At 44.5% G+C, this 144,179-nt stretch overlaps 1 long non-coding RNA gene and 1 other non-coding gene across 2 annotated transcripts; both read right to left on the bottom strand.

The window, feature by feature from the left end:
• Positions 1-47,111: 47,111 nt before the first annotated feature.
• On the bottom strand, positions 47,112-132,635 carry LOC120638255. The gene is made up of 3 exons (XR_005659821.1): positions 132,502-132,635; positions 47,697-47,788; positions 47,112-47,242 (listed from the first exon to the last, which is right to left on the bottom strand). It is a non-coding gene; the product is annotated as an uncharacterized LOC120638255 (long non-coding RNA).
• Positions 78,773-78,910, bottom strand: LOC114810613. The gene has a single exon (XR_003758309.1). It is a non-coding gene; the product is annotated as a small nucleolar RNA SNORA7 (small nucleolar RNA).
• Positions 132,636-144,179: the final 11,544 nt, after the last annotated feature.

The raw sequence follows: 144,179 nt of genomic DNA, 5'->3' as shown, positions 1-144,179 counted from the left end.
CCAGAGAGAATAGCTTGAGATCTCTTGTGAAATTCCAGCGGGAGCAACCGACAGACTCAGTTCATCTGATGGTTCCGGCAGTCTAACTCCAGGCCATTTCATTTCCATTTCACCTCGGGCTCCTCTGTTAGGAGAAATGGTGTGGTAACCATCAGACTCTGAAGGCTTTTCTGTCTGCTGTGATGGATGACAGACTCTTCTGTCAAGAATGCTGAATGGACCTCACTCCTAAGACTTCAGGACTGAGAATCTGGGAGTAGGAATTGCCTAGAGTGGTTTGACATTAAGCCATTCACACTCTCTCCCTGCTGCAGGTCGTGTTTCCACTGGGACGTGCAATTCAATGAGCTAATTGGGGAGAGTGCAACCGACTACAAAGTGCACAAGGTGGTTTTTGTACATAGAAAAGCTATTTCCAGCTCCTGTGATTGCAGTCTAGTATTAATACTGAACTCAGTCATCAGTGGTATTTGTTGTGCACTTCCTGGGTGCAGAGCACTGTACTAAGAGATTAGGGGAGTACAGTACAACAGAGATTGTAGAATGTTGCCTGCGCACAGCGAGCTTAGAGTTTAGAGGGGAAGCCAGACATTAAAATAAATAATTGTCATGCCATTACCATGTTAAATGATTTTTTTCAGGATTTCCGTGGGGCATGTCCATCTGCCCTAGGTGGGATCTTCATTCAGAAACTGCATCACGGATGGCATAGCCTCAGTAGGTAGAGTAGAGACCAGGAACCCAGGTCTTTTGATTTCCAGCACCCTTCTCTTTCATTGGACCAACAGTACGGTGCTCCAGGGATAGGCACCTGCTGAGGTCTCTGAAGACATTTCCTGGTTATCATCAGCCAGGTTGGTGGGATACTGCTGAATTTGAATAAACGGCACACAAAAGCTCTAGAAAGCAGAAATAAATTCTGAAAAACAGCCCCAGCTTTTCAACACAAGTTGTACAATCTGAAGGACACGAAAGCTCATATAGCCAAGGTGCCTTCACCTATGATCTCACGGATTCATCTGGGGCTACAGTCTTCTGGCTCATAGCATGCTCCTGGCAAGCTCTGTTTGGAGTTGCCAACTCTAAAAACTGGTCTGGAACTGGCCAGTGTGGTACTGACTGCTATCTTCACTTCTATCAACACCTAATCAAGCAACTATTGATTTCACTTTTAAAAAATGCATTTTCTTCAAGACATTTATCTTGACTTAATAAGAAAATCTGGGGCCATTGATCATGTTAAAGCCAAACACGCTGAGTAAACAAACACCAGCACGATAGCTATTCATGGAGGTTGAAAGGGAAACTAGAGACTAATGGGAACATGAATGTAGCAACCCCTTCTGTCTCTGGGCAACCTGAATGCAAGGGACTCCTCAAGTCCTAAGGAGCCCCAAACATGGGAAGCAACAAATCCTTGCCCTTTCCAAGTGCCATAACTTCCCCTGACTGCACCACCGGCTTCCAATAGGGGACTGGAGACCTGGTGAATCTATTTTGCAAGGTATGGTTTGAAGAATGTGTTTAAACAATCAGTGAGTTGTTGATGAAGCTAGGACAATAACTGGAGTCCATGCAATTCTCAATCCCATCAGTCAATCAATCAATCGTGTTCATTCAGCACTGCTGTATATGTAGAGTCCTGTACTCTGTGCTCAGGAGAGTAAAAGATAATTAGTGAACATAAGCTCTACTCTCAAGGAATTCATAATCTAGAGAAAACAGACACTAAAATCAATTATGGATAGAATGAAAAAAGAAAAGGGTAATATATGTATATTTTTTGCTTGTTTTATGGTATTTGTTAGGCATTTTCTATGTGCCAAGGACTGTTCTAAGCTCTGGGGAAGGTACAGAGAAATCAGGTCCCATATGAGGCTCATGGTCTTAATCCCCATTCTATAGCTGAGATAACTGTGGCACAGAGAAGTTAAGTAACATCCCCAGGGTTACACTGCAGAGAAGTGTCAGAGCCAGGATTAGAACCCAGATCCTTCTGACTCGCAAGGACATGCTCTATCCACTATGAAATGCAACTTCTAACTAATGAATTAATTAGAATATGTAAATATATGAACTAGTGTGAACATTTGAACTAGTATTTAAGTGTGGTTTTGAACTAATGCTTAAGTAATGGGAGAGACAAGATGCATACGCAAGTTTTATGAGGTGAAGACTACTTGAGTGAAAAAAGATGCTACCAAAGTGATGATCTGGCAACTGGGGAGAGCAGAAATTGACTGGGACAATGTGACTTCATATGGGCTTTGAAGGTGGAGAGAGCTGTGAATTGTCAGAACCTAAGTGGGAGGGAGTTCCAGGCATGTGAATAAGAGGGAAATAGTAGGAGAGATGAGAATGAAGTCCAGTGAGTAGGTTTTCTTGAGAGGAATGAAGAGTGTGAGCTGGGGTGAGGTGTGAGTAGAATATGGATGTGTAGGAAGGAGAAAGGTTGAATGTCTTAAAGCCAATGAATAGGACTTTTTGCTTGATGTGGAAAGAAGTCATTAACCACTGAAAGTATTTGAGGAGTAAGGAAACATACAGAATGCCATTTTAGAAAAATAATCTGGGCAACTAGGTGAAGTATGTATTAAGAAGCAGAAAGACTGGAGACAGGGAGATCAATGATAAGACTGAGGCAGTAGTCATCACTAGACAGTAGATAAGTGCCTGGTGCTGGGACCTTTGGGATGGAGAGGAAGGAGAGGATTCTGGAAATGTGTGTAGGAAAAACCAACAGGATTTGGCAACAATCTAAACAGCGCCCATTTTACAGATGATGTAACAGAGGCACAGAGAGGTTAAGTGACTTGTCCAAGGTCATACAGCACAGACATGTATCAGAACCAGGATTAGAACACAGGTGCTCTCTGATTCCCAAGCCCTTGCTCTTTCTACAAGGCCACACTGCTCTTCTGTAGTCTGTAGAAACCTGGTTTTCCAGGAATCCTCCATTCTAGCTATTATTCACCAAAGCATCACAAACTATGAGCACAAAGCTGACAGCCCCCATAGCACTCAAATCAAATGATGATGATTACACCCTGTGCAACTTCACTCTTTTTAAAATGAATCATAGGTAGTTGGTCTATCCATACTGTCACAGCATTGATATTAATTCTTTAATATTTAAAGAAATAATAATCAGCGGCAGTGCAAGTTTCGTGAGCCAGCTCACTAGCGAAGTGTCAAAAGAACACAAATGCATTATGTGACACATTGATCTATCCAAATTTGTAACCAAGTATGTTTGATGTGGTGAATCTAAAAAAAAATATGCTTTCTGATCAGTTAAAAAGTCTTTACAGACAACCATGGCTTGCCTGCACCTGGTATACCATCTGCAGTTCAGTTTGCCACATCCTAGGAAGAACCTAAGAGAGCAAGCACAGAAAAGAACAATCAAGATGACTGAGAAGCATCGGTAAGAGGACAGATGGAAAAATTAGGGCTCTCTAGTCTGTAACTTTGAAGTCTGAAAGGGAACATTATTGAGGCTTGCAAAGTCATGAAGGAGGTGGGAATTGCAAACTCAGATTTCCTGTCCTATAAATCAATCATTCAATAAATCAATCAATGGTACTTACTCAATTTTTACTTTGTACAGAGCACTGTACTAAGCACTTGGGAGAATAAAATACAATAGAGCCGGTAGACACGTTTACTACCCACACAGAACTTAAAGTCTAGAGGGGGAGAAATACATTAAAATAAAAGATGGTTATTTTAATGTGTTATGGGGTGAGCGTGAGCTGAGTATCAAGTACTTAGAGAGTGCAGACCCAAGTATACAGATGATGCAGAAGGAAAAAGACATCAGGGAACGAGGGTTTAGTTGGTGAACTTCTCTTGGGTTAGTAAGGCTTTGAGGGTGGGGAGAATGGTGGTCTGTCTTTTACGAAATGGGAGTGAGAGTTCCAGGGAAGAGGGAGGATGGGGGCAAGGGCTTGGAGGCGAGACAGACGAGATCAAGGTGGAGTGAGTAGGTTGATGTTATAGGAGCCCACTGTGAAGGCTGGGTTACAGTAGGAAATCCATGAGGTAAGGTAGGAGCCGATTGAGTTCTTTAAAACCAGTGAATGGAGTTTCTATTCAATATTTCTATTAAAACATTTCTATTTTAGTATTTCTATTTACTATGGAGGTGGATGGGCAACTACTGGAGATTCTTGAGGAGTGGGGAGACATGGACTGGATGGTTTTTTTAGGAAAATGACGTGAATATCAGAGTGAAGTAAGGACTGGAGTATGGGGAGACAGGAGGCAGGGAGGTAAGGGGGTTGGCGCAGTAGACAAGGAGGGATAGTGTATTTGGAGCAATGTGGTAGTTGTATGAATAGAGGAGAAAGGCTGAACTCCAGTGATGCTGTGAAGGTAGAACCAACAGGATTTGGAGACAGATTGAATATATGGTTGAATGAGAGAGACAAGTCAAGAATAACGCCATGGTTATGGGCTTTGGAAACAGGGAGTCTAGTAATGTTCTCTACAGTGTTGGGAAAGTCTCAAGCAGGGGAGGGTTTAGGTGGGAAGATGAGGAGTTCTGTTTTGGACTCGTTAAGTTTGAGGTGTGATTGATTTCAAATCACCAGGGCCAGGAGGCGTCTGCTAAAAATCTCTCAATTAATTTGAGATGTCCTACATTTCAGAAGCATGATTTGCTTAAGGGTAAGCAGGTTCTATACCAAGGAAATCAAGTAGGTTCAGGTTTCCTGAGGTATGATTGCTGAGAGCATATTATTGATATTTAATGCTTCATCATTTGTTCAGTTAATATACGTTATAGCACAGCGTTATTTTTCACGTTTGTATTTGATCTATAGCCCTTTGCATCACGTTGTATACATTATTATTATAGTGTATATTCTCCAATTTTTTAAAGGAACATTTTTCCAAAGGCTTGATTTGCTAGGAATGTGACTTTTATGTTGGCCAGGGCCTTACTATGGACAGAAATACTCTTAAGTGATTCATCCTTAATTACAACAATGTGTGGCCAAGAGACCAATTATCCCCTAATTCTTCCAAACAACCTTCTGTCACTTTTGGAGATAAAATACTGGGCAGGATGGGCCATGGCATTCTACATGTTCTTGGGAAGCAGCGTTGCCTAATGGATAGAGCAAGGGCCTGGGAGTCAGAAGGACTGGGATTCTAATCCCAGCTCTGTCACTTGTCTGCTGTGTGACCTTGGGCAAGTCACTTCACTTTTCTGTGCCTTAGTTACCTCACCTGTAAAATGAGGATTAAGACTGTGAGCCCTATCTGGGACAGGGACAATATCCAAACTTGTTACCATGTATCTACCCTCAGTGCTTATTACATACCTGAAACATTATAAGCACTTAATAAATACAAAAAAAAAAACCCAAACATGTTCTTGGGAAGGTTTAGACATCATGTTCCATCTGTTAGCACAACTAAGGGAGGATTCTTGGGAGAAGAGGCTCCTTCAATAATTACCTTGGATCTTTCAACCTGTCCTGAAATAGGAAATGTGGAACTTTCCTGGCCATCTCCACTCGTGATCATGGAAGAACCTGTAAGGGAAATGTTCAATCACCTTTTGGAGGACTGAAGGGAAGCAGCATGGCCCAAAGGAAAGAGCATGGGCCTAGGAGTCAGAGGACCTGGGTTCAAATACCCACTCCACCACCTATCTGTTCTTTGAGCATGGGCAAGTCACTTAACTTCTCTGTGCCTCAATTACCTCATCTGTAAAAATCGGGATTAAGACTATGAGCCCCAGTGGGACATGGACTGTATCCAACCCAGTATCTATTCCAGTGCTTAGTACAGTACTTGGTACATAATAAGCGCTTAAGAAATTTCATTAAACAAATGTACATATGCTTATACATACATACATTTTCCGGTGATTCTCTACTCCTGGGAGCCACATTTTTTGAAAGAGGCTTTATTCTACTTTCCAGAATCTCTGGCAGATAGAAATTATTTGGGAGAAGGGCTAAGTTCAATCAGCAGACACCTGCTTTTCCACTCTTCCATTGTTTCAGAGACCTGACTCTCAAAGCTCTCCCCGAAGTTTAACACACACGACTCTGGATGTAGTTTAAATTCATTATCCATTTCCCAGTTCTGTTCACCTTGGCATCCACTTTACATTCATAATGTTGTTGCACCTGTGAATGCAGAAGCCCATCCAAGAGATGGGGTCCATTTCACCGCTGATGACATTTTAAAAAATAAAGTAGAGTATGAATCAATAGTTGTAGGCGGAAATAATAGAAGAATAAAAAGAACAGTACAAATATTATAATGAGAGATAACAATATAAGAACATTTGGGAAGCCACGAGGTGATATATGGTTCAAATTCTTTACTGAAAATGTCCCTCATGTTATACCCCATAGTGAAACAGTAGAAGCCATAGATTCTTATTGTGATGGTATTTGTTAAGCATTTATTATGTGCCAAACTGCACTGGGCTCTGGGGTAGATACAACATGATCAGTTCAGATCCAGTCTCTTTCCCACTTTGGGCTCAGGGAGTAAAGGGGAGGGGTAATGGACATTTAATCCCCATTTTAAATCCCCATTTTATGACCCCACAGAGAGGTCATACAAAGGGAAAGTGGCAGATCTGGGATTAGAATCCAAATCCCCTGACTCCCAGCCTGTACTCTTTTCATGAGACTACACTGCTTTTATGGCTGGAATACCACCATAGTAGGCATAAACTGGAAGGATCTGGTTAGACAAAGGGAACGAGATCATGTGTCCCTAGAGATTTCTCTCTCTACCTTGACCTTCTGGGACTTCAACTCAAAAAGCAGGACAGTCTCAACCCTAAACAAATTCCCTAAAATTTGCTTAGGATATCTGTGGGGGGATTTTTTTATTAACCAATGCTGATTTTAATTGCCAATCATCACTGTATTCCTGTGACAGGAGGCTCGGTCCATTGATTGGTTGAGGGAGAACTTAGTCCTCAAGGATCAAACTGGTTTTCAGAGGTTGCTGTGGTTTTGCCCTATGACCTCAGTGTCCACTGCCCACCTGAACATCTTCTGAGCCTCTGTTTTCGTCACCTCTTTGGACTCCCAGTCTATACTACGTCATTGTAATCACACTCCCTTTTGAGGCTCATGAAAGGTTAAGTATGGCCAATCATCCAATTTGATTTGATCTTTCTTCTGTCCAGTTCAGGTGTCAAGTGCTATTAAATTTGATACTTTGATCTTAATCCCCAGGCCTTTCTTTGATTCAGCTCCTGCTGCAGTTCCATGGCTTTGAGGTGGTCCCCATGTACACAAGGAACTGGAAAAGGAGGTGGAAGTTCCTGGACTACCTATACTATCAAGCGTTTAGTACAGTGCTCTACACATAGTAAGCACTCAATAAATACTATTGAATGAATGAAACCAGCCTGGGGATCTGTAAACTCCTCCTCTGGGCTGTAAACTCACTATAGGCAGAGAGCACGCATGGCTAAGCGGATAGAGCCTGGGCCTGGGAGTCGGAAGGTCATGGGTTCTAATTCCAGCTCCGCCACTTGTCTGCTGTGTGACCTTGTGCAAGTCACTTCACTTCTCTAGGCCTCAGTTACCTCATCTGGAAAATGGGAATTAAGATAACCTGATTACTTTGTATCTACCCCAGTGCTTAGAACAGTGCTTAGCACATAGTAAGCGCCAAACAAATACCATCATCGTCATCAACTCCATTGTATTGTAATCTTTCCAGAACTTAGTACTGAGCTGTGCAAACAGTAAGTACTCAGTAAATACCACTGATTGATAGACTGTAAGCCCGTCAAAGGGCAGGGACCATCTCTATCTGTTACTGATTTGTACATTCCAAGCGCCTAGTACAGTGCTCTGCACATAATAAGCGCTCAATAAATACTATTGAATGAATAGATTGATTATTCAAGTGGCCTTGTGGCCTGTTGGAAAGAGCATGGGCCTGGAAATCAGATGATCTGGGTTCTAATCCCATCTCTGCGACTTGTCTGCTGTGTGACTTTGGGCAAGTCTCTTCACTTCTCTGTGCCTCAGTTACCTCATCTGTAAAATGAGGATTAAGACTATAGACCCCAAGTGGTACATGGACTCTGTCCAATCCACATCTACCCCATTACTTAATACAGTATCTGGCATATAGTAAGCACTTAACAATTACCATTAAAAAATAGTGTACATCTTTCAAACGGCATGTATGATGTCACCATGTTCAGCTTCGTGCCTGGTGAGTTTCATTGTCCAGTGAACTTTAGGGGTATCAATGACCTCCCTAAAAAGTCTTTTGCCTTTGGCAGCTTCTGTTTTGTTCTCAGCCCTCTATCATCATCATCATAATCATCTTCATCATCATCATTATTTTGTAGTCGGCTCAGCTCTATGGAAAGTTGAAAACTTAGGGTTAAACCAAGGAAAAGTTCTAGCTAGCAGTAAGAAAACCTTAAACCCAAACCGAGATTTTCCTTGGCTATATTGTAGTGAAGGGTGTCATGTGGTTTTATGATCCAAACAGCCACTGTCCAATGACACATTAAAAGTCGAAATATCCAAACGAAAATCTAGAGTATCCTCTGGCAGACCTTTCTGCAGAAAGAATTACAGCATAGCAAGAGACTAAGTGGGCTTGTGATGGTTATACATCATTCTTTTCACAATCTCACATCAAAGGGAACATTTCCCCATTGGTGGCATGATGAGTGTATGCACAGGGTCACTCTGCACTTTCTATGAGGCCCAAGAAATAAAATGACACCTCCATTTGTCCCTACTGTTGATTCAAGTAGGGTGTGAATCCTCTGTGAGGAATAACAGAGAAGAGTTGATGCTTTTGAAACTTGTGTTTCCTTCTCCCCCTCCTCTGGACTGTGAGTCCCACTTGGGACAGGCACTGTCTTCAAGCTGATTAACTTCCCTAGTGCTTAATACAGTGCTTGGCATTCAGTAAGCACTTGACAGATGCCATAATTAATTTATTTATTTTGTGGGAGAACTAGCGTTGGATCTGCTCAGCCTACTGAAGAATGAGTTTGGGAGACTGGGGCTGACTGCTGTGGCCTGTGTCATTTCTGGCTCCAGTCACACTGGATGCTTAGTGCACCAGTCAGTCAATCCATCAATACTATCTCCTGAGAATATATTTCATTCAGAGCACTGTACTAAGCACTTTGTAGAGTACAATACAACAGAGGTGGTAGACATGCTTCCTGGCCACCAGGAGTTTATAGTCAACACTGACACAATCTCTTTTTCACTGAGATTGTGGCACCCTTGGTAATCTGAAACTTTTCAACACAATTCAACACAATTCAAAATCCCCAAATCAGCCCTTTTTACATAGGGGAGGGCTCATATTCTATTTTCATACTACCAGTTTGCATTCGTTTTAGAACAAGCATGTCACCATGACACTCTCCTTCTGGCTCTGCAGTGTGGCTTAGTGGAGAACACACAGGGTTGGGAGTCAGAAGGACCTGGGTTCTAATTCTGGCTCCTCCACTTGTCTGCTGTGTGACCTAGGACAAGCCACTTAACTTCTCTGTGCCTCGGTTCCCTCATCTGTAAAATGAGGGTGAAGATTGTGGAACAAGGACAGTTTCCAAAATGATTAGCCTGTAACCTACGCCATTGCTTAGAACAGTGCCTGGCACATAGTAAGCACTTAAAAAATACCTTAAAAAATAGAAGTAAAAATCTTTCTCCCAATGAGGGCCCTGGACGAGGCAGCACCCTATGTAATAAAGAGATGATTAGGCTTGGAGACTGGACTCCTGGGTTCTATTCCTGGCAGATCTGCAGATTTACTTTGTGACTGAGAGCCAATCACCTGACCTCTCTGGGGCACTTTTGCTAAGGACGGATGGGAATGTGGCCATTTAGTCTCTTTTCTTCGAAGCCTATTTTAAGGAGGAAAATGTGCATGAGGACAGACTGTAATCAGTAATCTTTACCTCCTCTGGGAAGAAAAGGATGCACTTTTTTGACCCTTTGGATCCTTTCTTCCATGTGGCTAAAGCACTCTCCCTCTCTTTTAAAGAGTTTAATGGTTTTCCTGGAAGAGATGATTTAGCTCAGACAGAGGAGCTTTGTTTCCAACAGGAAAGGTATTTGAAGGGCTGATTCCATGGCAGCAAGAATCTTTTCACCTTCTTCGCATATAGCCCCTGCCTCCATAGAAAGATCGGAATTTCTGGCTGCATTTCCATTCCCTCCAACAACTGAGGACCCCCAGCCCTAATCTTACCCTTAGCTCTCCCCCCACTAGTGGGCACGCGTTTCATCCTTGTGATACACTCACATCCGGGCCCCTGAGGTCAAGGCCCATGACGAGGGAAATGTGGTAAGTGCTGTAATAGAATGGGACTGGGGAGTTAGAGTTCTACTCTGGCTATATCTACTTGTCCTGTGCCATTTTGCTGCTGTTTCGGAGGGGTTCATCCCTTCTGGCCCAAGGAGAATTTTCTCCAACAAATTTATCTCACACGTGTGGGCCTTGGGCTCCCTCTATTTTCTTCATCTCCAAGGGGTGATTCAACCCGTTTCCCAGTTACTCAGAAATTCCCTTGAGCCAAGAGTTATTTTTGCCAACAGTGTGTCAGAGCAACCTTAGCAAGCACTTCTCTCCTCCGGCTCTGAAATGAAGTGGCAGATGGGTGTCTGATCTTCAGGAGATACACTAAAGATTTACTTTCCAAAGAGGTATAGGACAAGCCAAGGTTAGGATCTAATGAACTAACACATAGTATCCGCAGTTTCATACCTTCCATCTCTGACTGAGCACCTGCCATGTAGAGAACGCTATAACAGGCGGCTAGAGAGCACACGGAAGAATCAATAGATATATAATCCCTGCTCCTGAGATGCCTGCAGTCTATGGGGAAGCCATCAGACATAAATGGACACATATACTAGAGCTAAGAATGATATACTAGGTAGTGTTACTAGGCCCATGTGAATAAATAAATAAAAACTACATACCCAGATAAATCCAAAGGTGACTGATAAGATGACAATCAGAAGAGTGAACACCAGATTGATAGACGGCATCAGCTAGGCCCATGTGAATAAATAAATAAACAATACATACCCAGATAAATCCAAAGGCGACTGATAAGATGACTTAATCAGGAAGGTGAAGGGATCAATCAGGGAATGCCTTGTAGAGGAGGTGACATTTTAGGGGAGCTCTGAAGGAGGAGAGGGATATGGTTTGTAGTGGTTTGGTGAAGTGGAAGTAGAAGTAGAAAATGTAGAGGGTGAGGGGAACAAGGCAGGGCAGTGTGTCGGATGGAGTCCAGAGAGAAGAAGAGTTAGGAGTTTTGCTTGGGGGACGCAAATAATCACGGTGCAGAGAAGTGAAAGATGAGAACAGATGGGCAAGATGTAGTCAGCTGAGATAGTCAACCCTTAAATCTGGAAGCCAGTGGTGAGAATTTTGTTTTCCATGATTGTCCACCCAGCTTTCAAATTCAGATACTCCCTTTGCTACCCAACCTATTGTTAAACATTTCACAAATGCTACATCTACATCATCTGTGGAAGAGAGAGAAGTCTAGAGGAGTAGGGGGAAGCCCAGGTTATCCTCTTCTTTAGATGGTTGGGGAGAGAGAACATAAGTTTTCTTAGAGGCCCAAGCTTTCTGCTGAATTTCCCTTCTGACCTTTGACACACCTCATCTACTCCCAGCCATCCCCAGATCATTCAATCCATTTCAGTGGTATTTATTGAAAGCTTCCTGAATACAGAACACTGTACCAAACACTTAGGAGAGTATAATGCAACAGAGTTGGTAGACAAGATCCCTGCCTTGAAGGAGCTTACAATCTAGTTGGGGAGACAAACACTAAAATAGATTATATATAGGGGAAGAAACAGTGTATAAAGATCAAGTGCTTAGTACAGTGCTCTGCACATAGTAAGTGCTCAATAAATACAATTGAATGAATAAATATGTATGTAAGTGCTATAAGCCTGGGAGGCTTTAAGACTTTAAGAATCAAAAAACTTAAAAAGTACCAATCCAAGGGCATAGGTAAAGCAGAAGGAAGGGCCCAGGAGTCCAAAGGACCTGGATTCTAATCCTGGCTCCTCCACTTGCCTGCTGTGTGGCCTTGGACAAGTGACTTAACTTCCCTGTGCCTCACTTACCTCATCTGTAAAATGGAGCTTAAGACTGTGAGCCCTATATGGGACAGGGACTGTAACCAACCTAATTATCTTGTACTTACCCCAGTGCTTAGTACAGTGCCTGGAACATAGTAAGTGCTTAACAAATACCAGAATTGGTACTATTATTAGGGTGGCGAAATGAGAAATTTAGTCAGGGAAGGCTTCTTAGAGGAGATATTTTAATGAGGCTTTGAAGATGAAGAGAGTGGGAAGGGGGAAAGAGTTCCAGGCCTCAGGGTGGACCTGAGCCTGGGGTTGGTGGTGAAAGAGATGAGATTGAGGTACATACAGTGAGTAGGTTAACATTACAGGAGTGAAGAGTAAGGTGGGACATGAAGGAAGATAGGTAGGAGGGGGAGAGCTAATTGATGTATGCTCTCCTAGTGTTGACTAATGATAGTCATTCACTGAATGAATTTTCACCTCCAATAATAGAAGAACCAAACTTGGTCTACATAGGTTTCAATAAAAGAGCCCCTGTACTCCTTAGCAAAGTTCTCAGGTTTATGAGTATCTGCACAGGCTAATGGAAGTTTTCATCATATACCCCAATACTTACACTTCCATGATCACAGAAACACATCCACGGAGATACTAGCACGGTGATTTCATCCCCGGCTCCCAGCCCCACAGCACTTATGCACATATCTGAAATTTATTTCTATTAATGTCTGTCTCCCCCTTTAGACTGTAAGTTCATTGTGGGCAGGGAATGTGTCTGTTTATTGTGATATTGTACTCTCCCAGGCACTAAGAACAGTGCTCGGCACACAGTAAGCACTCAATAAATAGAATTGAATGAACTGAATGAAAGATTAGAGCCTAGGATCACCAAGTCCCTGGACGCCTGAAAATGCACCCCTTGTAACACCATAACTTTTGTTTTCCCAACCACTTAATACTAGTGCTGTGCACACATTAAGCACTCAATAAATACCACTGATTGAACAATTAATTTGCTGGGTTCTTGAATGCCAACTACCACCACCAGGAATCATTTATTCTAGCTCTGTTGTGCAGCATTTTGACTCATTATAATTAGAAATGTTTGATGTTCAGAAGAAAGCTTGAATTTTGCAAAATTTGCTGAAATTTTTTTTGTTTTTACATGAACAGGCAAGAGTAATATAAATTAATACCACAGAATAATTGCTCTATCTGCCCTCAAAACAACAGCAGCTGTAAACATTATGTTGCTGGCAGGCCGCAGTTGAATCTCAGTATGACTAAATTGTTTCAAAACCCAGATCCAACAGTACCCATAAACCACAAGAAAATGTACTAAACCACCAACTGATGTTATGAAAAAAAATGTTCTTGCTGACGGAGACCTTCTGAGTGCCAATTAGTTGACTCTTAGTAGGAGAACAGGAAAGAAAACAATAGAGTTTAGGTGCACCTTCTAGACTTTTCCCTAGATGCTTTGCAAATCATGGCAAAGCTCATGCAAAGTGTATTTACAAAAGCAAATTGTAAATCTAATCTTGGCCTCCATTAACTGTAGTGGGGTAGAGAAAACTGAAGGTCACTACTGGGGACAGACCTTCAAGGTGCACAACCATCAAAAAGGAAGGGGCTTTCTTTGAGCAAAAGTTTGCATGGAAAGAGAGAAAAGAAGGCCTAAGAGAAAACAGCTTCAGATACTGAGAATATTTTTGTGTGCAAAATGTGGTCATGACTCATAGGTGAATTTCACCATCATCGCTGTCTTTTAATATGGACAGCTATAATTTTTGCCCAAACTAAAATTACTCATCCATTCCTTTTCCCCAGGGACTTATTGCAAGCCTATTTCCTTTTCCCCAGGGACTTATTGCAAGCCTATTTATCATTATTAATAATGATGATTATTACTGTTATTATTGTTATGTTAAGTAGTGGTATTTGCTAAGCACTTAGGCGTCAAGCATGGGAAAAATACAATAAAACCAGATCAGACTCAGTACCTGTTACACATGGGGTTCACAGTCTAAGGGAGAGGGAAGGCAGATATTTAAATCCCATTTTACAGATAAGGAAACTGAGATTCAGAGGAGTTTAGTGATTTGTCCAAGGTCACCCCGCAGGCAAGTGGTGGAGTTGGGATTAGAACCCAATCTCTTGACTACCAGTCCTGTGTTTTTTTCATTAAATTATGATCCCGGACTCCTTATGGGCATGTCTACCAACTCTGTTACTGTGAACTCTCCAAGCACTTAGTATGGTACTCTGCACACAGAAAGCATTCAACAAATGCCATTGATTGGAACCAGACCAGATGGAGAAATAAGTAAAAGAAGTGTCCACAGCTTTCCAGGATTTGGCATGGACACTGTGCATACCAGACCATCAGTTCTCTCAGGAGAAAATAATATATATATTTGGAGAACTCATGACTATTTTTTCCTTCACTGAGTCTAGCGTATGTGATCATAGATTTCCTTGACTTGGGCAAATATCATAGGACATTAGAATTCACAGAGAAATAACAACTTTCAAAGGTTAGTCCAGACACCCTTTCAAGATGAGGACAGCGACAAATCATATGAAACTAAATGACATAAAGTCAACCATCGCTTCATTCCCTCAATCAAAATGGACTAACCAGCAATCTCACCAGCAAGTGGCCAAGTCCACTGTTCCATCCTGGCTCAGACCCAGGGCTTTGTGTGTCTGCCAAAGTCATGGTAAGAACCAGGGAGGCTTCTTGTGCTCTACACTGGAGACGGAAAGTTGTCCTCTCCTCTCAAGGGGGTAGGGAGATATACCAATTGGAGCAGGTTCCTCATTCCCTAGGAAGCATCATTTGTTGGAGCAAAGAAAGCTGCTCTCATCTCTTCTCTAGACTGTAAGCTTATGGGCAGGGAACTTGTCTGTTTATTATCTTGTACTGTATTCTCCCAAGTGCTTAGAACAGTGCTCTGCTCATAGTCAGCATTCAATAAATACCACTGATCGATTGAGTCTCATGTTAACACTTGGTTGAGTGGTGCACCACAGTTGACTCCATGAGCAGAATTCATGTACATCTTTGACCATGCCAAGTTTAGTTAGCCAGTTTAGTTGTGGTGCTCCCCATGACCCAAAGAAATCACCTCTTTAAAACCAGCTGCTAAGAAAATATTTCCATTTAAAACCTTTTTGAATTTCGGTACTATCCTCTCCTTCCTTCCACCCTCCAAGATACCATTGCTTTCGAGCTTTCCTCTGAAAATGGGTTCTCGTTAACCTCCTCACAACAAAGTAATCCCCACTGCAAATCTCTGCTGTGAGGACCAGGCTTTTGTACTGAAACTGTTTTACAGTGTGGGCTTGTACTTCAGACTTCCTGGTTTTATCTCAGATGCAGCTTGAGATATAAGCTACAAGAAAATCAAAACTTACCCCAGGCAATGTAGCCTTCCTTAAGTCTCTCAGGACAGGACTCTTAACTCCTCCTGCTCAATTCCCAGAGAAAAAAGAGTTTTTCTCCCATCAGAGTTTTCTTCCACTTTCCCCATCAGAATTCAGGTCTACTAACACTGGGAGTGCTTTTCAGTTCATTGACCAAGAGTTAATTCCTTTCCAGATTATTCCAAAACACCCTAGAAAGGTAGAAAATGGGGGGAAACCAGGTCATCATTCCAAACACCTTGGTGGCCATTCGTGGGCCTAACACCTTCCTGCGAAGAAGTTTGCAGTCAAGCCCTTAATGAAAATATAGAAAGATTACTGATCAAGAACCTCAGATTATCTGTTGCCTGGATCTATGTAGCAAACCAGGAGAAGATAAGAGAAAATGGTATTCATTAGGTGTAGCTCTTTGTTATTTCCCTAGGTGCTTTGGAGATTTTTTTTGTGGTATTTGCTAAGCACTTACACTGTGCCAGACACTGTACTAAGTGCTGGGGTAGATACAAGATAATAGGGTTGGACATAGTCTCTATCCCACTTGGGGCTCAATCCACACTTTACAGATGAAGTAACTGAGGCACAGAGAAGTGAAATGACTTGCCCAACGTCACACAGAAGACAACTGGAGGAGATGTGATTAGAAGCCTTCTGACTCCCAGACTCATGCTCTATTCGCTAGGTTATGCTGCTTCTATGCATGTCATGCAGATGAATGTAAAGTCTATGCAAACCACTAATAAAAATAATAATAATAATAATAATTGTGGTATTTATTAAGCGCTTATTTTGTGCCTAGCCCTGTACTGAGTGCTGGGGTAGATACAAGATGATCAAGTCCTCACAGTCCAAATAGGAGGCAGAACAAGTACTGAATCCCCTTTTTGCAGATGAGGGAACTGTGGCACAAAGAAATTCATTGACTTACCCAAGGTCACATAGCGGGTACATGGTGGAGCTGAGATTAGAACACAGGTCCTGACTCCCAGACCCATGCTCTGTCCATTAGGCCACACTGTTTCTCTAATTTGAGGAAGTAAATCTTACGTAGAGCTTTCTCCTCCATCAACTGCACTTGGACAGCATTCACCAGACTAAAATTACCCACCATTTCCTTTCCTTAGGGTACTCCGCCTGGAGTTCCACTTGATATGTCCCTGACGCCTTGTTGCAGTCAGCAGAAAGTGCATTGGTTTGAAAGTACAAGAAAAACTGCGGGCCACTCACAGTTCTATTTCATTTGCTCTGATTTTCCAAGAGAAAATGCTTTCACCCTGGACTGTCGAGTAAAACACGGTGGGAAAGAAATGCACTAGGAAAGATAGGGAGGCAGTTTTTAAATAGGGTGAAATTAATCCCTTGACAAGATTTAACCGCAGCTGGAAGATCCTACACCCATTGTGTGGAAAACATGATTTTCCCCTTTAAAATGCTTTAAGCTCTATTACATTATGCTATTTCAATGGGTTCTCCATTGTCAAGAATATTCAACTTGTATTTTGGTTACTCGCTCTGCCCAGGCAGTTAAAGTTGCCGTCTTGCGAAGGAACAAATTGTGACCAGGAGAGATACACGGAAACTATTAAGATGTGGACAGTTCAAAAGGAATATATTCAAGTTTCTCAGATAATGGGATTCCTTTATTCTAAGTACATGCTAATCCCTCATTCTTCTAATATCTTCTCACCCCAAGATACGTTCTTTTCCTTCATGGTCCCGTGAGCGCCATAACTAACTGACTCATCTAAGGCAGCTGGGTCGGCTTAAGCCAGCCATCCAGGATGGCTGGGATGGGCCACACATCCATAATAGTGGTTGTGGTAATTGGAGTTTCAGCAGCAGCCATCCTACTTCTGCTTGGACGTGGAGGGCTGGGCACAAGATACTTCAAAGAGCTGCACAGCTCCCGTTCTTGTTTCAGAGAAGCAGCGTGATCTAGTGGAAAGAACATGAGCCTAATTCAGGCGATCAGGCTTCCAATCCTAGTTCTGCCACTTCCCTGCTGTGTGACCTTGGACAAGTCACTTCATTTCTCTGTGCCTCAGTTTCTTCACCTGTAAAATGGGGAGTCAATACCTGTTCTCCCTCTTACTCGGACTGTGATCCCTGTGGGTGACAGGGATTATTTCCGACCTAATTATCTTGTATGTACTCCAGTACTTAGTACAGTGCTTGGTACATAGTAAATGCTTAACAAATACCATTATTATTATTATTATTATTAGCCTTGTTGTTGCTGCTGTTGTTGTTATTATGCTCATCAGGAACTATCGTCTCTCCAGACCATTACGGGCCACTGTTTTTGGGGCGGGAGCACTAGAGCGAATTGGTGGTTGGAAGGCGTGAGATCAGCTCTCACTAATGAGGTCAGCCTAGTGATCACAAGGCTTGGTTGTTGCTATGGATATATTAAAAAACCCACCTCTTGGGCAAAGGGGCACAAAATTTCAGAGAGAGCTTTTATTCAAAAACACAACCCTGTAAATCATGGGACACTCACCCCAAAGGAACAAATCTACATAGTACTGTATGATAAAATAGCACCTTGGTTCATTTTTAAATTACAGCCAATATTTTCTGCTTATGGTAAGGATTATTCATTCTGTGTAATGTAAATGAAAGACAATCTGTCTTGAATGGTAGTCAAATATCTCTAGACAGTTCATTACACATTTAATATTTGACTACTATTTCTTTTCCCCTTCACATATAATTTCAGCTCCCCTTAGTTCATTACATAATGTTCCTTTTTCGCAGATTCTTTGCACACCGTAATTATTTCTTCATCTAAATTCCATCCCATTGCTCTCAAACTTACCAGCTATAATGTTGTTCTGTTTCTATTTTCTGTTCTCTTCATGTGTGCCATGAGCACTTTTAGCTTCATAATTCTTTTCTTAGAAAAACAGCAAGCAAACACAAGAATTCAGTTTCTCCTTAAAGAAAATGAGACTCAGAAGGTTGAAGTGATTTAGATAAGTCATTTCAACTCTCACCCAGCCTCCTAGCAGAAAGTCACCTAAGACATTACAGGCAGAGGGGTATTTGTTTTATCCTTAAAGATGTCTAGCAAATCCCCAACTGGCATTCTGTTTGTTGTGGGAAGGAAAACTGTCTACCAACTCTGTTGTATTGTACTCTCCCAAACACTTAGTACAGACCTCTTCACAAAGTAAGTGCTCAATAAATACCAATGATTGGTTGGTTCCACACCCCTCGCAAACAGGAGATATTTTCTTTTTATTTTATGTTACAAAAATCAACCAATTAAAAACAGGCCATAATAAAAATTAACATTGATTTTTAAAATTACAATACTATGCCCCACCCCCTTCCTCCCTCCAAATTACTGTTGCTTTTTCCATCATCTCATGATGACTTTTGAGCTTTCCTCTAATAGTGGTGTAGTGGATAGAGCACGGGCCTGGGAGTCAGAAAGAACTGGGTTCTCATCCGGGCTCAACCACTTGTCTACTGTGTGACCTTGGGCAAGTCACTTCACTTCTCTGTGCTTCAGTAATGACATCTGTAAAATGGGGATTGAGATTGTAGGCCCCACGTGGGAGAGGGACTGTGTCCAACCTAATTTGCTTGTATCCAGCCCAGTGCTTAGTAGAGTGCTTGGCACATAAAAAGTGCTTAACAGATATCATTATTATTAATAATAATAATGATAATTTTTAAAATGCCCTCCTATCAACCCCTCCACATCAAATTCAGTCCTATTACAATCCTCTACTGTGAGGTCCAGTCCTCAGTTATAAACTGTTTTATAATTAAGGCTTGCACTTCAGGCTCTTTGGTTTTGGATTCTTGATTTCCTTCTTCTTGTCTCTCCCTAAATCTTTCCCCAATGGATAGTCTGACAACAGGTCTTCTTGTGTTTCTATTCCTGTACATCCAATCTTTGAGTGTGTTTCAGCACTAATTCTCATCTTCATGTTCGATCGCCTCACAACTCTCCTCGCATCGCTAGCTGGACAGTCTCTGTATCCCACTTGGGCTTGAGGCACTTAACTTCATTTAAGCCTCTTTAGATTTTACCAGTATATCCACCGGTGTTCTCTAAAATCTCTTCATACAAAAGAGACTTCACCTTGTGATCAATCAGTCATTTAATCATTCCAGGTCAGGCCTGGAGATCCCCTCCCCTTTTGCATTTAGGGCAACTTTTGGGCCATTATTGTCCATATGAACTCCACTGTCTCGCTCCTCTGTTCTTGCTTTGCCAAATCCTTCCACTGCTCCAAAGTCACAGTTTTTATACTACAGTTTGGGCTTATTTCATTTGTTCTTTCTCGGCAAGCATTAACTGATCACTATTCTTAGGTACACATCTGTAATTTATTTATTTATATTAATGTCTGCTGCTCCCTCTAGACTGTAAGCTCCCTGTGGGCAGGGAATGTGTCTGTTTATTGCTGTATTGAACTCTCCCGAGTGCAGTGCTTGACACGCAGTAAGCGCTCAATAAATACGATTGGTTGAATGAATAAATGAATAAATATTCTTGACATGACCTCACTGCTTCCACTTTAAGGCCTCCAGTGGCTGAGCCTGGTGAGGTCCAAACCACTGTTCACTGATTAGAATTCCAAACCCAAGTATCTGTTTATGGTAAAAAGGAAACAGCCTCCTTTTAATAAAAACTGTGGTGCCTGTTAAGCAGTTACTATGTGTCGAGCACTGTGCTAAAAACTGGAGCAGATACCAGACAAGTAGATTGGACACAGTCAATATTCCACATGGGGCCCAGAGTCTAGATGGGAGGGAGGACTTCTCAGTCAACTGATTTGCAACCGACTCTTGTTGTTTGTCATTTTTACTGATTAGCTGAACTGCATTTGTTTGATGGTGTAAACACTGGCTTTTTTTTCTGCTGTGAGTTGGTAGAGTATTGATTGACAGGAATCTGCCTGCTTGACATTATTGCCCAGAGTCTGTTGACTAGCTGAGAAATGCCTGAGAAGTAGATTTGTCCCATTTCCTGAAAGAAGAGCAGTAATATTAATAGTTGCAGTAACAGCAGTAGTAATAATAATAATAATAATATCCTACTCTCATCCCACCCTCAGCCCCCCAGCACTTCTAAACAAAACCATAATTTATTTTAATGTCTATCTCCCCCTCTAGTCTATAAGCTCCTTGTGGACAGGAAATGTGTTTACCAACTATATTGTCTTCTCCCAAACACTTAGGACAGTGTTTTGCACACAGTAAACCCTCAGTCAGTGCCATTGATTGAGGGATAGACTGATCAAATAGTACTTTTTAACACGGCGTGCAGAACACTGTCCTAAGTGCTAGGAGAGAATACACAGGTGGAAATTAGATACAGGTCCTGTCCCTCAGGGAGGTTTACAATCTAAGAGGATCATTTATCTTCCTGAATGTCATTCCCCTTTCTCCCACAGCACTGATGCTACTGCTGATGATGGAACAGTGTTCTCTTCTTCCACTCCCTTCTGTGTCGCCCTTGCACTTGACCCTGGGCAAGTCACTTCACTTCTCTGACCCTCATCTACCTCATTGGGAAAATGGAGAATGTGACTGTGAGCCCAGATGGGACAGTGTCTGACTTGATTTGCTTGTATCCACCCCAGTGCCTAGTACAGTGCCTGGCATGTAATAAGCACTTAACAAATACCACAGTTATTATTATTATGTATATATCTATAATGTATTCATTTATATTTAATGGCTGTCTCCCCCTCTAGACCCTACTTCTCTAGTACTCAGGGAAAGTGTCTACCAACTCTGTTATATTGCAGTCTCCCAAGTGCTTAGTACAGTGCACTGCAGACAGTAAGTGCTCAATAAATACGATTGATCGATAGACTGATCAGGAGAGTGAGGTTCATGCAGAATCTTTCTTGCCCACTTACACTCACTGTCCATGAAAGTATGGTTGAATGCTGCTCAGACAACATTGGTTCAGAGGGGACAGGTATGTCCTGCTGCCGGCAGGACATAATAGTAATAATAATTATGGTATTTGTTAAGCGCCTACTATGTGCCGAGCACTGTTCTAAGTGCTGGGCAATGTTCTAAGCTCCAGGCACTGTTCTAAGAGCTGGGATGAGCTCAAGCTGTTTTTTTAGCAATGGGGATGGCTTGCAGTGAGTCATCCGCATTCTCTCTCATCTGGTCCTGTGTCATGCAATGCACATTGAGGGGTTACACGTGGGCCCGGGATCTCTGCTCCCCTGGGGGTAAGTCTCAGACCGCCGGGCCCCCTCTTCCCAGCCGAATCGACCACCACATGGACTCTGGAGCTCTCCTCCCAGGCGGTGGTTCCTTGGGCTGCCTGCCCCCCGTTTCCAGCCTAGCTCTTTAGCAGCCTTTTGGCCACCGACCGCCGACTTTAGCGGCTTTTTGGCCGCCGACCGCCGACTCATCCACGCCGAGACCACCCCCCCTCTCCCGGGAAGCTGAGCCTTGTCATCGCCCGGACCCTTGGAGCCATTACCGCATGGGCCTGGGATCTCTGCTCCCCTGAGGCGCAGCCTCGGCCCACCCGGCCCCTGCCCCGATTCCCGACAAGCCCCCCTTCGCCTACCGCTCGCTGACTCATCTGCGCTTCCTCCGCCTCCACCGGGGTGCTGAGCCTCGGACCGTCCGGACCCACGCCCGCCTCAGCCTTTCACAACCTGGATCTCCGCACCCCCGCTCGGGAACTCCGACACTACGGATCTTCGCCCCCACAGACCCCCAGCCACCAGCTTCCAGTCCACCCCCCCCCCCCCCCCCCGCTCGGGCCCGGGGACATTCCGCTCCCCTTCTCGATCCTGGGGACATTGTGCTCCCCTTCTCGGCCCCAAGGACATTGTGTCCTCGGGGGACATTGTGTCCCCCTGCTCGGGCCCGGGGACATTGTGCTCCCCAACCGCTCCCCCACTCCGCCCGAGGCGGCCATTTTAGGAAGCCCCCACTCTGCCTGAGGCGGCCATTTTGGGAAGGCCTCACTCCCTCTTCCCTCTTGAGGTGATTCATCCCTCCCGCCCCCGCCCCGGGCGACGACGTCCTTGTTCTCACCATGTTACCTTGCCTTAGCCGCCGCCTAGGGCCGCCACCCACCCCAGACAACCTCAGGGCCCCCCCGCCGCCACAGGGTTATTTGGTCATGAGCTCTGGGACACTCTCGGCCGCTGGCCGCTTGACTTGGAGTCTGATCGGGTAGGGTCGGCTCGTCCCCCGACCCTGGTCATCACCTGCTTATTAACACTATTGTAGTGTGCCTTACTGTAGCATGTTGCTATATTTGCGATCTCGCTTTTTATTGTTTATTGTCGTCAGATTTTGAATTTGATCAGGTCGCCCCTTAATCGAGTCTACCCCCGACCCTGGTCATCACCCCTTTTATTAACACGACTATATTGTATCATACTGTATCATGTTGCTATATTAGCACCACTGTATTGTATCATATTGTATCATGTTGCTATATTACCGATTTCGTTTATTACTGTTTATTGTTGTCAGTGCTGCCACCCACCTCTCTGGCCTCGCCATGTCCCTCCTCCCCCCCTCCCCCCTCCCGCCCCTTCCTATCCTCCCCTTCCCCTTCCCCTTCCCCTCTCTCGCTCAGCTCTTTCCCGCTCTCTCCTCTGTCTCCTCCCCCCCTCCTCTCTCCCGCCCTAGAACCCCACTTTACCAGCGCTACCCCTCTTCCCCCTCCCCCTACTCTTCCCCCCACCTAACCCCCTCTTCACCCCCTCCCCCCTTCTCTCTTCCCCACCCACGCCCCATCCCAGTCCTCTTGTCCCACCGCCACCCCTCATCCCCCTCTCCTCGTCCAGGGCCCCGCCACCTCCTTCCCATCCAAACCCTCCCCTCCCCCCGCCCCTCCCCCCCTCCTCCCCTTGCCCCCACAGCTACTTTCAAGTGTGGCCTCTGGAACCCCCGCTCTGTTACAGGCAAGCTACCTTTCATCCATGACCTTTTCCTCTCCCGCTCTCTCCTCCTCCTCGCCCTTTCGGAAACGTGGCTCTCTCCCGAAGACACGGTCTCCGCCGCCGCTCTCTCTGGCGGAGGCCTCTCCTTCTCCCACTCCCCCAGACTCACCGGTAAGGGAGGAGGCGTCGGCTTCCTCCTCTCGCCCCGATGCCGCTTCCGCACTATCCCTCCTCCCCCCTCCCTCTCCTTCCCCTCCTTCGAAGCCCATATCATTCGCCTCTACCACCCACTCCAGTTACTTGTCGCCGTCATCTACCGCCCTCCCGGTCCACCTCCGACTTCTTCAACCACCTTGACCCCTTTCTCACCTTCCTTCTCTCCTTCTCTCTGCCCACTCTGATCCTTGGAGACTTCAACATCCATACGGATGTACCCGACGACTCCTCTGCCGCCCGCCTGCTATCCCTCCTCGACTCTGCCGACCTCCTCCTCCACCATACCGCGCCCACTCACCGACTCGGTCACACCCTCGATCTTGTCATCTCCTACCGCTGCACTATCTCCTCACTCACCGACTCTGAAATCCCTCTCTCGGACCATAACCTTATCACCTGCCTCATCTCTCACACTCCCTCCCCCTGCAAATCTTCGCTACTGCCCCACAGAGACCTCCGCTCTCTCGATCCCATCCGTCTTTCCAATAGCATCTCGCCTCACCTTGCCGCCCTGTCCTCTCTTCCCACTCTCGACGATCAGGTCTCCGCTCTCAACTCCACCCTCACTACTCATCTCGACTCTCTCGCCCCCCTTTCCCTCCGCCGCTCTCGCGCCACTAACCCACAGCCCTGGATCACCTCCTCCGTCCGCCTCCTACGCTCCTATGCTCGAGCTGCTGAGCGCCGCTGGCGAAAGTCCAAGCACCAAGCCGACCTCACACACTTCAAATTTATCCTTTCCTGCCTTAACTCTGCCCTCTCCTCCGCCAGGCAAAGCTTCTTCTCCTCCCTCATCGACACCCATGCCTGTCACCCCCGCCGATTGTTCCGGACCTTTAACTCTCTCCTTAGGCCCCCTGTTCCTCCCCCTCCCCCATCTCTCACCCCTAATGATCTGGCCACCTATTTCCTCACGAAAATCAACACGATCAGGTCTGAGCTCCCCAAAGTCACCCCTCCGCCTCTCCCCTCCCCCCCAACAACCCCCTCCCCTACTTTCCCATCCTTCCCTGCAGTATCCTCAGAGGAGATCTCCTCCCTCCTCGCAAGTGCCACCCCCTCCACCTGCGCCTCGGACCCCATTCCCTCTCACCTTCTTAAAACCATCGCCCCTGCCCTCCTCCCTTCCTTAACTTCTATTTTTAACCACTCAATCTCCAAGGGCTCCTTCCCCTCTGCCTTCAAACACGCCCACGTCTCCCCCATCCTAAAAAAAACCCGCTCTTGACCCCACTTCCCCCTCCAGTTATCGTCCTATCTCCCTACTACCCTTCCTTTCCAAAATCTTAGAACGAGTCGTCTACAATCGATGCCTAGAATTCCTTAACTCCCATTCTCTCCTAGACCCCCTCCAATCTGGCTTCCGTCCCCTCCACTCTACCGAGACTGCTCTCTCTAAGGTCACCCATGACCTCCTTCTTGCCAAATCCAATGGCTCCTACTCCATTCTGATCCTCCTTGACCTCTCTGCTGCCTTTGACACTGTCGACCATCCCCTCCTCCTCCGTACCTTATCTCACCTTGGCTTCACGGACTCTGTCCTCTCCTGGTTCTCCTCTTACCTCTCTGGCCGATCATTCTCGGTCTCCTACGCTGGAGCCTCCTCCCCCTCCCATTCTTTAACTGTTGGAGTTCCTCAAGGGTCAGTTCTTGGCCCTCTTCTGTTCTCCATTTACACTCACTCCCTCGGTGAACTCATTCGCTCTCACGGCTTTGACTACCATCTCTACGCAGATGACACGCAGATCTACATCTCCGCCCCTGTCCTCTCCCCCTCCCTTCAGGCTCGCATCTCCTCCTGCCTCCGGGACGTCTCCACCTGGATGTCTGCCCGCCACCTAAAACTCAACATGAGCAAGACTGAGCTCCTCATCTTCCCTCCCAAGCCCGGTCCGCTCCCAGACTTCTCCATCACCGTGGATGGCACGACCATCCTTCCCGTCCCGCAGGCCCGCAATCTCGGTGTCATCCTTGACTCGTCCCTCTCGTTCACCCCACACATCCTATCCGTTACCAAGACCTGCCGGTTTCACCTCTACAATATCGCCAAGATCCGCCCTTTCCTCTCCACCCAAACGGCTACCTTACTATTACGGGCTCTCGTTATATCCCGGCTAGACTACTGTGTCAGCCTTCTCTCTGACCTCCCTTCCTCCTCTCTCGCCCCGCTCCGGTCTATTCTTCACTCCGCTGCCCGGCTCATCTTCCTGCAGAAACGATCTGGGCATGTCACTCCCCTTCTTAAACAACTCCAGTGGTTGCCTATCGACCTCCGCTCCAAACAAAAACTCCTCACTCTAGGCTTCAAGGCTCTCCATCACCTCGCCCCTTCCTACCTCTCCTCCCTTCTCTCTTTCTACCGCCCACCCCGCACGCTCCGCTCCTCTGCCGCCCACCTCCTCGCCGTCCCTCGGTCTCGCCTATCCCGCCGTCGACCCCTGGGTCACGTCCTCCCGCGGTCCTGGAACGCCCTCCCTCCTCACCTCCGCCAAACTGATTCTCTTTCCCTCTTCAAAACCTTACTTAAAAATCACCTCCTCCAAGAGGCGTTCCCAGACTGAGCTCCTCTTCCCCCTCTACTCCCTCTGCCATCCCCCCTTTACCTCTCCGCAGCTAAAGCCTCATTTTCCCCTTTTCCCTCTGCTCCTCCACCTCTCCCTTCCCATCCCCACAGCACTGTACCCGTCCGCTCAACTGTATATATTTTCGTTACCCTATTTATTTTGTTAATGAATTGTACATCGCCTTGATTCTATTTAGTTGCCATTGTTTTTACGAGATGTTCTTCCCCTTGACGCTGTTTAGTGCCATTGTTCTTGTCTGTCCGTCTCCCCCGATTAGACTGTAAGCCCGTCAAACGGCAGGGACTGTCTCTATCTGTTGCCGACTTGTTCATCCCAAGCGCTTAGTACAGTGCTCTGCACATAGTAAGCGCTCAATAAATACTATTGAATGAATGAATAAAAGGTGAATGGGCTGGTAAGGAGAACAGGTGCATTCAGAGGTCACCTCTCCAACAATACTTATATACTCTACTTTTCCCCTAATTCTGTTGTATTTTGATGTTCATCTCTACCTACTGACTGTAAGCTCCTTGTGGGTAGGGATTGCACTTACCAGTTCTGTTGTTTTGTACTTTCCCCAGCACATAGTACACGACCATTTACTGAGCGATCTCCAAATCTGACAATCACAGTGGCTGGTAAGTGTTGCAGTGGGGGGCGGGGGAGGATATTTTCTTCCTTCTTGTGAAAAAAAGGGGAAGACCAAGGAAGCCAAAACAAACAAAAAGAAAATGAAAAACATCAGCTACAAAAAGATGCATAGTTGGCCTTCACAACTCCAGGCAGACTGGTGCTAGAACAAAGCAGGACCATCCGTGCAAGACATATGTTCATTCCACCTCTTATTTCCACATTCTCCCATTTCTCTGAATCCGCTAATCAAGTCAGTGTGAACACAGTTAACTTCCCACTCTTCTGTCAGTGCTTCCCCAGAAGAATTCATCCTCCTCCACCCTTCCCACAATGTCGCTCCAGTTTTCTTGTGCTAATAATAATGGAATTTTTTAAGCACTTACTACGTGCCAAACACTAGTGTTGATACAAGACAGTGCTTTGCACACATTAAGTGTTCAGTAAACACGATTGAATGAAATAAGATTGATTGACGACAATCAGGTTAGACACTGTCCCTGCCCACAAAGTATGAAGGAAAACAGGTATTGAATCCCTATTTTACAGATGAGGAAGTTGAGGCACAGAGAAGCTAAGTGACTTGCTCAAGTTCACACAGCAGGCAAGTGGCAGAGCTGGGATTAGAACCCAGGTCCTCTGACTCCAAGGCCTGTGCTCTTTACACTAGGCTATGCTACTTCTGAAGATATGGTAAGAAACATCTTTTCCCATTGGAAGAAGCTTCTCTCAAACCCCATGAGCTGTCTCAAGTTACATAGTTTCAGTTCCTTTGTCCTTCCCTTAAAGAAAACCTTTATCCCAGATTTTCTCTTCTTCACCACCTCCAATAGGTCCACAGTCCTTCTACATCGTGGGGAATTCCAAAAGGGACAAATTACCCTAATGTATTCAGTCTGGAAGCTAATTGAGTGTGCACGTCTTCTGTCTTCACTTTAATGATTTAAGGCCAAATGGAGAAAGATTCCATGCGGGTAGGCATTTGTGGCTCCATAGTCATCATTTCAGACTCTTCTCCCTTCCCCTGAAACACTGGGTTAATAGAAATGCAGAGATCATTTTGGTGTAAAACTCCTGCTGGTCCCCAAACAACCGCTTCTTCTGCAGGAGAAGACAGCCAAAGGCTGAGGGGTGTTCAGAAAAAGTGGTCAAAACAAATAATATTCAACTGATGAGGAAATCAGAAAAAAAGCAAAGTAAAATTGTCTTTTTAATAATGTTATTTGTTAAGCGCTTACTATGTGCAGAGCACTGTTCTAAGCGCTAGGGTAGACACAGGGTAATCAGGTTGTCCCACGTGAGGCTCACAGTTAATCCCCATTTTTTTTACAGATGAGGGAACTGAGGCACAGAGAAGTTAAGTGACTTGCCCACAGTCACACAGCTGACAAGTGGCAGAGCCAGGATTCAAACCCATGAACTCTGACTCCCAAGCCCGGGCTCTTTCCACTGAGCCACGCTGCTGCTGTTAGAAACAAAGGACCCTAGGATCCAGGCAGAACCACTGTCATTGATTGAGAAATGCCCACTGGACTATAAGCTCCTGCATTGGGATAGATGCAAACTATTCAGATAGAACAGTGGGTTCCCATATAGGGCTCAGAGTCTAAGCAGAAGGGAGAAAGGGTTTGAATCCTCATTTTATAGTTGAGGAAACGAGGCACAAAGCAGTTAAGTGACTTCCCCAAGGTCACACAGCAGACAAGTGGTGAAGCCAGGATTAGAACTCAGGTCCTCTGACACCCAGGCCCATGCTCTTCACACTCACTAGGTCATGCTGTTTCTCATTCTTCAAAGCATTATGTTTCACTTTTGCTTTTACTCTCCAAAGCATTCAGCACTGTGCTCTGCACATAGTAAATGTTCGATAAATGCCATTTTTTTAAATTAATCAGTACCATCTGCTGAAGATGTATTTATTATATACAAGTCTGTTCATTAGAGCCACAGTGCAAGTACTAGTTCAGCTGAACTTCTTGGGTATGGCATTTGTTAGCAAGAAAGGGTCTCAGGTCTGGGGCCTAATAACATCACATGGACCTGCCCCTTCTTCTCAGTCCTATCCAATTCTCTGTCTATATTTGCCAAGTTCGCATCACCAGGTTTCCTGCTCCCCATATTCTTCCCCTTGATAGCCTGACTTAAATGTTACCCCCAAAACATTTGACCTTAAGTATCACTCAGATAATGTTGTTCTGCTCCTCAAAACTCTCTGCTTACCCATTCATAAAACACGTGACCTTGGACTTTATGAGTCTTTCAATAGTTGACCTCACAGTCTCTTGATAGATCTCACACTCAGCTCCAAGTAGGCATGATGGCATTTTCCCAAATTATCCAAATTCAGCTGCTTAACAGCCAAGGATTGCCAAAAACAGGGAATAAACAATATAAATATTCAACATCCACTTGCCAACATAATCATAATCAAAATCAGCTGCCAACAAACTGGACCAATCTTGTCCTTCTGGATCCAAATAGTCCATGGACAAAGTCATTTAGGGCAGGAGCCACAGTGCCAATTCTGGGGAAGGGAAGGGGCATTTAAGTAATTGTCGCTATCACCAGTGTGCCCCCTGAAATTGGAACCATACCTCTCCCTTTCTCCATGCATGTAGACCATCACTCTCCCCACCTTCAAAGCCTAATTGCAATCACCTCTCCTCCCCCTAAGCCCTCATTTCCCCTACTCCCTCTCCCTTCTGCATCACCCTAGTACTTGGATTTGTTCCTTTTAAACACTGGGTTATTCATCCCACACTCTGTTCCACAGCAGGTATGTACATATCTGCAATGTATTTTAATGTCTCCCCCTCTAGATTGTAAGCTCCTTGTTGGCATGTCTACCAACTCTGTTGTATTGTACTCTCCCAAGCACGGAACAGTGAGTGGCTCAGCAAATATGACTGATTTATTGATGGCAATCAGATGTCCTGGAAATATTTACTTGCATTGAATTGTAGTGACATTATTAATTATTATTATTATTAGTAGTAGTAATACTTATGGCATTTGTTAAGCATTTGCAATGTATCAAGCACGGTTCTAAATGCTGGGCTAGATACAAATTAATCAGTTAGATACAGTCCCTAACCCCCATGGTGCTCACAGTCTAAGTAGAAGGGAGATCAGGTACTGAATCCTTATTTTACAGATGAGGAAACTGAGGCACAGAGAATTTAAGTGACTTTGCCCAAGGTGACACAGCAGAAAAATGAGGCAGTCTGAATTGGAACTTAGGTCCTCTGACTCTCAGCCCTGTGTTCTTTCCAAAAGGCCAAGAATGCAGTAAGTGATGTTGTCTCGGAAGATAGCTTTGTGATTAGAGTAACTTAAAAAATTAGAGGTTTTAGAGATGATAAGAACTCTAAATTATTGAAGTGAAGAGCTTTCCAAGCTCACAGCCCTCTGTTTTAAAGGCCTAGGCATACTGTTGATTTTATAGACAAAAAGAAGTCTTATGTGCTTCACAAGAAAGAAAGTTTGAAAGTTCACCTCTCTCCCTCCTGGTCTCCCTACAGTCTGTTTAGCCATGGATGTGGAGCCCCCTCCTCCCTCAGAACCGAAAAACAAACACTTATAAAATGTAAAATCCATTTAACAGTTATGAACTCTTCTGAAGAGACGATTTAATAGGAACAGTGGGAAACTTAAAATTGGAGTATTGTTTATCGCACTCTCCCTTTGAGGCTGATTGAAAGGAGTAGGGAGATTGAGGCACACTTCTATTTCTTCCTTTCCCTTCAGCGGTTGCTTTGGAGCTATACTTTTTTCTCCCTTTTCTCCCCTAGTTTTCCACTTGGCGATTATGGAAAATGCTGGCAGGATCCAACCTTTGTCCGAGGGGGGGGGGAGAGAGAGTGAGGGAGGAGAAAAAGAGACAGGAGGAAGAGGAGAGAAAGGAGGAGAAGGAGGGGGAGGAGGAGAAGGAGAAGGAAAAGAATAAAAAGAAGAAGAACAAGAAAAGAGAAGAAGAAAAAGAAGGAGGAGGAGGAGGAAAGGAAGAGGAAGAGGAAGAGGGAAAGAAAGAGGAAGAGAGTGTGAAAAAGAAAATGCACATGGGATAGAGACTGCCCGTGCGAGAGAGAGTGCCCACCAATGGTTGAACAGCAGTGCTATATGCCAATTCACATTAACTCTGGCCTACAGGAAATATAATTTAGAAGAGTGGAACTCACTGGAAGCTCACAGAGAGTCATTTTAAAGCCACAGGGCACAAACTTACATTTATTTTAAGTCAACCTTTAAAACGGCACTCATGAATTTGTGAAAGGCTTTGTGGACAAAGCATTTGTATTCAGTGGAAACCCCATATCTAGAGGCATCGAGAAGCTCTGAGGCTCATCCGCAATGAGAAACATGGCCTAGTGGAAAGATTATGGGCCTGAGACCTGGTTTCTACTACTGTCTCTGCCACTTGCCTTCTGTGGGACTTTAAACAAGTCATTTATAGAATGAACACCTAGAACACCTCTGCCCCTCAGTTTCCTCACCTGTAAAAAGGGGATTCAATACCTGTTTTCTCTCTTACTTAAATATTAAGCCCCTTATGGGACAGGGATTGTGTCTGATCTGGTTATCTTACATAATAATAATAATAATAATGTTGGTATTTAAGAGCTTACTATGTGCAGAGCACTGTTCTAAGCATTGGAGGAGATACAGGGTAATCAGATTGTCCCATGTGAGGCTCACAGTCTTAATTCCCCTTTTACAGATGAGGTAACTAAGGCAGAGAGAAGTTAAGTGACTTGCCCACAGTCACACAGCTGACAAGTGGCAGATGCAGGATTCGAACCCATGACCTCTGACTCCCAAACCCATGCTTTTTCCACTGAGCCATGCTGCTTCTCTTACATCACCCTCAGTGCTCTGAACAGGTCTTGGCAAGTCATGTGACAACCAGTTCCACTGGCCCTGACACCCAGGAAGGAAGAAGAAGCCAGGAGAGTCACTCCTTGGTGGCCCTCCCTGAAGTGTAAACCGAATCAATAGGAGAGAGGGATCGGGAAGTTCTTGGAAAATAGTAAGTGCTTAACAAATGCCCAAATCATTATTATTATCAATTATTAATAATAATAATAATGTTGGTATTTGTTAAGCGCTTACTATGTGCAGAGCACTGTTCTAAGCGCTGGGGTAGACACAGGGGAATCAGGTTGTCCCACGTGGGGCTCACAGTCTTAATCCCCATTTTACAGATGAGGGAACTGAGGCACAGAGAAGTTAAGTGACTTGCCCACAGTCACACAGCTGACAAGTGGCAGAGCTGGGATTCGAACTCATGAGCCCTGACTCCAAAGCCCGTGCTCTTTCCACTGCGCCACGCTGCTTCTCTGGACACAACCCAATCTTATTGAAGAATGTTCAAAGCCACTTGTTGCCCTTGTCCCAGCTACAGCTCAAGTCAGTGCCTTGGGATTCTTCAGATCTGGTTACTAATATCTGTCCTGCCAGTAGGCTGTAGCTGAGAGGGTGATAGCTCATTCTCCCTATTTGTGGTGTTTGTTAAGTCCTTACTAGGTACCAAGCCCTGTCCTAAGCATGGAGGTGATAAAATTTAGACAGATGGGACACAGTCCCTTGAGTATGATAATAATAATAATATTTAAGTGTTTCCTATGTGCCAAACATTGTTCTAAACTCTAGGGTAAATTCAAGCAAATCAGATTGGACACAGACCTGTCCCACTTGGGGCTAACAGTCTTAATCCTCATTTTACAGATGAGGTAACTGAGGTCCAGAGAAATGAAGTGACCAGCCCAAGGTCACACAGCAGACAAGTGGCGGAGGCAGGATTAGAACCCAGGTCTTTCTGACTTCCAGACCTGGGCTCTATCCACTAATCCACACTGGTTTTATCACCTTCTGAGGCAAATGTGTGACACATCATGGGGAGGCCCTCACTGAGGATTCTGTGAAGGAAGCGCCTATGTGGACAGTGATCCTGCTATTGATGAACCTTTTTCAGATTGACAGCATGAGCCTGAGGTAGCAGGCTGACTCAGTGTTTTCCCAAATCAGATTTTTATTTTAAAATATGCATAATAAAAACTTTGCAGTCCAAACAGGTCCATCCAGGGAACCAGAAAATTTCAGATTCAAAGCTCACTCTTGATGGGGCCGTGTGGCTGCAGTCACACTTTAGCGAAGCACATATTTCTCTTACCCTCTCAACGAGACCACTGGCAGTTCTCCACAGGGAAGTCACCAATCTGACTGGCATATCTGGATCCAGATGCCAAGCAAGGACTTCACTCTCATGGTCAAAATAGCCTCCCCCACTGTACCTTTACATTATAAGCTCGTTGGGAGCAGGGAATGTGCCTGTTTAGTGTTATATTGTACTCTCCCAAGAGCTTATTACACTGCTATACATACAGTAAGTGCTCAGTAAATATAATTGAAAGAATACCCAAAACACCAAAACAGGAAGCAGTCAGCCCCATCCTCTGCCAGCCCTCCCGATTCCCCCGAAAGCCATGTTCAATTAAAAATGACTCAATTATTATGTAACAACTCCCTCCCACACCAAAATAGTTAATGTTTCCAATGCACTGGGTAAAAGGCTCTGGTGCACAGTAATTCATTCTGACTCTTAGTTAATGTCGTAAGACGAAAATTAGCTGGAAAAAGACCCCGAGTCATTTGTTACTGGTGCCTCATAATAAAATAATTATCCAATGTAATTAATTGCACATTCAATTAGTAATTAATTACATACAAGAGAGACAAATGTTTTATTTAGGACAAGGACAAAAATTCATCATTTAGGCTTTCCCCAGCCCTCCCTTCTTCTGCCTGTGAACCCTTGGAGGAGATAGACTTGGAGCAAGCAGTTCCATGAGAACTTGAGCTACACTACTGGTTTTGTCCATATCTGAAGGATCAAAAACGCTGGTGTCCCAACTCATTTAAGATGGTTCCCCGCGCCTCAAAGTGCTCCTGGAAATCGAGAGAAGAGTGTAATCATCAGAATGACAGGTTTCTGGTTTCCAATGTCCCCTGAGAATGGAGAGAGGGTGGGAAGGGATAAAGGATTGTTACGACAAAACTGGGAGAATGAGGTCACTGGCCATATCTCAACTTGCTCCCAGAGTGAGATCAGCTGAGACCAGGGAGTAAGGGAGGGAGCAGGGTCCTTGCTCTTAATTAGAATTGATGAAGCCCAAGGTTCAAGAAGTGGTATCTCTTAGAGAGAAAGTCTCAGGACTTGGGAAAAGATTGGGAGGGATTCATGTTTATTCAGAGAATGTAAATCTCCTTGGTTACCTAGATTGGCCACAGAAGGTCCCCAAGTAACATGGTTTCCTTCTGTTCCCGCCCTCTGGACTGTAAGTTCCTGGTAGGCAGGGATCATGTCTCTCAACTCGGTTGTACTGTATTCTTCCAAGCACTTAGTACAGTGCTCTGTCCACAAGATGTGTTCAATAAATACCCCTGGGTGATTGATATTTAATTCCATTTCCCCATTAAGGATCCAGCTCTTCCAAAGCCTATCAACTGAGAAATATTGTTATTCAGGGATGAGAGCCATTAGATCTATCCGATTAGGATTACTTTCATGAGATGAGGGCAGAAGATTTGGTCTAAAGACTGATCTATCCAGAAAGAACTCTGAGTCTCCAAAACACCTTTATGGGCACCCCCTTCATGGAATTGATGCTAAAGCTTTAGAAGAGCCACACTGTCCATCTGCCACCTACTCCAGCTGGAAGAAGTTACATTTGGCCATATATGGAAATTCCCAGCACGTGGCAGGATGGATGGCTAGAGATCTCAATGAACTTTTGTAACATCAAGTCTAGGAAGACCTCAAAAACTCTTAAAATATTCCACTGCTCCAGTGGCAATGCCCCCGATTAGGGAGTGTTTCCAGTTTGGAAAGCCCCCATTTAAAAAAATTGTGCCCCCACTCAACCCAACATAAACACATACACACACACGTGCACGCGCGCGCACACACACACACACACACAGAGTACTGGAGCTCTATGGCATGAAGGATCTACAAAATATGAAGTGTGATTGAGACTTAGGCATTTGGGTATTTAGGTATTTAGGAGAGCAATTCCCCTTTCTGCTGAATTCATTCAAGCAACCAATCTATTCTATTTACCTAGCACTTACTCTGTGCAAGACCACCTACTAAGCTTTTGGAAGCAAACAATGAAACAGGGCAGGTAGACACATTCCCTGCCCACAGGGAGCTTATTCTTGTTACACCTCCTCTTGCCATCCTCCCTAAAAGAATGTGAAACCAACCCAGTGTTTGGATAAACCCCGCTGCCTGTCCCCATCAGAAACTGGAGGACAACCACCTGTGGTTATTTGGTGTCTGTTTATTGTTACTTTGTATTCTCCCAAGCACTTAGTACAGTGTTCTGCACACAAAAAGTGCTTGATACGTTGAATGAGTGAATTAATTAATTCAAGGAGATAAGAGCATGACATAGTATTAGTGGAGGGGAAGGATGCATGAAATCCAAATCCGCCAGTTCAAACAGTGTGTTCATTTTCTGATATGATCACAGATTGAGAGAATTTGGCATTCCATTTCTGATGACATAATACTTGGCCTCTGGCTCTTGTCTGGGCTTAATAAGATCCAAAGAGTTTCAGCAGCTGCCCATGTGTGATCCTAGCTGCCACGCACAACTACTGTGAAGCTTCTGTGTGTCACTGTGCATGTACAAGGTACAATTCTCATGAGCTGGGTTCGTTCACTTGCTCCTGAAAGAACTAGAATTTGGTGAAGCTATTTGCACTAGAATGATCTGCTCAATCAGTGATTCAATCAAAATTATGTATCAAGCATCTACTGCATGTAGATCACTGTTTAGGAGATTATAATGAAGTTAAGCATTATCCCTGCCCTCCAAGAGTTTACAATTTAGCACAGAAAAATATTCTAAATGATTTACAGATAGGAGAAAGAAGGAAAAGAAGATATGTACACAAGTTGGTACTTAAACAGTAGGGTATAGAAGATATGGGCATAAATGCCTATGTTGTGAGGATGTAAACACGCAAGAATTCAGGAGGTGCAGAAGTGCTGAAATGACAGTTGACAGGCTATACCTGGGGAGGTTAGAAATGCACCAGGCAGAGTCTCTTGGAGGAGATGTGATTTCAGGAGGACTTTGAAGATGGAGAGGGTTGTGGTCTGTCAGATTTGAAGGGGGAAGGAGTTCCAGATGAGGAGACAGTGTACACAAGAGATTGGCAGCTAAAGAGATGAGAACAAGGCACACAGTAAGTGGTTAGTTGGAGGTGAAAGAAAATTGCTATTTAGGAGAAAGAGACAGAAGAATGAGTGCCTCTTAGAAGGAGAGCCCCCCAAGGGATAGGGACCATGTTTCATTCTTAATTGTGCATTATTTCCCAGTGCTTGGTAGAGTGGTCTGCACATAGTAAGATACTAATAAGTAAGAGCTTACTGCTACTACTTAAAGCCAGTGGTTAGAAATTTATGCTTAGTGGGGAGAGGTGTGCAGAGTAATGTTTCACAAAGCTGATTTGGACAGCAGAATGAAACAAATACTGGGGAAGAGAGAGACTGGAGGCACGGAGGCCAAGAGGAGGTTGTTATCAAGCCAGGCCATGACAAGTGCACGGATTGGCTTGGTGGCCATTTGGATGAAGTGTATCATGGCTATATTAGGTAAGAAAAACTGACGGAATCGGTGACAGACTAAATATGAAGTGGAAACAAAGGGAGAAATAAAGGATAAACCCAAGGTGTGGTCTTCAGAGGCCAAAAGGATGGTGGTATTGTCAGCTATGATGAGGAAGTTAGGTGGAGAAGAGTATTTGGAAGGGAGGATTAGGAGTTTAGGTTTGGACATAGCTTTGAGGTGGTTATCAGTGAAATTGCAGGAGGAAATACTAGATTGCAGGGAAGGAGAGAGTTGGGGCTCGCTAGATAGATTTGGTATCAACCACATAGAGATGGTGGCTGAATCTATGGAAGCAAATAAGCAAAGAAGAAAAGGGGACCTAGAATCACATCTTTAGGAACACCTACTATTAAGGGTGAGAGGCAGTGAAAGAGACTGAGAAGAAGCAGCCAGTATTCATTCATTCATTCATTCAATAGTATTTATTGAGCGCTTACTATGTGCAGAGCACTGTACTAAGCGCTTGGGATGAACAAGTCGGCAACAGATAGAGACAGTCCCTGCCGTTTGATGGGCTTACAGTCTAATCGGGGGAGACGGACAGACAAGAACAATGGCACTAAACAGCGTCAAGGGGAAGAACATCTCGTAAAAACCGATGGCAACTAAATAGAATCAAGGCGATGTACAATTCATTAACAAAATAAATAGGGTAAAGAAAATATATACAGTTGAGCGGACAAGTACAGTGCTGTGGGGATGGGAAGGGAGAGGTGGAGGAGCAGAGGGAAAAGGGGAAAATGAGGCTTTAGCTGCGGAGAGGTAAAGGGGGGATGGCAGAGGGAGTAGAGGGGGAAGAGGAGCTCAGTCTGGGAATGCCTCTTGGAGGAGGTGATTTTTAAGTAAGGTTTTGAAGAGGGAAAGAGAATCAGTTTGGCGGAGGTGAGGAGGGAGGGCGTTCCAGGACCGCGGGAGGACGTGACCCAGGGGTCGACGGCGGGATAGGCGAGACCGAGGGACGGTGAGGAGGTGGGCGGCAGAGGAGCGGAGCGCGCGGGGTGGGCGGTAGAAAGAGAGAAGGGAAGAGAGGTAGGAAGGGGCAAGGTGATGGAGAGCCTTGAAGCCTAGAGTGAGGAGTTTTTGTTTGGAGCAGAGGTTGATAGGCAACCACTGGAGTTGTTTAAGAAGGGGAGTGACATGCCCAGATCGTTTCTGCAGGAAGATGAGCCGGACAGCGGAGTGAAGAATAGACCGGAGCGGGGCGAGAGAGGAGGAAGGGAGGTCAGAGAGAAGGCCGACACAGTAGTCTAGCCGGGATATAACGAGAGTATGATGAGGGAAACCGGGAAAGTATCAAATCAGTAAAACCATGGCTATATATCTCTTTCTAAGAGATGCGGAGTGACCCACAGTGTTGAAAGCAGCTGAGAAATTGAGCAAGACTTTTACCGTGTAGCATCCATCAGATCTAGCAGAAAGGAGATTATGGATGACCTTGAAGAGTGAGGTCTCAGTGGAGTGAAGGGGTAGAAAACCAGATTGTAAATGATCAGTGAAGGGAACTGGTGGAGGAAGGGAGTGTTGGCAACCCATTAGAGAGATCTGAATAAGAATGGGAGGAGGGAGATGGGGCAAAATCGGAGGGTGCAGTGGGGATTCAAAAATATTTTTTGTAGAATGAGAGAAGTATGTTTGGAGGTAGAGGGGATGGAGCCATCAGAGAGTGAGTGGTTTAAATTGTCAGTATTAGAGAGAAGAGGAGTGGGCACAAGTGTTATTAGTTGATGAAAAGGGATGGGGTTGGAGACACAGCTAGAAGGGTTGATTTTCAAGCAAACAGGAGAATTCCTCTTGAGAGATAAATCAATCACCTTATATAACCCAGCTCACTCTCTTCTCTCAAGATAATGGTCAAATTACATCTCCCTTATGACTCTCTTGTGATTGACCCATTACTTATACCTTTTCCCTTGTAATCAATTATTAGTATCCCCTTGTCCCATCCCACCTCAAGAACATTATCCCCCAACCACCAGCCACCCTACCTACAATGTCCAGATTTGCAGTCAATTTACCTGTATATTTTGTGCTGAGCCTAACACACCTTGAAAACTCAATAAAGATGAACTTTGTCCACATTGGAGATAAATAATAATGGTCATCATAGCAGAGATCCTCCCCAAATAATAATAAGAGGTCCTGCACCAATTAAGTAGGGCATTCTTAACCACAAGCCCTTTCTCTGGTAATTAACTGAAACAACATCTAGAAGATGCTTGCTATTACACAGAAGGGTGACTAGGTTAATGACTGCATATCCAGTAGTCAAAATGGCTCTTTAGTAGTGGCACATAAAACCCCAATGCAGAGAAAAGAGCTGGAAGAAATTTAATTAGTGGTGAATTTCCCTCCATTTTCTCCTTTCTCTCTTTTTTTAGTGGCATTTTTTTAAGTGCTTACTATCTGCTAAGTACTGTATTAAACATGGGGGTAGATACAAGATAATCAGGAACTCAAACCTTTAATCCCCATTTTACAAATGAGGTACCTGAGAGGCGGGGAAGTGAGATAACTCGCCCGAGATCACTCAACAGACAAGTGGTAGAGCCAGGATTAGAACCCGGGTTCTCTGACTCCCAGGTCCATGCTTTTTCCACTAAGCTATGCTGGTTCTCAAAACAGATCCGCTCTCTCCTCTGGGATAATCACAATGCGATGAAGAAACAAAGCCAGTGCCTGACACTGTATAGTAATTGTAGTGTAGAATTAGAAGGAGTAGCATTTACTGAGCATTTGCTGGGAGCAATACACTGTGATGAGTACTTGGAAAGTATAAAGCAAGCGTTTCATTCCCTGCTCAAAGGGAGCTTAATACCTTGGTTTGCATTAAATCCTTTCATTGCCAAAGCCCTCTCCCATTACTTATCTCCTTTTTGCTTAGACCTTACCTCATTTTTATCTCATAACTTACACTCTAACATCAGAGACAGACATAAAATAATTTCCAAATAGAGTCATCAAAATATATAATTGAATGTACCACTGAATAAAACATATAGTAAGACCTACTGAGGATGAGTTGAGGATGGGAATGAATAAGTATAGAGGTGCTAGAGATGGCTGCTGAGTTTATATGATTTAGGGTGCTGGGAATTAACTGGGGAAGAGGCTGGGTAACAAATGCAATAGTGAAGCAAAAGACAATCTGCCTATGTACACAATGATGACGGGAAGATCAGCCTTGCGGTGGCCTTATCAGGCACTAGCACACAGGCTGAAAAAACCTCAAGTCAATAGTTTTATCTATGAACTCAAAGGAATTCTAGATATATAGAGATACATTTATCCTGGGGAATTTTGCACATGAATGTTAAATCCCATAGAGAAGAAGGAGAGAGAACTCAGGGCAGGGAGCAGATGGAGAATATGGGGGAGGCCCTATCCAGGAGCATCCCTCCTCCATAGTCCCAGGGTAACATAGTACATTGGACAGTGAAGTGTTAAGATGTTGTAAATTCCACTTTTGCAATTAGAAAGATGTCTTTCCTCCACATGCAGCTCTCCCCTGTTTTGTTTAGGTTATTTGTAAAGCACTTACTATGTGCCAGGCACTGTATTAAATGCTGGGGTAAATACAGGAGAGTCAGGTGGACAAAGCTGTCTAAGCCCCATTTAACAGATAAGGTAACTGAGGCACAGAGACGTTAAGTGACTTGTCCGAGGTCACACACTAGACAGTTGTCAGTTCATTCATTCATTCAATCGTATTTATTGAGCACTTAATGTGTGCAGTGCACTGTAGTAATTACTTGGAAAGTACAATAAAGCAATAAAGAGAAACAATTTCTGCCCTCAATAGGGTTGCAGTTCAGAAGCAATTTGAGATTAGAACCCAGGTCTTTCTGATTTCCAGGCCTGTGCTCTACGGACTAGGCCATGGTGCTTCCCACTTGAACTTCTTCCCCACTGATTTCTAGGAAACTCATGTATCCCCAGGCTATCCACCGGAACTGGAATTTACCTGAGCAACTGCTGGAGGAAGAGATGAATAGCGGAAGCCCTGGAAACAGTGAGATAGGTGGAAAAGGAGAAAACAGGAAGAAGACAGAGAGTCAATGAAAGAGCATCTCATCAATAGGTCATTGAATCAATGGTATTTACTGAGCACTTAGTGTGTTCAGAGCACTTTATTAAGCATTTGGGAGAACACAATAGAGTTGGCAGAAGTGTTCCTTGCTTACAGGGAATTTACAGTCTAGAAGGAAGACAGACAATAAAATAAATTACAGGAAGGGGAAATGTCAGAGAGCAAATTATCTACATAAGTGCTGTGGGGATGGGGTGAGTATCAAGCTACTTAAGGGACACGGATTCAAGTGTGGATGGGGTGAGTATCAAGCTACTTAAGGGACACGGATTCAAATGCATAGGCAATGTATTCATTCATTCCATCATATTTATTGAGCACCTACCGTATGCAGAGCAGTGTACTAAACGCTTGGGAGAGTGCTTACAATACAACAACAAGCATTCCCTGCCCACAATGAGCTGTAGAAGGCAGGAGTGATTAGGGTGGGGAAATATAAGGAGGTGAGAAGCTAACCATAGAGGGCTACTGGAAAGGAGGGAAAAATAGGGGGAAAAAATGCTGATACTAAACTCCCTGGATATACTACTAGAATGATTGCAGATGGAGGTGGGGCGTTTTGGGATAGATGTGTCCATGGAGTCACTATGGGTCAGAGACTACTCAATGGCATAAGACAAGACAAAACAGTTTACTGTGTCAGATAGACTGTTTTCCCCATTGCCATGAAGTATACTTGGAAACCACCAGTAGCAACTGAGTTCTGGAAATATTAAGGTTGTATCGGATTCATCATAGATAGTGTGTCCTAGTGGAAAGAGCACAGGCTGGGATACAGAAGACCTGTGTTCTTATTTCAGCTCTACATTTGCCTACTGTGTGACCTTGTCATTGAACTTTTCTGTGTCTCAGTTACTTCGCCTTTAAAGGGGAGATTTAATATTTGTTCTCCCTGCTTCTTGGACTATGAGCTCCACCTGGGACAAGGATTGTGTCTAATCTGATTCCAGCCCTCAGTACACTGCTTGATAAATAGTAATAATAATAATAATAATGATTGTGGTATTTGTTAAGCTCTTAATATGTGCCAGGCACTATACTAAGAGCTGGGGTGAATACAAGCAAATCCGGTTGGACATAGTCCCTGTCCCACATGGTGCTCCCAGTGTTTATCCCCATTTTACAGATGGGTTTACTGAGCCATAGAAAAGTTAATTAGCAATAATAATGGTATTTGTTAAGGACTGACTATGTGCCAAGCACTGTTCTAAGAGCTGGGGGAAATACAAGGTAATCAGATTGTCCCACGTGGAGTTCACAGTCTTCATCTCCATTTTCCAGATGAAGTCACTGAGGCACAGAGAAGTGAAGTGACTTGCCCAAGGTCACACATCAGACAAGTGGCGGAGCCAGGAGTAGAACCCACGACTTCTGACTCCCTAGCACAACCTCTGACTCCCTAGCCCGTGCTCTTTCCACTAAGCCACACTGCTTCTCAAGTGATTTCTCAAATGATTTGCCCAGGGTCACACAGCAGACAAGTGGATGAGCCAGAATTAGAACCCAAGTCTTTCTGACTCTCAGGCCTCTGTTCTATCCGCTACACCATGCTGTAAGCACTTAACAAATACCACTATCATAATTATTATTATTACCAATAATAACAAAAAATAATGATAATAATAATAACAATCATCTAAGATTGAGAACTCTGGCATATTTTATAAGGCCTTCATTACTAAATAATGATGACTCTAATAAAAAAAAAAACTTTCTAAATTCCTCAGTCCCCTAATCTTGACCCTTAGCCCTTTTTGCAGGCTTTTCTCCTGCAGGATTTCACCTTCTCCTGCCTGCAGGTTAGACTGCTCTGAGATCTCCTAAGCAGGTTAGGTTTTCCCTTCCTGTCCCAACTATGAACTAGGAAGATGATCCCATAGCTTCTTGTGGGAGCCTGCAGGGCACAGAAAGACAAAGCCTTACCTGAAGTGTCTTTTGGATTCTTTTTTTCCCACATCCAATCTCTCCTGATGCAAAAAAATCCATCTCCTCTTGTTCTGGTCTCTGAGGAGATGGTGGATAGCTGGTTGTCATCCTTCAAAGTCTAACTGTCCCATTCCTTGACGATGGTCATTAAAGTCACCTCTCATCCAGGCATGCTAATCCCAAATCTTTCCGCCTGTCCTCCAAGGTCCCATTCAGTCTTCCGTTTAATCGTATTGGGCTTTCCTCTGGACTGTCTTCTCATCCCTTCACCAAGGCCCCTGGAAATGAATGGGTTGGTAGAACGGTATTGCCAGCCCGTGTTATCGTTTCTATCATCGCTTCGTTAGCTGCAACATCGGCTCTATCTCTGGGTCAGTGGCACTGATCTTGATGGAACTCTTGGTTGTATTGAATTGATCCTCAGGGAGTGAGGGGAGATCTCTGGGAAAAAGCCTGTCCATTGATTTTATTGTTGGATGTCAACCTTCATTTGACTTGGGAGTTAAGGAAAGGCCTCTGCAACACCCCTTTTAATAATAACAATAATAATAATAATAATAATCAGTAGAAGTATTATGGTATTTGTTAAACGATTACTATGTGCCAGGCACCGTAGTAAGTGCTGGGGTGGTTACAAGGTAACTGGGTTGGACATAGGCCCTTGTCCCACGTGGGCTTACAGTCTCAATCCCCATTTTACAGATGAGGTAACCGAGGCATAGAGAAGTTAAGTGACTTGACAAGGTCACACAGCAGACAAGTGGCAGAGCCGGGATTAGTATCCATGACCTTCTGACTCCCAGGCCCATGCTCTATCCATTATGCCATGCTGCTTCTTACTTAGAATCTGCTTCTCAATGAAGAATGCCCTTTTGAAGAAGCTAAGGTAAGACATAACTAAACAGGATTTGTAAGTGCCCTGAGGGTAAGATCCATGCCCCAGCTTCTTACTGTATTTTCATTACTGTTTAGTACAGCACGTGAATAGAGCAGGCACCTATTAGAGTGCTCTGTGTACAGTGACTAATCAATCAATCAATCAATGGTAGTTTTTGAGTGCTTGGGAGAGCACAACAGAATGAGCAGACATATTCCCTGCCCATAACTGGTTTATGGTCTGGAGCGGGAGACAGATATTACTATAAATAAATAATTTATCATATATAATTTATCAATATGTAATAAGTGGTGAGGAGATGGGGTTGGGCCAAATATCAAATGCCCAAAGGTCACAGAGCCAAGTGCATGGATGATGGAGAAAGGAGAGCGAGCCAGAGAAAAGAGGGTTTAATCGAGGAGGACTTCTTGGAGGAGATGTGGATGCAATCTCCCATGAGGAGAAGGGATGTTTCAGGTCCAGATATTTCAGGACCAAATACTTCTGCAGAGGAAATGACTACAGTGCTGTTGATTTTCACAATCTACTCATACTTGGTTCTCTCAGCTAGTCAGCTTTTACTGGTATATGGTATGCAAGAAGTTTATAGGCAGGCAGAGATAACTCAATCAAGCAATCAATCGATGGTGTTTATTGAGCACTTACCTTGTGCAGAGCACAGAACAAAGTACCTGAGATATAGCACATAGGGAATTTGCATTTGCAGACTTTGGCTTTGTTATCCTGTTTACAGGTAGAATTGGGACTAAACCCCAGGACTTCTGATTCCCAGAACAGTAGACCAAAAAAATAATAATTGGGTTATTTATTATGCTCATAGCAAGGACCAAGCACTCTATTAAGCACTCAGGTTGAGACAAAACAATCAGGTTGGACACAATTACGGTCCCACATGGGAATCACAGTCTAAAGGCGGGCTCCTCACATGGTAAGCGCTCAATAAATACGATCGAATGAGGATAGGTAGTTTATCCTCATTTTACAGAAAAGAAAGCTGAGGTACAGATAAATAAAGTGATTTGACCAAAGCAGGGAAGTGGAGGAGTCAGAGTTAGAACTCAGGTTCACTGACTTCTAGGCCTATTCTCTTTCTACTAGGCCACACTGCTTCCCTTAGGCCATATTAGGTTACTCTGAATGTAGAAGGTACAAAATAAATACTGATGCTGAAAATGTCTTCGTCACCTCAGCTGAGTTGTTTTCTCTCTTTTTTTCATGGGTCTAAAGTGTCACAAGGTTAACATTGGCCACTGAGAAGTCAGAAGGGAATGATCATCTATCAATCAATCAATAAGTGATCACTTTTGAGCATTTACTGTGTGCAAAGCACTGAACTAAGTGCTTGGGAAGGTACAATACAAGAGTTGGTAGACAGGTTCCCTTCCCACAAGAAATGTACAATCTAGAGGGGAGATGGATGTTTTAAAATAAATTACAGGTATGTACGTAAGGGCGATGAGACTGAAGGTGGGGTGAATATCAAGTGCTTAAAGTACAGAGATCCAAATGCGTAGATGATGAAGAGAAGCAGCATGGCTCAGTGGAAAGAGCCTGGGCTTGGGAGTCAGAGATCATGGGTTCAAATCCCGCTCAGATGTTTGTCAGCTATGTGACTTTGGGCAAGTCACTTAACTTCTCTGTGCCTCAGTTATCTCATCTGTAAAATGGGGATGAAGAATGTGAGCCCCATGTGGGACCACCTGATCACTTTGTATCCAGCGCTTAGAACAGTGTTTTGCACACAGTAAGCGCTTAACAAATGCCATCATTATTATTATGAAGAAAAGAAAAAGAGTAAGGGAAATGAGGACTTAGGGACAGACTCATGGATGAGGTGAGATTTATATAAGCTTTGAGGGTGAGGAGAGTAGTGATCTGCCGGATGTGAAGGGGGAAGGGGCTGCAGGACTGAGAGAGGATGTGGACAGAGGGTCAGGCTCAAGGTAGATGAGATCAAGATGCAATGAGTAGGTTGGGGTTAAAGGAGTTAAATGTATGGACTGGGCTGTAGTAGGAAATCAGTGAGGTAAAGTAGGAGGAGGTGAGCTGATGGAGTGCTTTAAATCTGATGGTAAAGAGTTTCTCTTTGATGCAGAGGTGGCTGGGCAACCACCGGAGGTTCTTGAGGAGTAAGAAGACATAGATTGAATTTTTTTAGAAAATGACCCAGGGAATAGAAGTAAGGATTCTCCCCCTCTGGACTGTAAGCTAAGCTCCTTGTGGGCAGGGAACATGTCTACCAACTCTACTGCATTGAGCTCTCCCAACTGCATAGTACATTGTTCTGCACACAGTAAATGCTCAATAAATACCATTGATTGATTGACTGGAGTGAGGAGGAACAGGAGAAAGGGCAGTCAGCGAGGAGATACACGCAATAGTCAAGGTGGGGCAGGATAAGTGCTTAGATTAATGTGGTAGCTATTAGGATGGAGAGGAAAGGGTGGATTTTAGAGATGTTGTGAAGGTAGAACCGACAGGATTTGGTGATGAATTAAATATGTGGGTTGAATGAGAGGAATAAGTCGAGGATAATGATCAGTGCACATTGGATGATAATAATAATAATGGTGGTATTTTAAAGTACTTTCTATGAGCCAAACACTCTACTGTGGGCTGGGACAAATACAATGCAATCAGACTTGACATAGTTCCTGTCCTTTATGGGGCTCACAGTGTAAGGGGGATGGAGAAGAGGCATTAAAACCCCATTTTACAGAAGAGGAAATTGAGGCACAGAGAGGATAAGTAACTTGCCCAAGGTCACACAGCAGGCAAGTGGTAGAGGCCGGATTAGTCCCCAGTTCCTCTGATTCCCAGGTCCATGATGTTTTTTACTGCTTTAGGGCCATTTTATTGCTTCCTTTCTCCACCCTGTCTAAGTCTGATAGTCACAGAGACAGGTCTGCAACATTTATCAGATGTTCAACGGAACTACTTGGTTCCCCCATTTCACAGAGGAGAAAACAGTAGCCCAAGGGAGTTCATGTACCATGACTTGCCAGCTGGACCTTGGCAACAGGTCCTGGAGAGCTTCAGAATTCCCTGAGACTCATTTTTCACAGCCAATTATACTCTTTCTGTACTGAAACTACTGATGTTCCCATTGGAGCAAGTGGAAGTACCCATCAGCAGGTACCAATCATGCGAAGTAGATCTTGAGCGTTCCAGTACAGGTGCTGATTCTATGGGGGCACTTGGGGCTGTTGTCCCTCTCCACCATCCCAACTTCCTGGGGTGGGGCAAAGGCTCTGTTTCTTATACAGCGGGACTCCTATCCTCACTAAAACTCACGTCTTCATCCTGACCTGATAGCTTCTGAATGGAACTGGTAATTCCCCACATCGAATCTTCCTGCTACTCTCAAGACCCATCCTACTCTGTCCTCCAAGGAGCTCTGCACTCATGCACACCCACATTCCGAATACAAATTTGGCTCCTCCATTGCCATAATTTGCCATAATCCCTCACCAAATTGGCCAATGGTCTAATGCTCCATCACTATGGTAGGTGGGAGATCTCGGAGGGTTGGAACTTTGGGTGCCGAAGGTGCTCGTGAGATGCAGGTGGGCAGAGATCAGAAGGATGACTCTAGGGGACATTTAAAAGAGAAAGAAAACCCGTGTGGGAAGGAAAGGAGAGAAGAGGACCCCAGGAAATATTCAGGAAGGAAAGAGCCACTTACTGTGAACAATGATTTATAAAGGGATTGGATGAAAAAGTGATTGAGGGGCAGATATTCCAGGGAAGATGCACCAGCAAATGTTAATGGAACGGTTCTATATCTCATGGGATGAACGGCGCTTGCTCCCAGGAATTCACCAGCTGACCACAAAGCATGAAACAAAAAAGAGTTGTCTTTATTAGAACTGCATTCGTACTAAGGACACCTGAAAAACTTTAAACAATGGCTCATCACTTCCCAAGCTGTGTTAGATTTTGCTGTGTGTAAAACCTGTCATAATTCATCTTCATTTCCTCAGAATAATCCCATTCCCTTTGTTTGCTTTCTTCCTGACTCATGAAGCCTCCTCATTCAGACCTTCCCACTCACTAAATTATCAAGCAAAATATTTTTAGACTGAAGTAAACATGGATTGTTTATGTTCTTAAAAATTAAGTCAGACAGATGGGAAAAACATCTATAGGAAGGGGTTATTAATGCACAACAGAAAACACATTATATTCGAATGAAATTTTTGATTCTCTCCTATTGCTGAGTCTTCACTTTAGCATTTAAACCCCACTTGTCAGGTAGCTCCTGGAAACTATTGCATACCAGTCAGGATTGAATGACCTTGCAAAAGAAATCTTGCTTTTCCCTTCTCTGCTCTTCTATTTGAGCTGCTTTCTTCCTATATTTTCCCCCACCTAAACAGAAAAAAAAACAAAAAGAAGATTTTAAGACGTTAAAGTAGGTTGTAAAGGATTCTTCTTTTTCTTTTGGTGAATGACCTGCTGTATGCCTAGTTCAGTGCTCTACACCCATTGGATATCCAAGAAATAGTGAAAATGACAAAGATGATGATGATGACATTGATGATAACAATGACAATCAATCAATCAATCAATCAATGATACTTATTGAGTGCTTACTATGAACTAATCCATCCTCCTCCTAGTTAAAAATATTGACCTTGGCTTTTCTCTGCCTTTCTATGGGGTGCTATCTGTATGACATCTCACTAACTGATAGAAAATCTATAATGTTGGGAAGTATTAATCATGCATTCAGCTATGAATATTTCTGTGAAATTTAATGTCTGGCTGAACGCTTGTCCAAAAGATGCTGTGCTCTTTTTTATTGATTCTGGCCATTAGAAATGTTCCAGGAGACTTTATTCATTTATTCATATTGATTTACTCAATCGTATTTATTGAGTGCTTACTGAATGGAGAGCACTGTATTAAGTGCTTGGGAGAGTACAATATAACAATAAATTGACAAGTTCCCTGCCCACAGTGAGCTTACCATCCAGACCTACCTGCATAGCCAACTGGGCTTTCCATCCTGGATGTACATGGAAGATTTTGTGGCCCACCAGTTGGGAAACCCTAATCTTGTGGCTGGTACACGTTATGATAACTGATGATAGGGACTCCAGGATGCCTTTAATTTCCGAAGTGATACAAAAGCCATTTTTCATTTAGGTGAACCTTGACTGAATTGTAGGGGAGGAGTCTAAGAAGCCAGCAACCCCTTGAGTTAGGGGGCAATTTATTTCCCATTGTTGCTGGGCAACAATTCCGTCTTGTCCATCTTCAGGCTGGAGTCCCTGAGTCTACTTCTTTTCCCACTCTGACAAGGCTAGTTCTTCAGTCAGTCTGAGCCTGGATTCCAAACTTCAGAGGACTTTCCCCTCTCCCTTGCCTCATCCCCTTTCCAGGAAAGTGCTCATATAGTACTTTCGGCTATGCTTAGGCTATTACCAAATTGCCTTATTACTTTTCCAGTTTCATTTCTCTACCACTAACAATAGAAAACCATGAAACTGGGTTGTCCAGTGAGCTCACAGTGATTGGTAACATATACTAAGAACCAATCCTAGCACCTTCCCAGGGTGAATTCCTCTGCACCATCCATCAGCTAGTATAGTACTCCCCAGGTCTAGACGGCTCCCTGAAATCTGCCTTCAGAGTTCTAAGGGCAATGGGCTATTTTAAACTCTAATACCTTCTAATTATCCTTGCTTTTAAACTGTAATAAAATGTTTCTGAAAACCTTATCTAAGGTTCTATCTCCCAGGGTGAAGAACTTCTATTGGAGCAAGTTTCCTGCCAAGCAAGCCTGGGAAATGTGTGCCTCCCTCTTTTCTGCGTGGGACAGAAAGAGAAATACACCTCTGATTATTTTTTTTACCCATGCTTACATTTTCAGGAACTTCCCCCTTTTGTCAGATTTCCTCATCAGTTTTGGATGTCACAGTTCCCACCAGCTCACCCTCCGGGGAGAGGGAGAGGAACGGGAATGAGATTTAGCTGGATTGGAAAAGAAGATAAAGTTTGGAGAGTTTGAAAGAAGCCAGACAAGCTTAAACTCTGCACATGGCTGCTTTTTATCATAAAAAAGGCTCAGGACACAAGCTAACAGCTAAGTCCTCAATCTTTTCATGACTTTACCTGGGATACTTTGCATTTTGATCATCAGATTTGGGGAACTCCAATCTTTTCCTGGATTTTGCATGATAACACTTCCTGTCATGCCCAGTGACCCTGGCTTCTGTTCAATCCAGACTAGCTAACAAGCAAAGAGCTCTAAAATAGGACTTGGGGGTTCCATCCCCTGGCCAACTCCTAACCTCTTTGGCTGCTACTCTCTAGCTCTAGAGAAAAGCCCTGACGTGGCTTCCCTGGAAACAATGGGCTTCATGTAATTTTGTCAGTATGAAGTGAGAAATATCAAAGTTTATGCCTTATAGCAAGATGGTATCATCAGAACCTCACTGTAGATCATCAAATTCAGTTCCCTGCCTCCGAGCAGATTTGCGGTTGGCTCCACTCACCCCATATTTATCAATCAATAGTATTTATTGAGCTCCTAATGTGTGCAGAGCACTGTATTAAGTGCTTGGGGGAGCACAATATGAGTTAGTAGACCCTCCCCCTGGATTACTCCCAGCCTCCTGGCTCTCCCAACTCCAGTCCATACTTCACTCTGCTGCCTGGATCATTTTCCTACAAAACGTTCAGGGCATATCACCCCACTCCTCAAAAACCTCCAATGGTTGTCCATCCACTTAATTGTACTTTCCAAGCACTTAGTACAGTGCTCTGCACACACTAAGTGCTCAATAAACACGATTGAATGAATGAATCCACCTCCACATCAAACAAAAACTCCTCACCATTGACTTTAAAGCACTCCATCTTTCCCCCTCCTACCTCACCTCACTTCTCTCCTTCTACATCCCATACTGCACACTTCTCTCCTTTAATGCTAACCTTCTCACTGGACCTTGATCTTGCCTGTCTCAATGCTGACCCTTAGACCACATCCCGCCTCTGTCCTGGAACATCCGACTTCCTCATATCCGACAGAGGATTACTCTTCCCCACTTCAAAGCCTAATTGAAGGTACAACTCTTCCAAGAGGTCTTCCCAGACTAAGCCCCACTTTTTCTCATCTCCCACTCCCTTCTGCATCTCCCCGACTTGCTCCCTTTACACTTCCTGTCTCCCCCCACAGCACTTATGTACATATCTGCAATTTCATTTTATTTATTTTTATTGATGTCTGCCTCCCCTTCATAGACTGTAAGCTCATTGCAGGCAGGGAATGTGTCTGTTTACTGTTGTAATGTACTCTCCAAAGTGCTTAGTACAGTGCTCTGCACACAGTAAATAAATATAATTGAATTAATGAATAAAAGATCTCTGCCTATAAATAGCTTATAATAATGTTGGTATTTATTAAAGCTCTTATTATGTGCAGAGCATTGTTCTAAGCGCTGGGGTAGATACCGGGTAATCAGGTTGTCCCACGTGAGACTCACAGTTAATCCCCATTTTACAGATGAGGTAACTGAGGCACAGAGAAGTTGTGACTTGCTCACAGTCACATAGCTGACAAGTGGCAGAGGCAGGAGTCGAGCCCATGACCTCTGACTCCGAAGCCCAGGCTCTTTCCACTGAGCCACGCTGCTTCCCCAGCTTATAGACCAGCTGGGAAGAATCTAACCCAAGAGCCTCCAAGCAGAGCCCAAGGGACAAAGAGGATAAATAAATGGAAGCCAACAGTCCCTGCCTGACACAAGGTCTTTCCAATTCTTCTTGAAGATTCTTGGATCTATTCACAAATTATGTACTTCCCCTTTCCCTTCTCCTCCCTGTGCCTTGGGCTGGGTCTGCCTGTCTGGGTTACGATAATAATAATAATAGTATTTGTTAAGCACTTACTATGTGATAGGCACTGTACTAAGCACTGGAGTGGATACAAATAATAATGTTGGTATTTGTTAAGCGCTTACTATGTGCAGAGCACTGTTCTAAGCACTGGGGTAGATACAGGGTAATCAGGTTGTCCCACATGAGGCTCACTGTTAATCCCCATTTTACAGATGAAGGAACTGAGGCACAGAGAAGTTAAGTGACTCGCCCACAGTCACACAGCTGACAAGTGGCAGAGCTGGGATTCGAACCCATGAACTCTGACTCCCAAGCCCGGGCTCTTTCCACTGAGCCACTCTGCTTCTCAGTATCGGGTTGGACACAGTTCCTGTTCCATGTGGGGCTCACAGTCTCAATCCCCATTTTTCAGATGAGGTAACTTAGGCACAGAGAATGAAGTGACTTGCCCAATGTCATACAGCAGACAGGTGAATGAGCTGGTTATGGGTAGGACCCCAGTGACTGTTTCTACCTACAGCACCTGGGGACTGAGGACCACTGTCTCTGATTTCCCGGTTGCTGTTTCCTTCACTATTGACATCTCTGCTGGACTACATACTCTCTTTCCCAATACTACCTAGATTGCTTTGAGGGCTAGTGTACTAGTCTACTGCCCACGGCCATTGGACTGGGTTGACTTCAGTTTTCTGGGGTTTGTAGGACAAAGTACCTCGCTAAAATCCCTGACTCCATTTGGAACCACCATCTTTCCTCGCCTGTTTTTCCATTGCTTATTAGCCCTATTAATAATGATAATAATCACCATGGTGTTTGTTAGATCAAAGTCCCTGTCCCACCGGGGCTCAAAGGGCATTGGATAACCATTTATAGATGAGGAAATTAAAGCACAAAGAATTGAATGACTTGCCCAAAGTCACACAGCAGTGAAGTGGGGGCCGTGGGACTAGAACCCAGATCTCCCATGGGTTAGGGAGAAGCACCATGGCTTAGTGGAAGGACCACAGTCTTGGGAGTCAGAGGTCGTGGGTTCTAACCCCACCCTGACACTTGTCAGATGCATGATGTTAGGCTAGTCACTTAACTTCTCTGTTTCTCAGTTACCTCATCTGTAAAATGGGGATTAAGACTGTGAGCCCCATGTGGCTCACCTGATAAGCTGATAAGCTTGTATCTATCATAGTGCTTAGAACAGTGCTAGGGACATAGTAGGCACTTAAATACCATAGAGAAGCAGCATGGTTAGGTGGAAAGAGCAATGGCTTGGGAGTTAGAGGTTGTGGGTTCTAATCCTGGCTCCACCACTAATCAACTGTGTGGCTTTGGGCAAGTCACTTAACTTCTCTGTGCCTCAGTTCCCTCATCTGTAAAATGGGGATTAAGACTGTGAGCCTCAGGTGGGTCATCTTGATTACCTTGTCTTCCCCCCACCCACAGCACTTAGAACAGTACTTGGCACATAGTAAGTGCTTAACAAATACCATCATCATCATCATTATCTCCTGACTCCCAGCCCTGCACTCTTTCCACTAAGCAATGCTGCATCCCCTTTAGAAATTACTGGGAAAACACTACCCCTTAAGAAACCGGCTGCATCATTCCCCACACTGAGAATGAAATATTGGGACCCACAAGTGGGAGCCAGCCTGGGGCAGCAAAATGAATCCATTAAGGGTTGCCATCGGAAGCACGAATTCATTTGGGTGACTACCCACAGGCTGGTCCAGAGTTAGTGAGTCAGACATGAAAGGACTTTTCATTACACAGGTAATGGCCCTCGGGCACCTGTTGCAGGAATGAGATGAGGTTCGCATCTGCCAGAAGTTGTTGGGAATGTTAGCCAAAGCCTGCTTTAGGGCATACACAAACCACCACCCATGTTTTTTAGCACCCTGGTTGGCCTTCTAAAAACCTCTAGGGGAAGAATGGTACATTAGAAAGCAGCATGGCCTGGTGGATGGAGCACGGACCTGAGAGGCAGGAGGAGCTGGGTTCTAATCCCAGCTCTGCCATTTATCTGCTGTATGACCGTGGACAAGTCACTTCACTTGTCTGTGCCTCAGTTACCTCATCTGTAAAATGGCTGTGAGCTCCATGTGGGACAGGGACTGTGTCACCTTGTATCTACCCCAGTGTTTAGAACAGTGCAACTTGACACAAAGTAAGTGCTTAACAAATACCGTCATTATCATTAAGGTATTTCTGGCTGAGGTGGGGAGAGAGAGAGAGAGAGAGAGACCCCAACAGCCGAGGTAGCAGCACCTGTACATGTGTGTAGGTCTGCGTGTAAGCATGTGTGTGTGTGTGTGTGTGCGCGCACACGTGTGCAGTGGTATAAATTTGTATGCATGAATCTGCCACAGCTCCTCTAGTCTCCTTCTCTCAATCTCTCCTTTTCTTCCTCTTTGTGTCTGAACCCTTTTTTCTGTCTATGCCTCCCCCATCCCTATTTCTGTCTTTGTTTCTCCCTGGCTCTCTCTCTTTAGGTCTTCTTTTTCTGCTCTGTGACTCTGCCCTCATAGGCTCTTTCCCCTTCCCCATGCTGAGCTCCCAAATTTGTGTCTCTCCAATCAATCCATGGTATTCACTGAGCACTTACTTTGTGCAGAACACTGTGCTAAACCCTTGGGAGGGTACAGTACAGTAAGTAGGCACAATCCCTGCCCAAATGTGTCCACTAATTCTGTTGTATTGTACTTTCCCAAGCTCTTAATACAGTGCTCTGCACCTAGTAAGCTTTCAATAAATACCCTCGATTGACTTGATTGATTGAAGGAGTTTCCTTTCTTCGATAGAGTAAGAGGAGACAAGTTATTTGTGGATAAAAGAATGAAAGCCCCAGAGCCTCAACAGAGAGGGGAGACAACTCTAAGCCGAATTCTGAGTTGTTTTTTCTAGACCCAATAATGATAAGTGGAGGTTTGGTTTCCCAGCCTTGCTAAATCAACGTTTTCCTTAACTGTGTCACGTTCCTTAATTGACTGACACCCTCACTGATATTTCAAATGATCCCCATCCTTACCCTGCTTCTACTCTAAGGAATATTAATCACGACTTCATTACGTTTATCGGAAGAGAAACCTGGCAATTTACATTTGTGATTTATAATTACATGTTAGGGAGATAAACAAAGAACGGTGTACAGCAGAGTATTAGTCACTGGCATTAGTGACTTGGAAAGAGAGAAGAAAATATATACCCAGCAGTAATTTCTCTCCTTTCCCTCCCCAACCCTATGCTACCCTAAACCTGGATTTCGTGAAACCAGATAAAGTAAGACTTCCAAAGTTAGTGTTCAGTGATTTGGAATGAGGGAGTCTTTTCACTGCAGAATCTGAGCTAAGCTCAATTAGAGGGAATATTAGTGTCATGCAATGCTTTTTGAAAATGGCTTTATGAAGTTATGAGTCAAACAACAGCACGGCAGCTACTGGACCACAGTTCTCAGTATGCCCTCTGACCCACCTAGCTGGAAAGTGATCAAATTCCTTTTGTAGATAGAGGATCGGTGGGCCATGACATTATTTTTCTATTTACTTCAAGAAGAGTCAAGAGATCTTGACTTTTCTATAAATGAACGAGAAGCAGCAAGGCCTAACCCAAAAAGCACAGGCCTGGGAGTCAGAGGACTTGAGTTCTAATCCCAGTTCCACCAAGTACCTGCTGTGTGACCTTGGGCAAGTGACTTAAATTATCAGTGCCTCAGTTTCCTCAAAACTAAAATGGGGATTAAATCCTCCTCCCTCCGATTTAGACTGTGTGGGACAGGGACTGTGTCTAGCCTGATTATACTTTACTCAGATGTTTAGAACAGTGCCTGACATGTAATAATTGCTTAACAACAACAACAAAAAAGGCCATAGGGTCCTTCTAGCTTGTTAGTTCCTTGAGGGCAAGGCTGGGTCTTAGCTTGTCTGTTAGTCTGTTCCTCAGTCATTGGAAATGGTCCTATGCATAAGATAAATCATCAGTCATCCCTGTGGGTGATTATAAGGTTGATGAAAGACTTCTGAATAGACAAATTGGGAAGCAGTTAAACGAGTAGCCTTGGGTATTTGAGGAATTGCTTTTGCCAGAAGAGATTCAGGTATTAGCTCCTCCTTTGTCTGGTAGAAGAAACATGCAGTATCTTGAGTAGTTTCTCCAGCATCGCCTTAAGACCAAACTCAACATCAAATGGCAGGAACACAGTCAGCTCACCAGTCGGGAGGCAGTGCTCCCAGTAGAGCTGGGGAGGATGGGTAAGGAGTTCTCCCTATCTTAGACAGTGTTTTTGTTAAACAGTACTTGTTTAGGGCTTACTAAGTATTAAACCCTGTTCCAAGCGCTGGGATAGGTACAAGTCAGTTAGGTCAGACACAGTTCTTTGAGGCTGCTGCTTCCCAGCTCACACGCTTTGCTACTCCCAAACTCAGTTTTTCATTCATTCATTCAATAGTATTTATTGAGCACTTACTATGTGCAGAACGCTTGGAATGTACAATACCTAGCTCTCTAATCTCCTGACTGTGACTCCCTGCTCACACTATTCTCCCAGCCCGAGTCTCCCTTCCTGTCCAAATCCAACCAACCCCAGCGATCCCCATATTCGCCTTCCTAAAATCCTTCCTCCTGCTGGAATTCCATTTTCAATAATTCATGATTAAATTAATAACCCAAGTGGGGGCTCAGTAAATATCTCTACTACTGTTCCTACTAGTATTATTACTACTATTAAATCAAGCAATCTCCCTTAACACTTGGGTATTTTATTCTTACCCTCTCTACTTATGTACTTGTGTACGTATGTTCAACTATTTATTCAGTCCCCAGGACGCACCTCCTAGTGTATCCCTATTCTTGCTCCTGCTCCAATAACTTGTAAATAAATTTTGAATTTTTGATTCCATTATTAGAGAATAAGCTCTCCTGATAGCATAGAACCCATGTTGCTACCTATCTAGGAGAGAAGCAGCATGGCTTAGTGGATAGAGCACAGGCCTGGGAGTCAGAAGGTCATGGGTTCTAATCTCAGGTCCCCCACCTTGGCCAAGTCACTTCAATTCTCTGGGCCTCAGTTTCCTCATCTGTAAAATGGGAATTAAGATGGTGAGCCCCATGTAGGACAGGAACTGTGTCCAACCTGATAAATTTGTATCTACCTCAGCATTTAGAACAGTGCTTGGCACAAGTGCTTAACAAGTACCATTATTATAGAATCTTTATCTTGTTCTGCCATACCCTCTCAAACACCTGATACAGTGCTTTCTTCTCAGTAGATGAACAATAAAGAGCTCTGATAGATCAACTGAGGAAAATGGATGATAGCAATATACCAATAAAGCTGCTGTATAATGAACTGAAAGAGGATATACCCAAAGAGAGAGGGAAGAATAAATGATTTAAACATAAAATGAAGCACAATCTTAAATAATGTGACATGGTAATGCACTGTTAGGAGATTACTGCAGCAAATAGGCCAGCCTCGTTGACAGCGAAAGGGAGAGGGGATCCTCTCATTGAGCAGAGGTTTGGGAAAGACCAAATTACCAAGAGGCAAGAGTGGAAAGCCAAACCATTCCATTTGCAATCAATAGAGTTTATTGAACACTTCTTATTTGCAGAGCACTGAACTAAGCTTGAGAGAGCACAATACATGATTCCTGCCCTTAAGGAGCTTAGAAATCTAGCTGGGGAGACAGACATTAAAATAAATTACAGGTAGTGGAAGCTGCAGAGTTTAAAGATATGTACATAAATGTTACCTGGGCCAGGTTGGGGGTGAGCACCCAAGCAACTGCTGAAACAACAGTTGGTTAGGTGGTAAGGGGAGGGAAATGCAGTGGGGAAAGTGATGTGATTTTAGAAGGCCTTGAAGGTGGAGTAAATGGTCTGGCAAAAGTGAAGAGAGAGTGCAAGGAGAGAGACCAAAATGAGGCACAGTGAGCTGGTTATGACGAGAGGAATGTAGTATGCAAGCTCTGTTGTGGGAGAAGAGTGAGGAGAGAGAACTGAGTGCCTTAAAGCCAATAATCAAGAGTTTCTGCCTGATGCAGAGAGAAGCAGCAGCATTTGAATTTTTTTGAGGAGTGGTCTGAGACCTTTAGGCATTTGTTATTTGTCCCACCCCAAACATCACAGCATTTGTGTACATATCCTTAAATTATATATCATAAATTATTTATTTATTCATAATAGTGTCCATCTCTCCTCTAGACTGTAAGCTTGATTGAGTGGGGAGATGTGTGAGAAACAAACTCCCTCCCCAGTCATACCCACCATACCATGCCCCTCTCCACTTTTAAAGCCTCCTAAAATGCCACCACTTCCTGGAGGCATTCCCTGATGAATTCTCACCTGCCAGGGTCATGCTACTCCTTGAATGGTCTTAACACTCTTCTATGGATCTATTCATTCATTAATTATTCAATTGGTCACTTTTGTTTGTGGTCATATGTGACCACAGGGTCCATTACAGTGTTGTTTATGTAACAGGCACAGAGTATATGCTAGTAGTGATGATAATCCTGTTCCATGGCCTCTCATCCCTTGCACTCAGAGAGTTCTTCCTAATATCTAACCTATCATGCCTCTTGCTGCAGGTGAAGGCCTCTCAATCTAGCTGCAAGGAACAGTGTGATGCAATGGGAAAGTATGGCAAACTCTTGTTAGCACTGCCATCCGCTCTCTTACGTGTTGCTTAAAAAGAAGGGCTTACATACGGCTTCCTGTCCAAATATCCCTCTACTGGGGAGTGAAACAGAATCACCCTGATCCCAGTGAATGTTGTAGACTTCTGAGGGTGGAAAGCATGATCTCTAGGAGAACTCTCACTGAGGGGATAACAGTAGTAAAGCCGTGATTTTTTAAAAAGCCCCAGAGAATCAATCAATCAATGGTATTTATCTAGCACTCTACTAAGCGCTCTGGAGAGTACAATATAACAGAGTTGGTAGATACGTTTCCTGCCCACACTGGACTTAGAGGAAGGGAGATGTTCAAGGAGCTGATGGTTTTGCCTGCAACTATCCTCAACCTGCCCTTTCTGACTCAAACCACAGTTCACACACACAAACACATAAACACACACATGAAATACAACATGCCCCCCCCACACACACTCCCACAGTGTCAATCCACAATTCACACACACACACACGAAATACAACATGCCTCCCCTGCCCCGCGATCACACACACTCCCACAGTGTAGCCTGCCTGAATCTGTGGTTCAAAAGAATGCTCCCAACCTCTCTTAATGATATTCGTTGGATGATGAGCTTGCTACAGATATCCACTGATCAGCAGGCCGACTCTATATCCTATTATAATCTGCCAGGTAGAAATAGATAAATCTATTAGCTGGAGCCCAGCTTGTTTTATCATTGTGACAGCTTTCCCTGAGCCTGCATTCATCAGACGCCTTCCAAACAGCCAGCCCCCACACCAGCTGACAGCTACAGCTCCATGAACGAACTGCAGGTTAATAGATCTTTAATCTCTATTTAATTACTCATTAATAATCTGGCTCTCAATCTCCCCCCCTACACCCCGCTTTTTTAAATTGTTGTGGGATTGTTTATTGGGAGTGGGGGAGAGGGGTTGACAGGAAAATTCCTGCAGAAGTAGACTCTTAAATGAGTCTTTCTGCCATGCGGAGAATCAAAATGAAGTAAAAAAAAAAATATGCTCCCCTCTTCCTCCTCCCTCAGTGGATGCAGATCAAACAAGCTGACAAATAAGTAGGTGGCTTCAGACTGCAAGTAGAGGTTCCTGGGAAGGAAGAGAAGGTAGATGTAAGACTAGAGGTCAGAAGGTTATGAGAAAAGATAATTCTCCCTTACAGCCCAGTCCTTTTAATTCTTCTGGGGCTATGGGATGTGCTATGGTAAAAAATTCATTCAATCATATTTACTGAGTGCTTACTGTGTGCAAAGCACTGTACTAAACTCTTGGGAGAGTACAATACAACAATAAACAGAAAATGGCCCCCATAATGCCATAGTTCGGTATAACAACCCCCAAATGTTTTCTTCTAAATACATGCACGTAAGCTGCTTACTTAGCCCAAGTCTAACCCACTGTTTGATGATTGGGTCACAGTCAGCTGCTGGCCAACAGCCAGGAAACATGGTTGAATTTTGGCAAGGAAAAGGCAAGGATGGAAAAACAAAACAAAACTACATATCCCAGAAAGCAAAAGAGTCTGATTGCCTAACATTCCCCAGCAGTCATCATTGCTATCTGGAGTTTGCCTTCCTGCTAGGGTTGGAAATTACACCACGTCTGTATTAGAGCTAAGCTTTTAGAATTAATTGCTGAGGCTCCAAACTTCTCCTTCACTTTCTGCCTGCTTTGGGCCCTGTAACGGCTTAGTCCTTCCAGTTTTGTTCCTGATTTGGCATGAAGCATAAGGGTGAGATTTTATCAGTTTGTTGAACCAATACATTTAGTGAAAATAGATCAGGGGCAAAAGGACTTATTTTCCATTCTTTTTCTTGGCAAAATCCTTAAAGTCAAAGTACTCGTAGGCTCTGAGGATCTGGACTGAATTTCAGGTAAGGAGCCTCAGTAAATCAACCGATCAATTTTTGTGTGTAGATTTAAAGCTCAGTTGCTGAATCTCCCATCATCATTTTGATTAGAGGTGAGTTTTTTGTTATGGTAGTTGCTAATCATTTCCTATGTGTGAGACCCTGTACTAAGCACTGGGATAGCTACAAAATAGTTTGGACACATTCCTGTCTCACATGGAGCTCATGGTCTATGTCAGAAGGAGGAGAATTTAATCCCCTTTTAACAGATGAGGTATCTGAGACACAGAGGAAATGAAATGATTTGCCCAAGGTCACACAGCCAACAGGTGGCAAAGCTGTGTTAAGAATGCAGATCCACTGACTTCCAGGCCCATGCTCCTTCCATTAGGCCACACTGCTTCTCTAGGTGCTGGTCCTCATTCTACCAGGGAACTCTGGGGGTTATCATTTTCCAGGACTTTTCTAGAGCACCCGTTCTAATCGTGGCTTAGCTTGCTCCTCTAATTCTGGATATTCTGAAGGTCAGCACAGAGCTCTCAGTATCTTAAATCATGTGAGTCAACATTCGTTGTCCTTTTATTTGGGTCCTTACTCTAGACTGTAAATTCAGGGTGGGCAGGCAATGTGTCTGTTTATTGTTATATTGTACTTCCCAAGAGCTTAATACAGTGCTCTGCACGCATAAGCGCTCAATAAATACCAGGGAATTGAACGAATGAATGAGAGCCACCCCTACTTCCCCTGCCTAAAGGTCTCAGCCCCTTACAGGAGATAAAGAAAATTTCAAACCCTCATAGAACATGTTTATTTTCTGGGCTGACCCCTTGACCCAAGGCTTCAGAGCCTGCCTCCCTCTCAGCAGTTGGGGCAGGTTGAACAGGTTTGAAAGGTGGTAATAATAATTATGGTATTTGTTAAGTAGAGAAGCAGTGTGGCTTAGTAGAAAGAGCACAGGCTTGGGAATCAGAGAACGTGTGTTTTAGTCCCACCTCTGTCACTCATCTGCTCCGTGACCTTGGGCAAGTCACTCAACTTTTCTGTGCTTCAGTTACCTCATCTGTAAAATGGGGATTAAAAGTGTGAGCCCCAGGTGGGACAACCTGATTATCCTGTATCTACCTCAGCATTTAGAATAGTGCTTGGCGCATAGTAAGTGCTTAACAAATACCATGATTATTATTAATACTTATTATTATAGTTGCTGCAAGCACTATGCACTATGCACTAAGCACTATGGTGGATACAAGTAAATCAGGTTGGACATAGTCCCTGTCCCATGTGGGGCTCATAGTTTTGATGCCCATTTTAAAGATGAGGTAACTGAGGCACAGATAAGTTGTGACTTGCCCAAGGTCACACAGCAGACAAGTGGCATTAAGCCAGGATTAGAACGCATGACCTTCTGATTCCCAGACCCATGCACTATGCATTCATTCATTCAGTAGTATTTACTGAGCACTTGTGTGAAAAGTACTGTACTAAGGGCTTGGGAGAGTACAATATAACAGCAAGCAGACATTCCTGCCCACAATGAGCTTCCTAAGCAATGCTGAAAAGCAAGCCAAAACTGGAATCCCTGGCCCATTCCCTGACTGGGACAGAGTCGAGAAAGATATGTTTGGCATAGAATCAAGTTACCACTGTAGGTTCTGGAATTTGCCTACTCCTGGTGACCTTCTCTTGCTCCAGGGTGAAGATAGTATGTGGCTGAGCCTGAAGAGACTGCCGAGTCCCTGAGGAACCCATCCTTCCCGTCCCGCAGGCCCGCAATCTCGGTGTCATCCTTGACTCGTCCCTCTCGTTCACCCCACACATCCTATCCGTTACCAAGACCTGCCGGTTTCACCTCTACAATATCGCCAAGATCCGCCCTTTCCTCTCCACCCAAACGGCTACCTTACTATTACGGGCTCTCGTTATATCCCGGCTAGACTACTGTGTCAGCCTTCTCTCTGACCTCCCTTCCTCCTCTCTCGCCCCGCTCCGGTCTATTCTTCACTCCGCTGCCCGGCTCATCTTCCTGCAGAAACGATCTGGGCATGTCACTCCCCTTCTTAAACAACTCCAGTGGTTGCCTATCGACCTCCGCTCCAAACAAAAACTCCTCACTCTAGGCTTCAAGGCTCTCCATCACCTTGCCCCTTCCTACCTCTCCTCCCTTCTCTCCTTCTACCGCCCACCCCGCACGCTCCGCTCCTCTGCCGCCCACCTCCTCGCCGTCCCTCGGTCTCGCCTATCCCGCCGTCGACCCCTGGGTCACGTCCTCCCGCGGTCCTGGAACGCCCTCCCTCCTCACCTCCGCCAAACTGATTCTCTTTCCCTCTTCAAAACCTTACTTAAATATCACCTCCTCCAAGAGGCGTTCCCAGACTGAGCTCCTCTTCCCCCTCTACTCCCTCTGCCATCCCCCCTTTACCTCTCCGCAGCTAAAGCCTCATTTTCCCCTTTTCCCTCTGCTCCTCCACCTCTCCCTTCCCATCCCCACAGCACTGTACTCGTCCGCTCAACTGTATATATTTTCGTTACCCTATTTATTTTGTTAATGAGTTATACATCGCCTTGATTCTATTTAGTTGCCACTGTTTTTACGAGATGTTCTTCCCCTTGACGCTGTTTAGTGCCATTGTTCTTGTCTGTCCGTCTCCCCCGATTAGACTGTAAGCCCGTCAAACGGCAGGGACTGTCTCTATCTGTTGCCGACTTGTTCATCCCAAGTGCTTAGTACAGTGCTCTGCACATAGTAAGCGCTCAATAAATACTATTGAATATTACGGAGAGCTTGTGTGATGAGCTCTCCTCTTGCATGATAAGTACTGAAAGACCCCAAGCCTTAGAGTAAGAGAGCCCGGGTTCTAGTTCTGGCTTTGTCACATGCCTGCTGTGTGACTTTCACTTCTCTGGGCCCGAGTTTTCTCATTTGTGGAAATGGAAATTCAACTCTTGTTTTCCCTCCTACTCAGACTGTGAGCCCCATGTCGGGCAGGGACTCTGTCTGGACTGATTATCTTGGTTCTATCTAGCACTTACTACAGTGCTTGGCACATTGTAAATGCTTAACAAATACCACAATTATATTTGGGTAGCACTGATCCCCATCCAGGGGCATCATGGAGCTGTTTCCACTAGTTGCTGCAAGCATGTACTACTACTATTAATAATAATAATATTTGTTAAGTGCTTACTATGTGTCAGGCACTGTACCAAACACTGGGGTGGATACAGGCAAAACCGAGGGGACACAGTCCCTTTCCCACAACAGGCTCACAGTCTTAATCTCCATTTTACAGATGATTCATTCATTCAATAGTATTTATTGAAGTCATTTAGCTTCTCTGTGCTTCAGTTACCTCATCTATAACTTGCCCAAGGTCACACAGCAGACAAGTGGCAGAGCGGAATTAGAACCCAGGTTCTCCTGACCCCCAGGCCCATACTCAATTAGACCCTGCTGCTTCCCGAATATAAAGCACAGCAATCAATCAGTGGTACTTACTAAGTGCTTACTGTGTGCAGAGCACTGTATTAAGTGCTTGGGAGAATACAATAAAACAGACTTGGTCGATATTTTGTTCTGTGCCTACAACGAGCTTACAGTCTAGAAGAGGAGACAGACATAGATTCAGGTAGTCTAAAAGGATTAACACCCTTAGTCTGTGACTGTACCTTTCCTCACCAAACTGTGAGACTCTTTGCCCCATGACTGGGACAGGATAGAAATGACTCCAACTTTTCCCTTCCTATCCCTTGTTCTCCCCCTTCTGCAATCACCAATATCCCACACCTCACAAGACAGTCTCAGTTTTCAACTTCTGAGTGAAAACAAATTTGAGGTGAGAAAATTTCCCCCTCTACTTTCCTTTCCCTCTTCTTCCCCACACTATTCTCCTCTTTCTTCTTTCCTTATCCCCCAGCTCCCTTTTCCATTCCCAACTTAACCCATTCCCCATCTTTCCATTCTTCTCCCCCTCCCCCCATATTTTTCTCCCTTTCTCTCTCTCCTCCAGCTGTCTTTCCAGCTCAATACTGTATCCTGCCTTAGTTCAGAGAAACCTGCTCAGCTCTCTCCCTTCCTCCATTCCTAATTCCTTCCTTGTCACCCACAAACAGCTCTCCTACCCTATTGGGTAAGGACTGCAATTTACACTTAAATTTCTTACAAACTAATCAAGACAGAGGGGAGAAATGGGCTAGCATTTCTGGGGTAATAAGCTCCTTGTGGGCACAGATGATGTCTACCAACCCTACTAAATTGTACTCTCCCAAGCACATAGTACAGTGTTCTGCTCACAATAAGCACTCAGTAAATACTATTGATTGATAAGATTTTTCAGATGAGGACTTCAATCTGAATTTTACTTTACTTCCCATTTACTTCCTATACTTCCCCTGATTTTTGGAACCAACTTGAACAAACAGGAGCAGGCAGCAAAATAAATACACAAACTGGCTCTGTGCTGGGGCCTGGAGAGAGGCAGGTTAACTGATGGGAGCTCATATGTCATGAAGTAAATCCCAACTGAGCCTCTTTGCATCATGAGAAATGCCAATCTCCTCGGCCCCTATATTAAAGCCACCCCCATGTCAATTGGATGATACCAGGCAGGAGAGAAAAGCAGTTGACATTTAAGATGCCCGCCTAATCCGCTGAACAATTAAATCACAACATCCCCCATGAAATTTGCCTTTCCAAATATTGTCTCTGCTCAAGTCAGGGTGAAGATGGGAACCTGGAGAAAGCATTGGTTTGGAAATCAAGTGGCCCCTCTCTTTCGATCAAAGTGATTCCTAGCTCCCAGTCAGCCCCTCACCCATCTCTGCCCACTGCCCAAGCTTTTAATTCTCTTCCAAAATCATTTTCTCCTTCCTGCTCATGAAATCGACCATTCAGAAAAATTCCAAGTTTTCCAAGACTTTCACCTGTCCCTCAGTCACACCCATAGCTTTTTACCTGCCTTTCTATTTTCAGACTCACTGAAATTAATTTATCTTTGTTCTATTTCTGCTGCAATATTACAAAGGATAATGCAAATGATGCTCAAGCTTATATTTAGTTCTCCAGACTTGGATAATGATAATAATAATAATTTTGATATTTAAGTGCTTACTATGTGCCAAGCGCTGCACTAAGCCCTGGGGTAGATAATAATTATTATAATTATTATGACATTTGTTAAACATTTACTTTGTGCCAAGCACTGTTCTAAGTGTTGGAGTAGATACAAGGTAATCAGGTTATCCCACATGGGGCTCACAGTCTTAATCCCTATTTTACTTAACTGAGTAACTGACTTAACTGAGGCCCAGAGAAGTTAAGTAGCTTGCCCAAGGTCTCACGACAGACAAGTAGAGGAGCTGGGATTAGAACCCATGACCTCTGACTTCCAAGTCCGTGCTCTTTCCACTAAGCTATGCTGCTTCTCATAATAATGATGGTATTTGTTCAGCACTTACTATGTGCCAGGCCCTAGGCTAAGTGCTGAAGTCGATAACAAACCAATCGGGTTGAACTAAGGACTGGGATGGTTACAAGCAAATCAGGATGTGATTCCTGCTGTCAAAGAGCTTACATTCATCTCCAGTCACCCCCTGGGTGGGTGGGGATAAGCTGAACTCCAGAGGGAAACAGACAGATCCAGCCAGTTACAGAGAAATCCCAGTACAGAAGGCAACTTCAAGATTCTGAAAAGAAAGTAGAATGGAAACGGGATAGCTGAGGACTGTGGTCTGCCCTGAATTAGAGTTCAGACCCATATGGAGGAGTTTTTAAAATATTGTAAGTGGGCCCAGGACTTTGGGATAAATAGTCATTACCATTACCTCGCTCATCCTCTGGATCCACCTTCACTTAGGCTGCGATGGGGAAGGCCTCCCCTATCCACCTCTCGTTAATGATGATCATGGCAGTCTGAACTCCCTGTGGCCATTCTGGAGCCTGAATTTCCTAGCTGCGGGGAGGCAGTGACTGGGTACTGCTCTATTTCCACCATAATCAAGGTTTAAAAGTGGGTCTATAGACCCCCAAAGAGAGCTTTAATAGTGTGTGATTCCACTCCACCCCATCAATTTAAGGCCATCCCCACTTAATTTAATGCAGCAAAACTTTTAAAATTAAGCCATGGTATTTATTGCACGCTTATTTGTGCAGAGCACAGTACTAACCACTTAGCCCTCAAATGAACATTTTCCATCACTTAAAAAAACCCTTTTAACAAATAACTCACATTTTTGGTGGGGAAGACAGTGTATTCGATGGTGATATTGAGATAAAACAAACCAAAAAAAACCCTCAGTGGTATGGAGGACCCAAATGTTTTCTCGGAATCAACAGATTTTCCTGCTGCTTTGTGTCCATGTGCAAAATGCATGAAGCACAGCTGGTGTTTTAGCCTTCACTGTCTCAGTCTTCTTAGCGATGCTACTGCTACCCACAGGATCCCTCCGATCACCTAGTATTCCCCGATTCCCTTTCCAATCTGCACTCCAGCCAAAATAAATGAAGAATTCTGCCTTTCACTTGTCATGAGCCATTACAATTTTATTTCCCTTTGGAACTGGGTACCGTTTGGGCCCACAATGCAACATAAAAAGTTCCCGAAATGGGTTCCTTTGAATAGGTTACAAAGATGTCTTTGTGGTTTTCCAAATATCACTGGAGTATTAACTGCCACGATTTAAAGACAATCTGAGAAAGAGAGAACTTTAGGTGTGCATCGTGGCCTTTCATATTTGAAGACGATACTGCTGGTAGTGAATTTACAATGATAACGGCATTTGGTAAGTGCTTACTCTGTGCCAAGCCCTGAAGTAAACATTCAGGAACTCATTCATTCAATCATACTTGTTGAGTACTTACTGTGTGCAAAGTACTGTTCTAAGCTCTTGGGAGAGCTCAATATAACAACAAAATACAGGCCACTCCATACACTCCTTTCATTCATTAGTATTTATTGCACTTACTATATGCAGAGGACTGTACTAAGTGCTTGGAATGGACAATTTGGCAACAGATAGACACAATCCCTGCCCATTGACCGGCTTACAGTCTAATCTGGGGAGACAGACAAAAACAATAGCAATAAATAGAATCAAGGGGATGTACACTCCTCTGCCGCTAATCTCCTCAATGTGCCTCATTCCTCGATCCCTGACCCACATCCTACCACTGACCTGGAATGCCCTCCCTCCTCACATCTGCCAAACTAACTCTCTTCCCCTCTTCAAAGCCCTACTGAGAGCTCACCTCCTCCAGGAGGCCTCCCCAGACTGAGCCCTCCCTTGCCCTCTCCCCCTCCTACCCTCCCATTGCCCCTACTTCCTCCCTCTGCTCTACCCCCTTCCCCTCCCCACAGCACTTGTGTCTATTTGCATATATTATTTATTACTTTATTTTATTAATGATGTGTATATATCTATGATTCCATTTATCTATTTTGATGGTATTGATCCCTGACTACTTGTTTTGTTTTGCTGTCTGTCTCCCCCTTTTAGACTGTGAGCCCGTTGTTGGGCAGGGATTTTCTCTATCTGTTGCCAAATTGTACACTCCGAGCACTTAGTACAGTGCTCTGCACATAGTACCGCTCTCGCTCCACTAACCCACAGCCCTGGATCACCTCCTCCGTCCGCCTCCTACGCTCCTATGCTCGAGCTGCTGAGCGCTGCTGGCGAAAGTCCAAGCACCAAGCCGACCTCACACACTTCAAATTTATCCTTTCCTGCCTTAACTCTGCCCTCTCCTCCGCCAGGCAAAGCTTCTTCTCCTCCCTCATCGACACCCATGCCCGTCACCCCCGCCGACTGTTCCGGACCTTTAACTCTCTCCTTAGGCCCCCTGTTCCTCCCCCTCCCCCATCTCTCACCCCCAATGATCTGGCCACCTATTTCCTCACGAAAATCAACACGATCAGGTCTGAGCTCCCCAAAGTCACCCCTCCGCCTCTCCCCTCCCCCCCAGCAACCCCCTCCCCTACTTTCCCATCCTTCCCTGCAGTATCCTCAGAGGAGATCTCCTCCCTCCTCGCAAGTGCCACCCCCTCCACCTGCGCCTCGGACCCCATTCCCTCTCACCTTATTAAAACCATCGCCCCCGCCCTCCTCCCTTCCTTAACTTCTATTTTTAACCACTCAATCTCCAAGGGCTCCTTCCCCTCTGCCTTCAAACATGCCCACGTCTCCCCCATCCTAAAAAAACCCGCTCTTGACCCCACTTCCCCCTCCAGTTATCGTCCTATCTCCCTACTACCCTTCCTTTCCAAAATCCTAGAATGAGTCGTCTACAATCGATGCCTAGAATTCCTTAACTCCCATTCTCTCCTAGACCCCCTCCAATCTCGCTTCCGTCCCCTCCACTCTACCGAGACTGCTCTCTCTAAGGTCACCCATGACCTCCTTCTTGCCAAATCCAATGGCTCCTACTCCATTCTGATCCTCTTTGACCTCTCTGCTGCCTTTGACACTGTCGACCATCCCCTCCTCCTCCATACCTTATCTCACCTTGGCTTCACGGACTCTGTCCTCTCCTGGTTCTCCTCTTACCTCTCTGGCCGATCATTCTCGGTCTCCTTCGCTGGAGCCTCCTCCCCCTCCCATCCTTTAACTGTTGGAGTTCCTCAAGGGTCAGTTCTTGGCCCTCTTCTGTTCTCCATTTACACTCACTCCCTCGGTGAACTCATCCGCTCTCACGGCTTTGACTACCATCTCTACGCAGATGACACGCAGATCTACATCTCCGCCCCTGTCCTCTCCCCCTTCCTTCAGGCTCGCATCTCCTCCTGCCTCCGGGACGTCTCCACCTGGATGTCGGCCCGCCACCTAAAACTCAACATGAGCAAGACTGAGCTCCTCATCTTCCCTCCCAAACCCGGTCCTCTCCCAGACTTCTCTATCACCGTGGATGGCACGACCATCCTTCCCATCCCTCAGGCCCGCAATCTCGGTGTCATCCTTGACTCGTCCCTCTCGTTCACCCCACACATCCTATCCATTACCAAGACCTGCCGGTTTCACCTCTACAATATCGCCAAGATCCACCCTTTCCTCTCCACCCAAACGGCTACCTTACTATTACGGGCTCTCGTTATATCCCGGCTAGACTACTGTGTCAGCCTTCTCTCTGACCTCCCTTCCTCCTCTCTCGCCCCGCTCCGGTCTATTCTTCACTCCGCTGCCCGGCTCATCTTCCTGCAGAAACGATCTGGGCATGTCACTCCCCTTCTTAAACAACTCCAGTGGTTACCTATCGACCTCCGCTCCAAACAAAAACTCCTCACTCTAGGCTTCAAGGCTCTCCATCACCTTGCCCCCTCCTACCTCTCCTCCCTTCTCCATTTCCACTGCCCACCCGGCACGCTCCGCTCCTCTGCCGCCCACCTCCTCACCGTCCCTCGGTCTCGCCTATCCCGCCGTCGACCCCCGGGTCACGTCCTCCCGCGGTCCTGGAACGCCCTCCCTCCTCACCTCCGCCAAACTGATTCTCTTTCCCTCTTCAAAACCCTACTTAAAAATCACCTTCTCCAAGAGGCGTTCCCAGACTGAGCTCCTCTTCCCCCTCTACTCCCTCTGCCATCCCCCCTTTACCTCTCCGCAGCTAAAGCCTCATTTTCCCCTTTTCCCTCTGCTCCTCCACCTCTCCCTTCCCATCCCCACAGCACTGTACTTGTTCATTCATTCATTCATTCATTCAATAGTATTTATTGAGCGCTTACTATGTGCAGAGCACTGTACTAAGCGCTTGGGATGAACAAGTCGGCAACAGATAGAGACAGTCCCTGCCGTTTGACGGGCTTACAGTCTAATCGGGGGAGACGGACAGACAAGAACAATGGCACTAAACAGCATCAAGGGGAAGAACATCTTGTAAAAACAATGGCAACTAAATAGAATCAAGGCGATGTACAATTCATTAACAAAATAAATAGGGTAACGAAAATATATACAGTTGAGCGGACGAGTACAGTGCTGTGGGGATGGGAAGGGAGAGGTGGAGGAGCAGAGGGAAAAGGGGAAAATGAGGCTTTAGCTGCGGAGAGGTAAAGGGGGGATGGCAGAGGGAGTAGAGGGGGAAGAGGAGCTCAGTCTGGGAAGGCCTCTTGGAGGAGGTGATTTTTAAGTAAGGTTTTGAAGAGGGAAAGAGAATCAGTTTGGCGGAGGTGAGGAGGGAGGGCGTTCCAGGACCGCGGGAGGACGTGACCCAGGGGTCGACGGTGGGATAGGCGAGACCGAGGGACGGCGAGGAGGTGGGCGGCAGAGGAGCGGAGCGTGCGGGGTGGGCGGTAGAAGGAGAGAAGGGAGGAGAGGTAGGAAGGGGCAAGGTGATGGAGAGCCTTGAAGCCTAGAGTGAGGAGTTTTTGTTTGGAGCGGAGGTCGATAGGCAACCACTGGAGTTGTTTAAGAAGGGGAGTGACATGCCCAGATCGTTTCTGCAGGAAGATGAGCCGGGCAGCGGAGTGAAGAATAGACCGGAGCGGGGCGAGAGAGGAGGAAGGGAGGTCAGAGAGAAGGCTGACACAGTAGTCTAGCCGGGATATAACGAGAGCCCGCAATAGTAAGGTAGCCGTTTGGGTGGAGAGGAAAGGGCGGATCTTGGCGATATTGTAGAGGTGAAACCGGCAGGTCTTGGTAACAGATAGAATGTGTGGGGTGAACGAGAGGGACGAGTCAAGGATGACACCGAGATTGCGGGCCTGCGGGACGGGAAGGATGGTCGTGCCATCCACGGTGATGGAGAAGTCTGGGAGCGGACCGGACTTGGGAGGGAAGATGAGGAGCTCATTCTTGCTCATGTTGAGTTTTAGGTGGCGGGCCGACATCCAGGTGGAGACATCCCGGAGGCAGGAGGAGATGCGAGCCTGAAGGAAGGGGGAGAGGACAGGGGCGGAGATGTAGATCTGCGTGTCATCTGCGTAGAGATGGTAGTCAAAGCCGTGAGAGCGGATGAGTTCACCGAGGGAGTGAGTGTAAATGGAGAACAGAAGAGGGCCAAGAACTGACCCTTGAGGAACTCCAACAGTTAATGGATGGGAGGGGGAGGAGGCTCCAGCGTAGGAGACCGAGAATGATCGGCCAGAGAGGTAAGAGGAGAACCAGGAGAGGACAGAGTCCGTGAAGCCAAGGTGAGATAAGGTATGGAGGAGGAGGGGATGGTCGACAGTGCCAAAGGCAGCAGAGAGGTCAAGGAGGATCACAATGGAGTAGGAGCCATTGGATTTGGCAAGAAGGAGGTCATGGGTGACCTTAGAGAGAGCAGTCTCGGTAGAGTGGAGGGGACGGAAGCGAGATTGGAGGGGGTCTAGGAGAGAATGGGAGTTAAGGAATTCTAGGCATCGATTGTAGACGACTCGTTCTAAGATTTTGGAAAGGAAGGGTAGTAGGGAGATAGGACGATAACTGGAGGGGGAAGTGGGGTCAAGAGTGGGTTTTTTTAGGATGGGGGAGACGTGGGCGTGTTTGAAGGCAGAGGGGAAGGAGCCCTTGGAGATTGAGTGGTTAAAAATAGAAGTTAAGGAAGGGAGGAGGGCAGGGGCGATGGTTTTAAGAAGGTGAGAGGGAATGGGGTCCGAGGCGCAGGTGGAGGGGGTGGCACTTGCGAGGAGGGAGGAGATCTCCTCTGAGGATACTGCAGGGAAGGATGGGAAAGTAGGGGAGGGGGTTGTTGGGGGGGAGGGGAGAGGCGGAGGGGTGACTTTGGGGAGCTCAGACCTGATCCGCTCAACTGTATATATTTTCGTTACCCTATTTATTTTGTTAATGAATTGTACATCGCCTTGATCCTATTTAGTTGCCATTGTTTTTACGAGATGTTCTTCCCCTTGACGCTGTTTAGTGCCATTGTTCTTGTCTGTCCGTCTCCCCCGATTAGACTGTAAGCCCGTCAAACGGCAGGGACTGTCTCTATCTGTTGCTGACTTATTCATCCCAAGCGCTTATTACAGTGCTCTGCACATCGTAAGTGCTCAATAAATACTATTGAATGAATGAGTAAGCGCTCAATAAATACTATTGAATGAATGAATGAATTCCTGCCCACCTTGGGGCAGGTTTCTCTCCATGCCAGAAGAGCATGTTCTAGGCCCTCACCCAGAGCAGGCTTCAGACCATCCTGATGTGCAGAAAATTTTGCACATGGAGCAAGACAAAATAATGCCACTGTAGTAGGTTCGAATCCCTGAAACTGAAGCATTCCTGCTAGTAGCGAGGGGTGAGAGTAGGATGCTTAACCCTTGACCTCATACTTTAGAACCACTGCCTAACCTTTTGCCCCACAAAGGTGATCTTTCCATCAGATGGGTGCCTTTCACTTTTTACGTCCCAATCAATCAGTTCATTAATATAATAATGGTACTTAAGCGCTATGTGCCAAACACTGTTCTAAGAGATTATGTAATTTACCCATTTTGCAATTAAACACAGTTTAAAGAGGGAGAGCTAGCTGTCCCATTAGAAAGCAAGGTACAGATGCTCTGACATTCGCAGGCTAGTGCGCAAGCACACACCCGTGGTCACCTACCCTCCCCCTTCCAGGGCAGGCACACAGGCAGATCCTAGGGGGAGGGGAGAGACACAATGGATGATGTCATGCAGCCAAGACAAGCTCTCCCACTTTAAATTTCGATGATAATAATAATAATATGATATCATTAAGTGCTTATTATGTGTCAAGCACCGTCCTAAGCACTGGGGGAGATAAAAGCTAATTGGGTTGGACACAGTTTATGTCCCAAATGGAGCTCACAGCAATAATGCCCATTCTACAGATGAGGTAATCGAGGCACAGAGAAGTTAGGTGACTTGCCAAAGGTCACCCAGCTGATAAGTGGTGTAGCCATAATTACAATCCAGGTCCTTCTGACTCCCAGGCCCATGTTCTATACACTTTATTGAGCCCTAATATTGTGCAAAACACTGTACTAAGCACTTGGGAGAGTGCAGTAGTTAGTTGACATGATTCCTGCCCTTAGGGAGCCTATAAATCAAGTGGGGAAGACAGTCAGTGGTATTTACTGAGTGCTTACTGTGTGCAGAGCATTGCACTAAAGTGATCAGACATACACTAGACTAAATTACAAGTAGGAAGAAGCAATAATTACTCATCCGGGGAGCTCCTCAATGGGGAATTTTGAAGCAGTTTTTATGTTTGTATTTGTTAAATGCTTACTATGTGCCAGGCACTGTTCTAAGCACTTGGTAGATACAGACCCTATCCCACTAGGGTTCACAGTGTTAATCCCCATTTAACAGATGAGGGAACTGAGGCATAGAGAAGTTAGGTGACTTGCCTAAGGTCACACAGCTGACAAGTGGCAGAAGTGGGAATAGAACCCCAGTCCTTATGACTTCCAGGCTCTATCCATTGGGCCAAGCTGCTTCTCAAAAAGCAGCTGCCTCACCCGCTTACAACCTGTTGCTGGCCTGTCCTTATTCTGTTGGGATGAGCAGTTCATCTTTCAGAAGGGCTTATCAGATGCTGAAGATAGAAAAGCAGCGTGGTTCAGTGGAAAGAGCCTGGACTTGGGAGTCAGAGGTCATGGGTTCGAATCCCAGCTCTGCCACTTGTCAGCTGTGTGACTGTGGGCAAGTCACTTCACTTCTGTGCCTCAGTTCCCTCATCTGTAAAATGGGGATGAAGACTGTGAGCCTCACATGGGACAATCTGATTACCCTGTACCTACCCCAGTGCTTAGAACAGTACTCTGCACATAGTAAGCGCTTAACAAATACCAACATTATTACAGAGAAGCAGCGTGGCTCAATGGAAAGAGCCCGGGCTTCGGAGTCAGAGGTCATGGGTTCTAATCTCGGCTCTGCCGCTTGTCAGCTGTGTGACTTTGGGCAAGTCACTTAACGTCTCTGTGCCTGTTACCTCATCTGTAAAATGGGGATTGATTGTGAGCCCCACGTGGGACAAACTGATCACCTTGTATCCCCCAGCACTTAGAACAGTGCTTTGCGCATAGTAAGCGCTTAACAAATACCATTATTATTATTATTATTATATTGCCAAATGACCCTGCTGCCCCTTCAGCCAAGATACCGACCTGCTGCTGCCCACTTATGCAGGGCTCGAGGTGTGGATTTGGACTTGTGGGGAGAAGAGGGAATATCTCTCCCATCCATTAGTTGTAAACCAGGCACTTGAGTTGCTACTCCAGCTATGCTGAGCCAACCACATTCTCTCTCCCCATCTCCTTGCAGCCAAATACACACTTGACAAGCAACTGGCAGGAAGATTGTTTCTGGGTTATAGCTTGATGCTTTTCGCTCTGAACTTACACTGTTGCCATCTTGCTATAATTAGTGTGAGGAGGATTTCTACCCTTGGCCTATTTTAAAACGCCCATCTCTTTGGGAGCAGTGGGTACAGCCCAGCTTGGAGTCAGAGAACAACTATGCAACGGAGGGCTTGCCCCATCCTGGGGAAATGTGGGTGCACACGGACAACGACCATCCAGAAATGGAGGCTTGATGGCGTTGGCTTCTCCTTCCTTGAATGGATGGTGATGAGATTTTTGCCAGCCTAATCAGGGAATGTTTTATGATCCAGTCTACTGAATCAGGTTATTTTCTAGTAGGAAAAGGATATTTGAAAAGCCACAAAACTTGCCACCATATTTTTATTACTAATAATGATAATAATGGCAATAGTACTTGTTAAGCGCTTACTCTGTGTCAAGCTCTATACTCAGCTCTGGAGTAAATACATGATAATCACATCCCACGTGGGGCTCACTGATTAAATAGGAGGGAGAACAGGTATTGAATCCCCATTTTGCAGGTAAGAAAACTGAGGCTCAGAAAAATGAACTGACTTATCCAAGATCACACAGCAGACAAGTGGCAGAGCTGGGATTAGAACTCAGGTCCTCTGACACCCAGGCCTGTGCTCTTTCCACTAGCCCATGCTGCTAATCAGTATGTACATTAGCTATGTATTGGTGGCATAACTCAGCATGGCTCAGTGGAAAGAGCATGGGCTGGGGAGCCAGAGGTCAGGGGTTCTAATCTTGACTCTGCTACTTGTCTTCTCTGTGACCTTGGGCAAGTCACTTAACTTTTCTGGGCCTCAGTTCCCTCATCTGTAAAATGGGGATGAAGACTGTGAGCCCCACGTGGGATAAACTTGTATCTACCCCAGCGCTTAGAACAGTGCCTGGCACACAGTAAGCACTTAACAAATAACCAACATTATTATTATTATAACTTGGAACTGCCTGTTCCAAGAAACCAAGGTAGAATGAGAACCACCAGTTGCCTGAGAGAGGTTCAGTTGACCTAGATGGTACAGACACTAGGCTTAAACTTCTATAACATAAGCTCCCTGTGGGCAGAGAACATGTCTACCAAATCTGTTGTATTGTATCTCCCGAGTGCTTCGTACAGTGCTCCACACATAATAACCCATCAATAAATACATGTGATTGATTGGCTGGGAACTTTGAAAAAAGTCAAATCATTCTGCCTGGGGGACAGCATTGGAGCAGAGCATGTTAGTATCCCTGGTACTCTTCAAAGATGATATCTTGCTGAAGATGAAGACAATAGAAAGAAATCCAGGATTCTAACTTCTCCAGCTTCCTGATCAATCAATGGTACTTATCGAGCATTTACTCTGTACAGACCACTGCACTAAATGTATGAAAGTAAAGAATACAACAGAGTTGGTTTACATGTTCCCTGCCCACAAAGAGTAAGGAATCCACACATCACAGAAAGGTTCCAAGGTCATAATCTGTTCCCACAGTTCTCTATAGCACCTACTCCGCTGTTTCCATGAGCCTGAGGGGGCAAAGAGACTGGAAAAATGGGTTGTATGTCATTTCAGCTTGTCACTGAACCATGTGCCTTGGTGGCCTGGGAAAGGCAGTCTGGACAGGAGCAGCTGCAGATCACTGCATTGTCTGAAAATCAGTGCATCAATGAGTAGCCACTGCAATTTGCAAACTCTTGCCACAGCACCATTCCTGCTCAGAAGCTCAGTGTGCATCCTTTATGTCTCTCTCTGTCTCGCTCACCCTCTCTCTCTCTGGCGGTGGAATCAGTAGGGATGCAGAGATTTGAGGTTGGCTAGGCAGAGATCCACAAACCTGCCTATTCCTGCAGTGGGAAAACTAGACTGTGAGCCCATCATTAGGCAGGGATTGTCTCTATCTATTGCTGAATTGTACATTCCAAGTGCTTAGTACAGTGCTCTGCACATAGTAAGCGCTCAATAAATACTATTGAATGAATGGATGGATAGCTTTCAGTGGAGGCTAACCAGAAGTGTAGGCCCTTCCACAGTGACTCTGGGAAGTCACAAACATCACATCTTCCTTGGTATTCCTCACTCTCTCTCTCTTGCTCTCTTTCTCTCTCTCCATCCTTCCCCACACCCATCTGTCTCCTTCCTCTTTTCCTCAGAGAGCACCTACCTGGGAAGTGTTAGTTCATATGAATCTACTATGACAGGCCTGGACTCCGTTTTGCTTAGTCAAGCTACCATTTGCTGTAGGCAGGCATGTAACATGCACCACAAGCCTTCCCCCAAATCGCAGATGCTGTTGAGACACCCCCAACCGCAGCTGCTGGCAGTGAGGAAAGATAGGGCACAAACCCCAGATTAGCAGATGCCGTTGGGACACCCCTGACTGCAGTTGATGATGTGGGGCAAGGAAGGGAGCCCCTGAGATCAACAGATACCACTGGAGACCCTCACTGCAGATGTGGATAAGAATGAAAGAGAGGGAAGTGGTATTCACCCATGCCCCATGATTAATGAGCAAACAGGATAGAACACAGTCACTCCAGGCCCCATAAAAACTGGCCTTAGGGAATAGCCACCTGTAGTGGGGCGAGACTTCTGTCAGTTGGTCTAACACTCTTAGCTATCCAGAGTGGGAGACACACACTCTGTGATTGAACTGCTAGGAAGGTTTGGTGCCTGGTTGGTCCATGGCCTGGTGTGTATAAATAGATCTTGTTTGAACCCAGTGCCCGGGTAGCTATGGCCCCAATTCACGCCATAGCACATTGGACCTAGGTGATACCGATGGCTTGGGACTGTTTAATAATAATAATAATGTAATAATGTTGGTATTTATTAAGCGCTTACTATGTGCCGAGCACTGTTCTAAGCGCTGGGGTAGACACAGGGGAATCAGGTTGTCCCACGTGGGGCTCACAGTCTTAATCCCCATTTTACAGATGAGGGAACTGAGGCACAGAGAAGTTAAGTGACTTGCCCACAGTCACACAGCTGACAAGTGGCAGAGCTGGGATTCGAACTCATGAGCCCTGACTCCAAAGCCCGTGCTCTTTCCACTGAGCCACGCTGCTTTTATAGTAACTTGCTTCTGCAGTTAGCACAGTTGGACTTGGACGAACGGGTAACTGGGGCCTGTTTGAAGTAAGTTACTTTCAGAATTAACGTGGCTGGTCCTAGGTGAGCCCTGTGGCTTAGATCTGTTTGTCATGACTTTTACTCTGAATGTTAGCGTACCAAATAACTAGGTGAGCCTGGCCACTGTGCCCCATCGTGATGAATTATATTAGATGATGTTGGGGAGCCCGCTTGTTGAGCCTTGGCTTTCTGCTTCTATCTTTCCATGATTTTGCTCTTGCTTGTGTGTGAGTGGGACCAAATAAAGACATCAAGATTCTCATTTTAAATCATCTGGGCTCATTCTGTCTAACCTCCGACTCATACAGGCAGGCATAAGTGGGATCCTGGAACCCAGGTGTTAATGACGGGTGACACCCACAACCTTTCTCTGACCTAACAAGATGCCCTTTGACCAGCAGAGTGCCCCTTATCCTGGCTATCAGTTCATAATGTGACTTTCCACCCACCCCTGTCAAGAACAAATGTTTTCCATGGAAAAACCCAGTTACGGTATTTATCATCGACACTTGCACAAAATTAGCACCAGCTGAAAATCCAGCTAAGCATAACCATTCTGAGAGTGGTCATGGCAGCAGCAGCTGGCAGGGAGAAGGTGTGGTGAATCAGAGAGATCAGATTATCGCCGGGCTAATGGAGAGGAAGAGATGGACTGCAATGCTATAAATCAATGGAAAGAGAGTGATGATTAATAAAATGGCTCAGAGAAGCTTGAGCGCTTTCAGACATCATCAGCTCCCAGAGACTGATTTATAATTTCAGTGCTTTGTCTCTTCCTGGGCCATTATTTTTTTGTTACGTAGATAAAACCACAGATAGAAATGTGCTACCATTTTTAAAATTAAAAGTAACATTTATTGAACGGACTTGGGTTGTTCGCTGTTGAACTCGGGGATTTGAAAAGCTCATCTCATCAATACGAATAACGCTCAGAAATATTGCTGCTGGAGACTTTCTTAGAGTTGTGCCACTGATAGTCTCAAGGTCATTGATTTGGGAGCTAAGGGGTACCAGCTGGTGAGAACCCCTATCCTCTCCATCCAAACTGTTACCACACTGATCTTTTCCCACCTTGACTACTACATGTAGCTTCTCACTGACCTCTCTGCCTCCAGTTTCCCTCCTCTCCATTCCATACTTAATTCTGCTGCCTGGATCATTTTTCTGAAAACTTATTCGGTCCATATCTCCCCACTCCTCAGAAACCTCCGGTGGTTGCTCAATATGCCTCCCCATCAAACAGAACCTCCTTACCATCAGCTTTGAGGTACTCCCTTCCTACTTTACCTCACTCATCTCCTACTACAGCACAGCCTGCACACTTGGTAACTGTGATGCCAGCCTACTCTTTCATTCATTCATTCATTCAATAGTATTTATTGAGCGCTTACTATGTGCAGAGCACTGTACTAAGCGCTTGGTCTGATCCATAGCAATGCCTTGGATACATCTCCCCTAGAATGCCCCACCTCCACCTGCAATTGCTCTGGTAGTATATCCATAGAGCTTTCTTGGTAAAACAACATAAATGGCTTACGATTGCCTTCTTTCATGCAGTAAACTTGAATCTCCACCCTCAACTCTCTCCCATGCCGCTGCTGCCCAGCACAGGTAAGTTTTGACTTGTAGCAGATTGCCTTCCACTCACCAGCCACTGCCCAAGCTAGGAATGGAATGGGTAGGCCTCTGCCTGTCTCTCCCTCCCAAAGCTGAGACTGGTAGAGTATTGGAAACACTCCAGGTGCGACCCTGAGAGGGGTTGCTGTCCTATAGCATTATGTAAATAACCTTACATTCTATGATTTCCCCTATATGTAATTTATTTTAATGTCTTTCCCCCTTGAGATTGGAAGCTCCTTGTGTGCAGGGATTGTGTCTACCAACTCTTCTGTATTTTACTTTTCCAAGTGCTTAGTACAAGTGCTCTGCACACCGAAAATAATAAATACAACTGATTGACTGAGGAGCAGATGAGAAGGAAGACATCCCCTTTCAAAACAGGCTAGATATTGGCAGTGGAAGGTTTGCTATTGCCTGGAGAATTAGGGTTCCAAAACAGACCAAATTGTCCATTTGGATCCCAAAATAAATCCCCTTGTATGGTATAGTCCTAGTCAGTATGTTTTGGCAAATGAAAAAGCATCCCTTCTTTTCCCCTGCCTTTTGCAAAAAAATGCTTCTAAAAGTTAGAGTCTCAGGGCTTTGACGAAGCTGTGAATATGTTGGGGATCCAATCCATTTAAGCAGTTAAGCCCAGAATCAAAAACAGGGAAACGCTGAAAGTCCATGTTCTGATTAGATTCTGACCGCTGACGGGCTTCCATTCACACCTTGAATAGGTAAACGCCACTGTACAAACTGCATTCAGAAACCATGTTAGAGACACTAACCATACCAGGCGTTGAGAAATATAATTTCAAAATATAACGCTGTACACACCAGACAGGAACATTTTGCCAGCTGCAGCTGTGTTCAAGCCTTAAATTGGACATGCCCTGAAGGATAAATGGATTTATATTTCTCAGATACACTTGAGGTCTTCCCCTGAATAAAATTCTTCAGATAAATCTTGGTTCAATTGGACACAGCAGCAGCCACATCCTCCCAGCATCTGAGCCATAAAGAACTTCCATTTTGAACTCTGAAGAAAGTGGAGATAAGCAGGTTAGGGAGAGAAGGTGCATTCCCCCCTCCAGAAGGGAATCTCCAAGGGCAATGAACTCCATTTCTGTGATTCTCTTTTGGTGAATGGCAGAGGGATGAGTACATGGTCGGCCCCACAGTGATGATGACAACACAACACAGATATGCTCTTTAAGTCGATCATTCAACTGAACTGTGGAAACCCTTGCCCATTTAGAATTGGAAGGATGAAGCCATTTGCGGGCTTTTGCCCTCCGGAAGGACCTAGATGACTCTTCCATTTGGGGCTCTCGTGGAACTTTGAGTCATAAAGCTTTATTAATTTCAATATTTAGCTCTGTTACATTGGAAACAGTAATGATATTTGTCAAGTCCCTACAATGTAAAAAGTACTGTATTAAACTCCAGGAAAACATAAATGAGAATTAGGCATGTTCCCTAATCTGACTGCCTTTTATCTACCCTGGTACTTAGCACAGTGCTTGGTACATAGAAAGTGCTTAACAAATACCACTAATATTATTATTATTATCATTATTATTATTGAGCTCACAGTCTAACAGTAAGGCAAGGAGAGAGGGTTGGCATCAGATACATAACCAATCATACTTATTAACCTACATACTTACGGTGTGCAGAGCACTATACCAAGAACTTGGGAGAGTAAAATACAACAGAGTTGGTATGCATGTTCCCTGCCCACACCTAGATTGAAACAATCAAAACACACAATCTATAGCCAATGAGAGATACATTAGAGCAATAAATCACTGTAGCTAGAGGAGTTTCAGGCTCCTTGCTGCTCAAGTCCAACTTTCACAAAAGTCATAGCACAGCCCAGAAGACTGTGAGCCCATTGTTGGGTAGGGATTGTCTCTATTTCCTGTTGAATTGTACTTTCCAAGCGCTTTGTACAGTGCTCTGCACAGAGAAAGCGCTCAATAAATACGATTGAATGAGTGAATGAATGAGAGGATGAGATGACCCTTGGGGGATTGCAGGTTTTCCAAATTATAAATATTGAGAAGGCATCATGCTGCTAGTATCTCTTAATAATAATGTTGGTATTTGTTAAGCGCTTACTATGTGCAGAGCACTGTTCTAAGCGCTGGGGTAGATTTACAGGGTCATCAGGTTGTCCCACGTGAGGCTCACATTCTGAATCCCCATTTTACAGATGAGGTAACTGAGACAAAGAGAAGTTAAGTGACTTGCCCAAGGTCACACAGCTGGAAAGTGGCAGAGTTGGGATTCGAACCCATGACCTCCGACTCCCAAGCCCATGCTCTTTCCACTGAGCCACGCTGCTTCTCGCTGCTCCTTTCCCTGCCCAGAACAGGAGCTGTTGGGAAATTATGATGGTGTGGAGACAAGGCACCTCTGTCCCAGGATGTAGGCCTTGATGGGTGGAGGGAAAAAAGGCTATTAGGGGTAAGCTGACAAGGGTCATGGGTTCTAATCCTGGCTCTGCCATTTGTCAGCTGGGTGACCTTGGGCAAGTCACCTAACTTCTCTGTGCCTCAGTTCCTTCATCATTATTATTATTAGACATAATATGGGAGTTGTATCTCGTTTGGTCTCCAAGAAGAGAAGCAAACATGATTAAAGGCTTGAAAAATAGTTCCTGTGAAGAAATGTTAAAGGAATTGGGGCTTAGACTGGAGAAAAGAAGGTAAAAGGGTGACTCGACAATTGTCTTCAAGCTTCTGAAGAAATTTTATGGGATAGATAGATAATGACCTGCTCTTCTCCATCCCTGCAGAGAAGGGACACGTGGACCTTTTCAGGATCATGGTTGAGGAGTTTAGCTATTGCTAACTTCCTAACACAGAAAGACTGCAATTACTTTAAGGACAACTGGACATTGGAATGGTCTTCCATAGGAAATAAGACTGTGAGCAATGGGCGATTTCAATCTGTCCAACCTTTCATTGGTCCTTTTTTTTCCATCACAAAGCTGAAAGGAGCTCAAAGGAACAGTGAGATAGTTGCTCTCTTAAAAATGCATCCTCAGGATTAGGAATGAATCTAACAAGTCAAATTTCCACACTATACACCATCCTTTTTGACCCCAAATCAATAAATACTATTCATGGAACTTACTGTGTGTGGAGCCCTGGACTAAGAATTTGAGAAAGTACAATACAATTTGAAGATATGATCCTTTTTATGGGATTTGTTAAGTGCTTACTATGTGTCAAGCACTGTTTTAAGCACTAGGGTAGATACTAGTTAATCAGGTCAGACACAGGCCTTGTCTCCCACAGGGCTTACAGTTTAAGGAGAAGGGAGAATAGGTATTGAATCTCCATTTTACAGTTGAGGCAACTGAGGCACAAAGAAGTTAAGTGCCTTGTCCAAGATCACATAGCAGGGAAATAGCAAAACTGAGATTAGAACCCAAGTCTTTTCACTCCCAGGTCCATGCTCTTACACTAGGCCATTGCTGCGGTTTAGGGAGTGGACAATCTAGCCAGGGAGACAGACAGTAAAATGAATTACAAATGGGTGAGAGAAAGAACCATATGGCTGTGATGGCCACTGATACTGGGCCTGTTCAGCTGTCTTTTATAACCAATTCCACCCATGATGATGTGGAACTGCTTTCTTCCCTGGAGATTTGAACGAATAGATTGAACAGCCATCTTTGCTAGATTGAACAAGTGGGTGGCTCAATGGTAGGAAGCAGCACGGCTCAGTGGAAAGAGCATTGGCTTGGGAGTCAGAGGTTATGGGTGCGAATCCCACCTTTGCCACTTGTCAGCTGTGTGACTGTGGGTGGGGAAGTCACTTAACTTCTCTGTGCCTCAGTTACTTCATCTGGAAAATGGGGATGAAGACTGTGAGTCTCACATGGACAACCTGATTACCCTGTATACCCCAGAGCTTAGAACAGGGCTCTGCACATAGTAAGCGCTTAACAAATACCAATATTATTATTATTATTATTAAGGTGCCTCTCTGAATGAGCCTGAAATTCTGCTCCACCAGTCATAGTAATCTACTGTTCTTTGTTTCAGATTTGTATATTCATTCAGTTGTATTTATTGAGCGCTTACTGTGTTCTCTACATTGGAAAAGTACAATTCAGCAATAAAGAGAGACAATCTGTTCATATCTTGTTGTTTTATCTGTCCTTACGTGTCTGTCACCAGCCCATTATATTTTTAGATTGTAAGCCCCCTGAGGATCAGGGACTATGTCTAATTCCACCTGCTAATGCTTTCCCAGTTCTTGGTATAGAGCTTTGCACACCGTGTGTGCTTAATAAATGATTTTACTACTACTGAGATTCGTCTTGCCTTGCAGGCATTGTTGAGGACTGATTCTTCCTCAGACAATAACACTGCTTCACAGCCATATGCTTTTGCCTCTCACAGTCCAACCACCACAAGCCCCAAGAAGTTTGCAATTTCTCTTGAAACAGCAAAGGGGAAATAAAGAAATGGGATAAGCACTTGATGCTCCACTGGAGAGGACTTTATACAATCATAATAATAACCAAGAGGAATAATAACCTGTCCGATCACCACAGGCCACAGGAAAGCTGAAGCCTGAAGGAAAGTCTCCTCACCAGAGCACTAAATTTCATAGTAGCCAGGGCCCAGGGTCAAGAGCTGGGCTTCTTGGTAATCTATTTATATTAATGTCTGTCTGCAACTCCAGACTGCAAGCTCATTGTGGATAGGGAATGTGTCTGTTTAGTGTTGTATCGTACTCTTCTAAGCACTTAGTACAGTGCTCTGCACACAGTAAGCACTCAATAAATAGGATTGAATGAATGAATATATTCTGGGTTAGTTCCCTCCAGCAGAGAACAACCAGACCACCCCTCCTCTCTGAGCTGGAAGCTAATGCACCTGGCAGAGCACCACCCAGGGATGACCCTGGCATCTCAGGACTTTCAGCCCAATTGGCTGATGCTTTTAGCTCCATTCAGTCACATGAAACAGCTCCCCTCCAGCTCCCCTCCACCTCATCCCCTTAGCCTTTTCTTCCCTCAGCAAGCATCTATCATCTTCCAGATCCCAAGGCCCTTGCAATCTGACACCGTGTCAGCATCCCACTGCTACCATAGAGAAGGTCCTTCCGTCCCTGAGACTCCCACCCGATTGGTACCATCATTAAAGTATGTTATGGGTTGTGTTCCCCATAGCGAGATGAACTGCTGCGTTAGCCATCTCTGACTCCAGGAACCGAGAGGTATCGGCCTAGTACTTAAAGACTGAAAATGAACTTAGAACAAGAAAAATGTTCTGCAGCTTAGACTTCTGGGGGCAAAAATGTGTCCGAGGCTATTACTCCAAAGGACAGTCACTACTGAATCAAAATTAATTAAATGGGTTTAGTGTTATTTAACAAACATTGAAGTGTGGAGAAAAGGAAGAAATATGATGGTTTCCTTAGTAGGGAAGACCTCCAAAATCCATTCCACAGCACTTTCAATTATATGTCCAGTTTCCTGCTTAGACTGTTTACCTAATGATTTATTTCTTACATTTTTGTGGCAATTTACCTGACAGTGAACTATGTCAAAACAAGGAAGAACTAGGAAATGGCATTGTCAAGGGAAAATAAGATTTTGTGCCAAGTCCCAAAGGGCTACAGGAGTCTCTTAACTCATGGTACAAGGGAGAAATTGGTGCCTTCCAAAGCCAGACTGAGAAGCCGTAGAGACAGTTTTGCGCTTGGACAAATCAGAAAACAGGAAACAAGAATGAAATCGAGTTTGCGATTTGTCTTGACTGCTCAATATGATCATAAGAATAATCAAAAGGAATAATAACTGTAGTATTTCTTAAATGCTAACTATCTGTACAAAACACTGCCTAAGCACCGTTGGAGATACTAGATTGTCAGGTCCGACACAGTTCATTCATTCAGTCGTATTTACTGAGCACTTAATGTGTGCAGAACGCTGTACTAAGCACTTGAAAAATACAATTCAGCAACAAATAGAGACGATCCCTGTGCACAATGGGCTCACAGTCTAGAAGGGGAGGGAGTTACTTTCCTACATGGAGCTCACAATCTAAGGGGGAGGAGGAACAGTTATTTAGCACCCATTTTACAAATGAGAAAACTGAGTGACTTGCTGGATCAGAAAATAATGGGAAGTTTGTGGCCAGCACTGAGATGAGCAATACACCCTTCCTGCTGATTTAACCAAAGGTTCACTGTCCCCTACACTTTACATATGAAACCCGGATTGAAAATTCAATGGCAAGCTGGCCAGGTGGAACCTCGGTGAATCCAGTGTCACCAAAGCAGGTGAAGTGTCGACTGAGTTGCAATAACCCTTACCACGCCAATTCACACTGGCTCAGAGGGTAGCTACTTCAGGAATTCAGGATAGGGAGATGTATGTGATATTACACACCTTATCCCAGACACACAGTATAACATGATGACATAGCAGAAGCCATCTTGTGGAACTAAGCTCTAAGTTTGGCCAATTCTCGGGCATTCATTTTTCAGGGTCCCTGACTCCCCGGCTTGAATCAAGAGTCTTTGCATCACACTGCCAGGTCCGAATGAATGTCAGAGCTAAAACAGAGCCATGGAACCCAGGAGCAGGAGCTTCAGTCAGGAGAACTGAAAAAAGGGCATGAAAGAATCTGGTTCTGAAATGTCCCTGGACAGAGGATAGGTTAACTGCTAACCCAACTTTAGTCTGTGAGGTCCTTGTGGTCAGGGATTGTGCCTACCTACTCTATTGTACTTTCCCAAGTGGCTAGAGCTTGGGCCTGGTAGTCTGCTGTGTGACCTTGGGTAAGTCACTTCACTTCTCTGGGCCTCAGTTACCTCATCTGGAAAATGGGCATTAAAATTGTGAGCCCCATTTGGGACATGGGTTGTGTCCAACCTGATTTACTTGTAATAATAATAATAATAATAATGTTGGTATTTGTTAAGCGCTTACTATGTGCAGAGCACTGTTCTAAGTGGGACATACAGGGGAATGAGGTTGTCCCACGTGAGGCTCACAGTCTTCATTCCCATTTTACAGATGAGGGAACTGAAGCACAGAGAAGTGAAGTGACTTGCCCACAGTCACACAGCTGACAAGGGGCCCCAGAGCTTAGTACAGTGTCTGACACATACTAAGATATTAAAGAATATCCCAATTACTATCCCCTCTAGACTGTAAACTACCTCTAGACTGTAAGTCCATTATGGGCAATGAATGTGTCAATTTCTTGTTGTATTGTATTCTCCCAAGTGCTCAGTACAGTGTTTTGCACACAGTAAGCTCTCTATAAATACTACTGAATGAATGAGTTCTCTGCACATAGTAAGCAATCAGTAAATATCATTGATTGATTGATTGATTGATAACCAGACTGGGTAGAATAAGACTAGAAAAATGCCCACTCTATTGGCACGTTTCCCCTCTCAGGGTGGCACCTGGAGAGTTTCCAGTCCTCTACCAGTCTCAACTATGGGAGGGAGAGAGAGGCCTACCCATTCCATTCCTAGCTTGGGCAGTACCTAGCGAGTGGAAGGCAATGTGCTACAAGTCAGAACTCACCTATGCTGGGCAGCAGTGGCATGGGAGAGAGTCAAGAGCTGAGACTCACGTTTATTGCGCGGAAGTTGACAATGGTAAACTGCTTCTGTATTTTTACCAAGAAAACTTTACGGATACGCTATCAGATCGTTTGAAGATGGGATAGATGTGTCCATGGCGTCGCTACGGGTCGGAGATGACTCGACAGCATAAGACAAGACAAGATTGGCACATCTAGCAGTCCCGGGGAAGGGTCTCTCACCTGCCGACACCATCATGAGTGGAACCAATGCAGAGTGAGGATAGAGATGGAGGACCAGGAAGATTTGAAAAGCTACTGGAAACAATGTGTTTCTCTGTACCCAGGATCCAGCCTAACCCCATATGTCCATGATGCAAGGCTCGGATCACATGGAAACCAGCAATGGGGTTTATACATGATTTGGGGGAAGCCATAACCCCTGGTTTTGTTAAGAAGAAAAGGCTAAGGAAATCCGCTCTTTCACTCAAATGTGTTTACCCTACATCAGATCATATACTGATGCCATCTTACAGCCACTGTAATAGATTGTTATTAGAGATTTTCTATTGATGAATAAATACTTTTCCAATATAAAGGGAATGCCCATTTTACAGATATTGGTGAATAAATACTTGTCTAATATAAAGGGAGATATTAAATCCCCATTTTACAGATAAGAAAACTTGAGGCACAGAGAAGTTAAGTGACTTATCTATGGTTACACAGCAGGCAAGTGGTGGAGCCAGGATTAGAACACGGGTCCTCTGACTCTCAGGCCCAGGCTCTTTCCATGAGGCTGCTCTGTTTCCCTGTGTGTCTGAGTGGTGGGAACTCATGCCGAATCAGATTGAGACAAATTAACCTGGGAGAGAGGTTAAGTTTCAGGGAACTCTTCCAACCCAGCAGAGCCCTGGAAGATATCGTCTTTCATTAGGTTGTGGGTGGAGAACTGTCAATCGTTTGTATTTATTGAGTGCTTACTGTATGCAAAAGAACAGCACTATGCTCTTGGAAGAGTTTGGGATAACAGAGTTGGTAGACACTTTCTCTGACCGCAAGGAGCTAAAGACACAGGATTATGGTAGCCGTTTACCTGGTTAATACCGGGACCCAGAAGCATTACAGGAATAGTAAAGACTGGATGGACCAATGTTGCCATTCAATCCCTGATGGATCTAGTAGGGGAATAGCCTGGCTCTGCTGGCAGGGGTAGTCTGGTTTCAAACTGCCCCCTTCTGCCTGGTTCTGCCTACCTCTGTCGTGACCATAAAACGGGCTTCAAGCCGGGTATTTCCCGACCCATGGGATACCCTTTGCTATCCCAGTGGGTAAAACATCAGTGGAACATTCTCTGTTCTCCCAGTTAATTGGTCATGGGAGGATATTTCTCCTTGGGAGGATGCTGCCCATGGTATCTCGGTAATATTTCACGCTGTCAGAACCAGGGAAAAGGGCTCATTCTCAAGCCTTCAAACTCAGTCTGCTTTCTATTCAGCTGCCTGATGGTTCTCAAAGTTTATCTTCATTTCCGCTGGAATGAATCTAAAATTCTCCCCTCCCTGCCACCAGAACAATAGCACCGGTCAGCTAGTTAAGCTTCCAGAGACGGAGAACTGCCGGCCCACTCTCAAACTCCCAACATCATCTGAGCCTTATGTGGATGCCCATCTGTCAGGATGGCACGGCGCCCTGCATAGAGAGAGGACCTTGCCAGGGAAAATGAAAAGAACGCAGAGTCAGCAACTCAAGAAGTCTATGAACAAAGGCATAAAACATGGCTGTGTTCTTGCCAACAACAAGAGTTTTCTCAGTCCCGAAGAGGGGTGATGTTTATTCATTCTTTTACTTGTTTATGGCTAAAGAACTGAAACAACATACAAAGTTGGCAGGTTGAATTAGTGAGGAGGAAAAAAAATGGCTGTGGCTTTCTGTCCTGTCCCTGACTTTTCCATCACTGTAGACGGCAACACCATCCTTCCTGTCTCACAAGCCTGTAACCCAAAGTCACCCCTTCCCCTTCTCCAACACCCCTGCTCTCAACCCCCTCCTCTACTTTCCCATACTTCCCAGCAGTATCTTCAGAGGAGATCTCTCTCCTCTCAAGTGCCACATGCGCTTCGGACCCCATTCCCTCACACCTTATAAAAACTCTCACCCCTTCCCTCCTCCCCCCTTAACTTCCATCTTCAACTGCTCACTCTCCAACGGCTTCTTCTGCTCTGCCTTCAAACATGGCCACGTCTCCCCCATCCTCAAAAAACCCTCCCTTGACCCCACTGCCCCCTCCAGTTATCGTCCCATCTCCCTCCTACCCTTCCTTTCCAAACTCCTAGAGCGAGTTATCTACACTCGCTGCCTTGAATTCCTCTCCTCTAACTCTCCTGGACACCCTCCAATCTGGCTGCCATCCCCTTCACTCCACCAAAACCGCCCCTCGAAGGTCACCCATGACCTCCTTCTTGCCAAATCCAATGATTCTTACTCTATCTTAATCCTACTCGACCTGTCAGCTGCCTTTGACATTATCAACCATCCTCTTCTCCTCAACTCGTTATCCAACCTTGGCTTCATGGACTCCATCCTCTCCTGGTTCTCCTCTTATCTCTCTGGCTGGTCATTCTCAGTTTCCTTCGTGGGCTCCTCCTCCCCATCCCATCCCTAACTGTAGGGGTTCCTCAAGGGTCACTCCTTGTTCCCCTTCTGTTCTCCAACTATACTCATTCTCTTGGTGAACACATTCGCTCCCACGACTTCAACCATCATCTCTACGCAGATAATATCCAAATCTACATCTCCTTTTCTGTTCTCTCTCCCTCCCTCCAGGCTCATATTTCCTCCTGCCTTCAGGACATATCCTCCTGGATGTCTGTCCACCATCTAAAACTAAACATGTTTAAGACTGAGCTCCTTGTCTTCCCTCCCAAACCCTGTCCTCGCCCTGACTTTCACATCACAGTGGACAGTATTACCATCCTTCTTGTCTCACAATAACAATAATGTTGGTATTTGTTAAGTGCTTACTATGTGCCGAGCACTGTTCTAAGCGCTGGGGTAGATACAGAGTCATCAGATTGTCCCATGTGAGGCTCACAGTTAATCCCCATTTTACAGATGAGGTAACTGAGGCACAGAGAAGTGAAGTGACTTGCCCACAGTCACACAGCTGACAAGTGGCAGAGCTGGGATTCGAACTCTTGACCTCTGACTCCCAAGCCCATGCTCTTTCCACTGAGCCATGCTGCTTCTCTTCACAAGCTTGCTTCACAAGCCCACAACCATGGTATCATCCTTGACTCTGCTCTCTCATTCACCCCACAAATCCAATTCGTCACCAAAACCTGCCGATCTCACCTTCACAACATCGCCAAGATCTGCCCTTTCCTCTCCATCCAAACCACTACCTTGTTAGTACAATCTCTCATCACATCCTGACTGGATTACTGCATCAGCATCCTTTCTGATCTCCCAACCTTCTGTCTCTCCCCACTTCAGTGTGTACTTCACTCTGCTGCCTGTATTATTTTTCTAGAGAAACGCTCAGGGCATGTCACTTCTCTCTTCAAAAATCTCCAGTGGTTGCCTATCAACCTCCGCATGAAACAAAAACTCCTCACTATTGTCTTCAAAGCTCTCCATTACCTTGCCCCCTTCTACCTCACCTCCTTTCTCTCCTACAGCCCAGCCCACAAAATCTGCTCCTCTGCTGCTTCTAACCACCTCACTGTGCCTTGTTCTCATCTGTCCTGCTGTCAAGCCCTGCCCCATGTCCTATCTCTGGCTTGGGAATGCCCTCCCTCCTCTCATATACCAAACTAGCCCACTTCCCCCCTCCAAAGCCCTACTGAAAGCTCACCTCCTCCAGGAAGCCTTCCCAGACTGAGACCCCATTTTCCTCTGCTCCACCTCCCTCCCCATCGTCCCTACTCCCCCCTCTGCTCTACCCGCCTCCCCACCCCATATCACTTGTGTAGATATGTACATATTTATTATTCTATTTATTTCATTAATGATGTGTATATATCTATAATTCTATTTATTTATATTGATGCCTGTCTACTTGTTTTGTTTTGTTGTTTGTCTGCCCCCTTCTTGCCTGTGAGCCCATTGGTGGGTAGGGATTGTCTTTGATGCCAAATTGTACTTTCCAAGCACTTAGTACAGTGCTCTGCACACAGTAAGCACTCAATAAATACAATTGAATTGAATAAATGAATCAATGAATGAACCTTGGCATTATCCTTGACTCCTCTCTCTCATTCAACCCACATATTCAATTCATCACCAAATCCTGTCAGTCCCACCTTCACAACATCGCTAAAATCTGCCCTTTCTACTCCATCCCAACCTGCTACTGCGTTAATACAATCACTCATTCTATCCCACCTGGATTACTGCATCAGCCTCCTTGCTGACATCCCAACCTCCTGTCTCTCCCCACTCCAGTCCATACTTTACTCTGCTGCCCGGAGGAGCTTACATTCTAGAGGATTAAAGAAAAGAATTTGAGGCAACGCTACAGTTTTAACCGTGGGATTTATGGAGTGTTTCCTATGTGCTATACACTATGCTAAGAGTTGGAGTAGATACAACACAAGGAGACAGGTCACAGTCCCTGTCTCTAAAGGGGCTCACAGTCTAAGAGAGAGGGAGAACAGGCATTTAGTCACTCTAGATTGTAAACAATTTGAGGGCAGGGATTGTGTTTACCAACTCTATCATATTATACTTTCCCAAGCACTATTCATTCATTAATTCATTCAATCATATATATTGAGCGCATACTGTGTGCAGAGCACTGTACTAAGTGCTTGGAAAGTACAATTCAGCAGTAGAGACAATCCCTACCCACACCAGGCTTACAGTCTAGAAGAGGGGAGAAAGACATCAAAACAGGTAAACAGGCATCAATATAAATAAATGAAATTATAGTTATATACATATATGCATAAGTGTCGTGGGGCAAGGAGGGGGTTAGAGACAAGGGAGTGAGTCAGGGCAGCACGGAAGGGAGGGGGATCTGAGGAAAAGGGGGGGTTTAATCTGGGAAGGTGCTGGGAGGAGGTTTGAAAGGGGAAATGTGATTGTTTGGTGGATTTGAGGAGGGAGGGTGTTCCAGGCCAGAGGTAGGACTTGGGTCAGGCAAGAATGAAGCGTAATGAGAAAGTTAGCACCAGTTAACCAGTTAACATTTAGTACAAGCTCTCAATAAATACCACTGATGGATTGACTGGATCCTCATTTTACAGATGAGGAAATTGAAGCACAGAGAAATGACTTGCTCAAGGTCACATAGAGGGCAAGGGTTGGAGTCGATATTAGAACTCAGATCTCTGGACTCACAATCCTGTGCCCTTTCTACTAGGCTATGCTGTTTCTATGGTATTAGGTGATAAGTCATTGTGTGGGCAAGTGAGGGGTGACATTTAGGGTCAACTAGTCAATTATATTTATTGAGCAATTACTGTGTGCAGAGCACCGTACTAAGTGTTGGGGAGAGTACAACATAGCAATCTAACAGATACATTCCCTGTGATAGCTGGAGGATATTATGCCTATGGCTTCTGTGGTTAGGGTGATCCTTGCTGACTGCTATCCTTCCACCATCTTAATACAGCTGAGAAAGCAGCATTTTAGCACTGTGATCCAGACAGGAGCTAAACCAGCTGCTCCTTAGTGAAACAGGCACAAACCCACTTCCAGCAGAGATCAAGGGATGGGCCAGAGGGATGCATGCTTTAAAAAACAGGAGACTTAAGACAGGATTTCCTCTAGGATACTGGCATCAATCATTTTTAGCTTGGACCTGAAAGAGTTGGACAAAATCTTCATCACCTTGGGCATATAAAAATAACAATAATAATAATAATGTTGGTATTTGTTAAGTGCTTACTATGTGCAGAGCACTGTTCTAAGAGCTGGGGGAGATACAGGATAATCAGGTTGTCCCACGTGGGGCTCACAGTCTTCATCCCCATTTTCCAGATGAGGGAACTGAGGCACAGAGAAGTAAAGTGACATGCCCACAGTCACACAGCTGACAAGTGGCAGAACCGAGATTTGAACCCATGACCTCTGACTCCCATATCATATCACATATCATATCATATCACATATGTAGTCTCTGCCTTTGAGGTCTCTGACTGGGGACTTTGCAATCGACACAAGGATAGTAGATTGATGCCATATCCTACCACCAGGGCTAATCAACCATTTTCATTTCAAGTTCTTCTCAATAAAAGTGGTTTCAGGGAAAGTTGGATTTCCAGGTCCCAAGGGGAATAGAAGCTGTGAAGTGGCTGAGAAGGTACTAAGCGTTTGGTGAAAAATCGCCAGGAGCATTTCCACACTGTTATGACCGGAACACAGATCTGTGAAAATAAGCCTGGGGTTTTGGAGTCTAGAGCTGCTCATGATCTTTCCTCTTTCATGTTTACCTCCCCAGCAGGAAGGAGGCATCGGGGAATACCGATATCTGGAGACAGACTCCTCCTCTGAGGATGCAGCCACTCCAACCTACTCTTAAGGGTCAGATGCTCAAACTAGATGAGGAGAAAAATCAATCAAGCAAAACTATTTATTGGGCACTTACTGTGTGCAGAGAACTGAACTAAGTACTTGGGAGAGAATAATGGAGTTGAGTTGAAAATATGAAGCACTTCCTCAAGAAGCTTACAACTTATCAATAGAAAAAGACACAAGTGATAGATTGGGGGAAAAAGAGAATAGGAAAATGGGTATGTGGATGATGATTAGGGTGTGAAAGTATTAGGTAAATTGGGAGAGTACATAAGACTGTATAGGCAGAAATGCTGTGGGTTTTTGCACATGCCTGAGTGTGGAGGTGGTATTTCAGAAGATAGGACTTGGGGAGATGAACAGTGAATCAGAGAAAGCCTCCTGGCTTTCATAAGGGCTCTGAAGATGGGGATCATTCTGGTCTATCAGATTTGAAAGCCAAAGGAATGGTGAGAGTAAGGGATCAGAGACGAAGAGATGAGGACTAGGCTTAGTGAGTGGGTTAGCTAGCCAGGGACAGAGTGTGAACTGAAAAAATATTGGGGAGAGAGCTGATGGAGTGCTTTAAAGTCGATGGTGAGGAGTTTCTACTGTAGCGAAAAAGAAATTGCTATATATTGCAGTTTCTGAGAAGAGGGGAGACATGTGCGGGATGATGTTTTATAAAAATGATCTAGACCACAGAGTGAAGTTTAGAGTGAAAAGGGGAGAAACTAGAGACAGGGAGGTCAGTTAAGAGACTGATACAGAAACCTAGTCAGGGTCTGGACCAGGGAGATGGCCACTGGGAAGGAGAGGAAATAGCAGATCTGAATAGGAAAGGTGACGAGAGAAGGAAACAATCAAGGATAATTCTAAGGATGCTGATCTCAGGGACAAGAAGGAAGTAGGCTTGCCTAGTGGAAAGAGGATGAGTCTGGGAGTCAGAGGCCCTAGTTTCTAATCCGGCTCTGTCACTTGTCTATTCTTTGACCTTGGACAAGTCGCTTAACTTCTCTGTACCTCAATTGCTTCCTATGCAAAATGGGGACTAGGTACCTGTTCTCCCTCCTACTTAAACTGTGAGCCCCAAGTGAGACCTGATTATGATTATCTTGTATCTACCCAATACTTACTTAAGTGCTTGGCACAGGGTAAGCTTTTACAAATTCTACTATAATTATTACCATCATAATTGTAGTGTTGTCAACTGTGGTGGAAAACAGTTACATGAGCACTTGCGAAGGAAGTGTTTTGAAAATTAGTCAATCAGTCAATGGCATTTATTGAGCATTTACAGTGTGTTTTGGAGAGTACAATACAAGGAGTTGGTTAAACATGTTCCTGGCCAATAAGGAGCTTACAGTCTAGAGGGGGAGACTGACATTTATTTTAATTTTTTAATTTTTTGCTTTTTGTTAAGCACTTACTATGTGCTAGGCATTGTACTAAGTACTGTGGTAGATATAAGCTAATCAGGAAGGACACAGTCCACTCCCCACATGGGGCTCACAGTCTTAATATCCATTTTACATGAGGTAACTGAGGTAACTGAGGCACAGAGAATGAGGTAAATTGCCCAAGGTCACAAAGCAGACTAGGCATGAAGCCGGGATTAGAACCCAGAATCTTCTGACTCCCAGACCTATTCTCTGTACACTAGTATATGCAGATATGTACTTAAATGATGTGGGGCTGAGTGGGAGGATAAATATCAAATGCTTATCCAAGTGCATAAGTGATGCAGAAAGGAGTGCGAGTAGGGGAAATGAGGGCTTTGTTGGAGAAGGCCTCTTGGAGGAGGTGGGATTCTAATAAGGATATTAAGTGAGTGTTGGACTTTCAGATATGAAAGAGGTGGTTAACCCAGGCCAGAGGGAGGATACAGACAAGAAGTTTGTGGTGAGAGAGATGACATAGAGGTACAGTGAGTAGGTCGGTGAAGTGTGTGGGTTTTGTAGAAGGAAAACAAGGTAAGGAAGGAGGGGGTGAGTTGATTGAATGCTTTAAAGCCGATGATAAGGAGTCTCAGTTTGATGCAGAGGTGAATGGGCAACCAGTAGAGATTCTTAAGGAGTCAGAAGACACCGATTAAACTTTTTTTTAGAAAAATTATTTGTGCAGCAATGTGAAGTAATGACTGGAGTGGGTAGACAGGGAAGGCAGAACTGTCAGTTTAAGAGGATAATACAGTAGTCGAGGAGAGATCATCATCAGTGGTATTTTCTGAGTGCTTATCTTCTCTTCCCATCCCTGTCATCCCCCTGACTTTTCCATCACTGTAGATGGCACCACCAACCTTCCTGTCTCACAAGCCCATAACCTTAGCGTTATCCTTGTCTCCTCTCTCTAATTCAACCCACAGAGTCAATCCATCACTAAATTCTGTCGGTTCTACCTTCACAGCATCGCTAAAATCCGCCCTTCCCTCTCCATCCAAACTACTACAACGGTAATTCAGTCACCTATCTTATCCTGTCTTGATTACTTTATCAGCCTCCTTGCTGACCTCCCAGCCTCCTGTCTCTCTCAACTCAGGTCCACACTTTACTCTGCTGCCCAGATCACTTTTCTGCAAAAACTTTCAGGACATATTTTCCCACTCTTCAAGCAACTCTAGTGTTGCCCATCCACCACCCCACCAAACAAAAACTCCTCACCACTGGCTTCAAAGCACTCAATCACCTTGTCCCTTCCTACCTCACTTTGCTATATGTGGCTCAGTGGAAAGAGCCCGGACTTGGGAGTCAGAGGTCATCGGTTTGAATTCCGCCTCTGCCACCTGTCAGCTGTGTGACTGTGGGCATGTCACTTAACTTCTCTGTGCCTCAGTTACCTCATCTGTAAAATGGGGATGAAGACTGTGAGCCTCACTTGGGACAACCTGATTACCCTGTATCTACCCCAAGGCTTAGAACAGTGTTCTGCATATAGTAAGTGCTTAACAAATACCAACATTATTATTATTATACTCCTACTACAACCCAGCCCACACACTTCACTACTCTAATGCTAACCTTCTCACTGGCCCTGGATCTCGTCTATCAGCGTCACTGAGCCTCACACACGCCCTCCCTTGGATCCAGCTTGGGGGCTGAGGATAACTGGGGTCATTCTCTAAACAACTCTTGTCTGTCCCCACCATTCAATTTGAAATTCCTTGAGGGAACAGAGGGCAAGCATTTTGCTATTTTTTTACTCTCCCAAGTACTTAGTACAGTGTCTAGCACTCAGTAGATGTTTGACAAATGCCACTGACTGTGACCCTGTGGAAAGAGCCCAGGTCTGTGAGTCGGAGGACCTGCATTCATATTCTGGCTCCCCTACTTACCCACTGTGTGACCTTGGCCAAGTCACCTAACTTCCCTGTGCCTGTTTCCTCTTCTGTAGAGAAGCAGCATGGCTTAGTGGAAAGAGCCTGGGCTTGTTAGTCAGAAGTCATGGGTTCTAATCCACCTCTGTCACTTGTCAGCTGTGTGACTTTGAGCAAATCACTTAACTTCTCTGTGCCTCAGTTACCTCATCTGTAAAATAGGGATTAAGACTGTGAGTCCTACTTGGGACAACCTGATTGCCTTGTATCTACCCCAGCGCTGAGAACAGTCCTTGGCACATAGTAAGCGCTTAACAAATACCATAACTAATTAATTAATAGCTGTTTTCCCTCCCCCATAGGTTGTGGGGTAGGTACTATGTCTGACCAGATAATCTGATGTGATAATCTTGTCTCTACTCCAAGATTTAATACAGTACTTGGCACATAATAAGCACTTAACAAATACCACAATTATATTGGAGGTTCTGATAATACTCCTGTTGATAAAGGGATAGAAAGAGAGAGAGAGAAGCAGTGTGGGTTAGTGGATAGACCACAGGCCTGGGAGTCAGAAGGACCTGGAATCTAATCCTGGCTCCACCATTTGTCAGCTGTGTGACCTTGGGCAAATCACTTAACTACTCTGTGCCTCATCTGTAAAATGGGGTTTAAGACTGTGAGTCCTCTATGGGACAGGGACTGTGTCCAACCTGATTCTTTTATATCTGCCTCAGTGCTTAGAACAGTGTCTGGCACATAGTGAGCACTTTGCAAATACTATTATTATTATTATATGAGCATATATAGAGACTATGCCCAACTCCTGTTTCTTTATCTTTCATCCTTTATCTCCTTGGCAGTCTGCTCCTCAGGGATCATTCTGGACCTGGAGCAGAACTGCCTTTCAGATAATGTTGGAGAAGTAGCGTGGCTCAGTGGAAAGAGCACGGGCTTGGGAGTCAGAGGTCATGAGTTCGAATGCCGACTCTGCCACTTGTCAGCTGTGTGACTGTGGGCAAGTCACTTAACTTCTCTGTGCCTCAGGTACCTCATCTGTAAAATGGGGATTAACTGTGAGCCTCACGTGGGACATCCTGATTACCCTGTATCTACCCCAGCGCTTAGAACAGTGCTCGGCACATAGTAAGCGCTTAACAAATACCAACATTACTATAATGTTCAGGGTGGTTACTCTCCACTCCCAGAAGGGGACTGGAGTGATAGTATGAGGAGAGACAAAGGAAACAGAGGAGAGGGACTTCCTTCCCCAGCCATTTCAAAAGCAGTCCCGGGCTCTAACCAATCAGAATGGTTTGTGTTTTAGTTCATATTGTACTGCAGTGGGAAGGTATGTGTGTAGTCACACTGCTGAGAGTGTGTGGATGTGCGTGTATATCTGCATGATCAATCCATAGTATTTATTGAGCACTTACTGTGCACAAAGCACTGGATTAAGAATTTGGGAGAGAACAATAGAACAGACACATTTCCAACCTAAAATGAGCTTACACTCTAGAGGGGGAGATGGACATTAATGCAAATAAATAAATTACAGATATGTACATAAGCATTGTTGGGCTGAGGGGGTGGTGAATAAAGGGAGCATAAGGGAATGGGAGCAAAGGAATGAGGGCCTAGTCAGGGAAGGAGATGTGCTTTCAATAAGGCTTTGAAGGTGGGGAAAATAATTGGCTGTTTAGAGGGAGGATTTTTCAGGCTAGAGGCAGGAGGTGGGTGAGAGGTCTGTGGTGAGATGGATGAGGCGGAGGCACAGTGAGAAGGTTGGCATTTGGCATTAAAGGATCAAAGTGTGGGGGCTGGTTGTAGTAGGAGAGTAGTGAGGTGACTTAGGAGGGGGCAAGGTGATTGACTGATTTAAAACCAGTGGTAAGGAGTTTCTGTTGGATTTTTTGTGTATGAGTGTTTCCGTGTGTATTTGTGGATGTCACTATGTGTGCACTGCTCTTTGTGTGTGAGAGTGTGTACTGAATGGGCAGGCACCCGCAGGAGCAGATGTGAACATTTCACAGTATGTGAACATTTCTGTGGGTTCAAGTGGGAGTATGCTCAAGTATGTATGGATGCTTTTTTCTGTGTACGGGAATATTTTTGTATGCATCGACGAATGGACGGGTCGGGGGGGGGAGGGGGTGCCTCTGTGTGTGTGTGTGTGTTGTGTTTATATGCATAGTTGAGCATTTCTGTATGTGTGCTTGCAGAGAGAAAGGGAAAAGAATGACTGAAAACAACAAAACCAGAAACGTTCCTTGAAGGGAACGAGAAGTTGAAGCTTTTTTGTGCTTAATGGGAGAAACCAACGTGATAGTAAAAATCTGTAAAGTGCATACTATCGAAACCCATAGATGAGTATTGTCCAGAGATGAACATGCACAAGTGGCTTGTATTTGTCAAGACTGAATAAAGCATCATTCAAAACCCCAGTCTCCTCCCTCTAATCTAAAACAGATGTCACCTCCTTTGACTTTCCACATTCCTCATTCTCCAGAGAGCCTATCTCTAGCCTGGTCTCTGAATAGAACTGACAAGGCTGAGGTTGCTGCAGATGACTGAGGTACTGAGAGACATTTCCCCCACTAGATTGTAAATTCCTTGTGGGTAGGGGGTTTTGCCTACCAAGTGTACTATACTCTCCCACGTGCTTCGTACAGTGTCATGCCCACAATACATGTTCACTAAATACCACCGATTGATCACAATGGTGTTGGGTTAGTGTGGGCTGTAGGTACTGGAATTCCCCTTCTCTTCAAAAGTAAAAGGGAAGCTGCTTCCTCTCTATGCTCCTGGCTCCTGGCACATGACCAACTATTTCCTGAAGGAAGCAAGGACGAGAAAGGTCATGTTGCTTACCCAAGATGCCCCATTAATGGTGGGTCCAAGATGAGAAGACTGAAAGGAGTGACCTTGTTCAACCTGCTGACTCTAGACCAGAGCACAGAAAAATGGGAGGAACCAGCATAGCCTAGAGGAAAGAGAAGAGGCCTGGGAACCAGAGGACCTGGTTCTAATTCCAGATCTGGCTCTTTGTCTGTTGTGTGACTTTGGGCAAGTCATTTACCTTCTTTATTCCTCAATGTTCTCATCTGTAAAATGGGGATTAACTTCAACTCCCTCTAACCTAGCCTGTGAGTCCCATGTGGGATAGGGATGGAGTCCAACCTGATTATTTTGTATCTACCCCAATGTTTAGTTCAGTGCTTGGCACATAGTAAGTGCTTAACAAGTACCTTTATCCTTGTTATTAGGTTATGGTTATCATTATTTTGTTCAGACAAATGCCTTTCTAATGGTCCGTGATGTCAGCATAGATGATTCCCAACCCCTCATTAAGGCAGACGTGTCAATTTGGTGCTTTGCTTATGGTTACCATCCGATGACCCAACTAACTCACAGTGGTCTTCAGTGCCAAGAATGACGATGCGCAAAGAAATTCAATCCAAGACCCATTTTGTTGCCTGCTCTGTTCCAGTTCTGAGTTGCTTTTGCCCTGCATTCCCCAATTTCCTCTTATTATTATTGACTGATGCTTCCGTTAATATAATGAACCTTATTCAGAGCTCTGACTGATTCCTAGATTTCCTTTTTGTGCTCCAGATGGGAAGGAGCATGCTCAGTTGGTCCAAACTTTCACTGTCCCCCTCCTGGGATTGCATTAAAAAGAGAACGGAGGAGGTGAGGGGGAAAATAGACAAATGCACGGCAGGCTTTGTCTCCGCTCAGATTTACAGCTTCGTTTGTTAGCGGAGGATACTGTTTTCACATCCATCCAGACCCCAGGAAGAGCCTCACCTTTACACTTACACTTACACTTTACACTTGGCTGTCACGGGGAACAGCTGTAAATTACCATGGATAACATGCCACTGTGAAGCGTGAAATCAAGTGCCTGATGCAGCACTCTGGACATTTTCTCCTTAACGGTGAATGCCTTCCAGAGGACACGGGTGTACAAGCCGGCAACGAGAGAGAGAGAAGAAGAGAAAGAGACTCATAAGTGAAAAAAGTAAGAGAAAAGTTCAGGGAAATGAGAAATCGGACAATCTGAAACAGGGGGACTTTGTATCATTCTTTTTCCCAGATTGCTTTCAAATTACTGACTGCATTTTTGTCCTCACAACATCTCTGGGAGGTGAGAGAGGTTGGGATTTGACATCTGAGGTACCTGAACCCCAGAGAGGGTAAGAAACTGGCCCAAGACCACACTGCAGGACACTATCAAAGTTGGAACTAGAACCCAGGACCTCTGACTCCCAGACACATATCTGTTTACAAGGCCACACTGGCGCTCGTGTATTAATCTCTCAGGCAAATAGATGCAATCATTTCCACCCACAATTTAAAAATTTGTTTTCAGAGAATGCTGGATGTTCAAAGTGAAAAAGACCCAGTCTCCTGACCTTGAAGAGTTTACCCAGTGCCTCATTCCCAGAACAAGGCAAGGAAAATACAAACAGGGAGACGTATTAGAATGTGAGACCTGGACAGGTGGAACATTCAATTTCATGGCAGACAAAATATCGTTTGGTTAATATTCGGGTATGACGAAAGGGTGGTTTCCTTTATGCAAGGGGAGCTGGCAAATGGGTTGTGCTGTTCATATAAAGAGTCGTCCTTCGTATTCAAAGATGACATCATAGACATTGAAGTTAATAATAATGCTGGTATTTGTTAAGCACTTACTATGTGCAGAGCACTGTTCTAAGCGCTGGGGTAGACATAGGGGAATCAGGTTGTCCCACGTGGGGCTCACAGTCTTCATCCCCATCTTAAAGATGAGGGAACTGAGGCACAGAGAAGTGAAGTGACTTGCCCACAGTCACACAGCTGACAAGTGGCAGAGCTGGGATTCGAACTCATGACCTCTGACTCCAAAGCCCGGGCTCTTTCCACTGAGCCACGCTGCTTCTCTAAGTTCACCTAGGAGTGTGTGAGTGTGTGGCTAAAAAGGCCTATGTGGAATCCACAGTCACGGCTCCATAAGGCACACAGAAAGGCTCTCTCCTGTTGTGTTGTTTGCAGTGCCTACCACTTTCTGTTTTGCCTCCTTATCATTCATTCCATAGGAAGCTTTTGCTCAGAGAGAGCCACTCCTTTTCTGATGGCAGTGCACCATACAGCTCTGTCCTCAGCAAAATGATTCCCAGTTTTCAGCAGATCCTTGGCCTGTGGGGTTTTTTTTGTATCCTTAAAACACATCCTTTGCCCTCCATGTTTTTGGGTTCCCCGTACAGCTCCATTTCAGCTCTGTAAACAGCAGTTCTTTGGATACCCTGCTGTCGTTTATTCTCACACGCTCCTCCCAGCATAGCTGGGTTAAGGTGAGCATAGCTTCCATCCTAGGAGACAGACTAGGCTTCAAATTTCATTGTTTGTGATCTTTTTTTGCCTTTTGGTATTGAGCCTGTCTGGTAAGTGATGCTCAAGGAGTCAGATGTGGCACCCATGTGAGGCCTAGGGCTCTCACCCTAGAAAAGGTTGGACAACGCTACAGCTCTGTAGACCTTCAGATGTTTAGAAAACCCTTAGAGAATCCACTGAGGTGTCAAAAGTCACCACCTCTTTTACCCATTGCAACCAGCTCAGTAAAACCTGGGAAACCTAGAGAAGCAGCGTGCCTTGGTGGATAGAGCACGGCCTGGAAGTCAGAAGGACCTGGGTTCTAATTCTGGATCCACCAGTTGTCTGCTGAGTGACCTTGGGCAAGTCACTTCACTACTCTGGGCCTCAGTTACCTCATCTGGAAAATGGGGATTAAGACTGTGAGCCCTATGTGGGACAGGGACTGTGTTCATCCTGATTAACTTATATCTACCCCAGTGCTTACAGTGCTTGGCACATAGTGAACACTTAACGAATACCATTTAAAAAAAATTAAAAATACCCACAAAAGTTGATAGCTGAGCAGCCACTCCGTCTGTCAGAATGTCCACCTCTGGTCAGAAAATGGTTTCCTCTCTGGTGACATCATCACTGCTTCTCGGATACCCAAGAACAGATAATTCAGTTCACAGAGGGGTCATCTCAGTTTTCCTCTTGGTTACAGACTCCGGTAATAATGCATTGCCTTATCCATTCCACTGGCTGTACACTAAGCTCTCATTTCCCGCTAGGAGAGCAATCAACACTCTACTTTGCCATTAGCACTGAGTTTTCCCTCCAGTGATTTCTGATTCTTAGCTGACAAAGAAAGCCCATTTCAAGAGCACATACTCTCCAAACAGAAGCACAGCAGACTTTGCATTCCTATCATCAGTAGCATTGATCAATCACTTGCTATGTGCAGAGTACTATAATGGGTGCCTCTTGGATTCCTACTGTGTGCAGAATGCTTTTCATAGTGTCTACTTTGGTGCAGAGCACTATATCAGACACCTATCATATGCAGAACACTGGGGTGGGCACCTAGTGTGTGGAGAGAAGCACCATGGTTTAGTGGAAAGAGGACAAGCTTGGGAGTCAGAGGTTGTGGGTTCTAATCCCGACCCCGCCACTTGTCTGCTGGGTGATCTTGGGCAAGTCACTAACTTCTCTGGGCCTCAGTTACCTCATCTGTAAAAATGGGGATAAAAAAGTGTGAGCCGCCCATGGGACAATGTGATTACCCTGTATCTACCCCAGTGCTTAGAACAGTGCTCTGCACATAGTAAGCGCTTAACCAATACCATAATTAATTAATTAGAATGCTGCAATGGGTCCCTATTGTTTGCCAACCGCTGTCTTGACCGTCTCCTATGTGCAGAGTGCTGTTCTGAGAGCCTTACTATATGCAGAGCACTGTACTGAGGACCATTATGTGATCTTGGGCATGACACAACTTCTCTGTGCCTCCCTTCTCATGTTCTCCCTCCTACTTAGACTATGAGCCCCATGTGGAACAGGAGCTGTGTCTGACCTAATTAACTTGTATCTACCTCAGTGCCTAGAATCGTGCTCAACACATAGGAAATGCTAAACAAATACTTTAGAAAAAACCCCACGAAAGTCACTCCCTTCTTGATGGCAGTGGGTGATGCAGATCTATCCTCAATAATCAACTCTCAGTTTTCAGCTGATACACAATATTGTCTAAATATCTAATGTATACAGGGCTCTGTTCTGAGTGTCTATCATGTTCAGAGCCAGGTACTAAGCAACTACTCTATATAGACTGCTGTAATGGAGAGTACTGCTCTAGATGTCTATTGTATGCAGCTCTCTACAGAGCACTATAATAAACCCCTACTGTGTGTGGAATATTGTGCTGGAAAATTAATTTGTACAGAGCGGAATTTCTGTGTCTATTTTGCTTTGTTTTGCTGTCTGTCTCCCCCTTTCACCCTGTGAGCCCGTTGTTGGGTAGGGATTGTCTCTGTCTATTGCCCAATTGAACTTTCCAAGCACTTAGTACAGTGCTCACTTCTCACTCTAGGCTAAACTTCTCACTCTAGGCTACAAGGCTCTCCATCACCTTGCTCCCTCCTACCTCTCCTCCCTTCTTTCTACTGCCCACCTGACATGCTCCGCTCCTCTGCCACCCACCTCCTCACCATACCCCGTTCTAGCCTATCCCCCGTCTACCCCTGGGCCACATCCTCCCGCTGTCCTGGAATGCCCTCTCTCCTCACCTCCACCAAACTAATTCTCTTCCCCTCTTCAAAGCCCTACTTAGAACTCACCTCCTCCAAGAGGCCTTCCCAGACTGAGCTTCCCCTTTTCCCTCTGCTCCCTCTGCTGCCCCTCTACCCCCCTTCACTTCCCCTCAGCTAAGCCCCCTTTTCCCCCCTTTCCATCTGCTCCTTCCCCCTCCCTTTCCCTCCCCTCAGCACTGTGCTCGTCCACTCATTTGTATACATTTTTTATTAACCGATTTATTTTGTTAATGAGATGTACATCACCTTGATTCTATTTATTGCTATTGTTTTAATGAGATGTACATCCCCTTGTTCTATGTATTGCTATTGTTTTTGTCTGTCTCCCCCGATTAGACTTGTAAGCCTGTCATTGGGCAGGGACTGTCTCTATCTGTTGCAGATTTGTACATTCCAAGTGCTTAGTACAGTGCTCTGCACATAGTAAACGCTCAATAAATACTATTGAATGAATGAATGAATGCTCTGCACACAGTCATCACTCAGTAAATATGACTGAATGAATAAATGAATGAATGCTATGTACAGGAAAACTTTCTAGGGGCAGAGCACTCTACCACGCTCCTACTCTGTTAGAACAATTTGAGAAGTGCAGAGCACTCCATTAAGCACTTGTCAATCAATCAGTAGCATTTATTGACTGCTTACTGTGTGCAGAACACTGTATTAAGCACCTAGGAGAGTAAAAGGTAACAGAGTTGGTTGACACGTTCACTGCCCACAATGAAAGAACATTCAACATTCCAGGCCCCCAGGGATCTTCTAATGGGGGTGAGAAGCCAAATATACAATATGGACCAAAGTTAGAAGATAGATAAAAATAAGAGAAAATGAAAACAGGTAAATAAATAAAACATAGATCAAAAGTGATTAGAGATGTAGCTGATTGCTAAGAAGGCTGGAGGGGTGGCAATGACAGAAAGGTAGAAAATGATCTTGCAGCATGGCTCAGTGGAAAGAGCACGGGCTTTGGAGTCGGGGCTCATGAGTTCGAATCCCAGCTCTGCCACTTGTCGGCTGTGTGACTGTGGGCAAGTCACTTAACTTCTCTGTGCCTCAGTTCCCTCATCTGTAAAATGGGGATTAAGACTGTGAGCCCCACGTGGGACAACCTGATTCCCCTATGTCTACCCCAGCGCTTAGAACAGTGCTCGGCACATAGTAAGCGCTTAACAAATACCAACATTATTATTATTATCTTGGTGCGGAAGATTAGAGTGAGGAAGCTCTCTAGAGGGTGAAACATTATGAATTAGAGGTCAGATAAAGAGAGCTGAGAGTCAAATACAAAGATTTGCTTGGGAGAAAGGCAGAATGTGAACCAGTGTCTAGTGATTAGTACATAGAACTCTATTCACCTAATTCTTTGCAGGTCAGGAGTATTCAGGGGAAGCTCAGAAAGAACACAATCATAATATCCTAGAGTTGAAATGGGAGTTCTGGAGGTCATCTGTTTAATTTCCCTGCCTCCAGATATGATAAAGTATGAACCATCCCAGGAGGTGAACGAGTATTTATCAAGCTCTCCAGAGAAGCAGATTCCTTCACTTCTGTTTCATCATCTTTTCAAACATAAGTGGACCTTTTTTTTGTGGTACTTAAGCACTTACTATGTGCCAGGCACTGAACTAATCACTATCGTAGATGCTGGCTAATCAGGTAAGACAAAGTTCATGTTCCACATGGGGCTCACAGTCTTAATTCCCATTTTACAGATGTGGTATTTGAGGCACAGAGAAGTTAGGTGACATGCCTAATGTCACACAGAGACAAGTGGTGGAGTCAGAATGCGAACCCAGGCAGGTCCTTTTGACTCTTTGACTTCTTTGTCAAATGATTAGTAATAATAATACTGGTTAAATGTTTATTATGTGCCAGGCACTGTATTATACCCTGGTGTAGATACAAGCAAATTGGGTTGGACACTGTCCCTGCATCACATGGGTCTCATAGTTTTAATCCCCATTTTACAGATGAGGTAACTGAGGCACAGAGAAGTTAAAACACTCACCCAAGGATACCCAGCAAAAACCTGGCAGAGCCTGGATTAGAATCCAGGTCCTTCTGACTCCCAGGCCTTTGCTCTATTCATTAGGCTGTGCTGCTTCCCACTTTGAAACCCAAATATGTCCACTCTTGCTAATAAGTCACTGAAGTTGTAAAATGTCCTGGAGGTGACTTTCTGAGCCAGGGAGTTGAATTCAGAGAAAAATGGGTCACTTGAGCATTTGTGTTAGGGACATGGATTCATAAAACACTAGACTTATTTTAAGGGACACTGTTATTGCAGCCTCAAGATAGCCATTGTGATTTACTGTCAATTCCTATAGATTTGATGTCTATTTCATTCTGGCACTTACCAACTACAACAACAAAAAGAAATAAGTTTCCCTAGCAACTGCTGCATCAAACATACACCATTTCTGAGAGGCAGAACCCAGAAACAAAGAAGATTAACTGAAACAGAGAAAACCATTTTTGCCATCTGCCAGAACTCATGATGGTACTGTCCAATCTTCTGCACAGGAGGTGAGATTTAGATATAACAGAAACAGTCTCAACAATAAATCCAACCCAGTAATGTGGCCAAGAACTGCCCTTCATCAGCCCCATAGTGGCGTTTCTGTTAGGGAAATCCTCTTTAAAACAAAGAACCCATCTATTGACCCAATATAACTTAGGAACGAGATGACATGTCTAGAGGTCCAAAGTGCCACAGTTTACCGGATTGTCCCCCAATGGTGTAAAGACCAGTGAGCTCCACTCCAGTCAGTTAATCATATTTACGGAGTGCTAACTCTGTGCAGAACACTGTACTAAGCGATTGGGAGAGTACATGATAACAATATAACAGACACATCCCCTGCCCACAGTGAGCTTCTACTCTAGAGGACTGAAAGCTTAAAGAAAAGCCTGCTGTGCTCCCTTTTGTCCCGCTAACATCACTTGCCCCTCCCTGGTTTTTCCTTGAAGGTGGGTTTCCTTGCTTCTGATGTCACTTTGGGTAGCCTGGGGTATACCTGAGGTCTGCCTGCATATTTTGGGGGCATCCCATCATTGAGAATCTGAGCAATCCTTGCAAACTTAGTGGTCAGGACCTTTGTTCTTAGAGAGAACTCCGATCTGATTGTCCAGAGAAGTGGTGAAATCTTCTCCCCCTACTGCCGATATTGTTGTTTTCAATACTCTTCCTGGAGATGATGGAATTATCTATTCTTGTGCCTGACCTTTTCCCATCCATATTTAGTGTTTCATGCTGCTCCTTGTAAATGCCCTGGTCTCACCATCCTGCCTTTTGGGTGTTATTCACTGCTGTCCTACTGCCGGTGGCTGCCCCATCCCACCCTCAAAATAGAGTTTGAGTGTCCCAAACCTTCACCATAACTAGTAGCACTCACAGTGCAGTCCTGAGGTAGTCAGCACACCAGCATCCAAGCAGTGTTTGTCCATCAATCGATCGTATTTATCGAGCACTTACTATGTGCAGACCACTGTTCTAAGTGGTTGGGAGATACTATATAACAGAATTAGGAGACAAGTTCCCTGCCCACAATGATTTAATAGTCTAGAGTGGAAGACAGACATTAATATGAATAAATACATAATTTATAATATATAATTTAAAGATATGTATTTAAGTGCTGTGGGATTGGGGTGAGGTGAATTACGAATGTCCAAAGGTCACAGATAGAAATGCACAGATGATGCCGAAGGGAGAGCAAGCTGGGAAAAGAGGGTTTAATCGGGGAAGATCTCTTGGAAGAGGTGACATCTTAATAATGCTTTGAAGGTTAGGAGAGTGGTGATCTGGCATAAAAGAACAGGAAGGGAGTTCTAGGCTTGGGGGAGGATGTGGGGAAGGGGTTGGCAGTGAGATTAAATGAGAATGGGGCGCGGTGAGTAAATTGGCACTTAGTAGTGGAGAGTATAGGCTGGGTTGTAGTAGGAGATTAGTGAGTAGAGGTAGGGTGGGGCAAGATGATTGAGTGTCTTAAAGATAATGGCAAGGAGTTTCTGCTTCTCCTCCCTTCTAGACTGTGAGCCCGTTGTGGGCAGGGATTGTCTCTTTGTTGCTGAATTATACTTTCCAAGCGGTTAGTACAGTGCTCTGCACACAGTAAGCACAATAAATATAATCGAATGAATAAATAATTTTCTTCATTATATCACCCCTTCTCTTCATACAGAACACCCAAAGAGTTGCTCTTTGGGGAGGTGAAATATATATATCAATACCAAGGAGGAGGATAAATGCATAAGTGTTAGATGTGGTTATGGTGACTGTGGATTAATTGGAGAAGGATTTCTGGAAGAGGTGGGATTTTAGGAGAAAGTTGACCATAGAGGTAGTGGAGGTCTGGTAGATTTTGAGGGAACAGAGTTCTAGAAAATACTGCTTTCACCACAGCCATTGCACCACTACTCCCATTCCCTCCATTTCTGCCCATCCCATTTCAAACAAGGAAAGAAAACAGTGATAAAGCAGAGAGGGAAAGAGACGAGATGCAAGGTGAGCCAACTTGAAGTAGCGTAGCTTAGTAGAAAAAGCATAGACCTGGAGTCAGAGCACTGGAATTCTAATCCCAGCTCTGCCACTTGCCTGCTGTGTGACCTTGGGAAAGACACTTAATTTCTCTGGGTCTCAATTCATTCATCTGTAAAATGTTACTTACATCTTACTGCGTCTACTTAGGCTGAGTCCCATGGGGGATGGGGACTGTGTTCTAGCTGATTATCTTGTATCTACCCCAGAAATTAGTACAGTGCTTGGCATATACTAAGTGTTTACAAATACCAAATTCATTATTATGAAGACTTGGCCATGGGCCCAGGGACTGTTCAAGTTGTGGGGTCACAAGGGAAGTGGGATTTGATTTGGATAAGCATAGATCTATGCTACCCCTCAAGGCTTTGAGTCCTGTGCAACTCATTAATACAAGTCATTATATTTATTACAATTCTACTGATTGCAAGGAACTGTACTAAATGCTGGATTATTGCTTTTTTATATTTCGTTTTATTATTTCTGGGTCAGCCCAGACTATACAACGCTTTTTCATGGCAAGAACCACAGAAGGTTTGTTATTGTCTGTTCCCCTCACAATCTTTCTGTTATCCTTATTTCTACTGACATTAAAGGGTAAATACTGAAACACGACTCTGAAGCATCTCATCCTGTTATTTCTGATTTGGTCAAAGACAGAAAGGGCAAGCAGCTTCCTGAGAAGAGGCTTTCCTCGGTGTTTTCCCGATAAGCCGCTGAATTTTTAGATGTCATTTTTCCAAATGGTAAATCCACATATTTGAGATTCCTTCATTCCTGTTTTAATCCCCAGACTTTGTCCCTGTGATAACAGTGATATCACCTTGACTTGGGAGAGGCTTATTTCCAGCTTGATTTTCTCCTCCAGGATACATTTCTGTACCCTGTCTCCTTCCCTTTTTCTGCTTACATAGTTCGCAAAGTTCTAGGTACCATGGGCTCTAATTTTTTGAAGAGTCATTTTATTACTCTCCTTATCACTAAAGTCTTCATACACTAAAGTCTTCATATCACTAAAGATGTGTGGTTTCTTGGCAAAGGATGACCCTTTTCCTAGCTAAACTCTGCCGTAGGCCACAGGAGACTATTGGACAAGTTTTGCCTCAGATTGGATTAAAACTAAATTCATACCTGGGTCCCAGGTCTCTATTCAGAATTCCAGGGGAGGCAAAAAGCCGTACAATCAATACAGTTTCCCAAGCTCACAGCAATGCCTAAAACCAGCACCCTTAGCTGGCTTAATGAAGTCCTTTCAAAATGGCGGCACTGAGGAATTGTGTTCTAGGCAGGGACTGTCTCTATCTGTTGCCAACTTGTTCATCCCAAGCGCTTAGTACAGTGCTCTGCACATAGTAAGACCTCAATAAATACTATTGAATGAATGAATTGAATGAATCCTTCCTTGCCTAGTTCTGCTGATGCCTCAGAAAACCCCAAATCAATGTCTGTTGAACAAAGTACATGAAGGAAAGGGGAACTGCATTCCTGTCCTCTCTCTCTTTCTCTCCCCCCCTTCCAGAGTCAAAATTAATGTTCCTTTACAGAAAAGAAGTCACAATTCAAATTTTAAAATATGGCATGAAAAGCAGTTTTGTTCTCAAAAAAGTGGATGTTTTCAGGGAACATTTTTTGAGAGTTGAATAAGATTGCTATGCTAGGTCCTCAAGTGTTCCGTCTGATTGGTTCAAGAAACCTACTGACGGATAACTGCTGCCCTAGGGCAATGGCGCTCTGATTTTTTCCTCACCCCACTGCATAGAGCCTGGTTCTGCCATATTGTTCCCTCAGGATGGAAAAACTGGAGCTCTTCTCTGTCAGCTAGATGGACATGCTGACATCAAGGTCCTCTGGGTAGGCTCTGGAGGAGGAAGAGGACTAACACGACCCTCACAAAATGTTACTAATGTCTACAACATATTGGATTTGTGCTAAGGGTGAGATTTGCCCCAGGCAGATTGAGATCTAAAACAGTGTGATTTACCAGCTGAAAAAAGGTCCCAGGATTCTGATCGAAGATGTGGCCTTCTAGGTGTTAAAAATAAAAAGCAAAAGACAAAAAACATTTAATCAGGCCTGAACAGCCTTACCAACTTTTGCAAATCCCAATCCTTATATGATATGTGTATATATATTCAAAGATATAGGATGGAGAGGGAGAGGGGAGAGGAAAAGGGAGAAGGAGAGGAGAGAGAGGGAGAGAGACAGAGAGAGAGACAGAGAGCAGCATGGACTTGTGGAAAGGGCATGGGCCAGGGAGTCAGAAGACTTGGGTTCTAATCCCATATCTGTTGCTTGCCTGATGTGTCCTCTTCTGTAAAATGGAGTTAAATACCTATTCTCCCTCCCACTTACATTATGAGCCACAAGTGGAACAGGGATTGTGTCCAATTGTATTATTTTATATCTACCCCAGGGCTTAGTATACAGAGTGCTTGGTACATAGTAAATGCTGCACAAATACCACAGTTTGTTATACCACAGTCTGTTTTTTTTTATGTGAGAGAGAGTAAATTCTTTCAAGTTCTAACAGTGAAATGTTAACTGTGTATGAGTACGACTGAAAGACCAATGTGTTATCAAGAATTATGCATTGTGAGCAAATCAATCTTATTTATTGAACACTTACTGAGTGCAGAGCACTTAGAGAGTATACTATAGCAGACTTGGTAGACATTATCTCTGACTGTAACAAGCTTACAGTTTAGAGATGGGGACAGACATTAATATGGATAAATATATTTTGGATATGTGCACAAGTCCTGAGGGGTTGAAGGGGAGCAGTGAACACAGCAGAGAAGGGGAAAAGAGGAAATGAGGGTTTAGTCATGGAAGGCTTCTTGGAGGAAATATGCTTTTAATAAGGTTTTGAAGGTGGAGAGAGTGATTGTCTTTCTGGTTACATTGTACTTTCCCGAGCACTTAGTACAGTGCTTTGCACACAGTAAACACTGTGTGCTTCAAATATGATCCAATTAATATGAACTGAGAAGTAGAATGGCCTAGTGGAAAGAGCACAGCCCTGGGAGTCAGAGGAACTGGGTTTTAATTCTGGCTCTTCCACTTGTCTGCTGTGTGATCTTGAGAAAGACACTTTAACTTCTCTGTGCCTCAGTTACCTCATCTGAAAAATGGGTATAAAATCCTACTCCCTCCTACCTAGACTGTGAGTCCCATGAGGGAATACCTTGTATCTACCTCAGCACTTAGAACAGTTCATGGCACATAGTAAGAGCTTAACAAATACCATGATTATTATTATTAATCACTATGTGAACAGGTAGGGCTTTCCAGGCCAGGAGCAGGATGTGGGTTAGAGGTTGGAGGTTTGATAGATGAGATTGAGGTATAGCGATTAGGTTGGCAGTAGAGAAACCAAGTATGTGGACTGGGTTGTAGTAGGAAATCAGAGAGGTAAATTGGGAGAGAGCAAGATGATTGAGTGTTTTTATGCCAATTGTAAGGAGTTTCTGTTTGATGCAGAGGTGGGTGGGTAGCCACTGGAAGTTCTCAAGGAGTGGGGAAATATGGACTGAATAGTTTTGTAGAAAAATGATCCGGGCAGCAGAGTGAAGTATAGGCAGAAATGGGGAGAGACAGGAGGCAGAGAGGTCAGCAAGAAGACTGATGCAGTAATGAAGGCGGGATAGTATAAGAGCTTGGACTAATGAAGTATAAGTTTAGAGCATCCCAAACCTCCGGCTATACAGAGGAGAATACACCTTAAGTATCTGATGGATGGGAGTGGGACTGCTAGCTGAGGTGTAGTAAGAGAGTAGCAAGGTGCAAGTCACTTTATTTGTGCCTCAGTTTGCTCAACTGTGAGCTCACTGTAGGCAGGGATTGCCTCTATTGCTGTATTGTACTTTTCCAAGCACTTAGTACAGTGCTCAGCACACAGTAAGCACTCAATAAATATGATTGAATGAATGAATGGAGAGAAAAGGGATGAATGAAAGAATGGAGAGGAAAGGGTGGATTATAGCAATGTTGTGAAGGTTGAACTGACAGAATTTGGTGACAGATTGAATGTGTGTTTTGAATGAGAGAGATGAGTCGAGGATAACACCAAGGTTATGGGATTATTAGACAGGGAGTATGGTGGTGCTGTCTACAGTGATGGCAAAGCCAGAAGGACAGGGTTTGGGTGGAAAGATGAGGATCTCTGTTTTGCACTTGCTAAATTTGAGGTGTTGGCAGGACATCCAAGTAGAGGTGTCCTGAAGGCAGGGGGAAATACGAGTCTGCAGACAAGGAGAGAGATCAAGGCTGGAGATCAGAGCTGGAGGGATGGAATCATCCACAGAGAGATGGTAGTTGAAGCCATAAGAGTGAATGAGTTCTCCAAGAGAGTTGATGTAGATGGAAACTAAAAGAAGACCTAGAACTGAGCCTTGAGGGACTCCTACATTTAGGCGTGGGGAGTCAGTGGAGAAGCCTAAGAAAGAGACAGAGAATGAGCAGCCAAAGATATAGGGGGAGAATCAGGAAAGGACAGTGTCAATGAAACCAAGGTTGGATAGCATTTCCATGAGGAGGGGTAGTCGGCAGTATCGAAGGCAGCTGAGAGGTTGAGGGGGATTAAGATGGAGTAGAGGTCGATGGATTTGGAAAAATGGAGATCACTGGTGACTTTTGAGATGGCAGTTTTGGTGGAGTGGATGAGGCAGAAGCCAGATTGGAGAGGGTCAAGAAGAGACTGGAGGAGAGGAAATGGAGACGGGGGTGTAGAAAACTTGCTCCAAGAGTTTGGGGAGGAATGGTAGAAGGGAGATGGGACAATAATTAGAGGGAGCTGTTGGGTCAAGGGAGGGTGTTTTTAAGATAGGGAAGACATGCACATGTTTGAAAGCAGTGGAGAAGAGGTCACTGGAGAGTGAACATTTGAATGTGGCAGTCAGGGATGGAAGAAGAGCTTCTGTTCTGCTATCTCTTACTCATTTCCCCTTTCGCACAAAACTGTTAGCCCTCCCCACCGAGACCTCCAATCAGGTACTCAACAGCCTTGCTTTTTTCCCACCTTACCTCCTCCTCCACCCCTTTTTGATAGAATCAAAATTAATCTGAAGGAGACTTGAAAAGTGGAAGAATTGCTCTGTAAAGCATACTTTGAGTAGCGGCATAGCTCAGTGGAAAGAGCCTGGGCTTGGGAGTCAGAGGACGTGGGTTCTAATCATGGTTCTGCCACTTGTCTGCTGTGTGACCTTGGGGAAGCCACTTAAATTTTCTGTGCCTCATTTACTTCATTTGTAAAATGGGGATTAAAGCTGTGAGCCCCATGTGGGACAACCTGGTCACCTTGTATCTACCCCAGCGCTTAGAACAGTGCTCGGCACATAGTAGCACTTAACAAATACCATCAGCATGGCTCAGTGGAAAGAGCATGGGCTTGGGAGTCAGAGGTCATGGGTTCAAATCCTGGCTCAGCTGCTTGTCAGCAGTGTGACTATGGGCAAGTCACTTAACTTCTCTGTGCCTCAGTTACCTCACCTGTAAAATGGGGATTAAGACTGAGAGCCCCACGTGGGACAACCTGATCACCTTGTATCCTCCCCAGTGCTTAGAACAGTGCTTTGCACATAGTAAGCGCTAAACAAATGCCATTGTTATTATTATTAAAGCCCCCTGTAAGATGTTAACAGGTGACACTATTAGCCCAACACACTAATCGCTTTTGACAAAGTTGGCTCAGCTGTTATGGTACCTATGATGTTGATGCAAAAATCCATGACCTTAACACTGCTAGATCCACTGAATGCAACTTCCCTGAATCCCTCTATCCATCTGGGAGCAGCATCTGGGAGAAGCAGCATGGCCTGGTGTATAGAGCATGGGCCTGAGTGTCAGAAGGACCTGAGTTCTGATTCTGGCTCCAGTACTAGTCACTTAGCTGCTCTGTGCCTCAGTTACCTCAACTATAAATGGGGATTAAGACTTTGAACCTCATGTGGGACTTGGACTTTGACCAACCTGATTAGCATGATATAGCTCAGCTCTTACTAGAGTCCCTGGCACATAGTAAGCACTTAACTAATACCATTAAAAAAACCCTGAACAATGGATCACCTCCACAGTAAGGTTCCTCTTCTTCTATGCTAACACGGCAAATAACTGCTGGAGGAAATCTCAGCATCTGGACAACTTTGGCCTCTTCATTGCCAAATCTCTATCCCAATTCTTCTCAACTGCTCGGCTGCATTTGTCATCATGAAACATTCCTTCTGGAAAACCTACCTCACCTTGGTATTACCTTTATTCTCTCCACATTTTTCTCCTTATACCTCTCTGGCTGCTCCTTTTCAATTTCTTTTGCAAGTTCTTTATCCTTCTGTCATGCATGTGAGTGTCCCTCAAGATTCTGTTCTGGGTCCTCTTTTTCTTCACTTTATACCCCCTCCCAAAGGAGTTCACCTGCTCCCTCTCTCTTTCACTTCTCCTTTTTGTTCTGTTTGTAAAACCTAAAGGTTTTCTTCAAAAAATTTCCTATATTCACCCCTTCCTCTCCATCTAATGACCCCCATCCTGGTCCAGGCACTCTCATATCCCGACTAGGCTACTGTATTGGCATCCTTACTGGTCTCCTTTTTTCCAGTCTCTAGTCCATATTTCACTCTCTTGCCTGCTGCACTTTTCTAAAACAGTAGTCTGAACAAAAATCTGCTCCTCACAATCCTCTAATGGTTCCATTAAATTTTGCATCATGCAGAAACTTCTACCACTGGCTTTAAGGCACTCCTTATGTATCCACCCTCTTCTCCCACTACAACCCAGTTCACACTCTCCATTCCTGCAAAGTTCATCTTCTCACTATGCTTCACTCTCAACTCTCCCTCTTCTAACCCCTGGCTCATGGTCTAGCTCCCTTACTTAGATGTCCTTCTTCTTTCAAACCCACCAGACCACAGCTCTCTCTGTCTTCAAAACTCTCTGAAATCTCAGGTCCTCCAGGAGACTTTCCTGATTTTTTTCCTGTCAATAGTATATAAAATATACTATTATATTAATTTTGCATCACTTCATCACTCACTAATTTTCACTGTATTTCCTCTTATTTGTAAATGATCTTACATATGTCCCTTCCACTAAATTGTAAGCTTCTTATGGAAATGGACTGTGTTTTCTGTTACATTCTCCCAACAGTACCTTACCACAGTACATTCCCAATGTAGAGTATTGATTGACTGATTGAAGAGCACAGCTTGAATGCTGGTGAATGGACTGCATTTATTCTGATTTTGTGCTTCAGAGAGGCAGAATAAACTATAAAGATATCTCCAGTCTAACCACTCCACTCTACTTTTTATTTCCTTCATTCAGCAACCATCACCTATTTCTTCCTGGGTCATCCAGAGTGCAAGCTCTGGTTTGCAGCATCTCACTTCAACTTGCTAAGTTCACAGCACTCATATAGAGGGTTTGCCCTGAGAAGGAAAAAAAATCACAGTGTTGGAAGAGGAGAAACGAGTTCACAAGGGTGCTGGTTTCTTTTGCCAGCTGAGTCTGTCTTTGAGGAAGAATTGACATCAGTATTTTAATAAAGTAGTATTGACATAATCATTCTCCTTTGCAAAAGAAGGATGGAAGCAGCCCTTTGCTTCGACACTTGGAAATTCAGAGACTTGTAAACCAAGTAATCCAAAGACTCTTGGACAAGGAAAGTTAGTCTTCCACTCCTCAAACCCGCACCCCCACCCAGTCTGCTCTCAAGAATCCGGACCCATCAGATTCACTTGGCAAAAGAAAGATTTCCCGGTTCTTCCTGACCCCCTTCCACGGGACAGACACTCTTTTCCCTGTCAGTGGGAAGTGTATTGTTATTTTCCTTCCGAGTTTCAGCATTCAAGTCAGCATGACTGTTCCATCTGGTTGGAGTAACGCAGTTTGTCATTTCTGATCTCTGGAAAATGCTCGGCCTTTCCAGCCCATCCTTCAAACAGCCCCAGGAACTGTTTCCTCTTCTGGCCATCCGGCTCAATCTGTCACTCTGACCTAGGGACATAGGTTTCTTTTTCCCCTTCTGGAGGGTCAATTATGACCCATCCTGCCTGGCCAAGAGTACATCGTGGTCTCTGACTTTCCCCCTGGTTTCCTCTCTCTCAGATGATTTTCCACAGATTCTGCCTCTGAAGAACTGCCTAGTTCATGTTTCATAAATCAAGTTGTGGGACCACAAGCACTGCCAATTTACCAACCTGAAATTATACGAAGTCTGCTAATCAACCAATTAATCAGGAGTATAGATTAAGCACTGATTCTGTGCAGTGCACTGTACTGAGTACTTGGGATAGTAAAACAACAATAGTAGACACAATTCCTGCTCTCAAAGAGTTTGTAACGTACATTGGTGCACCATGTAAAGGCCCTGTCAACTATTGTCTCTTCAGATTTACAGTGAATTTCATAAAGTAAAGACAGTAATTTCCGTGGTAATCTGGTGGCCTCCTGATGCCTAAAGTGAACATAAATGGATGAGAGTAGAGTTGAAACAGGCTGGAGTAAAATACCCTGAATTAGGGTCAGAAGAACCAGATTGCTATGTGCCTTAATAGCTTCTAAGCTCGATTTTCCTGCATCAGTAAAGGCGGTTGATGAAACCATATACAACCCAGAGATATGTTGAGAAAGAAAGGTGGTGAATAATCTCCTGATGCTAATCCTGTGTGACTCCAGTGAAAACAAGAGCACCAAAATCAGGTTAAGATTTGAAAAACAAAACCCATCTTTTCTTTAGATTGCCCTGAACAAAATAAGCGGATGTTTCAAAGACCATAGCAATAGAGATTAATTCATATCAGTGATCTCCTACTACAACCCAATCCATACAATCCACTCCAATCTTTTTTCATATATATAATATGGTACTTGTTCCTCTTCTCACGGTTGTAACTGGAGAGTTTCCAGTACTCTACTATTCTCGATTTTGGGAAGGAGAGTCAAGCAGAGGCATATAATAATAATAATAGTGATGGCATTTGTTAAGCGCTTACTATGTGCAAAGCACTGTTCTAAGCGCTGGGAAGGATACAAGGTGATCAGGTTGACCCACATGGGGCTCACAGTCTTAATCCCCATTTTACAGATGGGGTAACTGAGGCCCAGAGAAGTTAAGTGACTTTCCCAAAGACACACCGCTGACAAGTGGCTGAGCCGGAATTTGAACCCATGATCTCTGACTCCCAAGTCCGGGCTCTTTCCACTGAGCCATGCTGCTTCTCATTCCATTCCATTCCTACCTTGGGCAGTGGCTAGCTATTGGAAGGCAGTCTGTTACAAGTAAAAATTCATCTGTGCTGAGCAGCAGCAGCATGGGAGAGCATTGAAGGCAGAGACTCAAGTTTACTGCGTGGAAGGAGATAATGGTAAACCACTTCTCTATTTTTACCAAGAAAACTTTATGGATACACTACCAGAACCATTTCAGATGGAGGCAGTTGTTCTGGGAGAGATGTGTCCAGAGCATCACTATGTGTCGGAGACGACTCGACAGTAAAAGACAAGATGATGGAATTTTTTAAGTGCTTACTATGTACCTGGTGCTACACTAAGTGCTGGGGTAGATACATGCTAATCAGGTTGGACACAGTCCCTGCCCCACCTGGAGCTCACAGTATTAATCCTCATTTTACAGGTGAGGTAACTGAGGTGCCGAGAAGTGCCACAATTTCCCCTAGGCCATGCTGCTTTCTATTACTAAATGGCAGTAATAATAGAAGTATTAATGTTTAATACTCTTCTATGCACAAAGCATTGTTCTAAACATACAGGTCGATCAGCCAGCCAATCACATTTACTGAGTGCTTACTGTGTGCAGAGCACTGTTCTAAGTGCTGGGAGAGTACTATACAACAATATACTGGAGAGAATTAGGTAGAGCCCTAATTTCCCAAGGGCTTTGTAATCTGAGGAATGAGAGGGAGCGGGGAATGGGGGAATGGGGACGGAGGATAGATCCCTAAGGAAAGATGAAATAATCAAACACTAAACAATATAATAGAAGGTAAGGACAAATACACTAAAGATAAACAAAAATGCTGCAGGGTGTTGTAGGTAAAGGGAAGGAGTTTCAGGCTCTTCAATGCTCAGGGTCCATAGTCTTGATCATGGCCTAGGCATCAACCACAGCTACAGCTTCAACTGCCATAATCTTCCCGAGTTTCTAAATTGTGGAGAGACTGCAGGTGCTTCTGTCCTTTGTGCTGGCACTGGGAGTGAAGGCCCGGGATGGCAGGGGGGGTACACACCAGCCAGTTGGGAAAAATAAATCATTTAAAGACCCAGTAAAACACCATCTCATAAATGGTAACACAGCAGTGAACTGTGGGAAGTTTCACTGCTGGAGATGGGTCAACTTGACAGGAGGTAAACAGGAGAGAAGTTGGTATCTTTGAGCAAAAACTTCAGCAAAACTGAATACCAAGAAGCAGTCTTGAAAGCATGACAAGCCCTGAATGTGACAGGTGCATCAGCACAGCACAGAACTATCTTTCCACGCTCATGGCGTGGAATTGACTGTCAGTCTTACACAGGTCTTTCCAGCAACACCTGCGTGAAATGATAGGATCTCACCATCAGCAGTGTATCCACGAACATGAAGGACAGCTTTCTATGTTCCCATTAATTCTGATATGTGTTTTGGCTGTTTGGGGATATTGGTACAAAATCCTCAATAGCAGCAAGGTATTTTCTCAATTCACCAGGACCAGTAGCACCGACTGAGCTTGTTAAAATTGACAGCCTTAGTCCTTCTCCTAGGAATACAGCTCAGTGCCTCTCCCTGGAGAAGAAAATTCTCAACTTGGTTTTCTCCAGTTAATTATTAATCCAGAAGTCATAGATTGATTCATTATTGACTGATTTTAGCAAGGGACATTTTTGAATGAATCCCAAGATCTTGCAATCATACCTCCAGCATCAAAGCAATACTGTCATATTGCATCATCATGGAGTAGGACATGAGAGGAAGATGGATGACAGTGGGATACTCAAGTGGATACTCTATGGTGCTCCCAAATGAGGAAAACCATACTATGTGGATGAAGAAACTGATACAGACTAACATATCTGGGTGCGAGAGAGTCCCTCCCTCCAGGAATTCCGATCAGAAGAGAAGATATTCAGAACCTTCCTCTGTTTATAGGTGGTAAGATTTCTGACACACCTCTGTGCTCTTTGCCCCATTGGCATCTGTTTCTTCCTTTCTCTTCTCTGGATAGATGGGCAACCAGTTAGGGGTCTGCTGAATATGTTCCAGACAAAAAATCACCTAGATTGGAGTCAAAGTTCTCAGAGGAGAATGATACTTGAACTTCCCTTCACCCCTTTGTTCTGGAGTCTCTGACACTGGAGTTTTCTTTCTTGGATCTCTTCCCTAACTCTGCTCTTGGCATTTGAATTTCTCCTCTCTCTTTTTGGCTTTAGGTCTCCTTTAGAGATCAGCCTGTCACACACATCACATGAATTGCTTATTCATTCATTCATTCAATAGTATTTATTGAGCACTTACTATGTGCAGAGCACTGTACTAAGCTCTTGGAATGAACAAGTCGGCAACAGATAGAGACAGTCCCTGCCATTTGACGGGCTTACGGTCTAATTGGGGGAGACAGACAGACAAGAACAATGGCAATAAATAGATTCAAGGGGAAGAACATCTCGTAAAAACAATGGCAACTAAATAGAATCAAGGCGATGTACAATTCATTAACAAAATAAATAGGGTAATGAAAATATATACAGTTGAGCAGACGAGTACAGTGCTGAGGGGATGGGAAGGGAGAGGGGGAGGAGCAGAGGGAAATGGGGGGAAAAGAGGGTTAAGCTGCGGAGAGGTGGAGGGGGGGTGGTAGAGGGAGAAGGGGAGCTCAGTCTGGGAAGGCCTCTTGGAGGTGGTGAGTTTAGAACTGGTCAGTAAGCCACCTTCTTCCCAGCTTCTTTTCCACCATTGGTTCCCATAGCAGAGAGTGTCATGGAAAAAAGTCTCTGAGATCAGGCACAACCTCACCATTCCTCTGCTCTACTCCCCCAGATCAGGAGGCTTGGCTTCTGACTCAAAAGTCACATGATAATTGGCTATCAGTAGTTCAGGTTCATGTCATGTTCATAGAGAATCAGCACGGTCTAGTGGATAGAGCATAGGTTTGGGAGTCAGAAGGGCATGGGTTCTAATCCCAGCCCTGCCACTTGACTGTTGTGTGACTTTGAGCAAGTCACTTAACTTCCCTGGGCCTCATTTCTCTCATCTGTAAAATGGGGATTAAGACTGTGAACTCTATGTGGGACAGGGACTATGTCCAACCCAATTATCTTATATCTACCCTAGTGCTTAGAGCAGTTGCTGGGACATAGTAAGTGCTTAACAAATACTGTCATCATCATCATTATTATGTCTTTTACTGTGACAAATTGGCAACTGCCACTGTTGTGGTCAACAGCACTGTCTCTGAGGAGATTGTTCCCCCAGTGGGCTGCAACTTGATGTTGCCAATTAGTCAATCAATCACTGGTATTTACTGAGTGCTTACTGAGTACCCAATACTGTACTAAGTGCTTGGGTGAGTACAATACAGCAGTAAACACACATTTTCTTTGTCTACAATGAGTTTACAGTCTAGAAGGTGAGACAGGCATCAATGGAAATTATGGATATGTATATAAGTGTTATGAGGTTGAGGGAGGCGTGAATAAAGTGTTGAAGTCCAAGTGCAAGGGTAACACAGAAGGGAGTGGCAAAAGAGGAAATGAGGTCATAATTGGCTAAGGCCTCCTAGAGGAAAGGGACATTAATAAATGGTTACTAATGAATTGATAGTTAATAAATAATAGCAGCAGTAGTTGTTAAGTATATTCTGGGTGCTAAGCACTGTACCAATGGGGTAGATACAAGATAATCAGGTCCGACACACAGTAAGCACTAGAGAAATACAATTAATTGATTGATAGGGTTCACAGTCTATAGGACCTGGGTGGGGGATGGAATAGGGGATGTGAACATTCCTGAGCAATTGGAAATTAGAAATTGGGGGAAATTTCTGGAAACAAGGAGATAATTTCACAATATCAAATTCTGCACAACCCAGCTTGAGACCTCCTCCCTTGCCCTCCCTTCCGTACACACATATAATTAAAGTACAAGTGTCTCCTTGAAAGCAAGACTGCTGAAACTTAATTATTCATTCCTGGAAAAAGGAACTTTACTGAATTAGTCAACAGTAGTCTCTGCCCCTTCACCTTTAACAGCAAACTAAATAGAAGCAAGGATACTTCCATCTGAAGCCCTCCCAGAACAGCTCTGTAGTTCAACTTTGGAATTCAGTTTGGTGGAAATGAGTTGGAAAATGCTTGTTCTTTCCAACTAAACTAACTTTAGTACAATTAGACCTCTCAAAGGCCCAGATATGCCCTTTAGAAATCCAATTCTCTCTTAGTGGACAAATTCTCCCCACCCAGAAATGCTTTGTAGCAGTGAATGAATCGAGGACACTTTTCATCTTCAGTCTGAAAGTTGGAAAAAATGGCCCCAGAAGGGAGCTTTAAGCCAGGTGGTAATATGTTAATAGAGTCTGAAGTTTAACAACATTGGGAACTCACACATAAAGAGTCTTCTAACAGTGTGTATTCAGATTAATGAAAATCAAAGTTCAAGGACTCATTTCAATTCCACAGAACAATGTGGCTATTTGTAAGGATTTATGGGCAAGCTGGGAATAGTAAGGATTTGTGCTTCACTTGGACTCTATCATTGTTTTCCAGCCACATTTAATTCCTTCTCCATTCCTCTCTTCCCTTAAAAGGCCTTGACATGATATTCTTCGATGAAACAATCCCAGCACATTCCCTCTTCATTCAACCTCAACCGCCTCTAAATATCTCATCTGGAGGGAAGACTGTTTTCCATTCAAAAGGTTTTTTTTACTCTTACTTAGGAGATTCTTGTGCTTGCCAAAGTCACTTCCTTGCTTTCTTTCTTCCTTCGACCTTTATTTAAACTCAGATGATACTTTTGTATTTTACAAAGGGAACAGAAAGATACTTCTGTTCGGTGGTAAATATCTAAGTTGTGACTAGGAACCTTTTTATTTTTTAGTTTCCTCCTCTTCCTTCTCCCCTTAGTTTCTTCACATAATAATAATAATAATAATAGTATTTGTTAAGTACTTACTATGTGCCAAGCTCTGTACTAAGAGCTGCAGTGGATACAAGCAAATTGGGTTGGGCACAGTCCAACTATGAGTGAAGCTCATAGTCTCAATCCCCATTTTACAGAAGAGGTAACAGGCACAGAGATGTGGAGTGACTTGCCCAAAGTCACAGAGCAGACATGCTGCAGAGCCAGAATTAGAACTCATGACCTTCTGACTCCCAGACTTGTGCTCTATCCACTACACCAAGCTGCTTCAGATGCTTCTTCCCCCTTTCTCTTTTCCACCCATGAAGATCATGGCATGCAAATAAGTGCCTCAGAGCTGTTCCCAAACACATGGACTTTTTTGAGTAAAATGATCTCTAAAATTAAAAAAATGAATCCAGACCTGAAATGGAAATTTCTGTTTTTCCTGTTTTGCAAAGGGGAGCAAAGGAACAAAGTGGTTAGACTCACTAAAGGATAAGGGGAAGAGGAAAGGCAAGAAAAAAGAATTATAAATAAAAATAAATCATCTCAAACAGCTTGGATTTGTAAATAGAGCCGTTCTAATTCCTCATAATTAATAGCTCCTAGTAATGCCTCTTAGCCTAAGATTTCATGGGAGGGAACACTGTCACAGCGTTTTTAATTTAAAGAGTAAATCCACTTGGCCCACTCTATCACTGCTGTTTATATGGCATTTATTAAGCATTTTAATATGTGCAAAATGCTGGGGTGAATGACAATCAAAATGGACACAATCTCTGTCCCCACTTCACAGATGATGGCCCTGAAGCTCAGAGAGGTTAAGTGATTAACCAAGGGTCACATAGTAGACAGGTTGGGGACCTAGGACTAGAAACCTGGTCTTCTGACTCCCAATCCATTGCTCTTTCACTGGGCCATCTTTACTCAGTTGACTGATAACTAAGGCTATAGGGGTGTGGTCTTGTAGTCTTTAGGTATGCATGCCAAGTCATCACTGACTCCAACTGGGCCCCGAAGTCTACGGGAGCAAATAATAATTAATCATCATCATCATCACCATAATGATTGGTAGTTGTTAAGAACTTATGTGTAAAACACTGTATTAAACACTAGGATAGATACAAAATAATCATATTGGACACATGTCCTTGTCTTGCATGGGGCTCACAGTCTAAGTAGGAGAGAGAACAAGCACTGAATCCCCATTTTACAGATGAAGAAACCAAAGCCCAGGGAACTTAATTCACTTGCCCAAGATCACACAGCAGGAAAGTGGCAGAGCCAGAATTAGAATCCAGGTCCTCTGACCCCTAGCCCGTGCTCCTTCCACTAGACCACCCACTTCAAGGCCTCTGTTTCTGGCTCAGAGGGCCAATCCTATTTACAGCCAGCTGCCTGGGGAAATGATCAGCATCTGCCTTACTGTTACTCCTCTTTGCTGTGAATTCCCCCAACCCCAACTCTGAAAAACAACAGTAGGGCAGGAAAAAGAATGGTCAGCTCTGGATCTGGACCTGGACCTTATCATATCCTTCTTTGACTACTGCATCAGCTTCCTTGAGGACCTCCCCGACCTACCCACCTCCCATCTCACCCCATATCAATCCTTACTTCACTCTGCTGCCCATATCATCTAACAAAACAATGGGGCTCATGCATCCCTACTCTTCAGAAACCTCCAGTGGCTGCCCATCCACCTCTGCATCAATCAGAGACTCCATATCTTTGGCTTTAAAGCACTCAATCACCCTGCCTCCACTATCTTACTTCACTGATTTCCTACTACAACCCAGCCCACACACTTAGCTCCTCTAATGTGTGGCTTAGTGGACAGAGCCCGGGCTTTGAAGAGGTCATGGGTTCGAATCCCCGCTCTGCCACTTGTCAGCTGTGTGACTGTGGGCAAGTCACTTAACTTCTCGGTGCCTCAGTTACCTCATGGGGATTAACTGTGAGCCTCATGTGGGACAACCTGATTACACTGTATCTACCTCAGCGCTTAGAACGGTGCTCTGCACATAGTAAGCGCTAAACAAATACCAACATTATTATTATTAATGCCAAACTACTCACTGTACCACACTCTCATTCAGCTCGTCAACTCTTTGTCCATGTCCTCCCTCTGACTGGAGCCTCTTACCCCTTAATATACAACAGACCACCACTCTCTCCACCCTCAAAGCCTTATTAAAATTCCATCTCCTCCAATAAGTCTTCCCTGACTTAGCCCTCATCTCCTCTTCTCCTTCTCCCTTCTCTGTTGCCTATGCACTTGGATCGGTAACCTTTAAGGACTTGACATTCACTCCACCCTCAGCCCCACAACACTAATGTGGATATTTGTGTAATCTGTTTTAGTGTCTGTCTCTTGCTCTAAACTGTATTTTCCTGGTGATCCAGGAATATGTCTACCAACTGGGTTGCATTTTACTCTCCCAAACGCTCACTACATTGCTTTGCACAAAGTAAGTGCTCAATGAATACTACTGACTGATTGGTCTTCTTTCAGTGTGGGGGGAACTGCTTCACACTTCTACAGAATGCAGAAAATCAATTGTCTGTGCCCTTAGAGATGGGGAAATTCCTACTCCTCTTCTCCACGGAATTGCACCTCAGATTTCCCAGAGAAGCATTAAAAGCATCAAATGAACGAGTTTTCTCTCAACTGCCAGTTTCATCCTCACCACCTCTCAGCTCATTATAGCTAAGCTGTATTGGCAGCTGGCACTTCACAGCAATATCACCTCACACCTATATTGCACTTTATAGCCTCAGAGATCTCTGCAAACATCAATTAATCCTCACACCACCCCTCTGGGAGAGATGAAAAATATCATCTCTCCTTTCCAGGGAAGGGTACTGCCTCAGGGTAAAGAACTGATCAGCCCCTGCTCACAGGCTGTGTCAGAGGTGGGCCCAAAGTTAGACCCAGGATTACTAACTTCCTGGTAGCAGGCTGGCAACATACTCTCTAATACCTATTAATACCTATTTCCTTCAGTCTGAAAGTCAGAGGTCCTGAATTCTAATCCCTGCCCTGCCAACTTGCCTGCTGTGTGACCTTAGGCAAGTCACTTATCTTCTCTATCAGTATCCTGTAAAATGGGGATTCAATTCCTGTTCTGCCTCCCTCTTAGACCCCATTTGGGTCAGAAACTGTGTCTGATCTCTTTGCATTGTATCTATCCCAGCATTTTTAGTTCAGTGTTTGACACATAGTAAGCACTTAACAAATACCACAGTTTTCCAGTTATTATTATCATGATTATTATTCAGCACTGCCAAATAATAATAATAATAATGTTGGTATTTGTTAAGCGCTTACTATGTGCAGAACACTGTTCTAAGCGCTGGGGTAGATACAGGGTAATCAGGTTGTCCCACGTGAGGCTCACAGTCTTAATCCCCATTTTACAGATGAGGTAACTGAGGCACAGAGAAGTTTAGTGACTTGCCCACAGTCACACAGCTGACAAGTGGCTGAGCCAGAATTTGAACCCATGATCTCTGACTCCCAAGCCCGGGCTCTTTCCACTTAGCCACGTTGCTTTCTCTATGAGGAGAAAATAGTGTGGTCTAGTGAATCAGAAGGACCTGGTTTCTAATCCCAGCTCTGCCACTTGTCAACTGTGTAACCTTGGGCAAGCCATTTCACTTTTCTGTGTCTCAGTTACCTCATCTGTAAAATGGGGATTAAGGCTGTGAGTCCTATGTGGGACACGGACTGTGTCCAACCTGATAATCTTGTAATTACCTCAGTGCTTAGAATAGTGACTGGCACATAATACCTCCTTAACAAATACCATAAAGTAAAAAAGCAGACTAGGGGCTAAACATAGCAATGGTAGATGGACATTTCTATTACTTGAAGAGTGATTTTATTTGGCATGCATGATTCACTTCGATTTTCTTGAGCCTGGTATGGGAACACAATGTCAGGTCTTCTGCCTCACATACCCTCCCTCATCACAGGCCCTCCCTCATCTTTTGTGGGTTTACCATTTGATAAGCACTGTTTGAAGTGCTGGGACAGGTGCAAGTTAATTAGGTTGGATACAGTCCCCATTCTAAGTAGGAGGGCGAACAGTTTTTGAATCCCCATTTTATAGTTGATTCCTGTTTACATTGAAGCACAGGGAAGCGAAGTGACTGACCAAGGTCACATAGGAAGCAATTAGAGTTAGGATTCAAATTCAGGTCCTGCAACTCCCTGGGCCGTGCCAGTAGGCCACGCTGCTTCTGCCTCATGTTACTTAAAAGCTAATTCATCTCACACAATCCCTCAAGATGTCCAGCATATGGAATTATCCCCCATCTACATATTTGCTTCTGACTAATCCTATGAACAAGGAGTGTCACAAAATGGATGTCGAAGTCAAAGTAATCACGGGGGAGATCTCAGCATAACGGGAAACTGAAGTCTATGGACAATAGAAAAGTATAGACATTTCATGTGACAACCGCCCAGAGAGGCAAGAAATCGATCACAATCATTAAAGATGGAACCAAGACGCATCCTAAGAGGAGGTCAGATTAGGTCCCTGGATAACATCAGAGAGACTTGGCGCTTCCACTTCCTTTACAGTTCCCTTTCCTGTGAAGGAAGAGGAGGAAAATGGGAAATGACAACTGGGAAACCAACAGGTCAGATCAGGTTGAGGGAAGACACGTGTCTATGCCTGGAAAGGCAGTGAAGCCGAGAGGCAGCTTGATGCCCTGATCCATCTTGGAGCTCCAGCAAGATCCAATGTTGGAAGAGGATCTATAATCTGGATAAAATAGCCCTTTGTGATGCAAACTTTAGTTCCTGTAAGTTTTCTTCAGGCCTGGACAGTTTAAGTAGAAGGAGCCAATTTTCATCCACCATTGGGCTAATGAAGGAACCATTGCCAGTTCTCTTTTTTCTGTGAGGCTCACTGCTTTCCTGACAGCCTGGTCCCTTTAATTTTGACACATGGGAGAGTTTTTGCATATAATCCAACACACAAGTAAGGCTTTTTTATTGACTAGTTACTCACCTTATCGTCCTTCCCAGTCCTCTCCTCTTTCCTGGTTACCTACTATTCCCCCACTTGACTTGGGGCTTAAATTTCTGACCCCAAGTCCTCCCTACATCCAGCCTTCCTGCTCCCCAAACCCAAGCCTTCCATGCATGACTTGTTTTTGAAATCTGGCCATGACACATTTTCTCCATCCCTTCCTTCTCAGGCTCCCAGCATGAGCATTTCCCCTTCAGTAGGTCAGGGTGATCCAGGGATAGGAAGGAGGGCAGCTTGGGAGGGCATCCCTGCTTCTTCCTACTCTAATCCCATAATAATAATAACAATATTTGTGGTATTTGTTACACGCTTACTATATGCCAAGCACTGTTCTAAGGGTTGGGGTAAATACAGGGTAATCAGACTGTCTCACAGGGGCCTCACAGTCTCAATCCCCATTTTACAGATGAGGTAACGGGCATAGAGAAGTTAAGTGACTTGCCCAAGGCCACACAGCCAAGTGGCAGAACTGGGATTAGAATCCATGACCTCTGACTCCCAAGTCCGGGCTCTTGCCATTAGGCCATGCTGCTCCTCCCCACTAACACTCTACTCTGGGGGACCAGTGGTGCTGATCAAAAGGGATCCATGGAACATGAAATGGACTGATAGCTATGGCAAGACAAGCAGCGTGGCCTAGTGGATAAACTATGGGCCTGGGAGTCAATAGGACCTGGGTTTTAAACCCAGCTCTGCCACTTGTCTGCTGTGTGACCGTGGGCAGGTCACTTAACTTCTCTGTACCTCATTTATCTTGTCAGTAAAAGGGGCATCAAGACTATGAGCCCTATAGGAAGCAGCCTGGCATAGTGGAAAGAGCACAGGCTGGGAGCCAGAAGGTCATGGGTTCTAATGCCGACTCCACCACTTGTCTGCTGTAACCTTGGATAAGTCACTTCACTTCCCTGTGCTTCAGTTGCCTCATCTGTAAAATGGAGATCGAGACTGGGAGCCCCATGTGGGACAGGGCCTGTGTCCAAATCGGTTGGCTTGTATCAACCCCAGAGATTAGTACAGTGCCTGGCACATAGGAAGTGCTAAACAAAGACCATAATTCTTATTCTTATTAAGTTCATTGTGGGCAGGGAAAGTGTCTTTTTATTGTAATATTGTACAAGTGCTTAGTACAGTACAGAGCACACAGTGAGTGTTCAATAAATACGATTGACTGACACACGGGCTATGTCCAACCGGATTAGTTTGTATCTACCCCAGTGTTTAGAATAGTCCCTGGCAAATAGTAAGTGCTTAACAAATACCACAAAAAGGCAAGGTTAAGACACAAAGATGCTGGGGTCAGTTGGAGCTAAGGGGTACAGGGGAGCCTCAGTGACTGGGATATAAAAGAGCTGTGAAGAAGGCAGAGAGATTGGAGACTGGAGATAAAAGGAAGCGGGGGGAAGATGGGGGGAGAAGCTGAATAAACAGTTTACCCTTTACTTGGTGACAGGTGCCTTTCCAGACTAAGTCCCCCCTTTTCCTCAGCTTCCCCTCCCCTCCCCATTGCCCCAACTCACTCCCTTTGCTCCATCCCCCTCCCTGCCCCACAGCATTTGTGTATATATGTAAATATCTGTAGTTCTATTTATATTAATGCCTGTTTACTTGTTTTGATGTGTATGCATCTATAATTCTATTGATTTATATTGATGCAAGTTTATTTGTTTTGATGTCTGTCTCCCCCCTTCTAGATGTTGTGGGCAGGGATTGTCTCTCTTTGTTGCTGAATTGTACCTTCCAAGCACTTACTACAGTGCTCTGCACAAAGTAAGCGCTCAATAAATACTACTGAATGAATGAATGAATGAAAGTGGGGCTGCTAACTGAAAAGTCCCAGGATAAACAGAGGTAGCAAAAGGGGCCCCTATAAGTCATTCCTATTTCATTTCCTTAGGTCTGCAGTGGTAGAGGGAGCCATACCCTGGGAGCCAAAGAGGAGACTCCATCCTACACTCTTAACTGAGCATCTTTGACCAGTCCTATCTAGCCCCATTCTCCTAGAAAACCTACTTGAGGAAGGGTGGATTGTTTTGCCAGCTGATAAATGAAAACAGTATGCGTGTGTGTTTGTCTGTGTGTAGCCCAGCTGTGCCATCCCATAGGGTTTCTTTCCCCCTAAATTTGATCTGAGGAGTCTTCCGGCTGCTTTGCATTCCAAGGAACTCTTCTTTTCTCCAGAGCTGATGTCCCTTGTCCTAGACAAATGTTGATAAATAAATTGATGTATGAGCTTCTTATGTGGACACATCTGTCCCTTCTTAAGAAGACTGATTCCCTGAAATGGCTATGGTGCATCCAAACTTGGATTCTCTCAAATGGAACTACAGCGGCTAGAGAAAGGATTTCCTTAAACAATTTGGCTTCACTGGCACATATTGATAAAATCTTATTGTGGTAGTGTCACCTCTGGACCAGACGGTCAAATTTTGTGTGTGTGTGTGTGTGTGTGTGTGTGTGCGCGCATGTACATATGTACACAGAATACCCCCATATCTAATTTTGAACTCCAATTTGCTCTCCAACATGGCAGGTTACTTCTCTAGGAAATCATTACTTCCCATGACTTCCTGCAGACTTTGAGCCCGCTTTTCTTATAGAAAAGGTGGTCAAAGGTTAGGAAATAAGAATAACACTCTTTCAAACAGTAGGGGCAAATCTCCTTTCCTTTCCCCAGAGCTCAAAGCTGCAATTTTCACTGTTTACTCTGAGGGAATTGATCGCTGTGTGTGCTCCTCTCCTGGAGCAGGATGTCATAAAGGCCAAGCAAACCTGAGGCCTTGGATTTAGGTACCTGTCCCAGGATATTCATGTAGTGGGGATATGCAGTCTGTGAGGGTATGGAGGCAGACAACTCAGGGAAGGAGTGACACCCCAAAAGAGGAGAATGCCTACTTTGCCTGGTTTGAAACTCCTATTTGTTGAATGGCACAATTGAAACGATGGGGTGACGTATAAAAAAGATAACAATTAACTATAATTATAATAATGACAATAATAAGCATAATAATAAACTGTTACATACTTATTATGTGCCAAGCACTGTACTAAGCACTAAGATCGGTACAAGTTAATTGTCAGATATAATTGCTTCTCCCACAGGGGCCTCAAAGTTTTAAATAGGGTGAACTAGTACTTAGTTTTACTGATGAGGAAAGAGAGGCACAGAAAAGTGACTTGTCCAAGGTCCCACAACAGGCAAGTGGCAGAGGCAGGATTAGAATCCAGATCTTCTGACTCCCAGATCCATGCTCATGCCATGCTACTTAGCAGAAAATAAAAAATTGAGTTAAGCAGGCTTTTTCCATTACAACAAACAACAAAATATGCCCTTTTGAACACAATCTTAGCTAGAATGAATACAGTGACGAAAGATAAGACCCAAATGGTGTCTCAGGTGCTAGATTGTCAGTTCACTGGGGGCAGAGATCTGGGTCTACTTATTCTATTGTCCAATCCTAAATGCTTGGTTCTGGGTTCTGCATAGAGTAAGCACTCAATAGAGTTGATTGAGTTAGTAAAAACATTATCTCATGCTAAATTGCTAGGTGCTTATCAACCTTCTTACTGGAACTTACAGAGAAGGTAGTCTTATTAATAAAATTTTATAAATAGCTCTTTGAACTGCAGACCTCAGAGAGATTTTCCCTCTCAGCTCAATTATTCTCGTACCTTAAGGCAGTTTCTGAACATTTTAACGGAAAGGCTTCTTTACCTCCTATTCTCCTAGAGACTCTTCTGTGGTCTGGCACTTCTCATTTCTCTGATGGCTGCAGGCATCTTGGAAGCAAATGTTAGAGTTCTACCCTGAGGTATCTTAATCCTCCTCATAATAGGACATGTGACCCTCAATGACCTTTGACTTTAGTTACCCTGTCGAAATATTTAGAGATCTGCTGCGTAACTGAGACCAAATGTTCAAATCACATCTTTTTGACATCAGTTAACCAATCAAGTTATTTATTGAGCATTAAGCTCTTGGGGAAGAGCTATAGAATTCAGAGACATGATCCCTGCCCTTGAGGAGTTCCAATCTAATGATTTGAGATAGATATTGTGCAGAAATAAGGATGAGATGTTGGATTTGGGGTTTGTCCAGAAGCACATCCCCATGCAAGCATTTTCCCAGTTACCCAGCGATTGCTTGGAAAAGAAAGATTTCAGTGTTGGGGACATAAACAAAGCCATCTGATAAATATTATTATCAAGTGCCATCGAGTCGTTTCTGATTTATAGCGCCTCCATGGATGTATTTTCTCCTTCATTCATTCAATCATATTTATTGAGTCTTACTGTGTGCAGAGCACTGCACTAAGCACTTGGAAAGTACAATATGGCATCAAATAGAGACAATCTTTACCCAACAATGGGCTCATAGTCTAGAATATTCTGCCTTGTGCCATAATCTGTAACCTTTCTAAGGTAGGTCATAATAATAGTAATAGTACTTAAGCACTTACTATATAGCAAGCTCTGTACTAAGCACTGGGGTAGATACAAGATAATCAATTTAGAGACATTCACTGTCCCATGTGGGACTCATAATCCTGGCTCTGCTACTTGCCTGTTGTGTGACCGTGGGTAAATCATTGAATTTCTCTGTACCAAAGTTTCTTCATCTATAATATGGGGACTCAAATACCTGTTCTCCTTCCTACTTTGACTGTGAGCCGATGAGGAACAGGGGTTCTGCCAGACCTGATTATATTGTATCTGTCCCAGTGCCTGGCACAGAATAAATACTTAACAAATATTATTATTATTAGTTATGGTATTTGATAAGTGTTTACTAGGTGGCAAACACTGTTCTATGTGCTGGGGTAGATATGAAGTTATTAGGCTGGACACAGTCAGTGTCCCACATGAGGCTCACAGTCTAAGTAGGAGGGAGAACAGGAGAACAGAAGCACAGAGAACTTATGTGACTTGCCCAAGGTCACACAGCAAACATTTGGCAGAGCTGGGATTAGAACTTAGGTGCCCTGACTATCTGGCCCACACTCTTTCCACTAGGCCATGCTGCTAACTCACCTTCCATTCCTGATCCAGCAAAATTAGAGTAGCTGGGCTCCTCATACATATTCCTCACTGCTGCTGTGGCCAATTGAAGATAAACATAGGAAGAGTGATGCTTCCCAATGATTGGCCTAATGGATGGGGAAGTATCATCCTGGAAGAGAGGAGGAATTGTGTAAGAAAGGCAGCGCCCTCTCCTTAGAAGCTCACCTGCTGGCTTCTGCCTTGGCCAGAAGGGCTGTCAACCACTACCTGGGTCTTTGATGCATCTGCCGTCCCCATCTGTTTGAAAATGCTCCTATCATTTCAAATGCCCTATGATCCTTCACCCAGTGCATCTTGGGAGGTTCATATAATGATTATAATAATAATGTTGGTATTTGTTAAGCGCTTACTATGTGTAGAGCACTGTTCTAAGCACTGGGGGAGATAAAGGGTGACCGGGTTGTCCCACGTGAGGTTCACAGTCTTAATCCTCATTTCACAGATGAGGTCACTGAGGCACAGAGAAGTTAAGTTGCTTGCCCACAGTCACACAGCTGACAAGTGGCAGATCTGGGATTCAAACCCATGACCTCTGACTCCCAAGCCCAGACTCTATATGGTTTCTACACCCCTTCAGAGTAATTTGCAAAATACGTTTCATTGTTTCTTTTAAGCAAATTAAAAGAAAGAAGAAAAAGAGTTACTGGTCATTCTAGCATATAAAATATTGCATCCAGCAGGTTGGAGAGAGCCACAAAATGCCATTAAGCTGGATGACTGCAGAATGGTAATGCAGCTACTTTGAAAGCCATGTGACCTCCCTCCCGGAATGGTAGAAGACCTCTGCATATCACCAAACCCACACTGGGCAACATATGAACATATCTTTAAAAAAATAAATTAAAAAAGGGAGCTCCGTCCTGGTGTTGGCTGACAAATGGGTCAGTTGTGTTTCAGAAGATTTTACCATCAGGGAGCAACATTTCTGTGACCAAGCTGAAGTCTTTGGAATTTCAATAGAGAGCAGAAAGCAAGAGCAGTTTAAGTGTTTGCCTCAAAACACAGAATGGATATTCAAAGAGTCCCTGGCCTACCTGTGGACTCTCTGAGCAGCTCAAAAAAGTCAGACATTTTTCCTGGATAGAGAAAACCACATCTTTCCCACCAAGTGCCTAGTAATAACTGAGAAGAGATGCAGTGGAAAATTGCATTTTTAGCTGCACAGGGTGAACAGAACACCAAGGACTAGTCTGCTGAGTGACCTTGGGGAAGTCACTTAACTTCTCTGTCCCTCAGTTACCTCATCTGTAAAAAATGGGGATTAAGAGTGTGAGCCCAGTGTGGGACAGGACTGTGTCCAATCTGATTAACTTGTATCTACCCCACCACTTAGAAGAGTGTTTGGCATATAGTAAGCACTTAAGTAAAAATATTATTAGTCAGCACTGGGCTAAACAGGCAAGAATTATAATTTTGGTAATACACATCCTGAACACACTTCTCTCATGGTTCCCTTCATGCCTCTCCAGCCAATCCTTCTCAATCTCTTTCCTCTGCTCTTCCTCTGCCTTCAACTCTCTTATGGATGTTGTCCCTTAAGACTCTTGCCTGATCCCCTTCTCTTTTCCCTTTACACTCCCTTGGGGGGCCTCAATGTCTCCCACTGCTTCAGTGATCACCTCCTTGGTCACCTCCTCATTAGCCGTGACCTCCTTTCTTCTCTGCAATCTCACATCTTTTCCTGCCTCCAGGATTTCTCTACTTTAATGCCCTGCCAGCACTTCAAGTTCGATATGTCCAAAACTGATCTCATCTTCCTTGCCGAATCCTCTCTGTTGACAACACTATTTTCCTCCCTGTCTTTCAAGCCCATACCTTTGGGGTTACTCTTGATTCTTCCCTCTATTTCAAGCTTCATATTCCCCTGCAGGCAATCTCTTGTTTGCAGAGGGGGGACTAGGATCTGATTCCCAGAGCCATGCTCTCTCCATGGGACCATCAGCAAATATCTAAAATGATAAATGCAAGAGAGTCCTATGGGTACTCTACCAGGTACTCAGTACAGTCTGTGCACACAGTAAGTGCTCGATAAATACCGATGATGATGATAATGGCTGAGGGGATAGTAAGAACACGAAGTCAGGGAATAGTCACTAAAGATATCCTGAAGGAGAGACATTTTAGCAGAGCTTTGAAAGAGAGAGTTGTAGTTTGGTGAAGCTGAGTGTAAGCTCATTGATTTACACCAAAATCTTGACAATCAGTGGTATTTTTGCATGCTTACTCTGTGCAGAGCATTGTGTTAAGTGCTTGGGAGAGTACAATGCAATACAGTCAGCAGACACGATGTCTGCCCACAGTGAATTTACAATTTAATGGAAGAGCTTAAGAAAGATCAATCATATTTATAAGATGTAGTATTTGTTAAGTGCTTACTATGTGCAGAGCACTGTTCTAAGCGCTGGGGTAGATACAGGGTAATCAGGCTGTCCCACGTAAGGCTCACAGTTAATCCCCATTTTACAGATGAGGTAACTGAGGCACAGAGAAGTGAAGTGACTTGCCCACAGTCACAGCTGACAAGCGGCCGAGCCGGGATTCGAACCCATGACCTCTGACTCCCAAGCCTGGGCTCTTTCCACTGAGCCACGCCGCTTCATGCTGCTGCTGCTCCTGTAGTGGAATGGTTCTTCTGTCTCTGGTAATAAAGGGGTTGAGATAAAGGTACTTTGGAAAAGTTTGGAGAACATTTTCAAGTAACAAAGGGAAACAATGCTTGATCTCATTGGCCTGGCCTTCCTGACCAGAGCTGTGGTCCAGAGGGCTTGTAGTCTCCTGTTTGCATTAGTGTCTTTCATCCCTTGGAAGCTTCTGATTTGAACCTTTCACAAATCAGGGACCCATAAGGCTTTGGATTTGTCTCATAACAATTGACCTCCTGATTTATGTCACTTTCCACTGGGAGATTGGTCATTTCCTCAAGCTGATGAGAGCAGCCCTGACCTCTTTCTAATATGACAGATTTCCTTAAGTAAAACATTTTCAGGAAAGAAGTTTTTCAAAGCAGAAACACATCAATGCCAATGACTGCAAAAAGCCAGCCACCCATCACTTGTTGACACCTCCAGAAGTAGTCTTTCTCCACACCTCTGCTCAGTCAGGTGTTCAGAGTTATCTTTTCTTCTTCAGCAACTGCCCAACCATTTTCCTGCAGTGAAATCACAGAGCAAACCAAGCTCTGAGACAGCCTAAGGAGGAAGGCAGAGCTGTTTGGAAAGACTGTATTTCCAGTAGGTGCTAAGACTGGAAGATCATCAACTGAGATAAGAGCATAGTGTCTCTTTTCAATTACCTGCAAGTGGATTATTTCCTCTGTGGACTGTCTATGGCAGGAATTTAAGTTCTCAACTTTGTTTACCTTCTCTTAGATCTCTTCATCCACTCTCATTGTCAATCACTCAATCAATCGTATTTATTTAGTGCTTAAGATGTGCAGAGCACTGTACTAAGTGCTTGGGAGAGCATACTATAACAGAGTTGGCAGACATGTTCCCTGCCCACAATGAACTTACAGTCCACATGATTCAACTAACTGCCCCCTTTTGTGTTATCTGTTGGTATATGCATTTCTACCCATGCCCCTCTGTGAATAACAGAGTTGTCTTCAACAGTTTTCCTACATGCATTCCAATTGTGGACTGAAATTCCCTCATCTGAATCAGGAATGGTTCCTTTGCTAAGGCAAGATTGCTGGGATTTTGTATTATTTGTTGTCTTGCATTATCCCCATCACTTCCTCACCATTAGAATGGAGAGTTCACAGTGTCTTTAATATGGATTTGTATTGCAAGGGTGACCTGATGTTCCGGAATCTGAATTAGGAATGGCTCCAAAGCTAAGTCAAGATTTGTCAACTTCTCAGTCACTCAATCAATCATATTTATTAAGCAATAAGTATGAGAATACTGTACTAAGTGCTCATTGAAGTACTTACTACATTTAACCAATTTTCACCCAAATTTTACTTGAACGGGTGACTAAAAGCAAGTGGGTCTCCTTCCCTGGAAATCTGCAAAATGGTAGTTGCCCCTTAGCTGCCTGTACTGAAAGGATTAGGAGCTACTGGCCTCTGAATCTTCTTGCAGATTTCTGGTTGGTGGATCCTGTCATCCTCAGAAGCAGCGGGGCTTAGAGGAAAGGACATATGTCTGGCTGTCAGGAGACCTGGATTGTAACCTCAGCTCCATCGCTTGCCTGCTGTGTGAACTTGGGCAAGTCACTTACCTTCTCTGTGCCTCACTTTCCTCATCTATAGAGATTCAATACCTGTTTTCTCTCCCCATTAGACAGTGAGCCCCATGTGGTATAGGGACTGTGTCCAATCTGATTACCCTGTATCTACTCCAGCACTTAGCCCAGTGCTTGGTACATTATAAGCATTTAACAATTACTATTATTATTATTATTAATAACTATGATTAAAATATAATAACAACAATGATAATAACCTGGATGAGTGCAGCCCTACCTATGTCCTCCAAGTCTTGGCCTGTTGACCTTTTGTTAGTAGCATAAAAGTTATTGCTTGATAGTAATCTTCACCATCATATGATTGTATGTCTCAGAAAAGGACCTGAAAGGTTACAAAAAAGCCCATATACCCACAAAGCACCGTGAATCTAAACCGCTGAATTTCACATACTTCTCTGCTCATGTCCTATTTTCTGGCCTTCTGTAACAAGGGCAAGACAATTACCAGCAGATAAATATTTGAGCAGATCTGACATTCCATTCGGACAGGGATCGTGGCGGACATACAAACGCACCAGAAACTGCATTAGAGCGTTTGACCATTTACAAAAGGATTCTGCACTCGTTTAAGCAATAGAAAATGCATAGGGCAAAACTTACTTTCTTTCCGAAATCGTTCAGCAGACAAGGACGATGTACTTTACAGAAACAAATCCATCCTTCCTAACACCCCTTGAAAGAAAAAAGTGAAAATGCCACACCAGAGAAGCAAATAAGATCCTTTGAATGAGTCAGGGAAAGATAGCTTTTCCTTAAGTGAAGTGAGACTCTTTTAAAAACTCCAGGGGGGGTATCTTGTTAAGGTTGGAATGCAGTTGCCCCAGTCACCACGCAATTAGACAAAAATCAATATCTTCACCTCCATCTCCAAGGATCAGAGAGGGTAAATTGAGAAGTTCAAGTTCTGCCTCTTCCTCCAATGCTTCTAGTAGGTCTACTTTTAGCTAGGCTGAAGGAAGGAAAAAAGCTCTAAACCCTGAAGCTCCCAGAGGTAAGGATGCAGTGCTCACATATAATGAGCCCATAATGAAGATTCAGCCCTATCATCATCAAAAGCGTTTGTAGGGCACCCACTGTGTGCTAGGCGCTACAATGAAGCCCACTGATCCCATGCTGAGTGCATGCTAGCAGGGAGTCGAGGATGAGAAGATCTCTTTAAAATGCCTCCTGGCACAATTGGTTCGGTCAGCACTGGGGGAAGGCTGGATGGAATCTCAACAGGCTCACAGGTGGGGGGTTCGGAATGATTTAGAGTCCATCCAAATTTCTCTTTAAATCTTTGGAAAGGGTCTTTAGTTTGTGGCTTCTGCTCCTCTGCCTGGGGTCAGGGTCAAGATCCTTTGAATAGAAGTAGCTTTCTGGGTTTATGCAAACCCAACCAGCATGGCTGGCTATGCCTGCATGGTGAGGAAAGGCAAAAGGAGGATGCGGGGTCCCTTCCTGCCTTAGGAAAAGGTAATCCGATAAAAAGCATTAGTAGTGCATCGAATTTTCTCCTCTCTCCTTGAACCCAGAGCTCTTTTTCCTTAGTTCCTAAAATGACTGTGCCCTGCTTTTCTGCTGAACAAGCATCTGCCTCAGACCTTCTCCCACAGCCTTCTCCCTTTAGCCCCTGGGTATCTACCCTAGTCCTACAGGATTTAAGTACAAAGCCTTGTACTCTACATTTTCCCCTATTGGTGATTTATTTCAATGTCTGTTTCCCCTGGTAGACTGCACAGTCCTTGTGGGCAGGGAACATGTACTCCGTTAAGTGCTTAGTTCCCGGGCTTGGGAGTCAGAGGTCATGGGTTCTAATCCTGGCTCCACCACTTGTCAGCTGGGTGACTTTGGGCAAGTCATTTAACTTCTCTGGGCCTCAGTCACCTCATCTTTAAAATGGGGATTAAAACTGTGACCCTCACGGGGGACCTCCTGATCAGCTTGTATTCCCCCACCAGTGCTTAGAACAGTGCTTTGCAAATAGTAAGTGCCTAACAAATACCACCATTATTATTATTATTAGTTCAATGCTCTCCACACAGGCAGCATCCTTTAATCAATCATATTTTTGGAGTACTTACTGTGTGGAGAGCACTGTATAAGTGCTTGAGAAAGTACTATATACTAGAGAAGCAGTGTGATGTAGGGAATAGAGCACAGGCCTACAAGTCAGAAGGACTTGTGTTCTAATCCTGACTCTGCCTCTTTTTTACTGTCTGACCTTGGGCAAGTCACTTAAGTTCCCTGGGCCTCAGTTACCTCATCTGTAAAATGGGGATTAAGACTGTGAGCTCCACATGGGACAGGGACTGTGTCCAACCTGATTACCTTGTATCTACCCAAGCACTTAGAACAGTGCTTGGCACATGGTAAGCGCTTAAGCAGCGTGGCTTAGTGGAAAGAGCCCGGGGTTGGCAGTCAGATGTCAGGAGTTCTAATCTTGCCTCAGCCACTTGTCTGCTTTGTGAATTTGGGCAAGTCACTTCACTTCTCTGGGCCTCAGTTACCTAATCTGTAAAATGGGGATTGAGCCCGTGAGCCCCATGAGGGAAAGGGACTGTGTCTAACCTAAAATGCTGTATCTACCCCAGCGCTTAGTGCAGTGCTTGGCACATAGTAAGTGCTTAACAAATACCACAATCATTATTATGAAGTAGCGTGGCTTAGTGGAAAGAGCACGGGCCTAGGAGTCAGGGGTCATGGGTTCTAATCCTGGCTCCGTCACCTGTCAGCTGTGTGACTTTAGGCAAGTCACTTCACTTCTCAGTGCCTCAGGTACCTCATCTGTAAAATGGGGATTAAGACTGTGAGCCTCATATGGGACAATCTGATTTCCCTATATCTACCCCAGTGCTTAGAACAGTGCTCAGCACAAAGTAAGCGCTTAACAATTACCAACACTATTATTATTAATAAATACCATCATCATTGTTATTATTAATTTATCCACTAGGCTATGCTGCTTCTCACTGATCTCTCCCAAGCATTTAGTTCAGTGCCCTGCATACAGTAAGGGCTCAGTAAATACGATTGACTGATGCCCAACTTGGTACTAGGCACAAAGTGCTTAAAAATAATGATAATAATAATAATAATAATGATAATGATGGTGGTATTTGTTAAGAGCTTGCTATGTGCCAAGCATTGTTCTAAGCGCTGAGGGAGATACAGGCAATCAGGTTGTCCCTCGTGGGACTCACAGTCTTAATCCCCATTTTACAGATGAGGCAACTAAGGCACAGAGAAGTTAAGTTCATTTAATTCATTCAATAGTATTTATTGAGCACTTACTATGTGCAGAGCACTGTACCAAGCGCTTGGAATGTATAAATCGCTAACAGATAGAGACAGTTCCTGCCCTTAGTTGAGTTGCCTAAGTGGGTTGCCTAAGGTCACACAGCAGACAAGTGGCGGAGTCAGGATTAGAACCCATGACCTCTGACTCCCAAGCCGGTGCTCTTTCCACTGAGCCATGCTGCTTATAATTTTAATTATTAGAGTCTGGAAGGAAGCCTCCAGGTATCAGTCCTGCCATCTTGCCCCTTGGAAGCAGCAACACAGGAGAGTGAATCTTGGGCAATGCTGATTGGAGTCATCTTTTCCTTTTTGTCCTTGCTGGGCCTTTCTGCACAGAGGAATAATATTCCTCCCTGGTCCCTGAGCAGGGTGCTTTTCACTCAGGTAATTTACAACCCTGCCTGGAGGCCAGTAAAACAAAAGGCCCAGCAAGAGAACAAGATAACACTCAATCAGGAACCATAAAATTTAGTGTTTCCCAATTCCCCGCTCTCCTCCCCCTTCACCTAACACTCCCCCCGCAGGGTTACAGTCCTGCTTGGCTGTTTGGAAGATACACGGGCTTGATTCAATAGCCTCGGACAGAAGAATTCAGAGTTGAGGATGCTTTTTGAACTATCTCAACCAGCTCAATATTTCTTCAACTCTGATCTCGCTTTAGTACCTGAGGACCCTGCTAGCTAAGCAGAATAGAAAAGACTGAAAACAAAGCCAGTTAAAGGTTTGGTTTTTTTTAATTTCATTTGATGTAAACCTCAAATGCTCATTTTTAGGATGTTGGCATTTGTTAAGCGCTTACTATGTGCCGAGCACTGTTCTAAGCGCTGGGGTAGACACAAGGGAATCAGGTTGTCCCACGTGGGGCTCACAGTCTTAATCCCCATTTTACAGATGAGGTAACTGAGGCACCGAGAAGTTAAGTGACTTGCCCAAAGTCACACAGCTGACAAGTGGCCGAGCCGGGATTCAAACCCATGACCTCTGACTCCAAAGCCCGTGCTCTTTCCACTGAGCCACGCTGCTAGGATGAAACCTTGAGACAATTTTAGTTCCTTTCAGAGTCCGTTTCTAAGAAAATTGAGTTTTGTGTTGAGTTCCTGGTCTGCTCCCTCAAGGACGTGAGTCTATCGCTGTTTTTCAGCTCTCTCTAACTGCTCTCTGATCTCCATCCAAGTCACCTGTCCAACCGGTAGGCAGCATAGAACCCTCTAAATTCATTTGCCCCATTCTGCAGTTTGGTGAGGGCCAACGTGGGCTGTTTGAGGGAACTAGAAGACAGTAGGATGCCACATGGGAACTCACACAAGCCGAGAAGGAAGAAAACATGATTCTGAGTTGAGAGAAGCACAGTATCAAGCACTGTGACTTAGCAAAAGACTGTTGGAAGACCTCCAATGTGGACAGAGCAGTCTGGCAGGCAGCAATTATGAGACGACTGGCTCTTAGAGCACAAGATTTGTACAGTTCAGGATACCAACAGGAAGACAGAAACGCAAAAACAGGTCCTGCATAGGCCAGATCCATTAGCAGAGCGAGGAACGATTTTTCTTGCAAACAATGTATTAGGGAATGTAAAACCTGCTTTACAGTCACACTCAAGGATAGGACCTCACTGTCAGTTAAGAAAGCTTCCATCACCGAGGACAAAAGATTAGACAGCTCTACTTAGTTATTCTTTCAGTAGCCCTCCTTCAATAGTCTGGCAGGAAGGACACTGGGCGGGGATTCAGAAGTCCCTGATTCTAATTCCCTTCTGACAGCTACCTGCTGCATGACTTTGAGCAAGTCATTTAACTTTTCTGTGCCTTACTTTTCTCATCTATAAAATGGGGATAACATCCCTGCTCTCCCTTCCGCTTAGACTGGGAGCCCCACCTGGAACAGCGGCTGTGTCCTTTCTGAAGATCATGCATCAGTGGTATTTTAGAGAAGCAGCGTGGCTCAGTGGAAAGAGCACGGGCTTAGGAGTCAGAGGTCGTGGGTTCTAATCCCAGTTCTGCCACTTGTCAGCTGTGTGACCTTGGGCAAGTCACTTAATTTCTCCGTGCCTCAGTTACCTCATCTGTAAGATGGGGATGAAGACTGTGAGCCTTACGTGGGACAACTTGATTACCCTGTACCTACCCCAGCGCTTAGAACAGTGCTCAGCACATAGTAAGTGCTTAACAAATGCCAAAATTATTATTATTCTGAGCCTTAACTGTGTGCAGAGCACTGTCCTAAGCACTGGGGAGAGTAGAATACAACAGAGTTGGCAAACAAGTGCCCTGACCACTAGAAGCTATGTTAAGCACCGTGTTTGGTCCATAGTACGTGGTTGACAAAGACAACAAATGTTGTTATATTATAAATATTTTCATTATGAATTAGTGTAGAACAAACCCTGAGGCTCTCTTTTGAAAGCTGCCATAAATGGCAGAGCAAAGCTGCAGATCTAGGTGCTCTGGGAAAGCTCTGAAATCTGCAACAGAATTAGAAGTCTTGAATGGATCAGTCTTAAAGACCAAGGGGGACCGGTGCAGTAGGGTCTTCCACTCTTCTCCCTGTCTCTTTGTCTGCAGCCTAATTCATACCCCCTGGTCCTTGGACTGAAGAATAGTCAGGGATGGCAACAGGCAGAAAGTAGCTCTGACACCTTAGAGACAGACACCTTAGGGGCCAGTCATCGTGCCTCCCTGTGTAAGAATGACAGAAGTTGGCTAGATCCAGCTATTTCATTCATTCACTTCTTCAATTGTATTCAATGAGCACTTACTAAGTGCAGAGCACTGTGCTAAGCACTTGAGGGAGCAAAATACAATAATAAACTGACACATTCCCTGCCTACAATGAGCTTTCAGTCTACAGAGGGAGAGATATTGCTATAAACAAATTGCAGATATATAAATTACAGGTATTTGATGATGATGGCACTTGGTAAGTGCTTAATATGCCAAGCCCTGTACTAAGTGCTGAGGTGGATCCAAGCAAATCACGTGGGACACAGTCCCTATCCCACGTGGGGCTCACAGTCTTAAACCCCATTTTATAGATGAGGTAACTGAGGCCCAGAGAAGTGAAGTGACTTGTCCAAGGTCACATGGCAGACAGTGTGAAGCAGTGTGAGAAGCAGCGAGGCTCAGTGGAAAAAGCCCAGGCTTGGGAGTCAGACCTCATGGGTTTGAATCCCGGCTCTGCCGCTTGCCAGCTGGGTGACTTTGGGCAAGTCACTTAACTTCTCTGGGCCTCAGTAACCTCATCTATAAAATGGAGATTAAAACTGTGGCCCCCACGTGGGACAACCTGATCACCTTGTATCCCCCCAGCGCTTAGAAGAGTGCTTTGCACATAGTAAGTGCTTAACAAATACCACCATTATAATTATTTTATAGAGGGGCAGCGTGGTTCAGTGGAAAGAGCACAGGCTTGGGAGCCGGCAGCGGAAAGAGCACGGGCTTGGGAGTCAGAGGTCATGGGTTCTAATCCTGACTCTGCCGCTTGTCAGCTGTGTGACTTTGGGCAAGGCACTTAACTTCTCTGTGCCTCAGTTACCTCATCTATAAAATGGGGATTAAGACTTTGAGCCTCCTGTGGGACAACCCGATTACCTTGTATCTACCCCAGCGATTAGAACAGTGTTCGGCACATAGTAAGCTCTTAACAAATACCAACAGTATTATTATTATTATGTAGTGGAGCTATGATTAGAACCCATGACCTCTGACTCTCAGGCCCATGCTCTATCCATTCATTTAATCATATTTACTGAGTGCTTACTTTGTGCAGAACATTGGAAAGCACTTGGAAAGTACAATTCAGCAACAGATAGAGACAATCCCTACCCAATGAAGGGCTCACCACTACACCATCCTGCTTCTCCACTGAGGCCCTCAGATTACTAGCTCCCACAGGGAAACCTAGGATTAGACATATCCCAGCTCAGAGCTCTTCTCTGCTGCACCAGAGAGGACAGGGGTTATCTGTCCATGTGCTGGTTATTCCAGGAAACCTAATGGTCTAACTGTGCAGGATGAAAGGCTAAATAGGTTTCAGCAAATGTTTGTCCCTGACTGGTCTTCTTTGCCCATATTCCACAAATGGCAGCCAATTATGTCTCCCCCCACGCCCCTGAGGGAGAG

The sequence above is a fragment of the Ornithorhynchus anatinus genome, chromosome 3, assembly GCF_004115215.2.
Source record: "Ornithorhynchus anatinus isolate Pmale09 chromosome 3, mOrnAna1.pri.v4, whole genome shotgun sequence".
Lineage (NCBI taxonomy): Eukaryota > Metazoa > Chordata > Mammalia > Monotremata > Ornithorhynchidae > Ornithorhynchus > Ornithorhynchus anatinus.
Note: the sequence above shows the minus strand (reverse complement) of the source record. Positions and strands in the feature narration are given on the sequence as shown.